The sequence below is a fragment of the Podarcis erhardii genome (assembly GCF_964252035.2).
Source record: "Podarcis erhardii genome assembly, chromosome: Z".
NCBI classification, from domain to species: domain Eukaryota; kingdom Metazoa; phylum Chordata; class Lepidosauria; order Squamata; family Lacertidae; genus Podarcis; species Podarcis erhardii.
In genome coordinates, this window is record NC_138504.1 from 32,305,655 (window position 1) to 32,437,667 (window position 132,013).

General features: G+C 46.3%; 3 protein-coding genes across 9 annotated transcripts; all 3 read right to left on the minus strand.

Annotated features, from left to right (window-relative positions):
- Positions 1 to 13,317: 13,317 nt before the first annotated feature.
- Positions 13,318 to 27,200, minus strand: UBAC1 (UBA domain containing 1). The gene is made up of 10 exons (XM_081847177.1): positions 26,981 to 27,200; positions 26,217 to 26,337; positions 25,574 to 25,647; positions 24,568 to 24,675; positions 20,934 to 21,036; positions 20,550 to 20,658; positions 18,683 to 18,920; positions 17,974 to 18,060; positions 14,857 to 14,995; positions 13,318 to 14,166 (listed from the first exon to the last, which is right to left on the minus strand). The coding sequence occupies exons 1-10, from the start codon at positions 27,116 to 27,118 to the stop codon at positions 14,051 to 14,053; spliced, it is 1,233 nt and encodes a 410-aa protein (XP_081703303.1). The 5' UTR covers positions 27,119 to 27,200; the 3' UTR covers positions 13,318 to 14,050.
- Positions 27,201 to 44,770: 17,570 nt separating this feature from the next.
- On the minus strand, positions 44,771 to 103,150 carry NACC2 (NACC family member 2). 4 transcript variants are annotated; one of them, XM_081847117.1, is made up of 6 exons: positions 103,000 to 103,150; positions 55,716 to 56,607; positions 53,463 to 53,630; positions 52,339 to 52,444; positions 50,813 to 50,910; positions 44,771 to 49,194 (listed from the first exon to the last, which is right to left on the minus strand). In XM_081847117.1, exons 2-6 carry the CDS (start codon positions 56,551 to 56,553, stop codon positions 48,680 to 48,682), a joined length of 1,725 nt encoding a protein of 574 aa, XP_081703243.1. In that variant the 5' UTR covers positions 56,554 to 56,607; positions 103,000 to 103,150; the 3' UTR covers positions 44,771 to 48,679. The 4 variants fall into 4 exon arrangements, with proteins under 4 accessions (XP_081703243.1, XP_081703246.1, XP_081703245.1 ...); XM_081847120.1 differs by having other exon boundaries at positions 103,024 to 103,129; XM_081847119.1 differs by lacking the exon at positions 103,000 to 103,150 and adding an exon at positions 88,595 to 88,610.
- On the minus strand, positions 99,206 to 103,163 carry TMEM250 (transmembrane protein 250). 4 transcript variants are annotated; one of them, XM_081847322.1, is made up of 3 exons: positions 103,024 to 103,163; positions 101,158 to 101,215; positions 99,206 to 99,816 (listed from the first exon to the last, which is right to left on the minus strand). In XM_081847322.1, the coding sequence occupies exon 3, from the start codon at positions 99,673 to 99,675 to the stop codon at positions 99,256 to 99,258; it is 420 nt and encodes a 139-aa protein (XP_081703448.1). In that variant the 5' UTR covers positions 99,676 to 99,816; positions 101,158 to 101,215; positions 103,024 to 103,163; the 3' UTR covers positions 99,206 to 99,255. The 4 variants fall into 4 exon arrangements, with proteins under 4 accessions (XP_081703448.1, XP_081703447.1, XP_081703450.1 ...); XM_081847321.1 differs by having other exon boundaries at positions 103,000 to 103,147; XM_081847324.1 differs by lacking the exon at positions 101,158 to 101,215 and having other exon boundaries at positions 103,024 to 103,162.
- Between the last annotated feature and the right edge of the window lie 28,850 nt (positions 103,164 to 132,013).

Consider the following 132,013-nt stretch of genomic DNA (forward strand, 5'->3'; position numbering starts at 1 on the left):
TTTAAAAATAACCTCTCAGAACATTCACACCCAAGTGCTGGAAATTTGGGTCAGTTCAGAGACTTGTAGTTTGGTTAGAACACAGGAGAGCATGTTTGACTTTTCCCTGGCAAGGAGGCCACAAAGGTGGTCCTGGCTCCTCTCTCATGGGGCATTCTGTAAACCTCAGCCACCAGCTTGCCCTTGGTTTGCGGCAACCATAAGAAGAGCCTGCTGGATCAGGCCAATGGCCGATCTAGTCCAGCATTCTGTTATCACCGTGCCCAGCCAGATACCTGTGGGAAACCAGCAATCAGGACCTGGGCACAAGAGCACCCACTTGTCCTGTGGTTTAAGGCAACTGCTGTTCAGAAGCATTGCTGCCTGCTGCTTCCAACTGTGGAGAGCAGAGCGTAGTCATCATGTCTAGTAGCCATAGATAGATCTCTCCTTTGTTTTCTGTTCTGCATAGTTTTATCTTGGTGGATAAGGAGAGTTGCTGGGCAAGCTCTCCTTGGGGATCCTTCCTTCCATCTCTAATTCTAGCACCACCTGAAGTTCAGAGAAACCACTGAGTCTCTTGGGCTTGCTAAACAGAAGGTCGGTGGTTCGAATCCCTGTGACAGAGTGAGCTCCCATTGCTCGGTCCCAGCTTCTGCCAACCTATCAGTTTGAAAGCACACCAGTGCAAGAGAAATAGGTATCGCTGCGGCAGGAAGGTAAACGGTGTTTCCATGCATTCTGAGTTCTGTCACGGTGTTCCATTGCACCAGAAGTGGTTTTGTCATGCTGGCCACATGACCCGGAAAGCTGTCTGTGGACAAACTCCCTCGGCCTGAAGCGAGATGAGTGCCCACCCCAAAGTTGCCTTTGACTAGACTTAACTTTCCTTTTACCACCAAAGTCCACACTCCCACTTCTTCTTCCAGCTTCTCCCTGCCTCTCTGCCTTGCACTTTGTTGAATGGATTTGGTTGAGTAGGAGAAGATATTTTATTTATTAATTATCCTTCCTCTTCTCACTTGTGTGAGAATGCAAATACCTATTTAAGCAGAGTAAAAACTGTAGGAATGGGTTTTGACACTAGGAGAGGTTATATTGCTTAGTTATTATCCTTCCTTGCTCATGTTTGTGAGATCAGCAGAATACCATCCTTTGCTGCTTAAACTTGAAAGCTAAGACAAGGTTGATTTAACCTTCTGCAAACAATAATCCAGGATGCTGTAAGGCAGACTGGATTTTCCTGGTATTACCCCTTTTCTCCCCCTTAAAAACAATAATCACACACACATTGTTTTATGAATAAAAGTAGTGTTCACTTACTTAATCTAGGTCTTGAAGCAGTAGTTACAGTAGCAGAATGAAGGAAAGTTTGAATCTACTATCTAAGTTACAAAAGTACAAGGTAGAACCTTACAAAAGGACAATATGAGTGGACTCTCTGTGCCCCTACCACAGCAAAAAGACTGATACTGATGAATTGGAAAAAGAAAAATGCGGCTCTCTTCTATGATTGGATTGGAAACTTATACAAACTTGCAACATATGAATAACTTGCACATAAACGCAGACTTGCAATGGACAAATTTAATGATACAGTGGTACCTCAGGTTACAGACACTTCAGGTTACAGACTCCACTAACCCAGAAATAGTACCTTGGGTTAACAACTTTGCTTCAGTAGAGTGATAGAAAAGATTCAAGAATTTGGGGAAGTGGCAGGATTTAAATTAAACAGAAATAATACTAAGCTATTAGTATAAAATTTGAAGGAAGAAGAGAAAAAAGAGTTGATGCAAAGCATTGAGATAGAAGTTCATAAAAAAGTAAAATATTTAGGGATATGGTTAACAGCAAAAAACATAAATGTTTACAAAGACAATTATGAAAAAGTGTGGTCTGAGATAAAAAGGAATTTAGAAATTTAGGAAAAATAGCAGCGGTAAAAATGAATGTATTGCCAAAAATGCTTTTTCTGTTCCAGACAGTCCCAGTAATGGTGAAAGATGATTCCCTCAAAAAATGGCAGAAGGATATTTCAAAGTTTGTCTGGGGGGGAGGGGGCAAAAGGCCAAGGATTAAACATAAGATACTTACAGATATAAAAGAGGTGGGTTTGCCCTCCCAGACCTCAAATTATACTACGAGGCTGCATGTTTGGTATGAATTGGGGACTGGATAAAACTGGAAAGGAGGAAACATTAAATTTGGAAGGACATGATAACAGATTTGTATGGCATGCATACTTATGGTATGGGAAAGTGAAAGTCCACAAAGGATTCTACAATCATATAATTAGGAAATCACTAATAAGGGTGTGGGAGAGATATAAAGACTTAATAGAACAAAAAAAACACCATGGCGGTTATCACCAATTGAAGCTTCATTACTCAAACTGCTTGGCAAAAAAGGGAAGTGGCCTACATACAGAGATTTGCTGAAGGATCAAGAAGAGAGATGGAAGCTAAAAGTTTACTGGGAAATTAAAGATCATTTTCAGAGTTGGTTACATTACAGACAACTACATGAGATGTACAAGGAGGATAATAAGAAAGGGTTTAGTTATACAACTTCTAGATTTCAAAAGGAAGTTATAGAAGAAGAAGTGAAGCTGTTGAAGAAAGCATATAATATTTTGCTAGAATGGGAAACAAAAGATGAGGAGCTCAAAGCGGTTATGATCACATGGGCACAGGATATAGGACATAATATACAATTTGAAGACTGGGAAAAATTGTGGAAAATAAATTTGAAATTTACAGATTGTTCTCTCTTGAAAGAAAATTACATGAAAATGATGTATAGATGGTGTATTACACCAGTACAGATTGCAAAAATTTATAAAACCGGCTCAAATATATGTGGGAAATGTAAAGAAAAAGCAGGGACCTTTTATCATATGTGGTGGGAATGCAGAGAATTTTTTTTTAAAAGGGAAATGATATATAGTCATACCTCATGTTACGTTTGCTTCAGGTTGAGCATTTTCAGGTTGCGTCCCGCGGCGACCCGGAAGTACCAGAATGGCTTACTTCCAGGTTTCACCACTTGTGCATGCACAGACAGGCAAAATGACATCACGCACATGCACAGAAGTGGTGAATCATGACCCGCGCATGCACAGACGTGCAGGCACGGGTTGTGTTCTTTTCAGGTTGCGAACAGGCCTCTGGAACGGATCCCATTCGCAACCAGAGGTACCACTGTATAATGAATTGGAAAAATGTTTAAAATGACATTTGTAAAGAAACCAGAAGCATTTTTGTTAGGGATTGTAGGACAAGTCCTGCCAAGAAAAACAAAGAATTTATTTATGTATGTTGAGATTGCTAATAAAAATGATTTATTTATTTTTTTTAAAAAGAACTTTGCTTCAGGATGAGAACAGAAACCGCGTGGTGGCAGCGGGAGGCCCCATTAGCTAAAGTGGTACCTCAGGTTAAGAACAGTTTCAGGTGAAGAACGGACCTCCAGAACGAATTAAGTTCTTAACCTGAGGTACCACTGTATTTGGAATCCATTCTTACAAATACTGTAATAGGTTAAGATCTGGCAAAGTACAATAATAACTTTATAAAGTAAAAGGAAAAACAAGATGAAAGTTCAAGTGTCGGAGCTGGTCAGTTTGGAAGCATGATGAAGAAAGAGACAGAGAGGGGAAGGCAGGGAGGCAGGCAGGCAGGCAGGCTGTAGTGTCACAACTTCTTGCCAAGGCAGACAAAGGAAGTGATCTCACAGAGTTCTCTCCAGCAGTTTGTTGCTGTTGTTGTTGTTGTTGTTGTTGTTGTTGTTGTTGTTGTTGTTTCAGAAAACCTCTATGAGCCTCAGCCTCTTCATGTGTGCATTTGGCAAAACATGAATTGCAGGCTTGACTGCAATAATGTCCCACAAAAATCACCACCCATGCTCAGCTTATCTGTAGAAACTATTAGGGCAAATTTGCATAGCCTTCTAGATATCCAATGTTGCATTAGGCGGTCTTGGATTATCTTCTCCCTTTTTAGGTTTCCCTCTTAACCAAGCAATCAATCTCAACCTCTTTAAGTAAAACAAGAAAACAAAAAGGTTCATCATATCAGTAAAGTCTTGCCAGAATTCAACATGAAAATCAGGCAGGCAATAATTCTTAAACTTTATAAAAGTCCATAGTCCAGTTCAAAATGGCATGTGCGATCTGGAGGAGAGCTTACAGACATCAGACCTCATTGCAGGTAAGGAAAAGGGTGAGTAATGACAGGAAGGAAGAGGTGCGGATTAGTCCATTGTCTGTTCCCACCACTAGGTTTGGGGGTATGACTATGATATCTCCACTATAAAGGTCTTCTCTATACAGGTTCTGAAACTCCATGGTGCCATTGCCCCTGTTTGTGACTAATAATCATGCATTCGTGATTTTGGCTGAACATCCTCCCACACACAAGAAGGCCTTTGCCCTTTCATCAATGCTGCATCACTTGGGATACATTCTTCAGTGCTGTTCTCTGCTACACAAAGGCTCCTGGCTCGTCTGACATCTGATTTCGGCCACCCACGTGGCATTTCCTTGGCTTGCCTTCTTATTTGTATGGATTCCTTTTTGAAACAGCTTGAACTGTTTGCTCTCTCAGAGCCAGGTGACCATGACAAATTTCTCCACATGTTTGTATATGTGTGTAGAGGGGCTGTCATATAGAAGGGAGTCCAGAGACATTTCCATGGCTGCTCTATTCCCGCCCCCCCCCCAGCAGCCACAGTGATGAATGTGCCTGGCATCATAGGTATGAATGTGGTTGCTTAAACACCTGCATGATTCTACGGAGGAATCTGGCACGTTCTTAATCAGTTCTAGAGTTTTATATGTCAACTTGGTAGAAGTGCATAAAATTAAGCATGGTAGGGAAAAAAGGGTTTTAATCTGTTTTCGGTCTATTGTTATTTTAACTTTTCAATAGTCTTAAATTATTGTTCCTTTTCCTTTGTGATGATTTAATTGCTTTTGGAAACTGCTTTGGTGTGTGTGTGTGTGTGTGTGTGTGTGTGTGTGTGTTTTATTTACAATCAAGTGGTGCCTAGATTTTGTGAAATCAAATAAATAAACAATAAAGGAAAAGTCTTACTTCTAGAGGCAGTAATGTTTCTGAATACCAGTTCATAGAAACCGGGGGGGGGGGGGAGTTCTCTTGTGCTTAGTTCCTGCTTGTGTGTTTCCCTTTGGGACATCCAGTTGGCCACTGTGAGACCAGGATGCTGGGCTAGATGCGTTATTGGCCTGATCCAGCAGGGCTCTTCTTACGTTACACTTTTGCTCACCACTGGCTTTTCTGGCAGAATGAATGAAATGAAATTGCTGAAGGGGCAATTGCACAAAAGTCAAAGCTTTGGATCAAGCAGTGACATATCATGGGAAGGGACCACAGGGGCATTTGCCCCAGGTGCAAAATTGTTAAGGGGCACAAAATTTCAACACCTGGTGCTGCCTCAATACAGCTGCATGTTTCCATTGCTGGTCTCCGTTGAAAATGGCTTGTCCATGCAAATCAAGAAGTGATCTCTTCAGACCATGGAATGACTTCGTATCTCTGCAGCTGCAATCTCCTGGGTAACATGGGTGCCCTTAGGCAGTTGAATGTGTATGAGTATTCCCCCTGTTTCCCTCCCACCCACCTACCCCATCCCTCCATGTGGCCCCGGACACTGGCAACCCACACTACGCCACTGGAATCTAGTCTGATGGTTACCTACGACTGACTGTGGCCCTTGCTTGCTGGCCAGCCCCACGGATCCATTAAGAAGCATATGGTTGTAAGGAAACAAGACAAAAGGCCAGTGGTTCTAAGGGGTCATTTTTCTTCTCAGCCTGTAAAGGAAATCATCCAAGCATTGAAGAAGCCAAGGACCTTTGGCACCTGGATGTTTTATGGTGACCCATTTAATAAAGGCACAAAAGCACAGCTCTGAAAGAGTGGTGAGGAGGCTGCCAACGTGTGCAGTAACAGCAGCTCTGTACTGGCAGGAGTGCCAGGAGAGGCTTAAAATTTATATTGCAGGGAGGATTCGGGAAGCCATGTGCATAGCAAAGTATGGTTCCATTGTTGTGATCTCTTTACAGCCGACTCCGGCTCTCTCTCAGAGATGCAAAATCCTGCATTTTCTTTTGCCTGTGGTGGGGCCTGGCAAGGCCTCTGACATGCTGAGGGAGACCTCTGACTCACTGAGCATTGCCCCCTCCCACCACAAAAGAGCTGCATCAGCTTGGAGCTCATCTTCCTCCTGCCCATACGTGCATGCGCACGCGCGTGCAAACACACACAGCTGTAATTGCTTTTTGCTTCTGAATCAGGGGATGCGCTCATCGTCAAAGGCAGCTGCTGCCAAGGGCTTCATTAGCCAGTCTCCATAGTAACCAATCTACAGCTCAACTCAAGGAGACCCCCATCTCTCCTTGCCTAGCTAGAAGTCAGATACCCAGCTCAATGTCCCCATTCAGAGGAGCAGATATTCCATAACTCGCAAGCACTGTGCTTAGTCAAAAGATCACACACTCTCCAGCTCCAGATTAACAGGACTGCAGGGACAGGAGCAGCACACCCCGATTCCACAATCTCCTCCTCATCAGCATGCCCTGGAAAGGTGGGGATTTCCCCTTCCCTGCAGCTTTACACTTATGGTGTTTGACCAATTCCATCTCTCCACTATTGTTTTCCCAAACAAAGTTCAACATTTCACTGGTTTGTGATTAGCAATGCCATGGGAGTAGGGATGGGTGATTAAAGCAGCATGGTTCATGGTAATTTATTTCCAGCCACTGAGACATTCTGGTGGGAAAGGGAAATGGCTCTGGACTAAAATACCCCTCCTAGTTAAGCTTTCCTTTCTGCCAGGGGGTCCCACCCAGGGCCTCACCCCAGCCCAATGTAAGGATCCAGTGACATCAGTGGTAATGGATGGGTTAAAATCCATTTTAAATCTGTCAAATGGGAGACTGAGCAAGCTTGTTTTCTCATGATCTGGAGGGTAGGACCAAACCAATGGCTTCACATTACAAAAAAGGAGATTCTGAATAAACATCAGGAAGAACTTTCTAATGGTAAGAGCTGTTCAACAGTGGAATGGACTCCCTTGGAACGTTGTGGATTCTCGCTCCTTGGAAGTTTTTAAGTAGAGTTTTTAAGCTGTTGATTATCATCTGAGGCCCTTCGTCATGTGCCTCCTCTGTTATTGTACATATTTTTGTGATTTTATATTGTAAGCCATCCTGTGATCCTCAGATCAGCTTAGAGGATCACATGATTATTAGGCTTGAGGGCCAATGCTCAGCAGTAGTGGCAGCAGTGACCACAGCAGAATTCCCAGGACCACCTCCTGACTTGGCCTATCCTGGAGCAATGTTCCACTTCTGGATGTTTAGAGATCATGCAGGCAATGTCAAAGAAAGCCCAAAGCGTACAACCCCTGCATTCGGTCCAGGGGAAAGATGCAGTTGGCAGACATGAGCACCTTCATGATCACTAGCAATTCGCAAAAGCACACTAAGCAAAGCCTGTTACCCCATCAGCACTTTCAAGGAAGAGCTGCACACATGCACCAGGTGCAGTTTAGTTGGGGAAAGGCTCCTTTCAAGAAGGGAGAGAGGGGGAAAGTGAAAAAATGTTAATTTCACTTGAGTGGGCAGAAATGATTCGCCCCACACGGTGCAGGTGCAGCTGCAGACTCTTGTAACTCTTGTCTTTACTGTGTTGCTGTGCAGATGAGCACATAGAGCTCGGTATGTAAAGGGCTCAAGTTACGGCATTTCCCTGTAGGAGATTTTGTTGGAAATATTTAGAAAACTTTGTGAAGAGAAGCGTTCACCAGAAAGAAGCTGGACAACTTAAAAGATGTCTGGACTCAGAGAACTCTGAAAGTTGCAGGACTTTGAAAGCAGCTAGACTTAGCACGTACCTTGTGGACTTTGGCACAACAAGGACTTTGAAAGCAAAGAACTCTCTCTGGGCTCAGAGAGTGGACAACTTGTAGCCAATGTAATTACTGTGAGTGCATGGTGTGTGCTAGCTTTTACTTGGCAATCTCTGCTACACAGTTGTTTCCTGCCACCACCAGAAGAGAAGCATGGAGAAGTGGCTGCTGCAGCTTCCAAAATCCAGCGAGATCATGCAAGAGCCCCTCGAGATTGTAGAGATGCATCTTTACAATCTCCCAAGGTTCTCACAATATCATAGGACTCTTGCAAGTTCTCTCCAGAACCTGGAAGCCGCAGTTGCATGACCCCAGTAAGTGAGGCTTTGGCAAAGAGGTAGGGGTGCAATGCAAGCACAGGGCAGCATATTCTTGTTTCATCTCAGGGGGTGAAATGGTAAGGGAAACCCCTGGATAAACCCCTTCCACAGCATCCAGGATCCTGCTGTGCCTAGAGGCAGTTGTGGGTAGTGATGTGAGGTAAGAGTATTCTCTGCTAGAAAATTCTCCAGAGAATATCATCCACAAACTGTAAATTCTGTGTCATCTATACAGCTGCTTTAAATGTACACACCTCATTAATAGAGAATATTCTGGAGAATATTCTCGATTAATGAGGTGTGTACATTTAAAGACTATTCTCGAGAATTTAACATCACTAGTTGTGGGTCTCAATCTGGGCTCTGTCTGTTTTGGCACTTAAGAGACTGTTCCCCCCAGAGGGGTATAAACTAAAGAAGGAACTACCTAATGCATAGTTGTGCCCAGGCTGGCTCCATAGTGGTTTCAGTGGGCACTGCTCTTCCTTCCCTGGACTTGCACCTGAGCAAATGACTGTGTTTGGCAAGACTCGAATCACACCAGTTTCCTTACCCCAGCAGTCAGAATCCCACCTTACTCCACAGCTGGAACGGAAGGGAACTAGATTTTGTTCTCGAGGCTCTGGTACCCCCTGCTGGCCAAAGTAGAACCTGAAATATCCCCATTAAAAAAAAGCAAGAGAGTTGCGACATTTTAACATTGTTATGGCAGCGCTTCAAGAATGAGTTTCAAGAGCAGAAGAGTGACAACTGAAGGAACAAAAAGGAGGCTACACATTCTTCTGGAAAGGCCTACCAGAACAAGAACATTAAATACATGGAGTAGGCTTTGCCACATAGACCATCTATGGGCCAATAAATCATGGCATATGCCCCCTACGCTCAACAGATGGTACCACACTTCTAAAAGACAAAGAAACTATTGCATTGCACTGGAAATAACATTACTAGCATCTCCTTAACTGCAGCTCCCCCATAGTTGCTGAGGTTACAAATTCCACAAAAACAAATTAGAGATCAGCTTAGTATCTCCAAATCTGGGAGAGTTGTGTACAGCTATTAACCAAATGAGAAAACAACAAAGCCAGAGGACCTGCTGAAGTCTTCAAAGTGGGAAAAATGGAACTTACACAACTTCATGAGCTCATCGAAAAAATCTGGGAGAGGAGATTCCAGCAGATTTTAGGGATGCCAAAATTATCCATTTCTTTTACAAAGGTGATAGAACGGATTGCAGAAACTATCAAGACATCTCTTGATTAGCCGCGGCCAGCAAAATTATTGCAAGGATCTTAGCAAACCTAACAATATCTGAGGCTACCCTTCCTGAATCCCAAAATGGTTTTATGACTTCCAGGGGGACAGTGGACGATTTTCACCGCTCAACAACTTCAAGAAAAATGCAGAGAGCAAAGCAAACCCCTGTATATGGTGTTTATTGACCTAAGGCCTTCGGTACTGTAAATTGTAATGCTCTGTGGACTGTCCTTCTGAAAATTGGCTGCCCAGATAAATGTGTAAACATCATTCAGCTCCTCCATGATAATATGACAGCAACAACCAGCAGATAACAATGGCTCTCAAAGTGAATCATTCACAATGGGATCAGGTGTTAAACAACCCCAACTCTTTTATTTTCATTGCCATGATCCTACACTTTGGCCAAGGGAAACTGCCCACTGGAACAGAAATTATGTATCGAACAGATGGAAAGCTCTTCAATCTGAGTAGGCTGAAAGCAAAAAGTAAAGTTACTATAAGTTCTGTTATAGAGCTTCAGTATACTGATGACAACATAATGTGTGCACACTCAGAGGATGACCTCCAAACCATCTTAAATATCTTCATAGAAGCTTATGAAAAGCTTAGCCTATCACTCAACATCCAAAAAAAACAAAGTGCTGCACCAACAAGCACAAAACAACAACTCTGCAGTGCCACAAATCCAACTCAACGGTGTCATGTTGGAAAGTGTTAATCACTTCCCCGCCCTGCGTAGTTATCTTTCCACAAGGGCCAACATTGATGCCAAAATCCAGCATCACCTGAACTCTGTGAATGCAGCTTTCTCCCTATTGAAGTGCAGAGTGCTTGAGGACCAGGACATTTGCAGGGAAAGCAAAATGCTTGTTTACAAAGCTATTGTACTACCAACCTTACTGTATCCTTATGAAACTTGGACCATTTATAAGCGCCATCTCCAATACCTTGAAAAATTCCATCTACAGTGTCACTGAAAATTTTTACACATTACTTGGGAAGACAGGTGAACTAATGCCAGTGTACTGGAAGAAGCAAAGATTACCAGTGTTGAAGCAAAGATTACCAGTGTTGAAGCAATGATTCTTCAACATTAACTTCGTTGAACTGGTCATGTTATTCGGATTCCTGATTATCATCTTCCAAAGCAACTACTCTATTCTTAAAAATGGAAAGCATAATGCTGGTTGCCAACGAAGACTCTCTCAAGGAAAATCTTTAAAAAATGTAGTATGAAGACCCTCAAGGCAAATCTTTAAAAATGTAATATAAACACTGACAACTGGGAAACACTGGCCTGCGAGCGCTCCAGTTGGAGAACAGCCTTTACCAAAGGTGTCATGGACTGTGAAGATGCTTGAACTCAGGACAAAAGGGAGAAACATGCTAAGAGGAAAGCACATTTGGCAAACCCTCACTGTGATCAACTCCTACCTGGAAACTTACATCCCCACTGTGGAAGGATGTGTGGATCCAGAATTGGCCTCCACAGTCACTTACGGACTCACTCTTAAGACCATGTTCATGGAATCTTACTCAGCTACAAGTGATCACCAAAGAAAACAACTAGGAACAAAATGTACACATGCTGACCTTTATGCAAGGTGTGAGGAACTCATGATGTTTCCTGAATGCCTTCAGGACACATCAGGAGATCAGACTTGTACCAAGAGTAAGATCAGCAGAGTTCATTGTGGAAGGTCTCTTGTCAAACCTATGCAATAGTCTACAGACTGTGATCTACTCACAGTATAGGAAAACTGGCAGTGATCTACCCATTGTCGTTGGATGGTCCAAAGTTGTTCAGCTTTTTTTAGAGTTGTTCAGCTTTTTTGGGAAAGGCGAAGTTGCTGAGCTATTTTCAGGAAGCCACAGTGGGTTTTTTCCCCCTTTTGGGGAGGGGGGAGATCACTGAGGGGCCAAATCTACCAGGAACACCCAGAAGATCACAATCTACCTGTTGGACATGCTTGATCTACAGCAATAAACCACAGGACAAGTAGAGATTGAAACACACATCTATTAACACCTGCAGATAGCCAATTTCATCCCACCTTTTCACTTTAGGATGAGTGTAATAGTCCAACCTGCCCTCTTTCCTGTGTATGCAACAGTTTTAATCTGCAGTATTATTTCTGGTCAACAGTTCCAACTCCCTGTTCTGTTATTTGGGACCTATTTACAAAAAACCCATGATGCAGCCTTCATGGAACTATATGACTTCAGGATGCAAGGAAAGGATGGCTAGGATGAATCATTTGCCTAGTCAGGAACCTCATGCTAAGAAAGCTAGTGTCAAGGAGAAGGGTTCGAGCCTCCTCCTAAAAATGACTGCTACTTTTCAGTGTGCAAGGATTCTCTCTTCCTCTATGCTCTTTTCTGAATGTATAAAGTTCCTTTCAAGCTAAGGGTCAATTAATTGACAAAAGAAAAGCTTCCACCTCTAAACAAGGGTAGTACTGTGTATAAGATGCCCCAATGTATAAGATGGCCTCTATTTTTCTGAACCCCAATTAAGAAATCAATATTTTAAACATCCATGCCAGAACCCAACCCGAGCCTGGACTGCCCGAACCAGAACTAGAACCTGAGCCACCCACGCCAGAGCCCAAACTCCTGCGCATTCACCGTCCATGTATAAGGACGGCCCCCAATTTTTTGACAAACTTTTTTTAGCAAGAAACATTGTATTATACTTATACTCTGAAAAATTCAGTAATCTTGTTTTGCTGAGCTTAATTTTTCCAACTTTGCATGAACTGCATTCAAGCTAGAAAATGTCCAAAGAGGGTCTGAAAACAGACAAGGCCATCCGAAATCTACTGCTGCTGAGAGTGCAGATCCCTTTCCAGTCTGCATTGGAAAAGAGGCAGAGGACGTTCTCAGCAGTGGCTGTGGAATGCCCTCCCATCAGATGTCAGGGAGACAAAGATTTACACAACTTTTAGAAAACATTTGAAGGCAGCCCTGTTCAGGGAAGTTTTCAATGTCTGACATTTTATTATTTTTTGTATTTTGCTGGACGCCACACAGAGTGGCTGGGGAAACCCAGCCAGATGGGTGGGGTATAAACAATATTATAATGATAATAATGATAATGATAATAATTTGGTTTGAAAATTATGACAGTAGTTCCTCTGGTCCATAGCAATTGTTGTATGTGTGGAAATGTTATATTGTCCAAGTATGCTTGGAAAGGCTCCAGTGAAATCCAAGCTCAGAGATTTCACAGAACACATGCAGCAACTGCCTTATACTGAATCATGTTGGTCACATCCATCTTAGTATTGCCTACATTGGCTGGCAGCCGCTCTCAAGAGTTTCAAGCAGGGAGTCTTTCCTAGTTGTATCTGGGCATTGAACTAGGAATCCTCTGCATGCATAGGTGCATTCACACTGGTTTTGTTCTGCTTCCTCCATATCCAATTCATAGGTTCATTTGGCCTAGGGTGTTTAGTTGCACCTTAGGGAGAGTGCAAAGCTAAATATTTCTCTGCTAGTTGAGTATGAGGGAACATTAACACAACGGCACACTTCTCCCCTCTCCCACAGGGCCAAAGGCACATGATATTAGCCGCTTAATGCCAGGATTTATCCTTCTTCGCTACCCTTCCTGAACACTTGCGTTGACATGTTCCTGAAGATATAGGTAATGGCCTTGATTCAGTTACCCTGTTCCTAGCCACCAAATCAGCTTTTCTTGGTTACACCAAATCTGCTCTTAGGGTAGGCACAAACCAACCCTATTCCCAGAGGTCTAACAGCACTTGGTCTCACCCCCACCCGGTCATGCTGCCCTCAAGAAACAACTAGCACAGACAGCCACATGCAAGATGTGTTTTATTCTCTGCGAAGGAACCCTGACCAAAACCAGGCCCGGCCTCAGAAGGGCTTCAGACAGAAAGAAAAAGCTGGAGGTGACCAATTCTTATGTTCTTAATGCCAGCTCCTTCAGATGGGGTGAGGAAGGTTACTTCCAGGGTCTCTCTATTCCACAATGACAAAAAACAGAATGCCAGAATGGCATTCGTTATCTCAGTGCAGAGGTAACTGTATGAGGAGAAACAAACATTCTGGAGCTGACCCTGTGGGGCCAGTCAGGAAGAGGCCTCTGCACTCAGTCTGAACATTAAAAACATGAATTATCTTTTCATTTCTTCAATAAACACATTCTGAGATAACTGTGAACACCTTTTCATGTATTTAGATGTATAATTTCCTGTTTCTATAGAAACACTTGAAAGAAAACAAACACCTAAGTCTTCAAACCATCTTCCACTAACACGGGGTGTGTGTGTGTGGAATAATAGTAATAATCACACAGTATGTAAGCCAGAACTGCAAACAAAAAAGTGGGTGACACAGCAACCCCAAAATGCAAAGAGTGAACACCCAACACACTACTTCTGCTCTCTCCTGGTAAACAATTTGCCCTTTTTGTTCTTCTGGAGACTCGGGGCCAAAAAGAGTCCAAAATGACCATACAAGCAAGGATGTTTACTCCTCCCCCCTTCTTCTTGTTCTTCATCTTGTTCTTCTTCCTCCTCCTCTTCCTCCTATGTGCGATTCAGCGTCTGGAAGATACGGGAAATCTGTAACATGACTGGCCCTGTTTCTGGATCATTCATCCACTGAGTGCTGTTTAAAGGGTTTTCAAGCATGTCTTCAAAGGCTGCCAAAGAAAGGAGGGTGGGGATGTTCAATTTATAAGATACAAGATAAACTACAACATTTTATGCATTTCCCCATCTCAGTTTCCAACCTGGACTCTGAGTCCAGTTAAGCAGCCCAAAACAAGCATCAACTGGAGAGACTGAAAATTCCCTTACAAAAAGTAACTGGTCCAATAGGCTGAACTACTTTTGCAGTTTAACTGCTGCAGATTCCATTTTGTTGCTGTCTTTAGGTTCTTATCTGAAACGCAATACCATTTTTTGTAAGCCTCCTGAGATACTCCAGGATTTGGGGTTGCTTAACACAAAGGGACGCGGGTGGTGCTGTGTGTTAAACCACAGAGCCTAGGACTTGCCGATCAGAAGGTCAGCGATTCGAATCCCCAAGACGGGGTGAGCTCCTGTTGCTCGGTCCCTGTTCCTGCCAACCTAGCAGTTCAAAGCACCTCAAAGTGCAAGTAGATAAATAGGTACTGCTCCGGCAGGAAGGTAAACGGCGTTTCCGTGCGCTGCTCTGGTTCGGCAGAAGCGGCTTAGTGAGCTGTACACCGGCTCCCTCAGCCAATAAACCAAGATGAGCGCCGCAACCCCAGAGTCAGCCACGACTGGACCTAATGGTCAGGGGTCCCTTTACAAAGAGTCATACTAATTCAGCCCACACAGATTTCCCATGGCACAAGAGTACTGACCGAGTAGCGTTTTAGGATTTGTGAGTCCCAACTGTACCACTGGGTTTTCTAGGATGGCTTGGAAGAGGGGGCTGGCAGGATCTATCCCCTTGTCTAAGTCTTCTGGGGTGGGCTTCCGGTCTCCCAACAGCCACTCACACTGCAGAGCAAGTCAGAAGGAAATATGTTAAGGCAGCAAATCCTTTTACAGTGGTCCCTTGGGTTAAGTACTTAATTCGTTCCGGAGGTCCATATTTAACCTGAAACTGTTCTTAACCTGAAGCACCACTTTAGCTAAAGGGGCCTCCCACTGCTGCTGCGCCGCCGCCACACAATTTCTTTTCTCATCCTGAAGCAAAGTTCTTAACCTGAGGTAATATTTCTGGGTTAGCGGAGTCAGTAACCTGAAGCATATGTAACCTGAAGCGTATGTAACCTGAGGTACCACTGTACTTCCCTTTCCCTGTAAACACAATTTACGTGTGGCTCTGCTTTTTAATGCTTAGTTTGGAAGTCTTAGTAGTTTCCACACAAAAACAAGGGTTACAATTCAGACACAGACAAAGTTCCTTAAGAGATTAACTGAAAGCAGCAGAAGCTCACCCAGGAAGGAGACAATTTCTCCTGCTACACAGACCTGCTTTTCAAGCATTTTCTAGAGAATCTGGTGGCCAGATGAAGCAGAAGACCCACCCAGCCCAGCATCCTGTCCTCACAGTGACCAACCAGATGAACTAAAGAAAAGCCCCCCAGTGCAACAGCCTCACTCCTCGCTTGCTTTTACAGAGCACCCATCTTCTAACAACATTTGTTTTCTGATGAGGGAAACAAGAGCATGGCAGACGAACACAAGCTCCAAGGAAGCCAATGGAGATTTCACACAGAAGCAGGCTACCTGCTCTAACCCCTCTCTACTACTACCACCCCAGCCCAGCAATGGTCCTTTCCAGTATAAGGCTTGGCATTTGCCACCCACTGCAAAGTACAACTTCCATGTGCTATCCCGCTTAACACTAGCTCCTCACATGTGGCTTCCAACTCCCAAGCCCAAAGGAGTCCTAACAGGATGAGCTGAAATAAGCTGCAGCTTTATAAAATTCTCCACTAAGCAGGAATTACTGCATTTGATGGCAAGGATCAAGGATTGCGCCAATTCAATTGCACTGGGGTGGCCCAGGGTTTTTAAAGAGAGAGAATTACATGCATCTCCACAACATTCTCAAATGCAAGGATCCATTCTTGGTGCATCTAGGAAAAAGCCATGCCATCTGCTAAACGTTCCCCACAGAAGGGACCTTGAAAGAATTCACCCACATTTGAATGTGTTGCCAAGGATGTTATTTTTGTTTCAAACATTGCAAATTTTGGACAAAGTGGACTGTTTCAAGAAGTGGCAGAAAGATATCTCTAGATTTGTCTGGCAGGGCAAGAAGCCTCGAATAAAATTTAAGATATTAACCGATGCTAAAGAAAGAGGTGGATTTGCCCTGCCAGACCTTAGGCTTTATTATGAATCGGCTGCATTTTGTTGGCTGAAAGAATGGCTGCTTCTTGAAAACACGGACATCTTGGATTTGGAAGGTTTCAATAATGTTTTTGGTTGGCATGCATACTTGTGGTATGATAAGGTCAAAGCACATAAAGCGTTTAAAAACCATATTGTCAGGAAAGCACTGTTTAATGTCTGGATAAGATATAAGGATTTGCTTGAAAATAAAACTCCAAGGTGGTTGTCACCAATAGAAGCGAAGGCTCAGAAAAAGCTCAATATGGAGGCCAAATGGCCGAAATATTGGGAAATTTTGGAACAAGAAGGAGACAGATTAAAACTGCAGAGTTATGAAAAACTAAAAAACAAAGTGCGAGATTGGCTTCATTATTATCAAATAATGGAGGCTTACAATTTGGACAAGAAAATTGGTTTTCAGGTGGAAAAATCAAAACTGGAAATAGAACTGTTAGAACCCAAAACTAAGAATTTGGCAAGAATGTATAACTTGCTGTTGAAATGGAATACTCAGGATGTAACGGTTAAATCTGCTATGATTAAATGGGCACAAGATGTTGGACATAATATCATGATGGCTGACTGGGAACAGTTATGGACCACAGGTATGAAGTTTACGGCATGCAATGCCTTAAGAGAGAATATAATGAAAATGATATACAGGTGGTACATGACACCAGTCAAGCCTGCAAAAATCTATCATTTGCCCGATAATAAATGTTGGAAATGTAAAGAGACCGAAGGTACATTCTTTCACCTTTGGTGGACATGCCCAAGGATTAAGACTTTCTGGGAGATGATCTATAATGAAATGAAAAAGGTATTTAAGTATACCTTTCTGAAGAAACCAGAGGCCTTTCTCCTGGGCATGGTCGGCCAATTGGTGCCAAAGAAGGACAGAACTTTCTTTATGTATGCTACAACAGCAGCAAGAATACTTATTGCAAAGTATTGGAAGACACAAGATTTACCCACCCGGGAAGAATGGCAGATGAAAGTGATGGACTATATGGAATTGGCGGAAATGACTGGCAGAATCCGAGACCAAGGTGAAGAGTCGGTGGAAGAAGTTTGGAAATAATTTAAAGTCTATTTACAGAAACATTGTAAAATTAAGGAATGTTAGAAAGTTGTTGGAATGAAGTAATGTGGTCTTAGCAGAAATGATATAAGGATTAGGTTAAAATTGACTTTTTAATTTGTGAAAGTCGTGAATAACAGTATATCAAGATAAATTATTAGGATAAAAACAAAGTTGGAAGGATTTGCTGAAACATCTAATTGAACTAGAATACAAAAAAGGGAGGTGTGAGGAGGTCAAGGAAATAAGTAGATGAAAAATAAGTTACAGGAAGGTTTGGTTTCTTTTTTGTTCATATTTTTCTGTGCTGTTTTTCTTTTTATATATATTTTTTTCCTATTTTTTTTTGTCTGTTTGTATTTAATGTGAATTTAGTGTTTTCTTTTTGTAACCTTTAAAATTGGAATAAATCTTATTTTTTTTAAAAAAAGAAAGAATTCACCCACATCATGAGGCTCATCACCCAAAGGCACCCACAAGGTGCATGTGATGGTTTGGGAGGCAAAAGAGAACAGGCAGAGCCCCCAGGCATGATGGTACAGGTACTCACTGCTGCATTCTGCTGGTTGTTGTTCACTCGGAGGGCATCTACCACCTCTCTCTCATCAAAGCCCATCTCCATCAAGGCGATGACAGCCTGAAAGCAGAACCACAGAGCTTATGTCAGGGACAAGGGCAAAGCCCTTCCAAAGGTCTACAACATACAAGGGCCAGGAGATGACGGCCATACCCAAGTACGTGGCAGAAGAGGAGGAGAGAGGCCAAGTTTCTAGGAGCAAGGAGATTGTAAAACACAAGCCTGTCTGTAAAAGGGTATGCATTGATTTTGATGAGCCCCACTTCTCACCACTCTCTGAGATGCAAGAGATGCAAAAATATATCACAGGCTAGATTGGGCCCTTTTGGTGTCAGTGCTGGAAAATTTGAAGTGGGTGTTTTGACAGCAGCAGCACTAGAGATGCCTGCAACAGCCCAGGGGACAAGGTGGGAAGCTGAAGAAATTCTAAATGGTTACCATCCTACCCAAAAGCATTTTTATCATGTTGGCTTTTGGAAAAAAAAAAAAAAAAAAACAGACGGCCACAGCTTTCAGATTAAAAAAGCAGTTACCACAAAATACCCCCATTGTATAGAATCAAATGTCCATTTTGGGAATCTGACACACTGTGGACTGAGAATTTATGGACCATTTCCAGTGGCATCAGCAGACTCTCACACCAAAATCCAAAAGAACACATGTGCACATACAGAAAGCATACCCGCGGATCAGGCCGGAACTCTCTTTTCCTGCGGATCTTCTTGAATATTTCTGTCAGCTCATCTTTTGGCTCTTCTCTCCCGACTTCTTGGTTGGGCCCCTCGAGCGCCTGGGCAGCGGGGGCTGCCACTCCTTCCACTGAGGCATTTTCCAGAGAGAACTGACCTGGTAGGGGGGCATCAACGGTGGGGTCATCCGAGTGTTCAATCAGCCACTCCATGGCCTGAGTCACAGACATGCTGGGTGAAAAAGTTGACAAGTAAGGAAACAGCACCAACAACATTGGGGCAGAAACAAACTGGGGTGGGGGTGGGGGTTTACCCTTTGCCGATTCTCAGTGGACTTTGGCTCCTGCCACTTTTGCCAGTGGCCCTGCAAACCACAGTGACTACCAGCCACACTTTTGTACTTCAGTGGAACGGACTCCCTTGCAAAGTGGTGAGCTCTCCTTCACTGGAGGTTTTTAAGCAGAGGTTGGGTGGCTTTAGCTGAGCTTCCTGCACTGAAGGGGTTGGGCTGGATGACCCACAGGGTCCCTTCCAACTCTACAGTTTTATGATTCTATGAGACAAGAGAGCCTGGGAGAGAAAGATCATTATGCGTGTGCACCAGAAACAAGCTGGAGGAAATGAAGGACAGCTGAAACTCTGTGGAACTGCACACCTGGAACACAGAGACCTGGGTGTTGCTGGAGACCTTTAGCAAGCCATAGAGGGGCAGGAACTATGGCAAGTGCTCACAGAACTCAACACCAACTGGCTAATTCAACCTGGAAACTTGGCTGGGCCTCCCATTCTAAGCTCCAGCGTTCACCATTCACCACCAATTCCCTCAAGAGCAGCAGAAAGCTACAACTTCTGTATATTCTGTGTATTCACAAAACTGAAGAGGCAGCAAGTAGCCAACTCTACTTGCTCCTGTCACTTGAAAACAGGCAGCCAACCACCTCTTCACACTCACTTGCACTTCTGTCTACCAGCAACAGCCCCCTGCCATTCCCCTGGCTCATAAAACCTATAATATGCTTGGGGAATATGTTGGAAAGGGAACAGGGAGAGAAATCACATGGTGGCTCTCCCTGGAACCTTTCTTTTTTAAAAAAAATTAAGCATACCTATACATAGCAATCCCAAATAGCAATGCAATCATGGGAGAAGGAGCCTCTCCAATTCAGATTCATTTACTGGTATCAAGTCATCAGACCATCACTTAATATATATATAATGCTTAATAAAGGGAACAGCTCATCCTCAGAAGCGAAGCACAAGTTCAATATAAAGAGTTATAGCTTCTGTTGTCATGTTGGTTAATTTCAATGAGTGCTGTGGATATGGACAAGCTGGAAGGTGTGTAGAGGGCAACCAAAATAATCAAGGATATGGAAACCAAGTCTTAATAATTGAGGGAATTGAGTATGTTTAGCCAGGAGTAGAGGACAATGAGAGGACAATGAGAGGACAGTGAGATATGATAGCTATCTTCAAATATCTCAAAGGCTGTCCCATGGAAGATGGGGCAAGATTGCTTTCCCCTGCTTTGGAGAGTATGTTCCGAACTAATGGATTCAAGTTACAAGAAAGGAGATTCCAACTAAACACTGGGAAGAACTTTTCTGACAGTAAGAACTGTTCAACAGTGGAATGGACTCCCTCGGAAGGTGGTGGACTCTCCTTCCTTGGAGGTTTTTAAGCAGAAGCTGGATGGGCATCTGCCATCAGTGCTTTAGTTGAGATTCCTGCATTGCAGGGGGTTGGACTAGATGGCCCTCAGGGTTCCTTCCAGCTCTACAATTCTATGAGTCTTCACTTACAGTCTTCGGGGGGGGGGACCCATTCTCAAGGGGAGGCTCAATTGCCAGGGACACCTACTGGTTCAAGCGAAGGGCTTTGACCGCTCTGCTTTCTGGGAAGCCCATTTCTGTCAGTTGGCGCAAGGCAATCTCATCCACTCGGTCGTCCTCATCTTCATCCAGCATGGCTAGGGACAAGAATGGCAAGGTCAGTTCTCACCTCAGCTCTACCAGTGCTGGGGAAAAGCAGGTCCATGTGTGCTTGGGGCATCTTTCGCTACTCACGAAAGCAGGGGGGCACTTGCTTCCCACCATGCTTAAACTTCCCCAGACCTTCCCAATCTCCAAAACAGTGCTTGCAGTCCATGGCAGGAGCCATGTCAGCCCCTCTGTATGACCAGTGGACCAAACACACCTCAGGATGTAAGTCCTAGGAAGAAGGTCAGAAAACACCCCATCGTACCATTTGCTTTCTTAAAGAGCTCAACTGCATCTGGGTTCAAAGCTAGCAGCTTCTGGGCAACTTCTATGAGAGAAACCAAGATCTTCCGAAGCTCCGTCTGGAACTGAAAGAGGGAAGGCAGTCAAAGCATTTTGTAGGTCACTTGTCAGGCATGCACCTTCCGCCCTTGTTCCTGTGCCAGGAGTGAGGGAGGGCAAAGAGTACTGAGCAGAATGAAGGGGGTGAGGAAGGTATGGGGGGTTTCTTAAACACCTTTTTTTCACCATAAGGTTTATAGGTAGGTTACAATAAAACAACAATACAATGTTCAAATCAGAAAAACACTGTGGGGCTCAGGTGTCAAAGGCCCGGGGAAAGAGGTGCAGCTTAAGAATACACTCATATTACGCTAATACTAGAAAAGCACCATCCATGAAATCTTGCAAAAAGTCAATCAGATCACAACATCTTATTAACCTGATTGCTTTCCAACACACACAAGTTATTAGTTCCATCAAGAAAAGGAGGGTGCCAAATCACTGGCCTGATTTGCTAGTGACATTCAACCATAGTTAAAAATAAATGATGGTATATGGCACCAGACAGACTAGCAAAAATGAAAAGATTGATTAGTAATAAATGTTGGAGATGCAATAAGATGAAGGGCACTCTATACCATCTGTGGTGGACATGTTCAGAGATCAAAAAATTCTGGGAAACGATCCATGAAGAAATTAAAAAAATAATAAAGGTTTCATATAACAAAAGGGCAGAAACGTACTTATTAGGAATTTTGAGTAAAGATATCCCCAAAGATAAAATTAACATATTCCTATACGCAACAACAGCAGCGAGAATGTTGGTGGCCAGTTACTGGAAAGTAAATAACATCCCAACAAAAAAAGGGAATGGTTAAGTAAACTATGTGAGTATCTGGAGTTATTATGAAAAGTATTTTTTTTCTTCATTCTTTTTCTTGTTTCTTTCTTTTATCTTTTGTCTTTCTTCTTTTCTAGTCTGCATTCTGGAAAATTGTGTAGACAAATTGTTTTTATGTATGGTTATGTATTGTTTCTGTTTCTTTTTCTATTCATTTTTTTGTAGCGTATAGTAAAAATAAATAAATAAATAAACAATGGCTTAACATAGGGGTGGAGAATACCTTTTGGTCTGAGATTCAAAAGCAGCCAGCCTTCCACGCATGACACTGACAGACGGGCAGCCATAGCTAGAATCCAGGGCTGTCTGAACTGGGTACCTTTTCTGCTTCCCTGACTCCAGCAAGATGGGAGCCAGACCCAGCTTTGTGCATGCCCTGATGTGGCAATAGCAGGTGCAGTGTAGGGACCCAGCGAGGATTCATTAGTACAGAAGCATGCAACTACTTTGCAGTGAACCATCACTTATTTTTAATGATGGCTAAACAGAACCATAATTTGTAAACTGGGCTCCTGAAGGGCAGGAGGGAACAGCTGTCCCTGGGTGCTCATAGCCAACAGAGTAAAGGTAAAGGACCCCTGGACAGTTAAGTCCAGTTGAAATCGACTATGGGGTGTGGTGCTCATCTCTTTTTTTAAAATAAAATTTTAAAGTAGTTTTTCCATAACAAACATCATATAAAATAAACATTGATACAATATCGCAATATGGGAATTTCCCCATCCTGTGACTTCCCTCTACCCTCTCCATGGTTCCATTATTTTTTGTTATATCAAGCATGTCCAGGTCATACTTTCCATCTGTATATATCTAATTCTTATCTATCATCATAATACTGCAAATGTTTTTTGAATCCTGATGTATCAACTTGTATACAATGCTTTGACATATATGCAAAAAGGAAAAAAAAATCCCATTCATTGTTAAATTTGTTATTATCCTGATTTCTGAGTCTTCCTGTTAATTTTGCCATCTCTATATATTCCATCAACTTAATTTGCCAATCTTTTTTCGTGAGAATTTTTTCCTCTTTCCAGCATTTGATTTTCAATATTCGTGCAGCCGTGGTTGCATACATAAATAGATTTTTATATTTTTGGGATATTTCCCTTGCTGTTATTCTTAATAAAAAGACTTCTGGCTTTTTAACAAAAGTTATTTTAAGCATTTTTTTCAATTCATTATATACCCTTTCCCAAAAATTCTTTATAACTTTGCATTGCCACAACACATGATAAAATGTACCATCTACCTCTTTACATTTCCAACATTTCATTTCTTCTGATTTGTACATTTGTGATCATTTTACTGGCGTTAAATACCACCTATACAGTGGTACCTCAGGTTAAGTACTTAATTCGTTCCCGAGCTCCGTTCTTAACCTGAAACTGTTCTTAACCTCAAGCACCACTTTAGCTAATGGGGCCTCCCGCTGCTGCCGCGCTGCCAGAGCCCGATTTCTGTTCTTATCCTGAAGCAAAGTTCTTAACCTGAAGCACTATTTCTGGGTTAGTGGAGTGTGTAACCTGAAGTGTATGTAACCTGAAGCGTATGTAACCCAAGATACCACTGTATATCATTTTCATATAATTTTCTTTTAACAATGTACAAGCCGTAAATTTCAAATCATTTCCGCACAATTTTTTCCAATCTGACATTTGGATATTATGTCCCATGTCTTTGGCCCACTTTATCACTACACATTTGACGTCTTCATCCTTAGTATCCCATTCAAGCAACAAGCTACATATTCTTGACAATACTCTATTATCACATTCATTTTTATCAATGATATTCTTCCTATCAATGACATATTTATTATTCTCCAAATCTCTAAATTCCTCTTTATCTCCTTCCATGTTTTTTCATAGGTATCTTTAATTATATTTATATTTTTTGCTGTTAGCCAAATTCCTAAAGAATTCACTTTTTTATGAATATTTATACCTGCCTTCTCTTCTATCTTCATTTTATCTTGTCCTGAGACATTTTTAACTATATGTTTTGTTTTTGCTTTACTTAATTTAAAACCTGATACTAGGTCGGTTTTTTAAATTTTCCTCAATACAGTGGTACCTCTGGTTATGAACTTAAATTCGTTCTGGAGGTCCATTTTTAACCCGAAACCGTTCTTAACCTGAGGTACCACTTTAGCTAATGGGGCCTCCCACTGCTGCCGCCACGCGATTTCTGTTCTCATCCTGAGGTAAAGTTCTTAACCTGAGGCACTACTTCCAGGTTAGCGGAGTCTGTAACCCAAAGCGTTTGTAACCCGAGGTACCACTGTACTTCAGATAACAAAACTATCGGATCTTCCACCGTGATTACTAGATCATCTGCGAATGATTTCAATTTATAGGCTTTGCTCCCCACCTTAATTCCTTTAATCGCATCGTCCGGATCATGTGGCAAGACTAAACCACTTCTGGTGCACGAAACACTGTGACGAGTATACCTTCCTGCCACAGCGGTACCTACTGATCTACTTGTGCTAGTATGCTTTCAAACTGCTAAGTTGGCAGGAGCTGGGACAGAGCAACAGGAGCTCACCCCATCATGCTACCAACCTTACGATCAATAACCCCAAGTGGCTTAGTGGTATAGACCACAGCACCACGTGCATCCCTAGCCAGCAGAGTAGTGACTACTAGAGATCGCTGAGCAGAGCTGATGGGCCCCAGACTGTAGCAGCCCAGAAGAGGAGCAGAGTACTCACATCCCTCATACTGTGGTGAGCCACGCTGCGGTCCACACTGTGGGACGGGAGGCTGGTGGTTGCCTTCAGAATTGCCTCCTTGTCAGGTGCCTTCTGCTCCTGTTTCCGCTAAAAGAGAAGTGAAATATGCTGTCTGGATAGTGCAGCAATCTCCTTCAAAGAAGCAGACATCAATGAGACAAGAACCAGCTCCTCCAGAAAGGAAATGCCCATTCCACTTACAATGAGGGTTTCATTTCTTGAGGAGCCTTTCTAGTTCCGTTAGGGAACCACCCTCCCACTCTCTGCCAATGGTGCCCACCAGGTGGGGGGACGACGCAACAGCCTCCCTTTTCCAACCACCCAACATGCACATTTTCTTGGCCAGCTAGTCATGCCTCTTGCCTTGCAGTTCTTTTCATCTCCTCCACAAAAATGTTGGAGAAAAAATATCCCCTGGCCCTTTAAAAAAATGCCTTACAAGATGTGTGCAGTGATAACTTCTCCCTTGGGGACATACAGACACCCTGCTTATCAATTGAGGATAGAAAGGCTGCCAGCAAGCAGCTAAAAATAGAACCGAGGAGATCTTGAATGATCAGCACACACTGCCCAAAATAGGCTGCAGGGACATAGAGCTCAAAGACGGCGGGGGTGGGGTGGGGGTGGGGGGAGAGAGCAGCTGCTTCCCACCTGCTGCCCAGATCTGCCTTTGCCGCCCAACATGCACACACTCAGCCCTACTTCCTAAACCTCACTTTAAAAATTTTTCCCAGTGCCCTGGGAGATCTGCTCTGCACTGGCTTTGGGTAGCTCCCATGCTGTCTGTTTTTTCACAGAGAGACTCACAGGGTAAACACAGGCAGACTGTGCCTTAAAGGATGCAAAGAAAGAAGTAGAAATACTCCTACAAGCTGACAAGATGGACTCTCTCCTGAAATCCAACCCAGATGAGCCACAGGTATCTTTCTACAACTTGTCAAGGCAAAGGCCAGAAGAAGCCACCCCACAAGGCCCCTGGACTCACTTTTTCCTCTGCAGAAATGTCCACCATTTTTGGAGGGGCAGGTGGAGCTCTTTTCTTGACTAGCACCAAAACATCTAGAGAGAGAAGAATTGTCTGGAGTCAGAGAACAAGCCTTCCTTGCACATTTTCTGCAAATGGGGTATGGGAAGATGAAGTATTCTGCTGTGTTATGCCCCCACCAGTAGAAGATGAGTCCACAGGGAGAAATGAAATACAGGCAGCCCCTGTTTACATGGGTGTTCTGAGGCACAGCACACGTCAGTGAAATATAATTGAAACCCATTGAAAAAGCCTGCAAACACCCTGTTTCCCCTTTTAGTGATGCTTCAGTAATTTTTTCATTATGCTTCCAGGTCACTTCTGGCTTCAGCATGATGCACGTATACACAATTGTGCACATATTTAATGTGCATAAATGGGGGGCTGCCTGCAGAGTAATGACTTTAATACTATTTCTGAGGACAGCATATGGCAGTAAATGATAGTCACATTCCCCTCAGTGTCCTGAGTGCTTAAGAAGCTGAAAGTTGTCCTCCAGACAGCAATTCAGGTGGGCACACTTCTGCCCATTGCTTAAGACTAATTGCACAGTCTGGGTATCTGGATACTCCCTGGGGTGTTACTTATCACAACACTCCCTTACCTTGGTCTTGAATATTTTCCTCCAGGACCGTTTTTGTGTCGGTCAGCACCTTTTCTGAAGCAGCATGTATCAATTTATGGTGTGTTATACATTTTGGATCCTCCAGGCTGCCGGGTGCACACTGAGGTGGGAAAGTAAAAAGAAGCAGAAGCTGAATCAAACTACTAAACCGGGGGCGGGGATGGGGTGTGTGCGCACGCAAGCCCTTTCCACCTGGGCCAAACGCTTCCAAGGTACATCGCAGCAACAACAAAACAAAACAAAACCCAGCCCCTATGTTCTGCAAAATCACAAACGGTCAGAAAAACCCTGGGAGAGAAGGAAGTGAACGCAAGGTAGAGAAGGTTGGAACTCCGCAGCTGAACACCAGCTTCGCCTGCAGAAGGCCTCGCGGAGAAGGGGGCATAGCAGCACCCCTGACTCCCAGCCCCAGAGGGCCACGGGTCGGATCTGGCAGCTTCTCGAGGCAACAACTGCGACTGCAAGCGGGGCATAGCTGTCAACTTCTCCCTTTTCTTGCGAGGAATCCTATTCGGAATAAGGGAATTTCCCTTTAAAAAAGGGAAACATTGACAGCTATGAAGCGGGGAGGCGGGCGCTTCTACCAGCCGCCGCTTCAACGCTGGCTCTGCAAGGCCTCCCCCCTCCCGCTCCCCGCTGATGAACCCAGCAGGATCGGGGCCGCTCCGAGCACATAAGGACCCCTGGCCAGGCCCAGCATTCAGCGTCCCCCTCCGCCCCCTCCTCTGCTCCCCTCCGCTCACTCGCTTGAGGCAGCGCTCTTTGAGTCGCTCCACGGCCGCGTCCTCGGGCACCTCCTCCAGCCACTCGGTGCCGTCCAAGGCGCAGACGCGGACCCGCAGCACCTTCGCCGCGAAGATCTTGTCCTCCTGCACGAACATCGCCGCATCGCCGCCGGGAAGCCGCCCAGAGAGAACGCAAGGATGCGAACGGCCGGCCGGGGAAGGAGACCGGAAGTGGGCGGGGAGAAGGGAGGGGAGGGGCAGGAAGCCCGTCGCCCGTGGGATACCGGGACCTGCAGTCCCAGCCTCTGCCGCGGAACTACGCGACGCTCTTTCATAGAGATAGGAAAGCTGTAGAGTGGATCATTGCCTGGTTGACAGGGGCAACCTCGGGGGCCGTTTCCAACCCGCCCACTCCGTAGCTCCGCCCCGAGTGGACTCCCGCGGAACTCCATGGGGAAAGAACAAACTTTCCCGCTCTTGGATCCTCTTTCAGGCGCAGTTTTCAAACATGAGAGAACAGCTCTCATAGTATGCAGGTGACAAAAAATAGCTTTAGCATATGTAATGAGACAGGAATCCAATATCTCTATTCAGTTACTAACCTGAAAACTATGGAGAGACCTGGCCTGAATAGAAATATTGGATTCTTGGCTCATTACATAGGCTAAAGATATTTTTGGTCATCTGCATACTATCTCTTGCTTTTTCCTGTAGGACTAATTGCAGTCGTTAACAGTCATCAACAGGTTTACCATACCCATAGAGTCAATCACCCATATCCTACTACCCTTCTGAGAAAAACCCCACCCCACCCTCCCACTATATTTAAGGCTCTGGTGACTTCTGTTTCAGTGTATCTGAAAAAGTGTGCATGCATACAAAAGCTTATACCCAGAACAAACTTAGTTGGTCTCTAACGTACTACTGGACGATTTTTTAATTTTACACGGAGGGGGTGCTGGTGGGGCTAAGAGGTTGAAAAGTTGATTGCAGCTTAAAGTGGGGGGAAGAGACCTACAGCCTCACAGTGTAGGCCAAGGTTTCTGTTCCCACACTGCAGGTGTGGGATGAGACAGTGAAAACAGCTTACACAGCCTTGCAGTGTAATTCAGAGAGAAAGAAGGGAGCTGTACCTAGACAAACCCCTATAGTTCCCTGAGAAAGGCTTTGCTGGTTTTTCATTACAGCTGAAAAGTCTTAGTAGTTTCTTAAGGGTTCCCACTGCCTGCAGTAGCATCCCTGCATCAAAGACATCCGAGAAAGTAGCACGGAATGGGTGCTGTCTCCCCCACTTTTACTATTATTATATTCAGTGCTATTTTTCTAGAAAAAGAGGTGCCAGAACTCACTATGAATGCTTCCCTTCTTTTCTTATAATGGCAATGGCATCCAACTGAGAGGTGACAGAACTGAGTTCCAGTGAGTTATGGCTGAAAAAAAGCCCCAATTATATTATGTATTTTATGTTTTAATATGTAAAAGGCCCAGTGGTCTCTTGATTTTATTATTATTATTAGTAGTAGTAGTAGCAGTAGCAGTAGTAGTAGCAGTAGTAGTAATAAATTGTACAGGGTAGAGGTAGGAGCTGGGTGAAGTTGGTTTTGCAACCACGTCCCCTAAAGCTCAAGGTATTTTTCTGTCTTTTGATGGGGGGTGAGAGAGAGAGAGACAGAACACCAGCTGCTCCCCAAAACACAGAATTCCCATTTTCAGCTCCAGAGTTTTGCATGTCCCCTGCACATATCTACCCAGGTTTACTCCAGAGTAAGCCCAGTGAGGTTGACTCCCTGGCAGTTTTCGAAATTAGCCAGGCTCCAGTCGCATTTTGCACCTGTATTTTGACCACTTGCGACCAAGTGAAGATGCCTGGGTGCCAAGATGACTCTCAATATCTCATTGGATCTGGATTATTTTCACACACTAATATCCCATCCTGTAGAATTCTTTCAGTTTTATTTTATCTGCATAATTGGAATGAATTTCTGGAACCAAATTGCTTTTTCTGTGCAGCCTGAGCAGGAGCAGTCACCATTAAGAAAAAGAGCTTGGAATAGGTCAATAGATACAGGAACTGTCCCTGAATGAAGTGAATTTTCTTCTTTAAGTTCTCAGAGCTTTTAAACTAGCTCTAGATTGTCATCAAAACTAGCCAGATGTTTAACTGAGAATCAATCAAAGTCAGTCCACCATTTGAAAAATAAGACTTTAGAGCCATCTTGCCCAAAAATGACAACAAAACTTTCCATTTTGGTGACTACAACCTTGGTTTAAGCAGTCATTTGGGACCTAGCTGTGAGTTTCTAACACTGCTCCCTGGTGTGTCCAACGAGGGTTGACTTGAACACCCGCAGAAAGTTAGTGTGGGGAAGTTGGGTCCCGCTTGTGTCATAGTCTCAATTCTCGCCCAGAAACAGAAAACATTTTAAAGATGTTTTTTCACAATAGGTTTTGACAATTTGATTTAGAAGGCACAGCAAGGCAAAGGCAAAGCCATCCTTCATGATGGATTAGTGATTCTCTAGAAATGACAAAGCCCCACAAGAGGGCAGAGGAGGGCTGGAAGCACCAGCCAGAAAAGATTGAATCATCTCCACCGCATAGAATCGCAGAACGTTAGAGTTGGAAGGGACCCCAAGGGTCATATAGTCCAGCTCCTTGCAATGAGAGGGTCTTGGGGGTAGCAGCCGCTTAGAACATCTGCTGTGATTGATGGATTCCCATTAGCAACAATACTTAACTGGAAAGTGCAACACACTTCTTTTATTGCATTTTACCTATTTACTTCAAATCAAAGCAATGAATTTCATTCATACTTTACTTCCCTTGCAATGCAAGGTACAGGGTGGGCACAAACAAAGAGACACACGACTCCAGGGCAGGCAGAAAATAAGAAGTCAGATGAATACACCTGGACTCCCCTGATATCAATTTAGCCTACCAGCTCCTGACCAGGACCGCCCCTCTTCCCCAGCCAAATAAAACTCCTTTCCTAGACTGATGAAAGCAAAGGGACATCAGCAGCCATGGGAATAGCTAGACACTTCTATTTTGATTCCTGGCACCCTGCTTTGGGGATCTGAACTGAAAACTTTGTTGCCAGGTTGAGAAGCGCCAGTGCAAGGCAGCACCTGGAGCCGGACTCCTGAAGGGGACTCATCTTGGGATTCTTATGGCCTCCCCTTTCCCCACAGGAAGTTTGGGGGCAGCAGGAGAGGGTAACAAGTTATGCTGTGGATGGTTTGAAAAGTGGCTCCAGTTCCACCACTTTCCTTCACTGGAAACTGTTGGCTGGGGCATGCATGTGGTGTTGCTATTTTCACCTGTGCTGCAATGTGGCTGCTAAACAGTGTTATGTGACCTCAATATTGCAACACTTTTCCCCCCATGTTTCTAGGGTGAGAAGGGGTTTTTTGTGGGGGTGAGGGTTTTTGCTGGGAATAAGCCATTCCCCCATGCAACCTGCCAGATTGGTTTATGCTCCAACAGCCTCGGCCCAGTATAATTGAAGGAGCATCTCCACCCCCATCATTCTGCTTGGACACTGAAGTCCAGCATCGAGGGCCATCTGGCTGTTCCCTCACTAAGAGAAGCAAAGCTACAGGGAACCAGGCAGAGGGCCTTCTCGGTAGTGGCACCCGCCCTGTGGAATGCCCTCCCATCAGATGTCTAAGAGATAAACAACTACCTGACATTTAGAAAACATCTGAAGGCAGCTCTGTTTAGGGAAGTTTTTAATGTGTGACATTTTAATGTACTTTTTAATCTTTGTTGGAAGCCACCCAGAGTGGCTGGGGAAACCCAGCCGGATGGGCAGGGTACAAATAATAAATTCTAATTCTTCTTCTTCTTCTTCTTCTTCTTCTTCTTCTCCTCCTCCTCCTCCTCCTCCTCCTCCTCCTCCTCCCCCCTCCCAGATTCATCAGGCAAACCTCTAGCCATCCCTGCACTGAGCTTTGAATGATCTTGAGGATTGAGATAATTCTTTCTTTTTTGTCTTTTCCAAATATTCATAAAACCCTATTGCTGTACCGTTTATTCCTTGATGGTTTCCTTAATGGGGTGGCTAGCGTCCCTTGATTTCCAGTATTGTACAGACCCAACTCCATTACTTTGCTTAACTGTGTGCCCTAACTGGGTAGAGTTGGGTTTAGATGCTTAAAGTCTATGTATGCAAAATACCTGAAGAAAGCATTACTGTCCTAGTACAAAAGTTGTATAACAGATGTTTTGCCTCTGGAAGGAACATAGTAGAATCACAGAATTGTAGAGCTAGAAGAGATCCTGATGGCTATTTAGTCCAGTGTTCCCCAACCTTTTTCCGACCATGGCTCCCTTCCGACCTGGTTTCCTTCCTGTGGCCCACCCCATGGGCGTGGCTAAAGGGGGCAGGTGGGAGCAGCTGCCCCCTCCTAAGTAACAAATCAATATAAATCTGAGGTTCTGCCGCCCCTAACCAAAGTCCTGGCTACACCCATGCCTCCTTCCATCCTACTTGTAGAAAGTTAGCCATTTAAATGTTTTGTTTGTAAATAGAACATGTTATATTTATATTTTTTATAATTTATACAAAATACAATTACAGTGGTACCTCGGGTTAAGTACTTAATTCATTCCGGAGGTCCGTTCTTAACCTGAAGCACCACTTTCGCTAATGGGGCCTCCCGCTGCAGTACACTGCCACCGTGCGATTTCTGTTCTCATCCTGAAGCAAAGTTCCTAACACGAGGCACTATTTCTGGGTTAGCGGAGTCTGTAACCTGAAGCATATGTAACTGTACAGTGGTGCCCCGCAAGACGAACGCCTCGCAAGACGGAAAACCCGCTAGACGAAAGGGTTTTCCGTTTTGGAGGCGCTTCGCTAAACGAATTTCTCTATGGGGTTGCTTCGCAAGACAAAAAAATCTTGCAAGTTCCCGCGGGGTTTTTTCGCTCCCCCCCCCTTTCCTAAGCCGCTAAGCCGCTTATCAGCTGTTCCGCTGATAAACCGCCTCTCAGCTGATCGCTAAAAGCCGCTAGACCGCTAATAGCGCTAATCCGCTAAGCCATCAATGGACTTGCTTCGCAAGACGAAAAAACCGCTAGACGAAGAGAATCGCGGAACGGATTAATTTCGTCTTGCGAGGCACCACTGTACATAAAATGATAGAAACAAAATGAAACATTGTTGAAGCAGAAAAACATAGAATCATCTTTCTAGTGCAACGCCCTGCAATGTAGGAAACTCTGCTAAAGCATCCATGACAGATGCCCATCCAACCTCTGCTTAGAAACCACCAAGGAAGTTGAATCCAGAACCTCCTGAGGGAGATCCATCTTCCATGTATTAAAAAAGTAAACAATACTTAATTGACCCTAGTTATTTGACAGAGGTGGAAACCTACAGATACAGTCCAAAGGCGCACAGGGAGTTCTGTATATATGGGAGAATTTTAAAAAGAAAGTGGTCCTCGCCGACTTGGTGCAAAAATATATTGTCATTCAGAGAAGCCCTGGCTGCCTAGATAAAACACTATAGCCCCACACACCTTACCTGGGAGTAAGGCCCACTGAACTCAGTGCGGCTTTCTTTTGAGTAGACTTAGTTATTTACTAGATGCAAGTCAGAAGCACCAGATAACCCCACTCAGCTAGGCACTGGGGTGGATTTCACCAGGTGCTTTGCAGAGCTGGGCCAACAGGCCTTGTGCCCCTTGTCAACACCCAAAGGCCCTGATCCACTAGGTGCTGGGGTGGATTGCACCCTGCACCTTGCAGAGTCAGGCCCAGGCTGCCACCGCATCCAGCACTGGAGGCACCAACAAGCAGCTCCGGCTTGCCCAGCCCTATCAATTGCTGCCCCACCACTGCACTCACCTGACCTGGGGTTCTGGACAGCAGGCTCAACTGGTCAAAATGGGAGGCTCAGCAATCACCCTCTCCCTCCAGAAACAAACCAGGACTGCTCCAAGAAAACCCATGTGGCAAAAAGGAGCATTAGGACCTGATTGGCCACCCCCTTACCCACTTGTGATTGGCCAAGCAGATAGCCAGTCAATCAGGATTTTTTTAACAAAATGATTTCCCCCCTTTACTTCTCACTTCCCTCTGTGGCCCCCTAGCCTTGTGCTGTACCCCACCCCCATTTACGGGATTTTCACCTGTGGCCCCCTTGGAATATCCTGGGGGCTCCCAGGGGGCCGTATGGCCCCGAGTCGGGAAACACTGATTTAGTCCAACCCCCTGCAATGCAGGAATCCTGGCTAAAGCATCCCTGGCCACTCAATCTCTGATTAAAATCCTCCAGTGAACTAGAGAACATCACCTTCCAAGGGAGTCTGTTCCACTGGGATAACTTAGTTCATAGAACATGAGACATCTGAGGGTGATGGGTTTGAGCCCTACATCGGGCAAAAGATCCTTGCATTGAAACGTGTTGGACTAGAGACCCTCGTGGTTCCCACCCCTGAACAGAATTCCATACCCAGGCTGCATTTGTAAGAACTCATTCCTTTAGTGTGGAAGCACCTGTACTTTGGAACTCCCTGTCTCTTAATATCAAGCAGGTGCCTTCCCGGTATTCCTTTGGTGACTGCTAAAAGCATTCCTGTTTTGATAAACCTGTCCATATGCTTAGAAAGCTGATGTGAATTTTAATCTGTTTTTATATTTTAACTTTTATATGTTTTAAAGTATTGTTGTATTCTTCCCCTGGATTTTAATGTTTTATCTTTTTGGTACCGTATTTTTCGCCCTATAGGATGCACTTTTCCCCCTCCACAAATGAAGGGGAAATCTGGGTGCGTCCTATGGGGTGAATGCAGGCTTTCGCTGAAGCTTGGAGAGCGAGAGGGGTCGGTGTGCACCGACCCCTCTGGCTTTCCAGGCTTCAGGAACACATCCGCAGCCTAGGCAGCCCTGCGGGAGTTCCGCAGGGTTGTCTAGGCTGCGGATAGCAGCCTGTTTCCTGGAGCGCTGGGCGCGCTGAAAGCAGAGCGCCCAGCACTTCAGGAACACATCCGCAGCCTAGGCAGCCCTGCGGGAGTTCCCGCAGGGCTCTCCACGCTGCGGATAGCAGCCTGCTGCCCAGCGCGAGGGGCGCCCTGAAACAGAGTGCCCCGCCCACCGGACAGACATCCGCAGCGTGTTGGAGCCCTGCGGGAGTTCCCCGCAGGGCTCCCCACGCTGCGGATAGCAGCCTGCTGCCCGGCGCAAGGGACGCCTTGAAGCAGAGCGCCCCGCCCGCCCGCCGGACAGACATCCGCAGCGTGTTGGAGCCCTGCAGGAGTTCCCCGCAGGGCTCCCCACGCTGCGGATAGCAGCCTGCCACCCGGCGTGAGGGGCGCCCTTAAGCAGAGCGCCCCGCCCGCCGGACAGACATCGGCCAGCCCCACAAGCTCAGGGGACAGCAAGGAGGCGCAGCGCCGTCATCCCGCTGTTCCCTGACCTGGTTCGATTTCCACGACCTGGTTTTGGGGGGGGAAATAAAGGGGGGAAATTTCCTTTATTTCCCCCCAAAAAACTAGGTGCGTTCTATGGGACAGAGCGTCCTATGGGACGAATAATACGGTAACTGCTTTTTGTTTTGTTTAAAGCAATCAAGTGGCATAAATTTAAATAAATAGATAAATGCTATGGGCTCAGAAAGTCAGTGTCATTATGAACAGAAAGGGGACCGGCAACAAAAAGGGTGCAGTATATCCTCATCCCCTGAGAAGAGCTCAGCTCTTGCACAGCATCCCAGGCCCTTATGGCCTCCCCCCAGGTGGCTAGCACATTGTGTAAGGATTTCAAACAGGAATTTTGGCCCATCCTATGCCTCCTTTTTTCCGTTGCATGTCTTGCAGCTTACATGTGGATACTTTTCTCTTCAACCTGGTGCTCTATCTTCTTGGTCTCCAACCACCTGAGCTGGCTATTGGAGGGGAATCTATTTTGCACTGCCTCTTCTCCCTCTGTATGGAACAGAATCTCAGGAGTCCCTGCATGGATGTTCTAACTCTGAAGGTATTTTAAAAACAGCTTAATAGACTGTGCTGTTCCTGCCCAGATCCCATTTTCAGCAACCGAACCCCACAAAGGACAGGTTTTGCTTTCCCCAATGCCACAGGAGGCAGGGAGCTTTCTGAGGGGGCTTGCATTTTACTTAAGAACCTAGAAAAAGAGTGTGCATTATGGCATTTTTATCGGGGGGGGGGGACCCTCTTCCCCATTTTGTCGTAGCACAAAGCCATAAAGATGAAGGCCGACAGAACCCTTCTCATCTGGCATCTCAGGCTCATAAATTAGTTTCGTATTTATAGCGCTACAGCAGAGAGGAAATGACTATTGAGCACCTGATTTAGCCATTCAAATTCTTTGTAGTGCTTTAGATTAATAAAAAGAATTTAATAACGAATCAAGATGGTTTATATGGCATGGGAATCACAGCTACTGTACTTCCATTGCTGAAAAATGGGAAGGGGGAAGAGAAAGAAGTGATATAAGCTATGGTAAAAATGACAAAAAAAACTACCAATTCCAGTTATATACAGTGCTCTATGGGCCTGCTTGCTTTTTTTTAATCCAATAAATATAATTGAGTCTTCTGCCCATTTGAGATGATTTGGTGGGAACCTATGTAATTTTTTGGTTAAAAACCACCTCATCCTCAGCAGCTTAAGAAAGCAATCAAATGCAAAATAAATTCTACTGTCAGTGCACTTAAAATCAGATCAAGGCTCATTTACTACCACCAATGAATCAGTTATTCATTTCCAGCCTGCAAACAGTCTACTCTGTTTGTCTCCTCTCCACCACTATATTTCTAAATGCTGCAGCAACCAGTTAATCTTTGCATAGCAGCAAGTAGCTTAAAATGTTCTCCATGCAGTTAGGAGTCACAGAATCAGAACTATAGTGTTGCAAGTGATTCAAAGAGCCATCTAGTCCAACCCCCTGCAATGCAGGAATCACAGCTAAATCAGCCGGACTGCTGGGGTTCCTCTAGCTGAGCATGTGTCCTTGCTACTCTGTGACTGTGGCTTCTAGTCTGAGAAGCTGGCCTGGTCTTATGATGTAAAGGTAAAGGTAAAGGTAAAGGTAAAGGTAAAGGTAAAGGTAAAGGTAAAGTGACCCCTGACCATTAGGTCCAGTCGCAGACGACTCTGGGGTTGCAGCGCTCATCTCGCTTTACTGGCCGAGGGAGCCGGCATACAGCTTCCGGGTCATGTGGCCAGCATGACTTAGCCGCTTCTGGCGAACCAGAGCAGCACACGGAAATGCCATTTACCTTCCCACCGGAGCGGTAACTATTTATCTACTTGCACTTCATAATTTCGAACTGCTAGGTTGGCAGGAGCAGGGACAGAGCAACGGAAGCTCACCCCGTTGCGGGGATTTGAACCGCCGACCCTCTGATCGGCAAGCCCTAGGCTCTGTGGTTTAACCCACAGTGCCACCCGTGTCCCGTCTTATGATGTAGGTGTCCTTAAAAACAAAGGGAGACCTGAGTGAGGTGGAATGGGTGACTCCTGCAGAAAAGACCTTTTCAATGGTGAACCCCTCCCTGCGGTAATGGAAAGTTCTTCGCAAAGAGAAACCTGAGAACTTCCAAGAAAACAAGTGTCTCCAAGGAAGAAATATGCCTAACAATTGCTACAGTTTGATACAATTTCCTTCATAAGTCATCTGCCTATGCTTAATTTATTCATGGGCATCATTTAATGCAACATCATACATATTCATGCCATTATTGATGGCTGTGCTAGAAAATGCTTGCACCATTTCAGAGAACTGTAAGCACTGCTCCCAAGAAACTCTTCCGGGCCTTCCCGGGGCTTTCCTGACACTACAGACAATATTAATATTAACAATATTATTAACCATTCACATGGGCAGAGATGCTTGCTAAAGCCACAGTGGCTTAGCATTAGCATGCATTTGCTGCAAGCTCAGGGATGAAATAGGATGCTTCACAAAGTTGACAGGGAGATCTGTTTTGGAGTCAGTCCCTCTAGGTCTCACATGTAGCCACAACTTGATTTGAATTCTCAACTGCTGCAAATGGGTCTAGCTGTAGTTTGTTCAACATACAGCCACCACCTGCCAAGGAGGGGGCCCAGGCAGCAGCAGCAGCGGCAGCAAAGAATACATGAAATGGCACAGCACTGGTAGCATTTCCCTATTTTTAAATGGTGAAATGAATGCTGTTGGGATAGAGCACACAGCTTCTATGAAATCAGAACAATTTTCAGACATTTCTTCCTTTCTTCCAGACATCACAGCTGAGCACAATTTCTGAAGCTACTTTGCTTCCACAGGATAGGCCCTGCCTGTCACTATGAAACACAGACATCAGTCTAAAATCTCTTGTACCTTTTATGTAAAGGTGCTGGCACTTACCATGTTGTTACAGTAAGTGCCACACTTTTAACCAATGTTTTTCTTCTAGAAAAAAAAAATGGTGCTAGTACTGTATACTCTTGAGAACCCCTATAAGAAAAGCACCATCTAATCCTACAAAGGTCTTCCATCTGAATTTACCTAAAAAATTTACATAAAAGAAGCCTTGTGCTTCTCTGTCAGCTATCACACATAGGAAGGTGACCAATACAGGGTCAGACCATTGACCCATCTTGCCCACCCGCATGGACTGGCAGCAGTTCTCCAGGGCTTCAGGCAAGATTCCAGCCCTACCTGGAGGAGATGTTACCTGCAGACCACGCTCTACCACTAACCAAACCAGAGATGCTTCCTGCCACCCTCTGCAGGGCCTTCCTTAAGCCCGACATTCACAGGGGCGAACAGGCAAAGGAGGGAAACTCAGCAACAGCAGGAGCATGGCTGGTGCTCTGGTGACCCCATGGACGGTGCGCTGGGAAGCTGACCCACAGAGCAGCTCAGTCATCAGCAGTCGCCAGGCAGGGGCATTTTTTTGCCGTGAAAAAGGCAGGCGGCCTCAATTCTTCCAGGCTGCCCAAAGGGCCGGTCATCCATTCACCCGTTTGTTTGGCTGCGTGGGGGTGAGGGAGAATGGGGCGAGGCAGGCAGAAGCCGGGCGAGCCCCAACGAATCCGCCCAGCCTACTCCGCAGGGCTGTTGTGGGGATTATAACTACCGGGAGGAGGGCGGCGGGTCCACATGCAGCGCCCTGAACTCCCTCAAGGGGCTGAAACACCATCGCCGTCGGGACCGCCCCGCCTCCAAGCATTATCGGAATCCTCCCGCCTCACACTCTCAGGAGAGGGAGGGACGGGCAGCGGCGGCACCACGACTTAGCTGACTCTCGTCCGCTCCGTCTTCTTTCCTTCCTTCCTTTGAGCCAGCGGCGAGGAAAGAGTCGCGCGGGCCGATGGCATCATCGCAGGGCGCCAATCCGCGCAGCCTCCAAGGCCGGGAAGCGGTTACCTAGCAACGGAGAGGAAAAGTCCGAGGCCTGCTGGGCCTTTGGAGTACATCCATGACATGCGTTAAACTGGTTTTCATATTGCTTTAAAGTTTAAACCAATCGTGGTTCTGCTCCCCCCTCCCCCGAAAAAGAAAAGAATACTGTACTAGGAACTTTAATTTGTTTAAGATGCTGAGGATGGTTAGGAGGCTCTACAGCTACAATTCCAGGAGTTCCTTGCGAAAAGGGATTGATTGCTAAACCACTCTGCAATTTGCAACCCTGGGAGGGGGGAATGGGGGCGATATCCTAACTCCCGAACTACAGTTCCCAGAAATCTTGGTTTGGGGGGAGCCATGGCCCTTTAAAGTGGTCTCATAACGCTTTCAGTGCATAGTGTGAATGTAGCTTTGATTTGCTTTTTCCTGCCTGGTAAGGGAAAGTTAGAAGAGTGGAGGGCAGGATGGGATCTCTGGCCCTCCAGTGGTTGTGGGAGGCTGACCAATCCCCTCGCCCCTTCCCCCTAGCCACACTAGCCAGTGCTGATGGGGGCTACAAAGACCAGCCACGTTTGGAGGCTCGCTGGTGCTCCTCACCCTTGTGATAAAGCTCCCCTCCCTTTTTTTCAGGGGGCTCCAACTGAGTCCATCAACAATTCCCACACTGGGCAAATTCATTGCCCTGTTGAATGTTTAACTGTAGTAAAACAAGGCATTTTCTTTAGGATTGGGAAGTCAACCATTATTTCGTTATGCTGTTAACTGTGCAACTGGGTTTTTATTTCAATTTCCCCCATAAAGTTTACCCTACACCTTCAGCCTGCAAGGACAGCTAACACAAAGAAATAAAAGCAATATGGGATAAAATCAGTTGCTGATAATATGTGGCTTCCCACAATACCCAGGATATTTTGCTTCTCCTACAAATTTCTTGGGAACCACCATAAGCCCACAAATTCCCCTTGGGCACTTCTTGCAGTTTTTGTTTTCAAAAAGAGATTTGGGAGATGTGGTTCATTAGTACCACCTCTCAAGAGCTGCTTCCAAATGACAACTTCTTTTTTATGACTTCCTGCATTCTACCAAATATGTCAGCAAACTTTAAATACCTCTCCTTCTCTCCCCTAGAAACCAGTTTATGGACTCTTCCATGAAGAAGAGGACAAGAAGTGAAGGAGAAGCCCTGCCTCTATTCCAGAACACTTTTTACAATTAACAGAATATATGTACAGCCCGAGCTTACAGCACACAACTGATTCTGATTAAACATTAAGGAAGAACTTTCAGATGGTAAGAGCTCTTTGACAATGGAAAGGATTTCCTAGGAAGGGGGTGGACCCCCTTCATTGGTGGTTTCTAAACAGAGGTTGGATGGCCATTTGTCAGGGATGCTTTAGCTGTGATTCCTGCATGGCAGGTGGTTGCATTAGGTCAGGCATCCCCAAACTCGGCCCTCCAGATGTTTTGGGGCTACAACTCCCATCATCCCTAGCTAACAGGACCAGTGGTCAGCGATGATGGGAACTGTAGTCCCAAAACATCTGGAGGGCTGAGTTATGGGGTGCCTGCATTAGGTGATCCTTGAGGTCCCTTCCAACTCCACAGCTATGATTCTATGAAAATGATGTGGGGAAGCAATTGCCACAGATGAGATGGCAGGGTGGGAAGAAGTGATCCCCAGTGCTAGGAAACCAAGAGGTTGAGTTTCCCTGTGACCCAGGGCTGGGGAATATCTATGGCAGCTCTACAAATGTTGATGGACTCTTAGCTTCTCTCAGACCCTGCAGCCAGTAAGGCCGGTGGCCAGGGATAAAAGTATTATGCCAGATTTTCATGAATATGATTTAAGGGACCCACACATTTTAGATTTCACAGTTCTCCTGGGCAAATCCAGCAGTAAAGATCCATGGCTACGAGGAAGAGCTGCACTAGGCAGTGTTTCTAAGGTAGGGGCACTTATTTATTTAAGAGAGTTCTCTCCACTTCAACAGCAGGGAAAGGTACATGGAAGAATGTAGGTGAGTTAATTAAATAATAATAATAATAACCAACATTTCCCAGTCTACACATTTGGCATTAAACAGGATGAGTAACCAGTTCCATGATTCCACCAAACCAGCAGTTGTAGCTGCAGTTGTTCAGCACCAATTAGGGGACAGTTCCACAGTCCCAAAAGAAAAAAAATGCAACCAAGTATTCATACAGTTGGGTTTTTTTTTTAAATGCAAAAGTTGCCAATTGGGGTGGGGAGGCCAAAACAGCAGCCCCTTCCTCATGCTTGTTCTCAGGCAGTTTTTCCAGCTTTGCATTTGCTCTGGTGCTGCCTCCTTCTGGAAAGGCTCCTTCACTCTAGGAACTGTGTCATGAAGCAGCAAGTAATTCATTCCTATTTCTTATTCCTGCAACCGACCACCATCCATCCCCTACTGACAATACTGCAAGCCAAAGACCTCATTTGGGAAATGGCATTGATAAGTAATCAGTGTGAAGTATGGGAGCATCTGGGCTTTGGCTTTCCTAAAACACTGATGCCTGCAAGTAAAGGGAAAGTCTGATTATAACAACTCATTTAGAATAAATCAGTTTGGAAATGGCTTCTATAACACAGTAGGAAGTTTTATGATTCTACATTACAATGGTTTAGGGGGGCCCTCCTATCCATAGGAAAGAAATTAAATGGCTGTGGTTTGGGAGCAATTGCTTTATATATATTTTAGGTAACTAGAGGAAAATGCAACTTTGCAGCATTTTAATGGTCAATTTGCCTAGGTAAACAGGCAGTAAACTGACAGTTACTGCAGCTATCATGCTTGATGTTGAACACTGGCCTCGGAAATGGGCTGCAAGAGAAAAGCTCAAACCAGCCATGGATCCTTTAGGTGGCACTTTTACGTGGCTATAGTCTCATGCACTAACACCTGTGATGAAAACATCCTTTCTTACTATGTTTTGATACAACAGGGTACCTAAGCTCCAATTTAGGTCCTTAGTTACTGTAAGAGCTAACTGCCCCCCCCCCCCAATACAGCTCATCTTTGCCCTGCTCAGTGATAATCCTAGCTGGCATACATCAAATTGATAAGACTGCGTATCAGTGATATCAGGATTGGATGCCGGGGGCAGAACTCTCGGATTCAGAAAACAAGCCACACACACACACACACACACACACACACACACACACAGCATTCCACCATTCCCACATGCAGCAGGGATAGCATACCATGTTTTGAAATAAGTAAAGCAACACACATTGGGCTCCAGAGACCAAAGTTCTCAAATGGCCTGCACTAATATCCAGGGGCTCTCTAAGCTTCAGAAGGGGGCCTGGTCCAGGCCTTATTTGGAGAATCCAGGAACCAAATGCAGAGCCTTTTGCAAACAAAACAGATACTCCACCTCTGAGCTTTTCCGAGCATTGAGAACTGGCTGGCTGGCAGAGTTGTCACTCCATGACTTATTACTTGACCATTTTTAAGTGACAATGACAGAGACTAACTTCAGGGCCTTTGAAAGGAAAAGCAGCTGCTTGAGTTAGGTCTGTCAGGGCCCCTTACTTGGCCCACAAGACCATGTTCCCCAGTAGTGCCCACCTGTCCTATTCCTAACATGTGTGAGGCAAGGGAAGATGTGGCTTCCTGTCAAAAGTGGGGCTTGCTGGCATAAGCACTCAACTTTTCTTCAAGAAGCTTGATTTCAAGCCAATTCCCCAGGTTGGAGATGGGACTGGCACACGGCACAGCCACCATCTGTCTGTGCCAGGTGTCCCTTACTTGGCCTGCCCCACCTCCCACATCATACCTCCCCCTACCCTGAACCACTGTGATTGGGACCTCTCCTGCTCTCTCCAGCTCCTCTTTTCTGAGGCACATCCCATAAAAAGCTCAGATTTAGAAACATACAAGGTAAAAGAATTAATAACAATTTAAAACATTTTTTTACAAATGGGGAAACAACAGAACTGAAACCAGCTAAACAATACCCCAACCTAAAGGTCTGTTCAGCTGCCTCAGCTTTCAAAGCTGCAGTCAGTCAGGGCCCAGCCCTCCTAGGCAAGGTGGAAAAGATCTGCAAGGCAAGGAGCAGGTCCCCCAAGACTCACAACCAAGATGGTGTCTGAAAAGCTCAGCAGTCTCAGCTACACCCGCACAACTTCTCTGTAGAATGAGTCCCCCTTTATCTGAGCAAAACACTATTTCTTCATCCACTTGCCTTGCACTTTCACCCGTCTTAAAAGCAAACAGAGCTCCAAAACAGGAATGTCATGGCCACCCCCAGAAGTGATGAGGAATAACCCTTTTTTGAAGATTCAATTGTGCCTCAATTCTTACATATGAACACAACCTATTTATCTGTCAATAAACAGCACATAACACAATTCAGAGGGCTTATACTCACAGGCACCGTATTGCAGTAAAATGTAGGGGACAGGGCCAGATTTATAGGAAAGCAGGATCATTCTATGCCCCACCCTACCTCAGCCCCTTCTTACCCCCACTGTACTCCAGAAATGGTGGATAAGGGAGCAGGGCAGCAGAAACAAGAGACAGATGGTTTTATTTACTTTATTATTTTGTAAATGTGAATTTTACAAAGCATTTTCATCATTAATGATCACATTTTCCCATGGATTTTTCATTATATGAAAAGCGCTACAACCATACTTTGAACTCTTGGCAGGGGGCTTGTGAAGAAGAGACATCTTGAAGCCACTCCCCCACGTTACCCCCGCCCCCGCCCAGCCACCTGACACTGTTCTGAATCTATAGTGTTAGCCATGGCTGTAACAGTCTCAAGCTGAGGGATGGCACATAAATAACAAAGAGAATAAACAAAACTTTGCATGGCTGAAACAACTCCAAAGCACTTCAAAATCTCCCCTATTAGCGCTGGGATTTTTAACTTTTCATTTATTTTTAACAGTCATGAGTTACAGTACTACTGGGTACTCTTGATAAAGACTCCAAGAGAAACCCTTTTGCTCTCTTAAGACTTTTCTCTCAGGCAGTTCAAAAGGATCTGCACACAATCTGAATCAAGTGCAATCCAAAGGTTCAAGTTAAACATATTTATACATTTTCTTGCTTAGCTATGACTTTATCATTTTTGAGTCTTAAAAATAGTATTGCAAGGTTGGGCTCCCTCCCCTCCACCTCAGACGTAAAAGTGCAAAAAGGACGTTTGGAAGAAACAGAAGATTGTAAGTTCTTCAGCAAGGACAACACATGGGATCCCTCTTTCCCTCCTCTCATGCCACCTTTGGCAGAGGCACAGATTGCCTTGCTCCAAGGTGGGCACCCAGTGAATTGACCACAACCCTCCATGGGCAGCCACAGCAGCACTGTAACAGTGACAGTGAAAGGGCTTTGCACCCCTGGCCCTTTAAGACTGGTTAGGGATCCCTTAATGCCACAGGAGATATGGTCAAAATGCACAGCACATATCACAGGCTGCATCATTTGGACAGCTGTGGAAACTCTGCTGCTCAGGGAAGACAACATCACAGAGAGGGCCTCTTCTCAGGCAAAGATGATTACATGTAAAGCAGCCCATCTCCCCCGACACCTTTCCCCTGGAGAGCACCATGCCCAAACGGCTGTGCCCTTTTTAGGACTCCCCCCTTCTCCTGCCCTGTCAGGGGGGGATGGCACCAATTTGCTTTTCCTCTTTGCATTTAATGCTGCAAGGAAGAAGATGCAGGAAAGAGAAGTCACCAAGAGGGTCCCAATTCCTCAGTGATGGGAAGTACCAGGAAAGGTTGCCACACCAGGTGAGAAAACAGTCACAACCTTTTATCCACCCTGGCAAATCAGCATCCTACAAAAAACAACAACAACAACAAACTTTCTAGCCAGGATGCTTTCCAGCACTTAATTAAAATGAGAAAGAAGAATTTCTTCAATTAAGCAAAACCCATTTCCAAACTGGATTCCCAGGACAGGTGAGAAAAAGTGGGGAACAGCCAAACATCTCTGGCAACTTAAGGGTTGAATTAGTGGCCATTTCAGTTGGAGCAAGAAGAGAATAACTGTCAGGGAAGTCTCAGAGCAGACAAAAGGACAGGACTTATGGCTTAACATGGTCTCACCTTTGCAATGAGATCAGATTTCTGGAATCTTTTTTTCCCAAGTCTTGTTTTTGGCTCCAAATTTTGGTTTAGAGTGAAAAAAAACCCTGGAATTGCACACTTCTGAGCAAGGGTTAGGTAAAGAAACTTTAGAGAAGCCAGGCTAATTTACAAAGCAACTGCAATCTGGGGATGTTTCCATTGCAGAAAAGGAGGGGGTGGGAATGTTGGTTCGATTCCGATACTATGATGTGGCAACCACTAAATTCACTTGGTTTTCTCTCTCTTTAAAAAGGTGCTTGATATAACTTTTAATATATATATATATATATTTAATATACACATGTAATATTGCTAACAGTCAAGCATTAAGAATAGAGGTGCAGACATACCATAAATACTTCTGCTTCCATTTTTATTTTATTTTTTTTAGATCTAGAGGGATGCCGTTTCCATTTCACATTATGCATCATCACAGTCAAAAAGCAACTCCCAGACACTCTCGTGACATTTCTAGCATTATTGTAAACAAAGAGGGGGAAATCGGGGCGGGGGGCATTCCTTCTGATCTGGCATTTCCCCCCCTCTCTGTCCCCTCCGCATGGAAAACAAGTGATCCAAAAAGGGCTAAGGCACTCAGGAAATCCCGATCATTCTGGGCTTCATTCTCACTTTACATTCTTTTATTTTGCGACATTCTTCCTTCCCACCAGGGAGGAGACAATCATGATCCACAGATACGTCTTGGAAATCTGCCCTTAAGCCTCCACATGCGGATCTGGTTTAGTGCAAATGCTCATCCTCATCAAGAAGACAAGGAAGGCCCCCCTCCCCAAAAACAAACCATTCACATTTTTTTTCAAGTTTACCTAAAGCTCTCTCTCTCTCTCTCTTTTACTAGAAAGTAAAAACAAACAAAGAAACCCCAAATAAAAATGTACATGAAATTGTGCTCGGTATAAAAATATATCTTAACTGTGCAATGCGACACTCTCTTCGGATTCTTTTCTAAGCCATTCAAGTATTTTCTTTATGTTCTGGTCATTTCATCATGGGGCCAGGGGCGGGTGGAACAGCTCCTGGATGCACTTTGTACCACCATTATTTTGGGTAGGGTATCCAATTGGAAGAGGAAATGACCCAAGGTAAGAAAGGCAGTAATCCTTTCAGTTTGATGCCATCATATTTCATGGACCCAATCCCCCTTTACCACTGACTCAGGGAAAGATGCAGAAGGGGGCGTCACTGCCCACAGAGCTGTCCCTACTCACTGGACCATCTAGGGCAGATCATTACTCGACTGCTCACTCTGATAACAAAGTTCTCATTCACCTGCAAATGCAGAATTAGGCTCCTGAAGGTGTGGAGTCAACTGCCAGGGCTTCATGCCAGATCCCAGATGAAGCCTTGCCTTGCCTTGCCTTGCCTTGCCTTACCTTCCCTATGGTACACAGGGCAAGGGTAGCAAGGACCTGTGGGAGTACCATGCCAACTACTAGTTGCTTGAAACTGCATGAGGGGAAAGGGCTGCTCTTGTACTCAGGCAGTGCTTGCGAGTTTCCTGTAAAAGGAAACTGGTTGAGCACTGTGAGGTTAGGATGGACTATATAGGCCAATGGCCTGATTGAGCTGCAGCTACAGAGGCATCCCAGGCCAGAAAAGGCCTGGAGACACGTTGGCTCAGCCTCCTGGTGCTTCTCCTTCCCCTCCTCAAGGCCTCACCCATCCACTTCACCATGCTCAGCTGGTTTTAATCCTTTGTGGGGTGGCACTGGTACAGATCAGGGACCACATTTTTTTTTATTCAGGGCCCAGAATGAAGTTTCAAATATTGGCCAAAGGCAAGGACTCCCTCCAAAGCCTCCATGGTCACATGGCAAAGGGGGGAACCCCCAGGAAGAGAGTATACCCCGCAACACCTCGTGCCATTGGCTCCAGCACAGAGCCTCACTTTGAGCTCAGAAAGTACCCATTACAGAGCTTTCAGAAGCTCCCAGTGTCCTGAGCTTTCTGCACCTGAAAAATCCCCCCAAACTCAGTCTGTCTCCCCTCTCCCCTCAAGAGCCTGCTCTGTGGTCCCTTCCCAGAAACCCACACAGGGATCCTGCCTAGAAAAGCAGAGACAAACCCTTACATCAAGGAGGGTTTGGGCTAGGAAAGGGGAGAGATTCCTAAGCAGCACACCCTTCATAGTGAAGCATCTCCTCTCACATACCAGGTAGGGGCCTTCCAGTAACTCCTGTGTTTCGATCAAGGTGACTGAATCTTGGGATAAACCATTCTAGAACGGCTAAGGGGATGGCTGCCAAGGACACATTTTGGAGTTGGAAAAGGGGCAGATCCCAGAGCAAAAGCACCTTTCCCTTATAGAACTGTGGAGAGGAAAGGGACCCCCAAGGGTAATCTAGGCAACCCCCTGCAATGGCCATCCAACGAGAGACCAGAGAAGGGGCCTCTTTGCCCTTCCATTTATGAAATAGCCCAGTTGGGCCATGGTGGCTTCCCCCTACTCTCTCCTCTGCCACGCCTGTCCGACATATATTAGGGGGAGGTGCTGAGTGCAGCAAAAATGGGGCTGCTCTCCCCCTGACACACAACCACCCCAAAAGCAAGCTAGGCTGCCTGCCTGCTTCCCCAGCCCAGATCCCACCCCAACCTGCTCTGTCTCTTGCACACATGCTGGTTCTCCTTTGGCCAAAGTTCGCTCTGCACCCAACACCTTTCAGATGTGAAAGTTGAGCTGTACCTCTCTAAGAAACACGCTACCAGACAAAGCAGCTCAAGCCATCAGAACTGAAAAACTTGTTCTGCCTATTTTACATGAGCCTTCTCAAAAAAAAGAAGAAGAGTGGGATCAAATAGGAAAACACAGATCCTAAAAAGGAACAATAGGGTTTGGGGTAGGGTTGGACAGCCACCAAAGACATCCATTCTGGCCAAGTGTGCCACAAAACTCTCAAGTTAGTGACTCCCTTCTCACCTCTCCCTCTGATCTCTTTTCTCTTCCCTGTCTGCTCCTTCAGAAATGCCAAGAACAGCAACTGCAGCCCACACTCTGGCCCAGTAGAGCCTTACCATATTCCACCTCCATCAACACACCACTCAATGCTAACAATAACCTCCCTTCCCGGTCCCATGAGATGCATCAGGATAGAGTAAGGCCCTCAGTATTAGTCCCCTGGGGGGCACCTCTGCCCAGCCCAAGCAGCTTTTGCCTTTCACCATCTCTGCCAGCAAAATTTCAGCATTAAACAAAATGAAGCTCAAAGATGCCCCTGTATCTAAGAGCAGGCCAAATAGTATCATGGGAGTCATTCTGGAATGTTTTGTGCAGCCACACACCCACACAAACACAATACTCCTCAGGACGAAATCCATGACACCCACAAATGGTGTCATGTGCCCAACCTGATTCAAATAATTTCAGAAGCTGAAGGGTGTTGCTGTGCCAGAAAGAGCACTGCGCTCACCTTCCAAAAAAACAAAAACAAAAAAAAACACCAAAAAAAATACCAAATAAACTCTGGGGGAAGCAATTGCCTGAGAGGGACACAAAGGAAAGTGTGGTGCCCTGGTGCCACTACCAGGCAGGGGCCACCATCAAGGGAAGAAAATGGGCAATTAAGGCTTTCCATTCAGCAAATATCCTGAGCACTGGCCACCGGTGGAGTTTCCAGGCAAAAATGTCCCTTCGTCCCAACAGTACCTGCACAGGATATATTCCTAGTGGATTGTGCCTGAAAAAAATCCTCCCTGTCCATAAGTCAAACAAAAGGTCCAAGCAATGGAATTGTGCAGCAACCAAACCAAAACCTCACCCTACAGCAGCCAACCCCAGCAAGGCCTCCTCCTCATCCTCCATCAGCTCCTTGCCCCCTCCCCTCTCTGTACATGCCCCATCACAAGGAGGAGGAAGAGGAAGAGGAGGGCTGAGGATGGTGGTGGAGGAGGAGGAGGGTGAATGGGGGAGAGGAATATCGCTTAGCTCTTTTGAAACAAAATCCTACTGCCTTCTAGACAAACCTCAGGATTTTTGATTTTAAAGGAGCCGGGGTTTGTTTCATTTCCATTTTCCATAAGTAGGTTGCCTTAGGCCTAGAGTTGCTTACAGTATAACGAATGTGATATTTCCTTTATCCATCTTAAACACAAGCAGAATAAAAATCACATTTTTCTCAGGCAACAGTAGCAGTTCAGTAGGTAAATGGTTTGATCACATTTCTCTTTTTTCTGTATTAATAATGCATGCAAGCAGCTTTAGTATTAGAGATCCCTCGTTGGTCAAGCTCAGCATGATCCTGGCTCTTTCACAAAGTCCCTCCTCCTCCTCCTCCGTAGGGGCCTTCCGGTCGTCTTGCCGGAGTCTCCGGCCGGCTAGTGGACCCAGATGGGCCCTGTTCGAAAGGCGGTGTGGTGCTGTGGCTCTCCAAAGCCATTGCTTCTGGGCCAGCAGACTCCTGGATGACAGAACTGGCCCCTTCCCCCTGCTCATTCGGCTCAAACAGCTGGCTGGATCTGTTGCTCTGATCCACAGTGACCGTGTTAGTTCTCAGTGCCACAATGGTTCCAGAATCCCCCCTCCGCTCCGTGTAGATCCGCTGTTCAAACATCTGAGCAGCGGAAGGCTGGAATTCAGGGTCCAGGGAGATACTGCTGGTAGTGGAGCCCATGACGGAGCGATACATCTCCATACCCTCCGGCAACATGGATTTGATCTTCGGCAGCCACCGCTTCCGCACCCGGCGGGCATTAGTGCACATGTCGGCTGCGATGACGTTCATCTCACTCTCCTTGAAACTTGGGGCAAAATTCTGGCAATACACTGCAAAGACAAGGGGGTGTTTTAGCTACAACAGAGGTAGAGTTTTAACATTTTTCTCCCCAGCATCAGGAACAATGGCCATAAAATTACAGATTGCATAAAGGCGCCTTTACAAGATTTGTAACATCCAGCACAGATAAGGAGACAGTGCTGGAAGGTCCCATAGTAGACTGTGACTTATTCACTATTTTAAGAAAGAAAGATTGAATGCTTCCAGATTTGCATTCAACAGCTTGAATCACACCTCACCTGGCTGGTAGGAAACTAGCAAGCAAGCACAGAGAAGACCAGACCCAGCCTCTGCGGATGACAAACAACTTGTACTTATTGAGAGCCTCTCTGGCATTGCTCAACTCAAGGCCTCCCTCTCCTCATCCCCCTCTCAGAGCCAATTCTCCCAGTCATGCAGCTGCCAGAGTCACGAACCCTAACCCTACACTGCTTTTCAGGCCTTGATTTCCCAAGTCCAGACCTTGAGAGAGCCTCCAAGTCCTTCAAGAGCTGCACAGAAGGACATAATCCTGTAGTGGTAGAAGTTTCATTTGGCAGAATTTCCCCTTCTTTTTAAAGAAGCCCAGGCAGGCTCCTCACCTTCCGAAGCAAAACTGCACACACTTTTTAGAGCATACCCTCTGCTTTGGCTCTGCATGCATCTGGTCTCATTTGTCCTTATCAGATTTATGCTGCTGCATTTTAATTTGCTAGTAGAACTATTTAATTCTTGCAAGTTGCCTTGAGGATACAGCTGAAGTGCAAATTTCTCCCTCCCAGCACCGCCCTCCCAAGTGACTTTCCGATTGGCCCCTTCTGGCTCATGACCTCTCAGCAGTCTTTTTTCAGCCAACATGGCTTGGCCTGGCTCCGGCAGTGTCCAAATTCTCTGACACCCCTTCTGCCTGCCCTTTCAACCAGGGACAACATTCTAAGGAGGGTCCCCTGTTTGGGGCTTCTTTCCACATTGCTGTCATGAGACAATGAGCATTTCATGAAACAGGAGGAGCTCAACCAATTGGGGCTGCCACAAAATAGCTTAGTAGAGAGAAAATCTGCTGTGGCCACAGACTCAAAAATCTTCCCTCTCAAAGATCTTCCCATGACTCAAAGATCTTCCCTCTCATGCCCTGACTTAAAAACAAACTTTGTCAGCACACACAAAAGGCAGTAAACATTTGCCCCTCTCTTCTCCCCCAACCTTATACTGTCTACAACATTACTGTCTCACATTGAATAGAACTGCCCTGTAGAAAGGACTTTATGATCTGAAAACAGAGATAATGTATGTACCTTTGTAACCCAATAAAATTATTTTTTAAAAAACAGTTTTTCAAAAAGGCAGTAAACAGGGTTCTGACGCCAAAATGCAGGATTTTAAAGCTTTGCTGTCTTTTTAGAAGGAGCATTTGAATCCAGACCCCTTAGAATAATAAGAGTAGCTCAGTTGGTAGAGCAAGAGTCTCTTAATCTGTAATTGGAGATTATAGTATTGTAGAGGACCCATAGGTCTTCTAGTCCAACCTCCTGCAAGGCAGGAGTCACAACTAAAGGAAGATGTAAAATAAACCGAATAGCTCCCCATCTACCCTCAGAGGCTCCTTCTCCTCTTCCTCTCCACACTTACGTTTCACAGCATTAAGGACCCGGCTGTCCAGTGGCTTCCTGCTGGGATCACTTGTGGAAGACCGGATCCCAGTTCCGCAGCTGTTGGCCAGTGTGTTCCTGTCCCGGGAAGGAGTGGGAAGCAGAATCTCAAGAGCACATTCAAAGAAAACCCACAGCTGGGATCCAAAGCATGGGAAAGAGCCCATTTCAGGCAGCAGACTTTGAAGGAGATTCCATGGAGGAATGGGTGGGGGGAGAAGAGAGGGAGAAGCAGAAGCCCAAAGAGGTACACCCCCCTCAAAAAAAAACTCATACAGGAGATAATACAAACCAATCAGTTGTGGCTTGTTGAGGCTTACTCTGCAAATCAGCAGAAATTAAGGAATCTTCACCATGGCCAAAGAACAAAATTTTTAAAAAGGTATTTCATAGTATTATAAATACTGAACACAATTCCAAATTACTTACACTGGATAAACCCCCCAAAGTTTCAGCTTTTCAGGGGGGAGAAAAGCACAACGGAGACATCAACCTACATGTCCATTTCTTTGACTAACCAAATCTATAGACCTACAGAGACATGCAGTGTCAAGAACTTCTGGAAGCTATTTCTTTGTAGATGGTGCAAATACTAGTTGCTAAGAAGAGGCAAGATAATTTTCACTTGCCAGTAGACTCGTCAGCCCATTTAAAGGAATTATTAAACATACATATTTATGCTCACACCAGTTATTTGAAGAATCGTCTGCATCTCATTCTGCGATTCTAGGATAAGGGACAAAATCTGTTACCATGTGTATTTCCAAATGTATTGACATGCAGTGTCCAATTTAGGCTCTGTGGTGTCTTATTATACCTACAAGCATTTGTGTACACTGCACCTCCTTCAAAGAACAGCAAAATGAAAGTGGTCTGTCTGCCCTCGACCTGCGGATCCATATGCTGATGGTCCCAGATCTCCCTGCTCCCAGCGGGAGCTAAAACATTCTCTGCCCGAGGGCTGTTTTTCCCCTCTAGCCAACCTCCTGAAGGTTTCATGCCAGCGCTGAGTACAGCCACCTCAGACTCTTACATGTGCAAATGCACAGGATCTACACACACACACAAATTCCACCCAGCATGGTTGTTAATCTTAATCTGGTTTCCCTTTGTGTTGCTGTGTAGTGTCCCCAGGGCAGGGTTTAGCCATTTCTGATAATTGATAAAGACAGACATGAAGGGCTCTAACCAGAGTAGGCCTGCTGAAATGAACAAACTTAAGCTAGTCATGTCTGCTAACTTCAGTGGGTCTACTCTGAACAGGACTAACACTGGACACAATCCCACGTCCTCATATTTATGTTTTCTGCTAGGAAACATGTGGCCTCCATTGACAGACAAATTAAAAACACTTTTAATTCCCATTAAGCAAAATGTGATGGGTAATTTCCCTCCCTTCCATCACTTAAAGCTCCTGCTCCCTCCAAACTTAGCTCCCTGGCAGCAGCTCAGAAGCTGGCTGGGTCAAGAGGAGCTAGGAGGATGGGCCCTTCCTTTGTGTCCTACCTGTCAAAGAACGTGGCCAGCAGGCGCCGCAGGAGAACTTTGTGCTTCACACCTGCACACAGGTGGCAGTTCATCAGCTGCCCCCGAGTGATGTAAACACCGGAGCCTGGGTGGAGAGAGAGAATCATAAAATTGTAGAGTTGAAAGGGACCCCAAGGGTCATCATGTCCAACTTCCAGCAATGCAGGAGAGAGCAAGTAAGAGGTCCAGAAGTCACACCCCCAGCTCTGCTCTGCAAGGTGTACAACAGGACACAAACATGCAAGCAGTTAATACTGACTCAGATCATCTTGAAGCATCAAAGACTTTTGACATACCCCAGAGAAGTGACCTGGGCAGCAGGAAAAGGAGTTGTCTGTGACCTGAGCGTGGCAACCCAAGGGAGGGTCCTCAGATCCCTCAGGATCACCACCCCCAGCAAAAGATCCAGCCTTTTCACTCTTTACTGGAATGGCCAGCAGTAAAGGCACATTCTCTTCCTGCCAGGTGAGGGCGCCCTGGCCCTGCCCACCTCTAGCCCCTGCTCTCTCAGGGAGGCAACCTTTCTTCCCCCCACTGAAGGCCTGACAAGGGGGAAATGCTCTGGATTAGCTCTTTGGGGTCTCTTATCTAAAACTCCCTTCACACCTAAATACTGAGAAGTTGCTCAGGGAAGGTGGACACCAAGGTGGCCAGTCCATTTCATAAACAAAGCTTAGAAAAATGTAAGACCACATCACAGCTTTCACAGATACAATGTAAAGTAAATGAAATAAGAATCCAAGGAAGTTAGATTTGTTCTCAGAAGTGAAAGACAAGAAAGGGGGGGGACTCTACTTAAATAGATATCGCATTTACAGTATTACCATAAATAACAAAGTAATTTTATAAACAAAATAAATTTAGGTCAGATTAATTTTATAAGCAAAATTTTCTACATTTTGGTTCACTGCAATTTATCTTTTCTAAATTTATTTTATTTTTATTTTTTAATTAAAAAAAACCACCAAATCAAGCAGAAATTAAAAGATCCCTTGTTAATGAAACAAATAATTGCAAGAGTTCTACAATTTTTACAATTTTTAAGCCATGTTACTGCAACAAGTCCATAAGCATAAAGGAAAACCTGCCCCTGTGGTCCTTACCTGCCACGAGTTCAAGTTTTTCTCCAGGATCTCCTTCTGAGTAGAGTTTTGGGTGGCAGCGATACCCAATCTGACTGATAAGGCTGGCAGGGAGGGCGACCAAGTCCCGCCTGATGAGGACACAAGAGCGGCTCTCCAGGGGCACCGGCTCCGGCTTCTCTTGAGGCCCTTGGGGAGAAGGAGGGAGGCATGAAAGAGCTACCCAGGATTGTAAGGGTATCCCAAATGGCTGAGGCTGCAGGAACCCTGCTTTCTCTTGGGCCAAGAAGCCAAGCAGAAGCAGCCACTGCAAATGACCCCTGTTCTGCAGAGGCAGCAGTGGGAAATGTGAATAGATCCTGACAAGAGGGTTGGGGAAGTAGGCCCAATGGTTACAGCCAGGCCACACTGGTTATGTTCTACCTCCACTCTCAAAGGCAGAATTTATTGTTCATTTATAAGTAAAAATATTTATGACGCCATTTCCTAAGGGACTGATAGGGTGGTGCATGGCACGCAACGGAACACAAAACACTAGCAAAACTTTATGTAAACCGCTTTGAGGATTTTTCTGACAATCAAGCAGTATATAAAAGTTACGAAATAAACAAATAAGTAACACTGCACAAAATAAACTTTAAGATGGCTGGCTGATCAATGTTTTAAAGAAGTATGTAATATGTAGGCCTCTGAATGCCAGTGGCTGGGAACTGCTAGTGGGGAGAGCTGCTGCTGCTGGCAGCAGGTCTTGCCCACAGGTTCCTTCCCGCTGAGCTACCTGTTGGGGGGCTGGACGAGGTGCTCCAGGTGCTCCTGGTGGGCTGTTGTTTCCCTGGCATACGACTCACATCAAGGAATCACTGTCTCTGAGTGAACCAGATTGGCTTCACTCTCTCAGGGTTTTAAGTTTTGAGTGAGCTTTGAAGGATGGATTTCAGTTTCTCCCTGGGAAAGGAGGTCCACCTTTGGACAAGATGACCCTGGAGAGTCACCTGCTCCTCAGCACCAAAACTATCTGTACAGGCAGGGAAAGTTTTAGCCTGGTCAAATTAGAACATTGACATTTTGGACACTCCCAGCTTTTTCAAACACCTGCAAAGTGAGGTCCCCCTACCTCCGAGCTAACATACTTTGAGCACATGAGATGCTGCCAGCCAAGCACCCTGTCAGCCACCCACAAAATTTAGCTGATCAATGGACATAGAACCCAGCTGGGCTCTGGCTATAAAATCCTGCTGGCTTGGCTAGAAATGTGTCTCTCCAGTAGGTCAGCGGGGGGCATCCAGGCTGGCCATAAAGTGTCTCTTGCCCTACAAGCTCTTTCATGACCCCAAGAGTACCACACTGACCCACAGTGGCCTGGACTGTAGAGTCACACTGTCACCCCTTCTTTGGTTTTAGAACACAGCACCTCAACACAGCTCCAAAGCCAGCACCTCATTCCCAATCCTGCCTGAAGGCATCTTGCCTCTTTCTCCTGGGAAGGAGAGGAGACATCTGCCTGAGCTGGGCTTCCAGGCTCCTTAAGCTACAGAAAAGAGAAAAGAGCTCAACAATCTTGCTATGCTCAATATGCAACCCTTAAAATCTGTCGGCATCAAGGAAACTGATCCATAGAGTAATGCTGCATTGCCAGTTTCATTAAATGAGGAGGAAACTCTGAACATGCAGACACACACCCCAAATAAGGAAATAGACACCATCAATAAGCTTGCAGAAATTAAGAGCTTATTACTTTCCGCAAGGAACCAAAGGGACAACAATGGCACCTCCGGCAGATTCACATGTAGAGATCCAGTCCCTCCCGCCAGAATACATCTTATTGAAAAATGAACTACTCCTTACTAAGAAATGCCTTCCCTGTCAGCAAATTCACAGAGCCTGGAGACCTATATCTGGCAGGAGGGAAGGAAATAAGAGACCTCACCCCGAAATGGAAATAAGCTGCATTCAGCACTGTTCCCATTCAAGTTTTCAAGTCTTAAATCAGTGCGAAGCTTCCTTATTCCAAGTGAGGACATCAGTCTGCCCAGCTCGGTATTACCAACACTGACTGGCAGTGATGGCTGTGCAGGGTTTCCAGCAGGGGATTTACTACCAGCCCTATCTGGAGATGCCAACTGGGGATCAAAACATCTGCTTGCAAATCAGACACTCCACCTACTGAACTACTTTTCTAAAATGCAGGGAAATGAACACCTGCCTGACTGCAGATGCCTCTCATTTTACGGTCCCATGAGAATGAAAGTGGCGGAGGCTAAAGGGGGCTTTTACCTGCATAGCCGCCTGTGGACTTGATGTGCATCTGCCCGTACTGTTCCTCCGCCATGGTGTCATAGGCTTCATCGTCGTCCTCATCTTCTTCGTTGTGGTAGGAGGTGGGACTGTCGGTGGTGGGGAGGCTGTTGGCCCCAGGGCTCGTCCGCTCCCCCTGGCAGTACTGAGCCAGCGGGATGCTGGGGAGGAGGGTGGCAAGGCTGGGCACCCCGTAGTAGGAGACGCGCGACAATTTGAGCGGGGCGCTGGCAGAGGAGCTGCCCCCGGCCGCCTCCCGCAGGCTGCACTCCAAGGACCGCTTCGCAGGCTCCAAGGTCTCATGCTTGACGCGGGTGAGCAGTGGAAGGGGCACGGAAGGCGACACAGCATAGGGCAGGGTGGGCGGCTGCAGGGGGTGGCAGGGGCTCTGGGGCCCCGAGCAGGGCTCCTCCGTCATGGCCGTCTGGGAGTCGCAGTGAGGGGAGCTCACTTTGAACATCAGGTCTGTCCCCTTCTCCACGATGTGCTGGATCTGGAGGAAGCCTGCTGTGTACATCACCACCAGCTGCTCGCTGGCAGCCATGGTCAGCTTGCCGGTGTAGCAGAAGGAGAGGATCTGCTGGAAGCAGGCGGGCGGCACGGAGCCCGGCAGCTCAAAGGCGCTCTTGCTGTTGCCACTGAAGAGGTCTCGGAAGTAGAGGCTGCTGGCTGCCAAGACAGCCCGGTGAGCCTTGAAGGCCTGGCCCTTGACCAGGATGGAGACATCGCAGTAGAGACCCAGGAGGCGCTGCTCATTCAGGGAGCCCAGGACGGTGCTCCCAAAGTTGGGGATTTCTATGTGCAGCATCTGCGACATGGCTCAGCGGCTGCCTCACGCGCTCAAGGCCAGGGCTTCTGAGAGAGGGCACATCTGTAGGCGGGGCAGGGGAGTGGGTGGGAGGAGAGGAAACAGGCACGTGAAAAAGAGAAAGGAAGAGAGAGGATATCTGGCAGAAACACAAGAATCAGTAAGTACCAGGGAGAGGGATTCTGCCAGTGTTTGGAAAATCCCCCTCCTGTGAAGAGCATTCCTAACAAGGGGAGGAAGAAACTCAATATAACAGAGTTCAAAAAAACTACACCCCACCCACAGAGCCCTCAGTGTACCACCAGTGCAACACATCCAGTCCAGGGCAAGAGAAACACAGGCAAAGATGGCTACCCATTCCAGCTGGGGTGGGGGTGGGCGTTGAGAACTGCCTCCATTGACTCCACCAACCTGAATCCAGGCTGCTGCTGCTGCAAGATTTTTCCCTTTTTCGGGGGTGGGGGTACACACGCCACAAAAGGTATGATCCCCCAAACAAGGTATTGGGATGGGATTTCCAAACCAGGCACTATCAGGGCAGGCAGCGCACGCTCCTGAAAAAGCTGACACAGCTGGAAACTTGGGAGAAAGGAGGGGGAAGAGAGAGATGGGTGGACGCTTCAGAAATGCAGCAACTTCTGCGCATAATTATTCCAAGTTTCCCTGCACATTGGAACTGCTGAGGAGCCAAGGAAGGGCCAGGCAGCTGCCCGCCCCCTCCGCCCCCACCATCATTCAAAGTGCTGGATGCAGGGAATGGAGAGGGGCTGGGGGCTGCCGTCTACTGCAGCAGCCCAGGATACGGAGAGGCTCCCCAGTTCCTGAAACTCTTCTCAACTGTTGGACTCCCAAAGGCATTCCTCTATGGCACCCCCTTTCTAAATTTTGGGGGGCGGGGAGATATTGACCTCCATGCAAAGGAGACACCTGCCTGGGCTCTCGCCTTTGCATCAAGAATGCAGCAAAGCCCATGGATCTATTTTAGGATCCTCCGGGAACCGTCATGTCATGGCAGTGATGCCTCCTCTTTCCCCCCACCTACATGCACCAAAACACAGGCAGCATGCGGAGAAACGCCAACAAATTCTCTTAAACCAGCAAAATCTATGCCTCTATTTAGCTGGTTGAGGCCAGGGAGGGAGAAACTCCCCATGACTTCAATGGCGCCTCCCTTCATCTCCTTGGCACACAGGAACAATTAAGACCTCTTCCCCTCCCCCACAAAAACACACACACAGTCCACCCCCTCCACACAGGAGGCCCCGATTCTGAGTTGCTTCAACAGCACCTAGTTGAACTAGACTCCAAAAGATCTTTCCTCCCTGCAAACTGACTGCTCCTAAAAAAGTGACCACACAATGGGTTGCTCTGTTCTCTCTCTCTCTCTCTCTCTCTCTCTCTCTCCCTCTCCCTCTCTCTCTCTCTCTCTCTCACACACACACACACTACCTCCAACCACCCCTGCAAAGCTGCCAGCTAGGATAGCCCCATTCTGCAGCTGCATCACATTGCCCAAGCATTCAGCGCAGGGATGTGCCCCCCTCATGTGAACATACCTTAAGTGGTGTGAAATCCACAGCACCTGCTTCTGGAAGGGTCTCCTCAACCCCCCTCTTCAGCACCCAACTCTCCAGTGCAGCAGCAAAGGCTGCTTGGAAGGGGGGGCACAATGAGGAGGTGCCCCCTTCCCGCCTCAGCCCCTCCTGCCTGTCCTCCTTGCTTCTGCTGTGAGGAGTTTCAGCTTCAGACTAAGTCAAACCTCCTCAGCAGGAGCAGCAGGAGCAGCGCAAAGCAGCATCTCAATGAACAGGGCCGGATATGCAGCTTAACATTCAGGCCATTCTCTGCAATGAATAGAGCCCTTTGACGAGAGACCTGAAGCAAAGGCCAGTTTCAAACTGAAGCTCGGAAGAAAAGGAGAGGAGAGAGAGAGAGAGAGAGAGAGAGAGAGAGAGAGAGAGAGAGAGAGAAAGGGAGGAGAAGGGGGGGGGGGAGAAGGATCAGTGCCAGAGGAATGCTCAGGGTGTTGGTACAAGACAGACTTTTGATGAGTCACTGCAATGCAAACAAAGATGGCAGAAATACTGTATGGGGCGCTGATGAAATGCTTAGTGGTGCCACAGCAACTGAGACAGGGCTCAGGATTTATGGCACAGTTTTGCATATGAATTAAGCTGCAAACCGCCTCCTCTCCCATCCAGCACATCCAGAGTGTCAAAGCATTTAAAGTATTCCAAACAGTCTGCAGAGCTGGCGCAGAGGAGGCTCTCCATTAACTCCTCAGAGTGAGAAGGAACAAAGGACAGGAGGAACCAGGGCAAAGGCAAAATACCCCCCACCCACCTTTTACTATCCCCTCCTTCTGCCTGATAAGGTCAATGGCCAGGGTGTCACAAAAGGAGGGGGTGTACGCACACATGGGGGGGTGTACATACACACACCCTTCACAAAACAGGCCTGCCCTGGAGCCTGCCTCAAAACCCTGAGCCTGACCCAGGGGCAATACCAGTGCTGGAGCTGGCTCTGAGCCCACCTTGCAGCATGGTCCCCACCCCATGACCCTGTGTCATTTTCACTATGTGCTCTGGAATCTGCTTGCAATCCCCCAGCAACTGCTGGAGGAAGCCTGGTCTATTACCACTGGAATCTCCTTGGGACAGAGACCTGTTTTCCTTCTACAGTGCAAGTTATTAAGACTAAGTGTTTCAAGTCACAGAGCCAGTTGCCTTCCACTTTCTACCCCCACTCCACACACCACACTCCTCCCTTTGCACCATTACTCAGACCTGAGCCCCTTCTTACAAGACACTCCCAACCAGAAAGACACATTCTCTCAAAGACTGAAAGTCCTCCGCTGGAGGACTGGAAGATTTAGGTAGAAAAGAAACTCCAGGGAGGGGAGGGGGAAGCATCCTATCATATCCCCCCCTCAAAGCCTCTCACAACACTTTTATTTTCCAGTGAAACAATTGGAAATTGGGGAGGGGGGGCCCTCTGGGAGTGTGCATTAAGGTTTCTCTTGGCCTCACTAGTCCAGCTGCCACTGATGTTCTCTCCCCCCCACACACACACACATTTGCGGCAACCTGACCTGACCCTAGAGATCACTTTGGCTAGCAAGGGGCTAAAAGGGAACCTCCTGGGCTGGCTGGCTGAACTCGCAATGATGCATAACCTCCCAAATACACACACAGCTTCTAATTCCTACAATATAATCTAAATCTGCTGTTTGTTGAAGCTTTTGGGGAAGGGCTGCTTAAAAATTGGTGGGAAGTATTAGCAAACCCCATTTTTTATTTACTAACACATATAAAAGGATTTATATACTGCCCGCTCAGAAATTATAAGGATCATCTTGAGAGCCTCTAGATCAGTGGTTCCCAATTATGTAGCTAAGCACTGAGGACCCTGTTTTTCAAAAGCCAAGTTATGGACCCCCCTACTTTTGAAAATGTTGTTATCTGTGGTAGTTTTTGTTACGTGAATGGTGCTGTCATACCCTCCAACATGTCCCAGCGCAAAACATGACACGTGTCTTCCAGGCCGCACTCCTGCATAAGTCACATGACCCATGCAAGAACATGGCACCTAAAAAACACATATTTTGGGGCACCGCAATCTCGCACGCTTTTGGACACCATGCTCTCATGCAAGCACGGGCCCCCAAAATCACACACACTCTTAAGGTGAGCCTCCCCACATAAATACCACTTTTTAAAAATGTAACCCACCTTGCCACAAAGGGTAGGTAACTAATAAAAGAAAAATCAATCAATCATGAATTTGGGACTTGCTTTTTTCAAAGGTCTGTGTTTGCTTATATTACTCAGCAACCACAGAAGCAGGAAATTACTCCTTTTTCCTTTCCTTGAAAGAGAGGGATGCTAGAGTTTCAAAAATGTCCACACAAAAAAGCCATTTCTCTCTCCAGTTAATTCATCAACTGTTAATTCAGATTTAGCCTTGTTGCATTACAGATGGTTGCCACACAAGCTGTCTGAATTCTAGTTATCCCTTAAAAAGAGACTTAAAGGCCTCAGAAGGGGAGAGACCTGGAGCCTGATCTGTCTCCTTATCACAAGTGGAGCAATAGGCACCAGACAGATCCAGCCTCAGTGGTCGTAGCACTAGGGAATTTCAGACCTAGAACTTAATGGCCTTGAGATGGGTGGCTCTTGAGATGGCTGCAGTTGAGAATCTCCCAGTTCATGTTGCCCTCTCCCCCAGTTGCCACCCCAAACTTCAGGATGGCTTCTGCACAAAATAGCGAGTTGCATCCAACATTAGACAGGCTCAGGGCACACCAAGCAAAATTAATTTCCATTAATTTCTGAGTAAAAACTTGGATAGAGACAACACAGAGATTTACCAACCCTAATAAAAAAAACCCAAAACACTCTTTGTGTATTGCAGTTTCACATTTCACTAACTTAAATTATAGCACTAACATGACTACAGGAATGTGGGGTATGCTTCAGCTGCCCCGATGATAAAACACATTTATCATTTTGCTGGAGAGAAGGGTAAAGTATTTTTAAACTAAAAAACAATTCGCAAGTAAAAAAGCAGTTCTGTAGCCATGTACATGTCTGGCCAGTTGGCTTCTAACTATATACCTCTGTCAGGCAACTCCTGCAGCCAAGCTTGTGCCAAACATATTTCTCTGCTTTCCTTTGCACCACATCAGTATGGCCAGTAAGAGTCTTCTCTTCTGAGCAGCCCAGGACCTCCATACACACTGCCCAGGACTATGCCCTGATCACTTCAATGCTGCAAAATGCAGCAAAAACGCAGGAAGCAGAAGTTATGAGTTATAAGCTCAGTCTGATTGACGTACGGTACGAGCACAATGGGTAGCTTTCGTCAGTGGGAGAGATCATCATGTCTCACTTGTCAGCTACTCCCCACCTAAAGCCAGGCAGTCCTCGGTCAATAAAGTGATGGCCTGCCACTGTCCACCTGCTTCAATGGGTGCTTGAAACTCAGAGTATCAATCAAGAAACAGACCAAACTACTATACCAGGTAAAAAATAAAAGAAACAAATCCTCTTGCACCTAGCAAGCTGGTATGTCCAGACCATGTGTCCTCGCTCGTCCACTGAACTGCTGCAAGTTAATGACTCATGGAAGACTGTGATCTGAAAAAATTCAAACACTGACATGCCATTCTACAGGAAACCAGACTCGCTTCGAATTGCAGACTCTGAGAGAAGAACTGCACCATTTTCTGGCAAGGAGGTCATCCGGAAGACCCATGTATTCATGGCGTAGGATTCACAGTGGGGAACTCTCTTCTGTCTGCGACAGAACCAGCTGAGGGCTCAGAACACTTGTTTTCCCTCCACCTCTCAACCACCTTCGGTCCAGTTAACATATTGAGTGTCTATGTTCCCACTATGTTCCCTTACATACAAACCAAGGACCAGTTCTACAAGGAACTAGACCAGGCTGTCAGGAGGGTCCCAGACTGTGAACACCTATTTCTGCTGGGAGGTTTCAATGCAAGAATAGGGGGTGATCATCACACATGGGACAACTGAATAGGCCTCTTTCAGGGGTCAGCAAACCTTTTCAGCAGGGGGCCAGTCCACTGTCCCTCAGAACTTGTGGGGGGGAGGCGGACTATATTTTTTTGGGAGGGAGGAATGAACAAATTCCTATGCCCCACAAATAACCCAGAGATGCATTTTAAATAAAAGAACACATTCTACTCATGTAAAAACACACTGCCCGCGGGCCAGATTTAGAAGATGATTGGACCAGATCCGGCCTCTGGGCTTTAGTTTGCCTACCAATGGCCGCTTTGGTACTGGCAGCATTAATGAGAGCAGACAAAGGCTGCTTGAGCTGTGCTTGTATCAAAGCCTCTGCATCACAAACTTGTTCTTCTCTACCAAGGTAAAACAGCAAATTTCCTGGAAGTATCCAAGGTCAGGGCACTAGCACTAGATGGACTTGATTATCACCAGGTGAACAGCACTGAACTGTGTTTGCGTCACACAAAGTTACCACAGTGCTGACTGCGACACTGATCACTCCCTGGTGGCAAGCAAGATCCATCTCCAGCCAAAGACGACCCATAGCACAAAGTGTGGTTTCGAATCAACACTGGCAGAAAAATCATACTTGAACTTTGTGAATGCTTCTGTGATTCTGCCGAACAAGTGTTGAAGTAAGGTGGAAACACATCAAAGAGGCAACCTACAACACAGCTACCATATTTTTCGCTCTATAGGACACACCAGATGATAAGACGCACCTAGTTATGGGGGGAGGCAAACAAGAAGAAAAAAATTCTGAATCCCAGAAGCCAGAACAGCAAGAGGGATCAGGCTTCTGGGATAGCTGCTGAAGCCTCTCCCAGGCAGCGGGATGAAGACTCCCCCTGCCCGGAAGAGTCTGCGCACGGGTAAGCTGCCCTCTGTACCTTCCCCCATCTCCCGCAAGAGCTGCGTGCTCTTTAAAGAGAGCGCGGCTCTTGGGGGCTTTTCTGGGAGGTGGGGGAAGGGACAGAGCCGCGCGCTCTGTCCCTTCCCCCCACTTCCCACAAGAGCTGCACGAAGCCTCCGCAGGGCAGCGGGGAGCCTTCATCCCGCTGCCCTAGGAGGCTTCGCAGGGCTATCCAAAAGCCAGAACAGCGAGAGGGAGTGCTGCGCAACGCTCCCTCTCCCTGTTCTGGCTTCTGGCTTAGCCGTGCAGCCTGCATTCGCTCGGTAAGACGCACACATATTTCCCCTTACTTTTTAGGAGGGAAAAGGCGTGTCTTATAGAGCGAAAAATACGGTATATCCTCCATTGGCAAAAGAGACCAACAGTTCCCAGACTGGTTTGAGGTTGGCATGAAGGACATGGAGCCTATTATCACTGTAAAGCGCAAGGCTCTTCTGAACTACAAGCGCTGCAAAAAGACACCTGTTACACTGAGAAAGGCAAGGAGTGATGCCCAGCACACTGCCAGATAATGTGCCAATAACTACTGGCTAAAGCTGTGTCACAGCATTCAATTCATTGCTGACACTGGCAACACTCGCAAAATGTATAATGGCATGAAGAAAGCTTTTGGACCAACAGTCATGAAAACTGCACCACTAAAAACTTTGCCAGGAGAGATCATCAGAGACTGCAGCAACCAGACAAAGTGATGGCCAGAGCACTACCAAGAACTGTACTCATGGGAAAACATGGTCTCTAACACAGCAGTCAGCAGTGGCCTGCCTGCCTGCCTTGGAAGAGTGGGATGTCGCTCCCTTCCTTGACAAGCTGAAGAATACCACCAACTCTCAAGCATGTGGTAAAGCCCCAAGACAGGATGGAATCCTAACAGAAGTGCTGAAAGCTGGCTTCAATTCCTCCCTCATGATGCACCTCCATGGCTTTATCTTGCAGTGTTAGAAACAAGGATCTATGCCACAAGACATGCATGACTCCAGCATTGTGACCCTCTACAAAAACAAAGGTGACCACCATGACTGTAACAACTAACATGGAATCTCCCCACTGAGTACTGTGGGGAAAGCCTTCACCTGTGTAGTTCTCAACAGATTACAGTCACTCGCCAACATGGTTTATCTCAAGCCACAACATGGCTTTAGAGCTCAGAAGTCAACAGTCAACATGATTTTCTCAATGCATCAGCTGCAGGAGAAATGCCAGGAGCAGAGATGCCTCTTGTACATCACCTTCATAGACCTGACAAAGGCCTTTGATCTCATCAGCCAAAACAGGCTCTTCAAACCGCTCAACAAGATGTGGTGCCCACCAAAGCTTCACAAAATGATCATGTCTCCGCTCCAAGACAAAAGTGCAGCGGGTGCTTATCAGAGAGATGTTTGCAGATGAAGCAGCCTTTACAGCACACTCCAAGGAAGCTCTACAGAGGCTCATCAACCATCTTGCCCAAGCCTGCAGGGAGGTCGGCCTTACAATCATCCTGAAAGACCATCATCCTGGGTCAGGACATTGCCAGCACTCCATGCATCAGCATTGGTGACCAAACACTTAAGGTTATAGACAATTTTGTGCTTCTGGGCTCCACCATAACCAGCAACCTCTCCACTGATGCTCAGCTGGACAAGTGTATTGGCAAGGCAGCTCTGGCAATGGCTCACCTCTCCAAAAGGGTATCGGAGAATGTGATGCTAATGACCAATACCTAGATGAAGGTCTACCAGGCTTGCATCTAGAGCATGCTACTTTATGGAAGTGAGTGGAGGGCAACTAACAGCTGTCAGGAGTGATGCTTCAAAGCCTTCCACATGTACTGCGTCAGGAAGATTTTGGGCTTCACATGGCAGGACAGAGTCTCAAACAAAGATATGTTCTCCCAAACCCAAATTCCCAGCATGTTCACACTCCTGTCTCAGTGATGTCTCAGGCCATATCCACAGAATGGAAGATGGAAAGATCCCCAAGGACATGCTCTACAGGGAGCTGGCTACAGGGACCAGGCCTGTTGGCAGACCAACTATGTGTTACATAGATGTCTGCAAACAAGACATGATGGCTGGCGACATCAACCCTGCTATGTGATAATCCCTTGCAAATGACCACGGTGCCTGTAGACAGGTCCTGTATCCATAGCAGTGACCAGAGGAGGAATGATTGCTGGGAAGAGGGCAAAGAGAAGAAACGCCATGATACATCTCTAACAGTGATCACTAACACCTTCATCTGCCCTAGCTACAATAACACATGTCTCTCCTGCATAGGTCTCTACAGCCACAGCAGACACTGTAACTCTCCAATGGTTTGACTTTACCCCAAAGGCGCATTCCTCCACTGTCTCCTGAGACAGAGAGATTTTAGATAGACAGACAGACGTAAAGTGGAACCTCTACTCATGTACGGAATCCGTTCCAGAGGTCCGTTCGTGAGTCGATCTGGGTTGCTGGTAGAAGCACGTTCTGTGTGCGCGCAATCGGTGGCAGTGCCGTTCTGTGCGCATGCACGAATCATGGCAAACCCGGTATTTACTTCCGGGTTTGCTATGGTTGCGAGTCGAACTGTTCACGAGTAGGGGCGGTGGTAAGTCGATGTTCTACTGCAGTATGAACTGAAGGATGCTGTGGTGATTGCAGCTCAGGGACTTTTAAACTTCAAGGATCAGCAGGAGCAGCCTACCGCATTGTGTGTTTTCAGGTATGAGGGGAAATCCACAGAGCCCCCCAGGTAGCACCTGTGTGCAAAAAACCATTTTTCCCCCTAGACTATCTTTCAGCACTTTTGAGCTGAAAGGGGGAAAGCTGCCCAAACCCTTCAAAATCCCCACACTGCTGGCTGTGAAGATGCACCACTTAGCACAATGCAAGATCCAGACCTGTGAGTCTGGCTTCCAACCACCTCCTGGGGAAACTATTGTGGCTGCACCTTAAAGATGCATAACACTCTCTGGATTGGGTCCTATGCACTGCAATCCTGCACTCTGTTAAGAAGCTCTAGTTCTATTGAAATCAATGAGGTTTGCAGGCACTGAAGGACTGCTCTCCAAAAAGCTGACAAGTGGCCACTTTTCATCCACGGCAAGGAGCCACAGTTGAGTGGCACAGCAGCAGCTCTGGAGGCAGAAGACCTCGGGTTCAATCCCCCAAGGCAGAAATCTTCAGTTAAAAGGAACAGAGGGAGGAGTTGCTGGGTGAGACCTTGAACAGTTACTGACAGCCAGAGTAGACAACACTGGCTCCAACAGAGGACAAGGCTATCAAAGGCTATTGTGCAAAGCATCAAATGGACAATTTTATTGTTATTTATTGATTAAATTTGTATACAGTGGTATCTCGGGTTAAGAACTTAATTCGTTCTGGAGGTCCACTCTTAACCTGAAACTGTTCTTAACCTGAGGTACCACTTTAGCTAATGGGGCCTCCTGCTGCTGCCACACCGCCGGAGCACAATTTCTGTTCTCATCCTGAAGCAAAGTTCTTAACCTGAGGTACTATTTCTGGGTTAGCAGAGTCTGTAACCTGAAGCATATGTAACCTGAAGTATGTAACCCGAGGTACCACTGTACTGCCCTTCATCTGAAGATCACAGGGTGGTTCAGCTAGGGTGCTGTTGCACACAGGTCCTGCTTATGGGCTTCCCACTAGTCATCTGGCTTCCCTCTGTGAGAACAGAATGCCTCTAGGCAGGTCCAGCTGCAGGGCTCTTATGACTCTATAGAGCACTCTATAGTCTCTCTCCACCCCCCCCCCCCAATCAGACCAGAAAGGCTGGGGAAAGATGTTATCAAGGCAAAACATTAGAGGAAGAAGCCAGTTAGCTCAGTGACAGAGCACCTGCTTTGTACGCAGAAGGTCCCAGGTTGAAGCCCTACTGGCAGCATCTCCAGGTAAGGGCTGAGACTGCCTCCTGCCTGAAACCCTGGAGAGCCACTGGTTCCTGTCAGTGAAACGACACTGTGCTACAGGGACTAACATTCCAATCTGGTATAAGGTGGCTTCCTAAGTAACCTGCTACCAACAGAGCAAGTTGCCCAAACATACAACAGCTCCTTCTCAAAGAGCAGCACACTGATTACAGCTTCCACAAGGAGGAAAGCAACCAAAGACAGTGTTGCCTTCTAACCACCTTTCCCAACTAATATGCCTCCCAAACCACAGCCATTTTCTGGAGGGTGTCAAAAACAACCCCAAAGCAATGTTACCTTTACAGAGAATGCTGACCAAGATACTGAGACCAAGGAGGGGAGCTGTAGTTGGGGTGGGGTGGGGTTCCCCCCACCTTCATAGTACAGAAGCATTCAGAAGAAGTCATGGGGGTGGTTCACAGTGCCGATAGTGCCTGGGCAAGCCTTGGCATTTCAAGATTTCAGGTGAAGATGAAAAGAATGGGAAGAGGCATGCCATACCGAAGGGTCCCAATTCAAAAAGAGGAACCCCGCAGAAGGAAGAGGAGGCTGGATGCCCAAAGTCTACAGGCAACCACCACAAGGACAAGAGCAGCAGATGCGGAGCAGAACCACCGAGGCAGCATTTGCTGAGAAGCCGGCTGGCCTCAAACCTCCTCTCCAATGCACCAGGACAGCAAAGCAGAAGAGGAATATACCTCTTTGCATTCGCACCCTCTCTCTCCTCTAGCAGGCGGTTTCTTGCTTCAGCTCATTGCCTAGTATGGTGGGATGGGATGTCCAGCCCTAAACTTTGCGTGGTTGTTTTTTTCTCTCCCTTCAGCAAGTTACTCTGTGAGTCAGCAGAAACAGACATGAGAGCACCAGGAATGCTGCCTAGTTCTGATGCAATGGGGATGTCTCCCCCTTTTTTTTAAGGCAGGGGAAAGGGAAAAGGCAGAAGGCAGCTCACTCCTCCATCTGGCTGGCTGGCTGGCAGGCAGGCAAGTAGCTGGGGAACTCACTTTTGCAGGGTCTGCAGAGGCGCTTCTCTCTCCTTCCCTCCCATGACACTGGACAGGAACCTGAGCATAGTGTCCCCCATCTAGATTATCAGCCAAAGGCTACAAGGCAGCCTTAAGCCAGATTCAGGTGGGATTCCCCCAGTCTCCCCCCTCATGACCTTCGCAGCACCACCCCCTTCAAAATTCAGGGAGGGGGGATAACTGGATGCCCCCCCCCAGCCTCTGGACTCCCTCAGCAACTGCTGGGCCTGAATGCAGCTGTCCCATGCAGTAAGCCACAGAACTGCAACAAGTCACACACTCAGCCCCCCACCCAATCTGGCCACTGGACCTTCATGGGCAGGAAGGGGTTGAAAAGGCTGCTGTTTCAGCTGGACCTTGCTTGAGCCACAAGGTCTTCCTCAGCCCACCCTGGTGTGTTCCTGTATCCTTGGTTGCTCTTTGGTCCTACTGCAGCTGCTGCTCTCAGTTTGCTGCCCATGACCTCAACCTTGAAACTCTTTTCCTAGGCTGGGTTTCTGTGAGTCTAGGTTTTTGCAACAAGACATTGCTAGTCCCTATTGAAATATGCAAAAAGATGAATGACTGTGGGCTTCTCATTACCCAGAGTGTATGGGGTGTTAGGGGAGGAGTAATACCTCTGGTTGGGAACACATCATGCTCCTTTTGGGGTAGTCTGTCCACCTTGGGGTCCCCACCCTGCATTCAGCTCTCACCTGTGGCTCCTAGGAGCTGTCAACATGCAACAGCAGCCACACCCCAGGAAACAGCTTCAGCTGGCTAGCTAAGCCAGGTGAGAGTAGCCGATGGTTCTTAAAACCTAAGTGAGTTAGGGACATCACCTGCATATGAAGACAGGCTCCAGCAGACTGAGAAGAGAGTCTAATAGTGGGTCCAATGGTCAAGAAGGTGGTTTCTGCACATGCTGTAAAGGGAAGTGAGGGGCAGATGGAGCTCATCAACCTGTGAAAGAGGCTCAACTAGGAGATGGAAAACTCAGATCCTAAACCTCTGCTGCCTTCTTTGGGAGAAGAAAAGGCTAAGGAGTAAAACCCTACACAATTCCAGAGTGGAGTCCCTAAGATGCTTGGAAGATGCCTTGAGTGTCTCCTGACAACTCCTGCAGCCAAGCTGATGCCAAACATATTGTTCTGCTTTTCTTTGAACCACATTAGCAAGGCTGAGAGGGGGGTCCTGCCATATGGACAGCCTGGACCTCCATATACACTGGTTACTCCCCAGCGAAATCACTTCGGTGCTGCTAATGCAATGGTTTAACTTCACCCCTGAAGGAGCACTCTACTGTCTCTGGAGACAGATGGATGCCAACAATAAGCTCACACACACCCCACCAAAAATAAATAAATCAGTGGTCCTTCAGGTGCTTGGAGGTGGAGGCAGCCTGATGACTCCCTTCTTTGTTTGGTTCTGAAACTTCACTTCAGCATGAAAAAAGACTTGGGCCTGTATGTTGCTGTAAGAGCTGAAACACATTCCCCATTCATACCTTCCCAATCTGCTAGCTATGAAGCTGAAGAATAAGCGAAACTGTATTCAGATGCTCATCAAAGTCAGGAAAATGATATGCAAATAGTATTTATCACATGCAACTACGATGCTGAGATTGGCATATTTTCCATTTGCATTCATGAGCCATGTCTGTTCTTCACGGAGACTGTGACACTGACACACACACACACACACACACACACACACACACACACACACACCACGCCCGCAGCCATCGAAGTACTCTGCCTGCTTCTGTGACCAGCAAGGCCAGACTCTACCCAGGAACAAGCCCTGCCTTCTGGGGGCAGGGGGCACATGTGTGCTGCTGCTCCACAGGGAAGAATCTGGGATTTCCTTTCACAATGCCACCTGCGGGACAGATATCAGCAGAGGGAGGAGGGCCCTACTCAGGAAGACGGTGCAACAAAAGCTGCACAGAGATGGCCCAAGCCAGCTTGAGGCCCTGGACCACAAAACAAAGCATGAAACGGCACCCCCAAAATGGGGGAAATGTAACGATTAGCCATTTGCCACCTTGACATAGTAGCCCCAAAGAATAACCAGCCTTGGCTGAGGGGCTCCGACATAAGCACATTGAAGAATCAAACAGAAACAGGCAAAGGAGAGACTAGACTTCAAAGAGCAGGATTTGGAGGTGGTGCCCTGCAGCAACATAGTCAGAGAGCAGTGTAGGTCTCACTGCCTCCAAGGCAAGCAGTGGGTCTCGCTGCCTTGGGTCTCACTGGGGGCCACTATTCTGCATGCTGATGGGAAGGTACAAAACAGGGGTGCTACTATGGGCATTTCACTTGCACCAACAGAAAGCAAATTGGGTGCTTATCTCAACACAAATCTGGGAGGAGCAGGAGCAGCAGCCCAACAGCAGAAGCATCTTATCGGTGCTCAACATAGGAGTTTGGGACAGGAAAGTGCAGAAGGCCACAAAAAGCATTTTTTGCCACTTCCTCTGCTTGCTTCAGCAAGTACTTATTAGTGGGATGTGATAATCAAATATAGATTTGGACAACACCATAATTTAATGAGTATATAAAAATACAGGTGTTTACATTGGCATGAATTGATTTGAAAGGGCCAACTTGAGAGATTTGGGGAGGGGGTTGGAGAGCGAAAGAAACTCTGCTGTGTCTCCTTAAAATTCAGCTGGGTCCTCCCTGAAGGAAATGGCAAGGTGGGATCCTGCCACTGCCAGTGTGCGGGCTCTATAGAGTTCATCCTATCCAAAGGCCTTTCCACCATCTCCAGTCCTATAAAGCCTCCTGGAAGGGCAGCGCGGGCGGCGCTGTGGTCTATAATAATAATAATAATAATAATTTATTTATACCCTGCCCATCTGGCTGGGCCTCCCCAGCCACTCTGGGCGGCTTCCATAGAAACCAAAAATACAGTAAAATCACACGTTAAAAACTTCCCTGAACAGGGCTGCCTTAAGATGTCTTCTGAATGTCAGGTAGTTGTTTATCGCTTTGACATCTGCTGGAAGGGCGTTCCACAGGGCGGGCGCCACTACCGAGAAGGCCCTCTGCCTGGTTCCCTGTAGCTTTGCTTCTCGCAATGAGGGAACCGCCAGAATGCCCTCGGCGCTGGACCTCAGCGTCCGGGCAGAAGGATGGGGGTGGAGACGCTCCTTCAGATATACTGAACCGAGGCCGTTTAGGGCTTTAAAGGTCAGCACCAACACTTTGAATTGTGCTCGGAAACGTACTGGGAGCCAATGTAGGTCTTTCAAGACCGGTGTTATATGGTCTCGGCGGCCGCTCCCAGTCACCAGTCTAGCTGCCGCATTCTGGATTAGTTGTAGTTTCTGAGTCTAAACCACTGAGCCTCTTGGTTGGAGGTTTGAATCCCCGCAACGGGGTGAGCTCTCGTTGCTCTGTGCCAGCTCCTGCCAACCTAGCAGTTCAAAAGCACACCAGTGCAAGTAGATAAATAGGTACTGCCACGGCGGGAAGGTAAACGGCATTTCCATGTGCTCTGGTTTCCGTTACATCAGAAGCAGTTTAGTCATGCTGGCCACATGACCCAGAAAGCTGGCTGTGGACAAATGCCGGCTCCCTCAGCCTGAAATAGATGAACACCGCAACCCCATAGTCGCCTTTGACTGGACTTAACTGTCCAGGGGTCCTTTACCTTTACTCTTGCCTCTGATTCATCAACTGACTCATAATGGCTATCTGTCAGGGATGTTTTAGCTGAGATTCCTGCATTGCAAGGGGTTGGACTAGATGACCCTTGAGTCCCTTCCAGTCCTAGAATCCTGTTATTCTGAGATCTCCCAAGGATTGAACCCATTTCATCTAGGTAGTTTCCAGCCCTCCCTTCCTCTTGCCACAAGGGAAGCTCTGGGGTGGACAGGGCCCCCTTGAGCCATCAGAGGCAGTGGTTAAGCCCCCCCCCCCGGCTGCACCCTTCAAAGAGGCAGAGAAAGAGTTTACAAGTTTAATATTCATAGCTTGGTTTATTTGCATATTGTGCCATAAATAGTAGACGTTGAGGTGAAATACAAAGTGTTCCACTTGCATTTCTAATTGTGCTTAAAATCAGATGTAATCCTTTCTCTCTTAGAGATTTACAGTTGCTATATTGCCATTCAGGTCTGGTATTGCAAAAACTGTCTGGGAAACAACAATAAGGTTGGAACCCACCCTCCACCCAGGAGAGGAACTGAGGTTCAGGACAGGTGGCAGGAAGGGAGAAGGGCCCCTTCCCAGAGGTTGCTCTGTTCTATGGGTTGGACTAGATGAGTTGGAGTAGATGACCCTTTGGGTCCCTTCCAACCCTACAATTCTATGCTGTCCTTGGGATCCCACCCCCACCCCCCGTGCAATTTGGGTCCAGAAGGCAGCTAGCAAGCACAACATTTCAGATAAAATCACATTAAAATAATAAACTACACAGAAGGCAGCAGAAAAACCAAATGTGTGTTATTTAAAGCTGGGTCCCCACCCACACACTCAATGTGGTACCTGTGGGCAGCCCCACAGCACCCACCCACCTCCCTTGGCCTTCCCATTTGTTATTTTACTTTTAAAATTGAGATAGTTTGACTTTCTCTCTGCCTGTGTTTTTTTCCAGGGGGTTCTAAGCATTGCTGCTACTTCCCCACTCTTTGCTAAAGGCCAAGGGAGAGAACAAGTCACAGATGACAGCCACCCCTGGGGAGGCAAAGGAAGACACAGCTGATGGTTAAGGAGGACTCAGCAGGCTGGATGAGGGAAGGGAGGGGGCAGAAGTTCCCAGGTTCAGCCCCAAACACCACCTCCAGGTGGGGCTGGGGAAGGTCCTTTTTTCTACCTCAAGTCTTAGAGAGCTGCCACTACAGCATGGGAACTCCCAACTCTCACCATGACCCTTAGCCTCTGGCCATGCCAACCAGGGCTGATGGGAGTGACCAAAGGCCTGACTCAGCCACCTCCTCCTCCTGCAACCTCTTTCAGAAATCTCCTTAAGACTTGGACGCTCATTGCAATATCTATCCCCCTGCCCCCAAAATCATTAGCCTTCTGGTTAAGCTGGTTAAGACTCTCCCTGGGAGTAATTAGTTCCCTTTCACATGTAAGGATGGTTAAGTATTGTGGGGCTGGCCAGAGGAGACCTCCCCGTGGAGCGTGGAACAGCAGCTGCTCACATTTTCGCCTGCTCACAGAGTTCTGGTTTGAAAAGGGGGACATTTTGCAGGAAACCACCACCTCTGTCCATCACCGGCCCCCACATGGCGGCCACTTCTTCTTTAGGGCATCTACCACCCCCAGCAAGTGAACTCCATCTTCCTCTTTTCCCTCTTATTTCCCTTGGGGGGATGGAGTGATTGCAGATTCATAAACATCTTCACAACAAAAATGTTAATGAAGCTGTGTGAAGATGACAAACTCAGCAAAATAAAGGCAATAGATTGACTTATACAATTATACCATTACTATTCCATCAAATGACTGGGTCCCATTTCAAGGAATGCTTCCTTAAGCAAAAGTGACTAAATATCAAGGCACTTGTTTAATTCCAGAAGGCTGGAGCCACAGCACTAAAAGCCCACTTTCCAGTGCAAACTAAACATACTCCTCAGGCGTGGCACCCTCAGCAGGGCCACAACCTAAGGAGCCCAGTGGCCAGCAGTAGGGGACCAGTCCTGATTAATGCCTTTTAATGTGCTCCTTTAACTGATGTGCATTGATTAAGCCCATTCATACATCCAAAGAAGGTACAGGTGGGGTAGGATGACTGGGCAATGCCTCTCCCCAGCTGGCTTAGAGAAAAATATAACCCCCACCCCTACACACTTTCTTCCGTTAATCCTGCCAGCACCCAGAGAGAAATGAAAGCAAACTGTTCAGAATTCGCCATTTGTTGCCTTGCAGTTTTGCACCATTCAGATGTTCTTTGGCTTTGTGCCCGGACCTAATTTTAAACCCATTTACTAGAAATCCCACAAATTAAAGGAAATGTGGATAATGTTGTAAGAATCCTCTGGGCCAAATAAAAGCTAAACGTTGCCTGCCTTCCTGGTGCATCGAAGTAAGACCCTGAACCACAAAAGCCAGATTTCCCCAAAGCTCTTTTGCAACAGTGAGAGGATCTTGTTTTGTTAAAAGTTGCTCTGATTCATGACAGAATTACAAGGAAGGAGGGCAGGCGAGACAAGGCAGCAGCCACCCAGGCTGGGAGAGCCTCTAAGTCAAAGGCCGGAAGGAGCAACTAGGAAGAGTCTAAACCAGGGAAGAAAGCAGGTGGAAGAAGGCAAGAGGATGCAGCGGGGGTGGGGAGAGAGAGGGAGAGGAGCAACACAGAAACACTGGACCACCCTCCACGCCCCACAAAAGAAGCTGTAATGCCCATGTTCCATTTTCCTTCCAATGGAAGGGAAACTCAGAACTCACAGCTGGTGAGGGCCAACTCTGCCCCACACCATGGCATAGAGACAAGGAGAAGTCTCCAGCCTTGTGTTTGAACCTTAAGCTGTTTCCACCCTTGCACCTCCACCCCAGTGCCACATATTCTTCATAGAATCATAGAGCTGGAAAAGCCCCCAAGGGTCATCTGGTTCAACCCCCAGCAGCGAAAGCATCATAACGAAAGCATCCCTGACAGGTGGCCATCCAACATCATATTAGAGCAAAACCTGAAGTTCCCCAATGAGGGAGCTCTGGAGGAGGTTGCTTTGGACAAGGCAAGGTGGGAAAGGGACAGCCCAAACTCAAGACCTGGGGCTATGGCACTGAGGACTGTACCTGCTGCCCTTCCCCAGAAGCGGGTGGTTAGGGGTATACCTACCATAACTATGGAAGCTTGATTGGCAGTTATCAACCCAGACACAGAAAGACCTTTCTAAAAAGTAGGGGGAGCTCTTCTCTACTCCCACAACCATGATGTGCTGCTGCGCCTGCTGCACACCAGACAGCTCAACGGACAATCTTCTTGTGTCCACACAGCCCAAGGATTCCACATCCACGCTGCCTTCCTGAACCCTTTGAAATCTTGCAGGAGAAGGAAGTGCAAGACCCACTCCCACCCCCATTAGATGATCACCCCACGACAAAGCACTCATTAGGGGCTGATTCACTCCTCAACAAATTCAGAGGTTTTCCTGAACAAGCAGCCTTGGGGAGCAGCCCTTTGTGTGACCCTGCCCACCTTGCCATATAGGGGGTCCCATAGGTGGACTGGAAGAATGGAGAGGAAACGGAGGCAGCCTTGGCTCTTCTGTAAACTGTAAGCAGAGCAATGGAGCTGCAGCCCAGCAAGCAAACTAACTTGTGGCTTCACTCCAGGTCCACAAGCAGACACTGGGCAAAAACCTTCTAAAAGCTTGTTACACACAAAGGTGTCTACAGTGCAGATATTTTCCTAGCCTCCCTGGTGCAAAATACCACCATCCTTGGATCTGGGCACTCATTCATTTTGCAGCAAACCTCTACCTACGACTTACAATCAACTATCGTCCTGACGTTATACCGTATTTCATGTATGCTTCCTTTTTTTAAAAAAAGAAAGAAAATAATTATGCTGAAGCTGGAAGTGCTTCCAAGGTTTGCAAATAAGCCCAGCATTTTGGGAAGCTTCCCTGGATCAATATGCTTTTCTCTGCTTGCCTGTGAAAATATTCAAATGCTCAGCCTATGAAGCCAAGTCCTTTTCCTATACTTTGCCTTCCTTCTGAGGCAGAAGAGGAGGGGCTGCATAAACCACCAGGTGACCTGAACCTGGAAAGTGACAAGACTCAGGGACTGATTCTGCTGCTGTTTTGTCCATCTGCTGAGGGACAGGGAACAGCTTTCCCAGCCATTCTCCCCTTACTCAACCACTGCCCTCTACCAGTGCCTATGGGGGGGGGGGAGAGACTCCTGTGTGTGGAGCAGCTGGGGATGAAGACCCAGAGAAGAGGACAGAACAAAACTGAGTGGGCCCATTAGTCCTTTGCAGCACTCCAGGAACCAGTAAAAGGCTCCCTGCGCAAGTGTCAAAGCAAGGGCAAAAGGACCCAGGGACATTCATCAGCCAACATCCCCTTCTTTAGCTCAGTTTCCTGGACAAAGAGGATTAAGCAAGCTCTTGGAGCAGTGGTGTCCAAAGTTTTTTCAAAGAGAGCCAGATTTGATGAAGTGAAGGGCTGTGGGGGCTGTGTTGAGCTTTTTTTTAGGATTGAGGTTGTTAAGGTTTTTTTTTTTAGGATTTTACCCCAGAGAATAAACTGCCACAGGGGCCAGATTAAACCAACCGACAGGCCGGATTAGGCCCCCTAATCGGACTTTGGACATGCCTGAGGATCAGTATACCAGTAACCACTACCCCACCCCCAGCAACTGGTATTCAGAGACATCCTGCCATGATGGTCCAGTTGCTGGAAATTGCAAGTATGGAGAGTTGCTACTGTGGAGCTCAGGTCCTGTTCATGAACTGGAATTTCTTCCTGCCTTTCCATTTGTAGCTACCATATTAGGATGGATTGCTGGGCAATGGGGAGGAGGCATCTAGGTCATCAGGGAAAGTAGCAAAACAATGCTTTACACAGGTCCAGGGTTGCAGCAATGGAGTAAATGCACTGACCCCACAGAGCCCTTCCCAGCTGAAAGAATGAGAATCACAGCAAGAGAGAATTTCAGCCAGGTCTCTTCAGTGAGAGAGCTCTGAAAAATGCACGTTCTGCACCGCTGAAGTTACAACCTTCAAAATTGGGAAATACAGGAAATTTTGCAGTCAAGCTCAAATAAGACTGTGCTCTCCCTTGCTGTTTTCTCCTCCTCCTCCTCTTTTTATTTTATTTTTAACCACAAAGTTCTTCTTAAGAAACAAACAGTTGTTGAAACAGCTTTCAAGCTCACTCGCCACATTAGTTAAATATCAAGAATGGCATTGCTCAGCATCGTGTCCCTCTTGGCATGGGTGATTCCCCACAGAGAACACCATCCAAAGAGGGCCAGGAGATGCCTAAGAACCAGAGTCCCTTGCGCCAAGTGGCATCCTTGGGCAGCAGTTGAGTTCCCTGCCCCTATGCATCCCCAAACCTCCCTGCATGTCCCTCATAATGACTGAGCAGCAGAACAGCAAATTGGCCAAAAGGGCAAGTTGAACCACTCTTGCTGGCTCCTCCCAAGCCTCTAACTTGATGATTTATGGCCCCCATTAATGTTCTAGCTTCTTAATTGGGTTTCTGAGAACCATTATATTCTCTCCAGAATCAGACATAACTGAAAAACGCTTAACAAAACATTTTGCCATCAGCTGCATTACATAAATGGCTACTACACCAAAAAACAAGATAATATTAAATTAAAACTAAACAGCACCAATCCACCCCTCCCACTACAATGGACCCAAGGGCCTCTGCTATCATGCAACTAAGGTGGGACACACCTGCCTCTTTCACAACTAAGGAAAAATGAAAGACTGCTCACCTATAACCAGTAATATTCAAGGGGTCATCTGCACATCCCCCACCTGCACCTGCACATCCCCCACCTACATTCAAACACCCAGGGTTTTCATGGGGGAGACTGGTGGCCTGTAATATTTGATTACTTTCATGTCAGCATAGATGTCTAATGGCTCAGACGTTACTGCATCCATAAAATATACAGTCTCATTTTTTCTTGCTCCAAAAACCTGATAGGATTAATATAGTTAGCATGAGATCTTAGTCATAAAGTCAGATGTAAGTGGTGGTAAAATTAGCTGCCAAAATGGTCTGCTTATGGAAATCATTTCTTCTGTGCATTGTGCCCCCCTCCTTTTACATTTTAGAAAGGGGGAAGAATAAAGGGAATGGGCTGGAAATTAGAATAGTTGGTTTCTGCATTTGAGGCTTTTCTACAAATGGGTTTGTTTCATCTTTTTTCCGGCAAGAAGGGGAAAGGCAGTAAGTGCTTTTAAGCTCTGCTATATATTGAATAGCCTGGGGTACAACTGGGGTTTTTTTTAATAGCAATTAGGATTTGTGTAGATTTATTTGCTCCAAAGAATAGCGGGTGCAACGGGGGTGGGTGGGGGTAGCAACAGCCTGCCCTCATCTTCAGGTGGCATGTCCACACTACAACCTGAGGTGACTCTCTGCAGCATCCATCCCAGTGGAACACCCTGACCCCAAAGCAAACAGAGGTGGAAACTGTGACCAAAGCACCAAGATAAAGAGGAGGAGGAGGTAAAGAGAGGACACTGGTACTTAGCACTAGCAGTGACAGGACCCAGAGCCTCATGCCCTTTAGAACAATCTGTTCCACAGCAAGATGTCAGACACTAGGCTAGACGGTCTTTGGTTTGGTCCAGCTGCAGGGCTCTTCTTCATTTAGGAGCATTAGAAGCTACCTTCTTCCTAGTCAGATTTATTGGTCCATCTGGCTCAGTATTGCCAGCACTGACTGGCAGGAACAACTTTCCAGGTTTTGAGGCAGAGAACATTCCCACCTAGAGATATTGGGCGTTGAACCTAGGACTTTTGCATGCTGATCTATTAAATTCACAATTTGATTTATTTATTTTGAAGGGGAGACAGCAGAGCAAACGGGGGGGGGGGGGTACCCCACACATCCATATTGCAGCTAGGCAGAAGTCGGGACACTTATTTTATGCAAGAATAGCCTGAACCAAGCGTCATTATAATTCATTTTCAGAACACCTTTTATTATATTCACTCACAAATTAAACTAAGTTGGAATAATCATACCTCTGCTTTGAATTTACATAACCAATTGAGATTCTTGGCTGTTACTCGCATGCTGAGAGAAGAAGAAAAAAAAATTAAATTGTATCACTGTAAATGTGAAAAGGATTAACTCTTCCCTAGTTTGGGGATCAAAGATGCATTTATTGCAAGGGCAGTAAACTAACTCTGCCAATTCTGCAGAGCTGCCTCTCCCATGGAGTCACAGACCGCGAGTTCGAAGGGTTCAGAAAGGCCATCTATTTCAACCCCTTGCAATGTTAGGTATCTGGAAAGAGGCAAGAATGAATTGGGCCACTGAGGGGGAGGCAGATTGCAGCCCCTTCAGGAAGTCCCACAGCCCAAGTAGAGAATTATACCTGGAGGGAGCAGGTAGGGGGGTCAGAGAGACAAGTGACTACAGCCCTGGGAGCAGGAGGGAGAAGCAAAAGGCTTGTCAAGAACCCTGACAAAGCCTGAACAATCAGTTGTCATTTCTCCAGAGTGCCAGGAAAAGCCTGGAAAGTTTAGTCAAAACATTCTCCATAGTAATTTGCACTATAAAAGAAAACATTTATGTAAGGAGAAAACTGAGCGGAGAAAAATATCCCTTCTTGCAACTGTGTTTGAATTAAAACCTCTTGCTGCTCTAATTCATGATGCCACACAAACATCTTATAAGGAAGAGGATGTCTTCAGAGCCATTTGTTTAGCAGATTCCATTCTATGGGCACAGGGGGGGAAAGGGGAGGGAGAAGGGGGAGCACTAATTAATGCATTAATAAAAACAAGTAGTGTGGGAGGAAGAAGGTGATTGAGTTGGTGATGGCCCAGGCTTTCATTCAAGCTCAGAAATATCAGGGGAAGTCATGGGGAGACAAATCTGCCATTTATGACAGTTTTCCATCTCTCACAAAACAGAGTCCTATTTTGGACACCAATTCCTAGGAGGCCCCTTGAGCCCCCTACATCTGACACACATACTCCACTGCCCCTGTTTTGTCTGAAATGGCCGTCAGCCAGCCTTGGCATTATCTGAACTGTGCTATTGTAGGTTCTGGGAAAACAAAGCTTGAAGCAAAAGAAGCGTCAGCTTCGGCCTTGGGCCTCCTGCACTGGGGAAGCTGTTATGCTGACTGGATGCATGTGCCACTGTTTTAAACTGAGGGCATATATATGTATACACACACATAAGCAACGAAAGTTTAGACTGTTTTTATATATGCAACTTTTCAACTGTTTCCTAAAAGCTTTTGCTATCCTGCACATCTCTTCAGGATGCTTTTCCACCTGGCCTGGGAGGGTGGGGTCCCAACTGACTCCAGCTGCTAAAGCTGGGCTGTGGGGTTGTTTTCGGGGAGTTTGTGGCAGGGTGTGTGTGCTGCTGTTGGGTTTTTTTTATCCTTGTTATACATCTTGTGATTTATATGAAAATTGTTCCATTTTTGTTGTATATTTTTAATGTTTCATTAAAACATTATTCCAGCTCACATGGAATGCCAAACTCAGAAAAGACAATTTCCTGAAGGGTCATTGTGCCATTCTGTTGCAGAAAACAGCAAAAAGTCTTGTTGCATCATAAGGACCACCAGTTTCTTATGATGTGAGATCTGCTGGCATCTCGGACAAAAGAGGCTGGCTGATTCCATCAGAGATTTTTGAGTCTTCTGTGTCTAGTGGCCCCTCCCCCAAATTATGTATGGGACTTTGTGAGATAGTACAGTGGGCTCCCTCGGCCAATAAAGTGAGATGATCGCCGCAACCCCAGAGTCGGTCACGACTGGACCTAATGGTCAGGGGTCCCTTTACCTTTACCTTTTAAAGTGGTACCTCTGGATGTGAACGGGATCTGTTCCAGAGCCCTGTTCACATCCTGAAGTGAACACAACCCGCGTCCGCGCATGTCGTGATTCGCCGCTTCCGCACGTGATGTCATTTTGAGCGCCTGCGCGAGCGGCGAAACCGTGGAGCGCAACCCGAAAATGCTTAACCCAAAGCTACTTCAACCCAAGGTATGACTGTAATATCTGCTTCAAGAGAGGTTTGAGCAATAACCACTAAATGGCTGCACAGTTGTCATGAGATCTTCACCAATGCAAAGAACAGATGGATCAGTTTGTTTCCTTCACTATTTGAGAAAGAGGGATTTATAAAATCAGGAGCAGCAAAGGCTGCGGCCAAATTCACTAGCATTCTTGGATTGCTGTTTCAGATGTTGTCATTCCACATCCATAAAACAGTTTTGGGAACGTCTCCCTGCACGTGGCAGGCAGCTGGAGACACAATTTTGGGGTTAAGTGGGATAACAATTTAAATACTGTACATAAAAATAAAGGAAACTCAAACATCCAAGCAAGTTATTCAAAGGCAATCCCAAGAGTCCAAGATGTCAATCAGCTCTGGAAGACAGTACATTTCAGGCAAAAATGCAACTTCCAACGACAAACCAGCAGTGGTGGGAGGGGGGAATCTCCCCAGATCCCAATTGCTAACTCTGGGGGTTGTTGGACCTCGTGCTTAGACAGAGGCACTTGGTGTGTCTTCCCACTGGCCCTGCAGATGGGAGAGCTGCTAATGAGATTGGGGCAAAGTGTAACGCAGAGAGGAAGGGAGCAGGTCCCTGCCACAGCTGGTGGGCAAGGCAGCCTGTGGCAGCACCAATGCGTCCTGAGAGCCAATACTGCCACCTGTAAGAGCAGGACTGAGTGGGAGGTGACAGGCAGGTGTCCCCTGGGGACCAACAGGACCCAGGGCTCGTTGCCTTGAAGTCCCCCACTCCCCAAATGTGTGTGTCTGTGTTCCCATTTCAGGATAACTGACTCAGCAGGGGGTCAGTGCAGAATAAAAATTGTGCAGTTAAGATGAGACGGGGAGGAAGAGAAGATGGTCCAAGATGCTTGAGCAGCTTCAGAAGTCAGAAATGCAGGCAGCATTAACATTTTAATTGTTATGCATCTTTTTAATCTTCCTTCACACTAATGATTTTACAGTCTTCAAAAAAACAACAAGAGGAAAACTGCTGAGAACAAAAGAACCCCTCCAACGTTTAACAGAATTTAAGTCCATAATGAGAACTGAAACAAGCCTAGTAATCTATGGTGCATTAAAAACAGAAAACGTTTCTGCAAGCATCAGGAAATTCAAATTTAGGGTTGCAACCTTAACTCTGCTCTCTTGCAGAGATGCATTAAAACTGGGCATCAAAGTGCTTCCAGATATGAAGATTCTGGAAAAGGCACCAAACACTTCAGAAGATCAAGTATGCTGTAAGTGGAGGACTATGGCCAAGTGGGGGTGGGGTAGGGCCCCAGGATCAATTCCCATTCTATGGAGCTCACTGGGTGATTTCAAGGCCAGTCATTGCCTCTCAGGCTGGCCTACCCCACAAGCTTGCTGGGAAGGAAAATATGGGGAGAAACGCTGCACCCCTTGTAGACATGCAAACATGGCAGGTAGGCAGAGGAATTCACTGATAACAAGGGGTAGAAGCAGCTGCCAGGCAGAAGACTCCTCTGTCCACCTAGGGATATTTGGGAAGGCATCATATTGGGGGCACTGCTGGTGAACAGGTGGGCAGGAGGATAAAAAATGCAAAAGCAAGCAAGGGCATTGCTGCTCTGCAAAGAGGCTCCTTTGCTTTATTATTACTTCAGACATTAAGCTGCATGCCGTGTACTTATATTAAGCAAAAGAGCAATTTACAGACCCAAAAGGAAAGAAATGCTCCATTTGTCCCACATGCTAATTCTAAAACAAGGTGCAAGATTTAGGAGAGGGGCTGAAATATCCTCCAATCCCCAGCTTTTTCCCCCTTGCTTTTTTTTCTTTTTTCTTTGGTAGCCAGGTGCAGGGCTACAGTTAAAGAATGCCATGAACCTGGGTGGCAACCAGGCAGACCATGAAGCAAAACAGTGGCTGAATCTTTGCAAAGCTCACAAAGCAGATTCCCCGCTATGATCCCTGGAAAAGTTTCATGTTATTTTGGTGCAGCAGGTTTTGAGAACACAAAACCAGGCCCAAAGAGCCTTGTGTGATTTCACTGGCGAGTCTGTGAGTCCCAGAAACCACACCACTCTCTCCTATCCCCGCCAACACAAAAGGGTTTGTGTGTTCTTTTTCAGTCCTTTTCACAGGCACCAAGCAAGAAGTAATCCAGCTTCTTTCTTAAGAAAGCATAAAGAGGGGACCCCAGTATCTCTGTGCCCAGAGCAAGTAGACTATGCCTGTGAGTATGTGCAGAGTGCTAAACACAGCCACTGCAAAGCTACCATTCTGCAGGTTGCAGCTCCCATCCCTTACCCTGAAAAAGTCCATTTAGACATTCACTGGAGCAAACTGTCCCTGAAATCCCTGGAGATCTGGCCTCTGCACCAGTGTTAGAAACTCAGATATATAAACTAGGCACCAAACACCTCCTTAAACCAGGGTTATAGACACCAAAACAGAATGTCTAGTTGCCATGTTGGGGCCAGACGGCTTGAAACTTCTATTTTTCAATACGGCTTCTACAGGATTAGTTGTTAATGTGTGAAAACAGGCAAGATCGAAGGATCCCCAGGCATGCACCTCCAGATGGTGGAGGTGTAAGCCATCCTGGCGCCTGGGCATCTTCACTTGGTCACGTGGCACCTGGTGAATTTTGAACACTGCTCTGCCCTCCTCGATGACTCTCTTCATGAGGCAGAGAAGGAAGAGGAAGAAGAAGAGGAGGAGGAGGAGCCTGCCTCTCCTCTCAATTCATGGGCTTTTGACAGGTGGGACAGGATGAAATTTTCAGAAGATTTCATTCTGTGACCCAAAAGCAAATTAATAATAACAATTATTATTAAATAAATAATAGCAAGAGTAATAATACTGGAGGAGTATTATTTATGAATTTTATTGAAAAGCTTCAAACCCTTTGGATGAAGCAGAAAATATGCATGAATAAATAAAAGGCAGGCTGACCTAGAAAAGGCACTGCTCAGATTTCTCCCTCCTTCAGAAATTTCTCTTCCATGGCAAACTTAAATGGCTGAAGTAAATGTGTGCATTGAAAAAGGGGTGGGGTGGGGGGGGACTTGATAAGGATCTGTGAGCTTCCAGGACTTATGGGTTTTGAGACCAGGGAGATAAGAAACACAAGAGTAATTGCTTCACTGTTTGGAGATGGAGCTTTCAGGCTCCCCCTGAATGCCAAAGGCTCATAGCCCTGCAGCAACCTGGATCACAGCTGTACTAAGCCTCAGGATCATGTTTTATATGGGCAGCTCTTACTTCCATCCCGCTTTGCAGGCAGTGAGCCATGTGCTCAAGAGGTGAAAGGTCACTTGTTTGTGGTCTTGCCTAGGAAGGCTTGGCCCCAACTTTGGGCCAAATCATAGGTCCCAACAAACATCAGAGAACAACAGTTCCAAGAGTGGAGGCAGTTTTCCCCCTGACAAGCAAGCTGGGTCATTGAACAAAACATTACACATGATTTACCGTATTTACTCAAATGTAATGCACACCTTTTTTTGACCAAACTAAGTACTGAAAATTAGGGTGCACCTTAGGTTTGATGGCGCATTTACATTCACCACAAATACTTTTTTGGTTTCAAGGTTTTGAAAATGGAGGTGCATTGTGCATTAGATTCGCATAAATACAGTAATCACTATGAAGAATCTTCCCAAGGTATATATTTTTGTGACTTCCCTTTGAAAAATTAAACAAAATGAAGATGAAGATGATGAAGAAGAAGAAGAAGACAGCCTTGGCTAATGAATCACAGTTCCCAGCAAATGAGCACTGGCAAGTGACACAGTGAAATATGCCTGCAGCAAGGGAGAAACATATTTTGCAAATGATCTCATTGGAAAGAAAAACCTGGGCTGGCCTTGGATTTGCTACAAAAAAATTGGCACAGAGATTATCAAAAGCCTTGTCACTAGGATGTAATGGCAGGTCAGATGGAGAAGGAAAGGACCCTGGGAGGTTTGTGCTCTCTTGTTAGCTGGCTGAACAATCACTCTCTCGATTACTAATCATGTTTTAATTTTCATATTTGAAATTGCTTCATTCAAGTCTTGTTAGCCAAGCCCCCCTAAAACAGGAGATAAAGTGGGCTATCAAGATCGAGCCCCACAGAAAGAAGAGTCAACTCACAACAAGGAAAATGTTAAGCCAGCAATTTGCACAAGATGCTCTCAGCTGGCCTCAGAGGCACCAGCAGAGTTTAAGAGAGGAATTAGCAAAAATGTACAATTCTCTCTGCAGCCATCTGCTGTTGCATAGAACTTAAACAAGGCAAGGGAAGAAGTAATAACAAGAGGTACAAGCCACTGGTTGAAGGAAAGAGCACAGCCCTTCATTTCCTTCACTGCCTCCCATCGCTGCCTCCTTTTATTCCCCATATTTTGTGGTGTCTGTCAGCACCAAGTGCTGCTTAAGGCTGCCCTTGATGACTGCCCCAAAGTCACAACTGGAGCAGACCTGAGCCACTAGCTCTTGACTGGGTGGAGCACCAGAACATAAATGATGCTCCTTCTAGCACCTCCACATTTCTACCACTAGATAAGTGGGGCCAAGCATACTTCATAGGATCACGTCTGCCACTGGGCCCCGTTAAGGCCTCCAAGATCCACCTGGAGAGGACTGCTATTTAAGGTTATGATAGGAGAGTCAGGGCACACAGCAGGGGTTCTGAAGCTACACCCATCCATTGTGAAGGCTGAGCACCTGCAAAAAATGGTGCAGGTCTTTGCTCTTTAACTTCATCTGGCTTCAGATGACTCTGGGTTAGGGAACAAAGGAGTGAGGAAATGCACCAGAGTGGGATCTCTTCCAGTAGTACCACCAGCACCACCCTCGCCCTGTTGCACAGATATCATTTTCCTCACATCTGAAACTGCAAGCAATACCCCAAAGCTACCCCTCCAACTTTTTATTTTTGGAAAAAAACAATTTTATTGGTTTCTAAACAAATACAAATACAATAACCATTAAATGCTTATCCAGCAGTACAACTTCATTTTCCCCAGAGACCACACAACAGCTGCAGCCTAAACATTTAGAAGCAAAAGCCACAGAATGAAGAAACATATTTGGATGGCAAGCTTGGACACAAATCTAAAGCCAAAATCCCAGGAAAACATCACATCCAAACAGCCCCCAGTGAAGGAATCACTACCCTCTCTTTCCTTCAGAGCTAAATATTTCTATATGACTATGTTGAAAGTAATAAAAGTGAGAGTTGTCATGCTTGGGAAAACTCTCCTCACTCTACACTTTACAAACATTACTACAATTTGGCACAATTTCTGCTTTAAAAGCCTTTAAAGTAAAATTTGAAGTGTACCTTTATTTGAAGCTTTGCATAACACTTCATGACCCTAATGGAGACCTAAGTCCATAAAAACTATAAACTTGTGCCAGAAAACTCCACATTGTTCCTGAAACCAACAATTCAGGGCTCAGGAGTGTCTCCTCTGTACAGGTTGAGGCCAGGTATGTTTGTTAAGGACTTTGGGAAATTGGTAAAATCATCCTATAAACACAAACTGTGAATGTGTGAAAATCACAAGAGTCAGGCCCAGAAACTGCATGACAGGAAAATATTTCGCTCAGGCAGCAGAATACTAATTCATAGGAGCAGCTTTGACAGGAAGAGAACAGCCATAAATTCCACTCTGTTTACCAAATTCAACTTCAACTGCTCTTTAATATTTCAGTTAGCAAAAGGTAAGAGCGTGTACCAGCTCATCAATTCCTCATGTCACAAGACCAACCCTGGGAATGCAGCCAGGGCATCAATCCGCACAGCCCTGCAAAATGCCTCCCAAAGAGGAGGAAACACACAAGTCAGTTTCCCAATTAACGGAGCAGCATGTAATGGATCCACGTCATTTTTAAGTGCTTCTGTACTTTGCTGCCGCAGCACAGAGACTCACGTACTGGAGTACAGTGCCCCCCCTCCTCCTCTTCACAGAAGCTGAACCATTTGGAGGAGTCCTGGGGCACCAAATGCAATTTTACCACAGCATGTTCAGGAACACACCAGCGCTGGGAAAGGCACTTATCTGGCTTGGAATCCAAGAAAACACACAAACACACACACACGTCTGCTGAGGTCAGGAAGTGCATTCTTGATCAACTGGGACAATACACAACACTATCAAATTCTAATAGCTCTCCTCCTGCCCTTCCTAAACAAACTTCCACATGTGCCACACCATCTTCTCAGATGGTGCACCACTGCTCCTAAACTAAAATCAGGTATTCATTAAAACAAAATAGCCTTAAGAAATTCTGAGAAGTCCTTTTCCCATGAGGCATCTACATTGACCATAGGGGAGCAGAATCACACCTGCTGGTCAGTCAGGCCGCCCATTGGCAAATTTTGAGGAAACCACTTCCATCCATGGGTGTAAAGAGATTTGGAGAGAAAGACTAAGAAATGAAAAAACAACATATTTATACTCCAATTGTCAAATTATTTCCAATAAAGAAACCAATATTTTAAAACTGTGCAACATAGGCAAATTCTTCCAGAACACCAAGGTTACTTTTCTTGAAAAGCACCAGTGTCTGTCTACCAGTTGCCCCATCTCCTCTCTAGTCCACCTCCAACAACACACCAGTTCCTTACACTGAGAATCTTTCTATCTGTACATCTTTGGAACTAAGAACATGCACAGACCCCTCTGCAAAGTCCTCAAATGTCTTGCCCTTGAGGGTGCATTTGCCAGGTGTGTCCTGGCAACACCTGCCAAAATCATCCTCCTTCTCTAAAAGCATTTAAAGTGCAAGGTCCATCAAAATGCTGAGGTAAGAAATATCCAAGCAGCTCACCTCAGTGAAGGAGGAGGAAGTGTGTGTGTGTGTGTGTGTGTGTGTGTGTGTGTAATACACTAGTCCTCTGGCTCTTTCTAGCCTTTGGAAACTTACACCATCCTGCCCTGCAAAGTGACAGCCAATAAGCCATTTTTTGCTTGCTGACCATCTCTTGCACCCATTATCCAGCTGCTCTGTTAATTTGATTAACACACTGAACTAATTGTATTCAAAGAAGAATCTACCAGACATAACCCTCCAAAGAATTCTTACAGGGGGGAGGGGGACATGCACAGGTGAAGAGAAGCAGAACAGAACTCCTGAACCAATGAGGACCACTTCCCTTACCCCAGAAAGGGATGCAACAGGTATGGAGGGTTGCTCCTTCTGCCTGCGTCCCCCTTCTTCCAGCAAAGAAAAGGATTGAGGAATGGTCTCCAAGAGGAACACTTACCAGTTGTGGGCTGTCTGGGGCCGCTTGTCCTTTCAGGGGTCCTGAGACAGGGGGTGCTGCGCTCCCTTCCCAGACTTTGACACTGAACTGGCAAGGAGGTGCTCAGCTGGCAGAGCAGGCAGGTGAAGGTGTCAGGGAAAGGAGTCCTAAATTGCCCCCCATTCCCCTACAAAAAGAGAAGGGAATTTGCCGTGCCTCTCTTCAAAGAGCAGGTGTGGAGGGGCGCCAAAGCAGGGGCGAGATAGAAGGCGACTGTCGGGGAGGTGGGGAAGCAGGTGCTGCTGCGCTCCAACTCCCAGCAGCCCCCGCGCCCAGGGGAGAGGGCGGGAGAAGCAGCACCTGGACAACCAGCACTCAGGTGTCCCCACCCCGCACCCCAGGCTACGCCCTCTCCGTAATGGGGCACGAAAGCCACCAACCTCCAGAGTCCCCCACGCGAGCAGCAGCCTGGCTCCCAGCAGACACAGTCGTCCTGGACCACTTTGGGAAAAGGATAAGCCGTGCTCGAGTTTGGGTCCCCCCCTTGCAGATTTCCCTTCATGTGGGGGAATGCGAAGAGGAAATCAGCTGTGTCGCTGGGGAATCTCTACTATCCTGTCCTGTCCTCTTGTAGGGCGTGGGGAAGACTCGGGTGACATAAGAGGGGGCGCAGGGCAGTGCCGGGGAGGTTGGCAGCTGAAGCCCTCTCCCCACTCGGTGCGCGAGAGCAAGCGGGGTTGAAGAGAGGGGAGGAGAGAGAGAGACCCCCTTCCCCCCCTCCTGGGGAAAGGTAAGACTGGAGGCGGACGGCTTACCTGTGGGGCCAGCGGCGGGGCCCTCCTCCCCCTCCTCCTCCTTTCCTTCCTTCTTCCCCGGCGGCAGCTCCTCCCGGCTGGAGGCAGGAAGTGATCGTGGAGGAGGAGGGGGGGAGGCAAGCGCGGCGGGGGGGGCGCCTAGCCCTCTACCCGCTCAGCCCCACAACACTGACGGGGGCGGGTGGGAGGCGGCACACACCCACACCCACACCCACCCAGTGTTAGTTACTGGGGGTAGGGGGGGCTCACGAGGGGGGAGGGAGCCTCCCCGCCCGGCCATAGAAGAGAAAGGGGTTTCAAAACTGCCTGAACAGAGAGGGATGAGGGGGATATCCTGGCTAGAAAGCCCTCAAGGAGTTACCAACCTAAGAAGAAGAAGAAGAAGCATGTGCACCCATTGCTAGTACTACTCAGAGTAAAGCCAGATCCCAGATTAATTAAGAGCCACATTTCCATGCAGGGTACAACTTTTAAAACCAAACTTAGCAGTTGCTTTATCTCCATCATCTTAAAACCTTATTACCCTCTAGAAATTAATAAGGTGAGTTATTTAATCCACACTCACCGCCTAGCTTACCTCACAGGGTTGTTGTGAGGATAAAATGGAGGATTGGGGAAAAGTGTATAGGCACCCTTGAGCACCTTTATTTATTAATTAAAATGTTAACATACTGATGTGTCATGGAAATATATGGATTTACAACAATATAAAACCATACAGTAAAATAAAAATAATAAAAGCTGAAAAATTTCTTTGGAGAAAAGGTGGAATAGAAAAGCAATAAATAAATAACTACCATCACCACTCTGTCAAAGGAAAGTGCTTACTTGGCATCAAAAAGATAGCAAGATTTGCACCAGGAAGGCCTTGTGGAGGGGGGTGGATCCTATGACCACCATCACCCATCTTTTGCTTCCAAATTAGAGGAGGAAGAGGCAGCAATTGTAAGGCCCCCCAATTGTTTTGTGCCTTTTCTGCCTCTGGGTAGTCCCCTGCCCCATCCAGGCAGCCTCCAGGGGTGGTCACTTGGACATAGGGCCAGAAATGAGAAAAGTAGACATGCACATGGTAATTTACTGTATTTTTCTGTGTACAGTGGTATCTCGGGTTACAAACACTTCAGGTTACAGACTCTGCTAACTTGGAAATAGTACCTTTGGTGAAGAACTTTGCCCTAGGATGAGAAATCGCGCGGCGGCAGCGGGAGGCCCCATTAGCTAAAATGGTACCTCAGGTTAAGAATGGTTTCAGGTTAAGAACGGACCTCTGGAACGAATTAAGTTCATAACCAGAGGTACCACTGTATAAGACTAAGTTTTTATACCAAAAAAAGGTTTAAAATTGGGGCTCGTTTTATACACAGGTAGTGCTGAGAGGTGTTTTCTTAATTTGGAGTCCCCAAACACGGGGGCGTCTTATACATGGGGGCATCTTATACACGGAAAAATACGGTACATGACTTGATATAAATTCAGAAATAATTACGTTACGATCAGATAAATGTTGGTGATGTGGATTAAATAAAGCAGACTATATATACATTTTTGGAATTATTCTCAAATAGAAATACTCTAGAAATCTGATCAGGCTAATAATATATGTGATATATTACGATATCATAAACCCTTAGAACCTAAAATATTTCTGATTGGTTATCTAAAATATGTTATTTCAGAAAGTGATGAATAAATAGTGTTTAACCTTTTAACTAGTGCTAAGAACATAATAGCTAAAAATCGGGAGGGTCACACTTATCTCCTACTATGTCTGAATGGACTGAGAAAACCTGGTTCATATGACTAAGCTAACTTATCAAAAAAAGGATACATGCAAAGCTGCCTAACAGGTTCTTGGGGAAATAGGCATTTTTTGTAATGTTTTAGAACAGTAAGTTCAAGCATCATGTACAACTTATGCTGCTTTCAGCCTTCCATTACAGGATTTATTTATGTTCCTTATCTTTGGTTTATTTTATTAATTAAATCAAATAGAAGATGAAGAATAAAAATGACTGGAATGTAAATAGCAAGACAATGAACTGTGTGGCCCACTAGCTCAGCCTGGTGCTGCTAACTATGGACAAGCGGCTTCAGTTCTAATGACAATGAAATGTGGGGCTTGAATCTAGTGCTGGTTTTGCTTCAAGAATTGTACAGATCAGCCCCTCTGAAAGGTCTTCCTCAGGAGAGGATGCCTCCAAGCGCCTCTTCCCTCAAGTTCCACAGTGTAGACATTTCTTCGTTTCAAGCTACTTGCCATGCTAGAGGATTTTTAAAAAAATAATAATGTGATGCTTCAAAAATTGCTAAAGGATGAGGAATTTCATTAACACCCAGCATTTAGAGAAACAATGTGGAGTCACAATAATACACTGTAAAATTATATTTTTAAAAGATTTTGTATTTACATGTAGAGAGAGCATGCCCTAGATTCACATTGACATGGTACCTAAATGTACTTTCCACATGCAGGGGGACATTTTAATTATAAACACAGCATCGTTTGGGTCCTGGTGGATCCAGGGCAGATCTCCAGATGCATTTGGATTCCTATTTGGTCCTCCAGTGATAAGATTGTCTGCTGCCTTGACCTGGAGCTTCTTCAGACTCTCAATTTCTTTATACTTAACAAGCCTCCAATCTGTAATCAAGCACCCTGACACATCCCAAAACATTTGATGCAATGGGTGCCAGAAAATGAAGAAAACAACACTTGAGGTGGGCTCCCAATCAACAGCAGGAGTCATACATGGAGTGCAAATACAGTGGTACCTCTGGTTACGTACTTAATTCATTCTGGAGGTCTGTTCTTAACCTGAAACTGTTCTTAACCTGTGGTACCACTTTACCTAATGGGGCCTCCTGCTGCTGCTGCGCGATTTCTGTTCTCATCCTGAAGCAAAGTTCTTAACCTGAGATACTATTTCTGGGTTAGCAGAGTCTGTAACCTGAAGCGTATGTAACCCGAGGTAACACTGCATAGCATTCAAAAAATGGGGAAGGAGAAGAGGCCCCATTACTGGGTGGGGAGGGGCAAAGTACCGTAGGCCTTGGCCATTGAAGCCAACTGCAGCCAAAGACTGCTGTGCTATGCTCTCTCCTCAGTAGAAAGACAATCCTCTGAAGACAGCTCTCAGCTCTGCATGATCGCAGGAAGATAGTCACAGACCATCTACACACACAGCATATGGCCTTATTACAAGGTTATCATATTACTTTAAAACCCCAGAATGTTAACCAGAGCATCAGCCCTCAACTACAAAAAGCGAAGCCAAAATCTCTCTCTCCCCTCCTCCTTGTAGATTTCCCCTATAGCAATCAATATACATTGGACTTTGCAATGCCAATTGGGTTTTGGTTTTTTTTTACAGAATGCTTGATTGTAGCTCAGAGTGACATCATTGCTGGTGCAGGGATTGATTCCTCAACCCCACCTGAATATTCACACAGCATTTCAGCCAGAAGCAGCATTAATATTCCAAGGAGGAAGGGATGAAATGTACACTCTAGTTTAATGAATGACTGTAAATATATATCTGATTGATGGCATGACAGGAAATATTTCAGAAGGCATCCATATTTCAAGTCTGATGCTATTATTACAAACAAAAGGGGGGAAGCAGAGGTAGGCAGGTAGTCTATGTCACAAAAAGAACAAACAAAATTAAGGAAGAAAGAAAAGGAAAAGGCGGAAATCTAATTTGGGGCGGGGGGAGCCAAAGCTTTTGCATTCCTTATTGGCTCAGGTATAGATATTGGTACTAATACTGAATGAGCAATTCCTTCCGCTCCCCCCACCTCATTAACATGCACCCAAAGTATGATGCCCAACTCTAACAAACCATTTAAGAATCTGGGTTTTCCAGCTCTTGCCCCAAAGTTTGATAATGGTCTTTCATCCTGCTGAAAGAAGTGTGTTTCCAAGGATGATGTTGGAATGCCCCCCCAAAGCAAATCTAGTCCACCCCACCCACCCCCTTGGCATCCCTGATGGGTGGCCATGTAACCTCTGCTAAAGAAACTTACGACTAAGAACAGTCCACCACCTTCCAATGTCACTTTTTTCACTATCAAACAGCTCCTGCCATTAGAAGAGAACATCTCAAAATCTTTCAAATAATTGATGCTGTCTGTCTATTATCTGGCCTTGGAGCAAAAGCAGCAGTGGTCCTTCCAGTGTAGCCTTCATCCAAGGTCTGATACTCAAAGGTAGACTATGCCACAACATGGAGGTTCCCGACCCCAAACCCAAAACTACAACTAATGGCAAAATCCATGTAAGATAGGTCTACTTTGAGGTGGGTTAGGGCTGATGGGAGTTGTAGTCTAAAATTATCAGAGGACACTGGGTTGTGGATTAAGTCAATACAGTCAGAGTGAAGGGAGTACAGTCTCTCAGCCTGGACTTTTACTGTCAGGGCATATCAGTCTTCCCTAGTAAGCATACCACCTAACCCCACCCAGCTGCTTAAAGCCATTCTCTCCCTGGGTAGAGGGAGAGGGAGGGCTCCAATGCCCAGGAGAGGGCAGGCAAAATGTTTGGCTGGGCATGACCCACAGGTCCTGAGGCCAAACAGCAGCAATAAGGGAGCCAGGAACAAAGAGGCACTCTAAACTGGGCAAAGAGCAGCCCCAGCCACCCAGCACAGAGCCTGGCGCTGCTCCAGGAGAGCTGAACAACAGCCGCCTCCACCGCCAACAGAGTCTGCTCCTACTGCTGCATCTCCAGCCTCACTGCAGCAAATGCTGTACAAACATTCTGAGCTGGTGCCAGCCCCCTCCTTGCCCCCACAGATCATGTGCTGCCAGCAGAACAGGAGAGCCTCAAGGTCATCAAAACATCAACCCAAACTGGAAAAGGGCCCAAAATGCAGCACCAGGAAACTTAGAAGCCGCCTTGGAAGGCAGCATATAAATAGATGCAATGAATAAAGCAAATCATCTTTTTGCCCGCTGGCCTCTGGGACAAAGCCCAGAAGAGTCTCTTCCCACAGACCTATCAACTCTGTGCAATGAAAGATTATCATAATTTATTATTTATATGCCACCTTATACGCGCTGCATTGTGGAACATCTTTGGGAAAAGGTTAATAATAATAATAATAATAATAATAATAATTTATTTATTTCTTCCCCAGCCGCTCTAGGCGGCTTCCAACAGAAGGTTAAAAATACATTAAAACATCAGTCATTAAAAACTTCCCTAAACAGGGCTGCCTTCACATGTTTTCTAAATGTCATACAGTTGTTTATCTCTTTGACATCTGATGGGAGGGCATTCCACAGGGCGGGCACCACTACCAAGAAGGCCCTCCACCTGGTTCCCTGTAACTTCACTTCTTGCAGTGAGGGAACCGTCAGAAGGCCCTTGGCGCTGGACCTCAGTGTCCGGGTTCGACGATGGGGGTGGAGATGCTCCTTCAGGTATACTGGACCAAGGCCGTTTAGGGCTTTAAAGGTCAGCACCAACACTTTGAATTGTGCTCGGAAACGTACTGAGAGCCAATGCAGATCTCTCAGGACCGGTGTTATATGGTCTCGGCTGCCACTCCAAGTCACCAGTCTAGCTGCTGCTTTCTGGATTAATTGCAGTTTCCGAGTCACTTTCAAGGGTAGCCCCACATAGAGCACATTGTAGTAGTCCAAGCAGGAGATAACTAGAGCATGCACCATTCTGGTGAGACAGTCTGTGGGCAGGTAGGGTCTCAGCCTGCGTACCAGATGGAGCTGGTAGACAGCTGCCCTGGACACAGAATTGACCTGCACCTCCATAGACAGCTGTGAGTCCAAAATGACTCCCAGGCTGCGCATCTGCTCCTTCAGGGGCACAGTTGCCCCATTCAGGACCAGGGAGTCCTTCACACCTGCCCACCTCCTGTCCCCCCAAAACAGTCCTTCTGTCTTGTCAGGATTCAACCTCAATCTGTTAGCCTCCAACCACCTCCAGACACTCACACAGGACCTTCACTGGTTCTGATTTGAAGATGTAGAGCTGGGTATCATCCGCATACTGATTAACACCCAGCCCAAACCCCGATGCTCCCCCCAGCGGCTTCATATAGATGTTGAAAAGCATGGGGGAAAGGACGGAACCCTGAGCACCCCACAAGTGAGAGCCCAGGGGCCTGAACATTCATCCTCCACCACCACTTTCTGGACATGGTCCAGGAGGAAGAAGCGGAACCACTGTATAACAGTGCCCCCAGCTCCCCTAGATGTTATGGTCAATGGTATCAATAGTATCAGCACAACTAGGAAACAGCTTTCACCTTTGTCCCTAGCCCGCTGGAGATCATCAGCCAGTGCAACCAAGGCAGTTTCAGTCCCATGATGAGGCCTGAATCCTGACTGGAAGGGATCCAAATGGTCCGCATCCTCCAGGCATGCTTGGAGTTGTTCAGCAACCACCTGCTCAATCACCTTGCCCAAGAATGGAAGATTTGAGACTGGGCAATAGTTGGCCATATTGGCCGGGTCTAAAGATGTTTTTTTAAGAAGCAGTTTAATGACCACCTCTTTCAGCAGGTCTGGAAAGGCTCCCTCACAGAGGGAAGCATTCACTGCCCCACAGAGCCCACTGCCCAGCCCTTCCCGGCATGCTTTTATTAGCCAGGATGGAGTAAACCCTACACAAATCTGAAGTGGAGTCCCTAAGGTGGCTGGATGGTGCCTTGTATGCCTCCTTTGGGCAACTCCTGCTTGGCATGGGGGGAGGGGGGAGAATACCTCCTTCTCAGATCCAAGTTCAGCAGCCAACCAATGCTGTGAGTAAGAAGAACCGACCCCAAATGGTCCCCAGAGACCCCCACTGGCATTTTCCTTAGCCTATAACAATGTGGGCATCCTCTGGCCACACCCTTCTAAGAAGGATGAGTTTATAGCACAGATTTTGCTCTCTAGCGCTGAGTTTATTCTTAATGCTTCAAGACTCATTTTGTATATTTGATGTGTTTAATATTTACTGCCAGCTGCCCAGAGAATGTTTTGGGGTTGGGTAGCCTAAAAATATACTCTAAATATATATATGTATATCAGCTGAGACATTTGGGATGGCAAGCCACGCACACGCACACACAGAGCCTTTGCATCTGTGTAGCTAATCTGGCTACTGCAGAAGTTGAGGGAGAACTAGTCACAGGTTGGAAAGAATATGGCTAAGCCATTAATAAGGCAAATTCTTGAGGAGGCGGCCTAAGTTGAACAAGGGAGCGAAAGTGGGGGTACAGGAGAGCTGGGGAGCATCTGTAACCCTGCAGGTGTTGCTGGACTCCAACTCCCAGGAGTCTGCTGGGCTGCCAATGGTCAGAGATGATGAGGATGGGAGTTGGAATCCAGGGGCTTTGAGAGTCCTGCCCCTTCTCCAGCTCAGCAGGAAACAGGCAGGGAGAAGGGTAGGATAATGTCTCCTAGAGCGTAATCCAGATTGCCCTTCCAGCTATTAACAGGGTCTTTCTTGTTTAAAGTAAACCAATTGGTTAGGAATTTGTGCGGACACACAAAAACCCAAAACCAAACACTCATCCATGTGGCCCCTTTTATCTGGCCTCTCTCAAGATTTCAGGGAACACATTTCTAGGAACAGAAAATCAGTGCTCAGTTTCTTTCTGACCCCACCTGGCCTTAATTTGTTTCTTCATGGAAGTCGCAGCACAGTATGGCATTTGCATAACTTGAATTATGGTGCTGCAGCTACAGCATAGAAAGGGCAAAGCAGCAGGGTGGGGGTGAAGGGCATGGATGTGTCACAGGACAGGGACTGGGGCCAAGGAAAGGCCTCAGGAGATGGCTGGAGTCCAGTCTCTGTGTTGGACACTTTAATGAGCTGCTCCTTATTACAATGTGTTCTGATTCACAACAACAGAAATAACCTCTCAATAAAAGAGATTCCAGAAAACTGAGCTGGAGGGAAACCAGCATCCAAAGTGCAAAAGTTTACTCTCCACTCCTCTTGGCCCCTCAACCATGACCTCAAGACCCCCAGCAGCTATATGCCCTATATCAGGCATCCCACACCACAGAAAAGCTTCCTCTCCCTTGTTACAATGATCCTGGGCCTGCAAGATCTACTGATACAAACAACACCTTCCTCCTTCTAAAAAAGAAAATAATCCTTATTTGTAGCCTGGATTAAAACTGCCATGTAACTATATATCAAGGTAGACCCCAGACACAGAAGAAAACAAAGAGAAATTAATTCAAAGCAATACGATTTGTGGCAATAATTTTGTCCGTAAGTCGTTTTCTGTGCAGAATCTTTTGCTTTGGTGCGAGAGAGAGAGAGAAAGCAAAGTCACAGGGTTGGCGCACGAAGAAATGAAGGAGATCTTTATTCTCCTTCCCACTCACACCCTGTCCAAGAACTACAGAAACTCTTTGACCAAGCAAAAGACAGAAGCAAAACACTTCAGAACAGACAAAAGGAAGAACTTCTTCACATGGCACATATAGTTAAACTCTGGAACTCACTCCCACAGGGGGCAGTGACAGCCACCAAAGGCAGATGCTGAAAGAGATGGCAAAGGCCCAGGATTCCGGAACTGAAACCCAGTGACAAATCACATCCCAGGAGGTGGAACATGTCTCTCTCACTTTCCCTTTCCAAAATAAAATGGGTTCCATGTTCTTGGCCCACCCAGATGCCCCAGGGAGCTGGCAAACCAGCATTTGGAATCTGCCATCCCTGCCTGGCATCCTGCTGCACATAAATGACTTTCAGACAGCAACACTGGCAGACCCACCACTGGGGAAAGCCCGTCCATTTGAAACTATGACTGGAAGCAAAGGCTAGCCCAAAATATGACCAAAGTCCAATGAATGGGCAGCAGGAAGCTGAACAGGAGATGAAGCCCCAAAAAACAACTCACAAGGCAGAGATTCCTTCCACAACTCTCTCCTCCAAGAGAAGTCCATGTTCCCAGAGGCTCTTCCACCACCTTTCCTCCACCTTTTTGCTGTTAAAATGGAATACCAAGGAAAAGCTCTCTCTTCCTCCTCCCTCTCCCTCTCCCGAGCTGCAGAAGTTTCTTCTAGTCTTCTCCAGGACTCTGAGTCAGTGGATCACTCTGCAAATGCAAAACTGGTTCCTGCTGCAGAATGGAGGCACACACAGCCCAACACTGGCAAAAACACACACTTCAGAGTGCTTCCCATACGTTATACCAAGAACCCTGTGAGGTAGGCATGTACTACACCAGTGTTGTAGGGGGCCGAGGCTAGCCTAAGGCTGCTTGGCAACCCATGGCAGAGACAAGAGCTGAATCTGGGAGACCCTTGTTGGTATCTCCACCATTCGCCTACCTCGGCTACACTAGCCCTGTCCATCTTCAGCTTTAATCTGGAAATCATTGTAACCCTGAAAGGAACTAGGGGTGGCTAATGTGAGAGGAAATCTCAGAACGAGGGGCAAGAATGCATCAATCCACATGCTCTTAGCTTTGTGGAATTCTCTTCTTCTGGAAGGGAAGCAGGACCCAACACCGTTCAGTTTCCAATGTTTGTAAAAAATGTTTTTCCCACCAAGCTTTCCCAAATTGGTCACTTATATTTTTGTGCCTTTTAATTCTTGTTGGCTTCACATTTTTCATTGTTTTGAGATTTGTATTATGTTTTATATTCTATTTTTTGTACACCAGTGGAGTTTATAAATTCTGAAATAAAATAGATAAATGATAGTGCTGAAACAAAGAGTTCCTCAGAGTTCTGTATTTTACATCCCTCAGCCAAGATACAGGGATGGAAGTGCACAACTGTCCGTATGAAGGATATGTTTTTTCAATAGTCTGAGCAAAAGAACTCTGCAGTGGAATGGCAACAGGCCGTTGAGATCCTGAGGGGCTGCCCTGAGAATGGCATTGGGGGCAGCAAGCATACAACACATCCCTGCTTCCAAGAGCAAACTCAGGAAAGACTGAAGAACAGCCACTGAGCAACAGGAGGAAAGAGCCCCCAAAAGTTCGCAGAAGTACATCACATACTTTTAAAGAATGAGGATTCAGCATACTTAGTGGCCACCTAATTTTTAGTGCTAGTTGGAAAAGAAAACAAGGGGAGGATGGAACGGAGTACCCTGCAGGTTATCTTGGCTGGTCCCTGTTAAGAGGCGGGAATGGACTGCAACAATTTGTTGCAGGGCCCACTTAAATACCATTAGATTCCAAAAGAGATGGCTTTTGGATGGATCTAAAAGAGATTAGACAAATTCATGAAGGACAAGGCTACTAAACATGATGGCTATACTCTGCCTCCACAGTTGGGGGCAGCAACGCTTCCAGCAACGCTGGAAACCACAGGAGGGGAGAGGGCTCTTGTGCTTGAATCCTGCTTGTGGGCTTCCCAATGAGGCATCTGGCTGGTCACTGTGAGGACAGGACACTGGACTAGATGGGCCATTGGCCACATATGGCAGGTGCTTATGGTAAAAAATGAAGCAGATAAAAATACGATTTGTTTTCCACATATTACCAACCAAGGGCAATGAAGAATTAGAAATGAATTTCCAAGTCAACTTCCAATCCTTACTTCTAAGCGAGTACCCATTAATTTATAAACCTCAGCAGCAGGACAAAGTGAGGGAGAAGAGGACGCATTCACACATACAAGACCTAACCCAAGTTAGAGTCCAACATGCCTCCTTGACCGACATGCACTGGTTTTTTATTTATTCACATATCCACAAAGACCATGAAGCACCAGCCCAGCCCCCCCACCAGCAGCATGGTGACATGGATGCCATAGATGAGCAGTTCGTTGAAGAGGCTAAAGTCCACACGCCTCCTTCCCAGCAACAGCAGGAAGATGGTGAGTTTGTACTGGAAACGGAGAAAGACCCGGATGCTGAGGTACTGGAGGCAAAACAAGACTGACAGCACCACCCACAGGATGGAGGTAAACAGGCTGCAGCTGAAGTACAGCAAGAAACGGATGAAGCCGTACATCCACCGGGACTTCAGGTAGATGTCAAAGTTGTTGTACTTGGTGCGCACCAAGTGGGTGGTCCTGACCGGCCCACATGCAGAGTGCAGGCATGTTGTGTGGGGGCCATGGAAAGAGCGGACCCGCCGCGGGATGGGGATGACAGGCATCAGGCACCACCCCACCTTCTACAGAGCCAGAGAGCAGGGATTGCTTGGGAGGACCCAGGCAGCATCCATGAAGGTGAAGGTGGAGATGGAGGGGAAGACCGGCGACCCAGGAGCACAAGCACTTGCCGGGATGGAGGCTGCCTGCAGGAAGGAACAGAAGGAGAGTCAGGTTGAGAAAAAACCTGAGAGGGCAAGGAGGACCATGGAAAGGGCTGGAAGACTGGCTCCAAACCAGGACCCATCTGCACCCATGCTGGCCAAAAGGCTGCTTCCCTGAAAGCGGCCAAAAGCAGAGTCACCCAGAGCCACCTGTCACACAGTGCAAACTATAGCTTGCTCCCACAGGAGGCCAACCTGGATGAATTATAAAGACAAGACAAAGTCATGAAGGAGGACAAGGCTATCAATGGCTACTGGTCACAATGGCAATGTTCTCCCTCTGCTGTCAGAGGCAGTATGCCTCTGAGTACCAGTTGCTGGGAATTGCAAGTGGGGAGAGCGCTGTTGCACTCAAGTTCTGCTTGCAGGTTTCTCTTTGGGGCATCTGGTTGGCCACTATGAGAGTATGATGCTGGATTAGATGGACCACCTTTGGTCTGATTGTGCAGGCTGCTCTTATATGTAAAGTCAACCTGGCCTGGCCCATGAATGCTCCAAAACATTTCCAGATTTTAACTGATCAACTCACTCTAAGATTTTCCTAGCCAATCACCAAGCCTGGAAAATTTCTAATGGAACAAGTGCAAGAGAACAACTATTGGTGGGAAGTCTATGGAGATCTTAATACATTAGGAAGAGAATCGCAGATGAACAGCTTACGCAAAATTCTCACACCATATAAGTAGGTTAAAAACTGATGGATGGTGAATCCCAAACCATTGGCTGAGTTGCTGCAAAGTCAAAAAAAAAAAAAAATCAGCAACTAGACTAGAATGTCATCAATAAAATGCCAAAAAGCAGTTTAGCTTTGGTAAGGAAGTAGGTTGGTTTGGATGATGGAGAGCCAGGGAGTGTATGACCAGAAAGAGCTCTATCCGGGTGATAAAAAAAGGGAAGGTGGACAGACAGGCTGGTCAAGAACCCAGATGGTAACTTCTGTAATAGGAGAATTCTAAAAGGCCATTTTACATATGACATGTTGTCAGAGGCACAGGGTAAAGCCCACATACAATACACCATCACGTATGTAAAATGTACATTCATTTGCATCTGGAAGGACCCTTTCAGAGAGGCTACCTGTAACATTTCCCCTGTATCTGTCATGTTTTAAACACACAGTAGTACTTCAAGCTATGAGGCTTTTTATGAGAGGGTTTCTTTTAAGCCCATGGCTTCACTGCTACACCAGGGGATGTTTGAGGGCTTGATTTTGTGATCAATCAATCCTGCCTAACACCCCTGCAACAAATCCCACCCACTAGATCTCCAGATAGCTGATGAGAGCACAGAGGATTCATCACAGAAGACATGTTTAATACTCACTATCCACACTGCAGCAATGAGTCCAGACCACTGCCTACTTGCCATGCACAGCTCCAATCTGACAACAGTGAAAGGAAAGTAACTGAAAAACGTTAACTATGAGACAAATTTGCCCAGACAAACACACAATGTTCCTAAACACTCTGACGCAACAAATACAAATACAAGATAAGAGCCCAGTCAGTGGTAGATTCTGACTGCACTTCTCTCCTACAAAAGTATCCTTGCCTCCAAGGACACTGTAAAGTATCTGCATTTGACTCTTGACCCAAGAAAGGGAAAATGAATTATTCCTCTGCTGAGCCAGGGGAACCTTCTTAGTTTATTAAAAATCACTGAAATAGCATCTTTGTTCTTAAAGCATAGGGTATCCTGTCTTCCAGATACCACAGCTGAGCACAACAATTTCTTAAACTACTTTGCCTCCACAGCATAGCCCCTACCTGCCACTTACAATATGGAACACAGTCATCAATTTAAAATCTCTGCGTATACCTTATATGTGGAGATGAACAAGATGTGGATTTGGGGAGCTTATTATCATCATGCTCGATGACCTCTCATGAAGGTCATTAACCCTCTTTTGCCACTTGTGCACTACAGCTTCAGATCAAGAATCCAGCTCAGATTTCCCACTCATGCAAGCTGTGATTTATTCCGCACAAGTAAATCCCAGGAAGCAAAGATGACCTCTACTCAAGTGGCATGTCTGAATATAAACAATTAATGCACAAATGAGTGAATCTTGTCTGCATCTTATTTCTCACTAGGCAACTTTTCTGCTATGATGTAGCAATTTCTTTCACTCAGATGTGGGTTTATTGATAAGCAGCGCTTTTCACCTAGAGAAAAAAGTGCTGGTACTCACCATGAAGTTTTTACAGTAAATGCCACACTTTTAACCAATGGTTTTCTTCTAGGAAAAAAGGTGCTGGTACTGCATACCTTTGCGTATCCCCAGGGGGAAAAAGCACCGTCTATTTCTACAAATTTGACCAAACTGCGGGAGGCAGTGGAAGACAGGAGTGCCTGGCGTGCTCTGGTCCATGGTGTCACGAAGAGTGGGTCATGACTAAATGACTAAACAACAACAAATTTCTACAAAGGTCTTCCATCTGAATTTACCAGTACAGTATAACATAAAAGATGCCTTGTGCTTCTCTGTCAGCTATCACACATAGGAAGGTGACCAATACAGGGTCAGACCATTGACCCGTCTTGCCCACCCGCATGGACTGGCAGCAGTTCTCCAGGGCTTCAGGCAAGATTCCAGCCCTACCTGGAGGAGATGTTACCTGCAGACCACGCTCTACCACTAACCAAACCAGAGATGCTTCCTGCCACCCTCTGCAGGGCCTTCCTTAAGCCCGACATTCACAGGGGCGAACAGGCAAAGGAGGGAAACTCAGCAACAGCAGGAGCATGGCTGGTGCTCTGGTGACCCCATGGACGGTGCGCTGGGAAGCTGACCCACAGAGCAGCTCAGTCATCAGCAGTCGCCAGGCAGGGGCATTTTTTTGCCGTGAAAAAGGCAGGCGGCCTCAATTCTTCCAGGCTGCCCAAAGGGCCGGTCATCCATTCACCCGTTTGTTTGGCTGCGTGGGGGTGAGGGAGAATGGGGCGAGGCAGGCAGAAGCCGGGCGAGCCCCAACGAATCCGCCCAGCCTACTCCGCAGGGCTGTTGTGGGGATTATAACTACGGGGAGAAGGACGGCGGGTCCACATGCAGCGCCCTGAACTCCCTCAAGGGGCTGAAACACCATCGCCGTCGGGACTTCCAGAAGCCCTTTGCCACTCCCAACCCTTCCAGGCATTATCGGGGCTCTCCCGCCTCACACTCACCCGCGGGGCATTCCGTGGACTCACCGGGGACCAGCGGAGGCGGCGGAAACTATTCATGGCTAGGGAAGGACGGGAGGAAGGGACGGACGGACGGCGGCGGCACCACGACTGATCTGTCTCTCTCGTCCCCCTCAGCTTTTCTGCCTTCCTTCCTTTGGAGCAGCGGCGAGGAAAGAGCCGCGCGGGCCGATGGCATCATCGCAGGGCGCCAATCCGCCGCGGCCTCCAAGGCGGAAGTGAGAACCGGGAAGCGGTTACCTAGCAACGGAGAGGAAAGTCCAAGGCTTTGCTGTGGCCTTGGGCTACATTCAATGACATGCATTAAAGTGGCTTCGTATTGCTTTAAGCCAGTCGTGGCTCTGCACCTCCCCCCCCCATAAGAAAAGAATACTGGGAAATGTAGTTTGTGTAAGGTACTGGAGATGGATACGAGGCTCTACAGTTACTGGAGCGGGGGCGGGGAGGGGGGAGCCAGGGCTCTTTCGGTGCATAGTGTGAACATACAATTGATTTACTTTCTCCTGCCTGGAAAGGAAAAGTTGGAAAAATTAAAGGCAGGATGGGGTCTCTAGCCTTCCAGCGGTTATGCTGATGGGAGCCACTGGGGTAAACAACATCTGGAGTGGCACAGATGCTCCTCACCCTTGTAAGCTCTCCTTTTTTCACTTTTTCCTCGATTTTTGCAACTAATCCCATCGATAACAACTCCCACATTGGGGAAATTCACTGCCCTGTCGATTGTTTAACTGTAGTAAAAGAAGCCCTTTTCTATAGGATTGGGAAATCAACCATTATTTTGTTATGCTGTTATCTGTGGCACTGGATTTTTATTTCCATCTCCCACATAAATTCAAAATAAAAAAAATCCTTCCAGTAGCACATTAGAGACCAACTAAGTTATTTCCTGCCAACCTAGCAGTTCAAAAGCACGAGAAGGTAAACTGTGTTTCTGTGTGCTGCTACGGTTCACCAGAAGCGGCTTAGTCATGCTGGCCACATGTCCTGGAAGCTGTACGCCAGCCCCCTCGGCCAATAAAGAGATGAGCGCTGCAGCCCCAGAGTTGGCCATGACTAGACCTAATGGTCAGGGGTCCCTTTACCTTTAAGTTTGTTATTGGTATGAGTTTTCGTGTGCATGCACACTTCTTCGAACACAAAGTTTGTTATTGGTATGCACATGAAAGCTCATACCAATAATAAACTTAGTTGGTCTCTAAGGTGCTACTGGAAGGAATTTTTTTATTTTGTTTCGACTACGGCAGACCAACATGGCTACCTACCTGTAACCACATAAATTCAGTTGCTGGTAATATGTGGCTTCCCACACTGCCCGGGATATTTTGCTTGTCCTGCAAATTTCCTGGGAACCACCCTAAGCCTGGCAAAAGCACTTGAGGAAGGTGCAGAGCAGGGCACTCAGGAGATAGGGGGTGCTCTGGCATAGGCATGTGTGTCCTGGCATTCGTGCCAAGGGTTAGATTGTTTGGCCCCAGGCCTGATATTCCCCACCCCTGCTAGAGAAGTTAGTTTATTATTGAGTTTAATACATATGTACATATGAAATAATTGAGACCAGGGCTGGCCCATGGCCATCTAGTAATAAATTGTCATGGTGGGCAAACACCCACTTCTGGAGCCAATCATCTGTATCAATGAAATTTTCTTTCCCTGCCATGAATGGATAACACACACACACCAACTGCTGCATTCTCGTGGCATGAAGTCATCACCAGGGAGGTTTTGGCCTGCATTCATGTGTGTAAAAAATGAAATGAAGGCTGTAATTAGCCCAAAGAGTTACCTGAAATTGCTTTCGTATGTTCAAGGAACCTCTTCAAGCAGTATCCACCACACTGCAAAAAATAATAATTGTGGATTATATATGGAATTACCTTTGCTGAAGTTAATGCTGAATTTATATAAGCAGAAGTGCTGTGCTTTTTGTTACCTGTGACAAGGGAGCTGCCGTGCCCCCAGGCAAGGGACAGGGTGTTTGATGGTCACCTGGGAAGACAAACACACACATTTGTTTGTCACTTGTTGCCATATAAATGCTAACTTGTACTTCTTTTCCAAACTTTTAATAAATCGTATGCATTCCTAAAGATTTATAGCACCACTGAAGAGCTCCAAATATTATTTTCAATATATTTGTCACTTTGTCACTAGAACAACACTGAGGAGGCAAAAACCTGGTCTTCAAAATAAATTATAAATATATGCATCTTAAAAGAGTTTATTTTGGTCATTAATAGTTGATGGGGGACCCTCCTGTGCAGATTTAAAAGTTAAATTATGCAAAATCAAAATTAAACCTTATAATAGTTTATCAAACATGCATTAAACTGTCATGTTCAAATAAATCCTCTCAATTAAATCACTTCAGATTGTGATTGCATTTACTAATTTAATCAACAGTAAGAATAAACTGGATCACCAGGAGTGATGAATTACAAGAGGGTTCAACACTAAGAGGCAGAAGGGAAAGAGCAGGTGGGAACAACTTGCAGTGAGAAATGCTGGACAGCATAATGAGCAAACCTTTCCAAAAGGTGGCAGTTTAGCAGCAACAAAATCCACCCAGCTGGAATATTCATAAGAGCAGCATTGCTTAGCAAAGCAACCACAGAATAGCAGGAAAGGGGCTTCTGGACACCTGAGCCCAAGCTAGGTGAGGTGGGAGAGGAGAGAGTGAACCTCTGATAACTCAGGATTTTGTCACCAGTTATGCCAACTCTACATCTTCAAAACAGGAGCTCTAAATTTAATTGGGAGAGTAGTACTTGAGAAGGGAGCATTTAACCCTTCCCTCACTGCCATGGGCCTTAGGAAAAGGCAAACATCTCATGCACACCTATTTGCTACTTGGATGTGTGGGGAGGGGGAGGTTAGAGAGGAAGAATCCCCAGGGACAACCATCAGTCTCAATGATGTTTATGTGGTTTCCCACTCCCTTTATTCTCACAACAGCCCTGTGAAGTAGGTTAGGCCAGGAGACGGTCAGTCCTACTCCAGTTGGTACAATGTGTGGGGAGGTACCAAACCAAATTACAAAACAACTGTCTAACCTGTAAAGTCAGAGGCAAAACAGAATCAGGCACAAGCAATCTCAGTCCGAAATATGATCCTGGAGCAGCAGCAGAAGACAGCAGTCCAGACACAGAGAGGATCTGTTCTGAGCAAGGTCTAACAAAAGGCCCTCTTCCACCTACAGGGAGCTAGAAACTAATGGTGTTCTAGCAACTGGGGTGCTGAAAATAAGGACTAATATAACCTTCCACACCCACACCTGCTCAAAATAAGGACTAATAACCTTCCACACCTGCTCACAGCTGCTGGTATTCTGAGAGCCCTTACTGTTGAGGAGCCCTTTATTCCTGAGTAGCATATGACTTGGGACCTCGGGTTTTATTTGCCTATGCTCCCTTATGGAACAAAGCAGAACTATTTTCAAAACAGCTTTTAAAGTCAGTGGCAGACCTACATTTTTGAGGCCCTTTGCAACCAGTAACAAGGTCTGGGTAACCACTGTTATCTTCTTCAGTGGGGTTGTTCCACGACAGATCACTTAAAAAAAAAGTACTATATGTCCATTAAAAAAAATTGCTGTAATTTACTGGATTATGTCACATGTCAAAGTCACCAATGTAAATAAAAAATTCTTATGTCTTATTGTTTTTTAGGCATGTGACTCAAATTGGACTTAATTTTTTTAAGCATTGTGGACTAAGGTCACTTCTGGGGCCCTTCCAGGATTAGGGCCCAGAAGCTTGAGCTTCATTAGTTTCATAGTATATCTTCCCCTGTTTACAGTAACCATTGTGCTAACCCCATAAAACCTTCCCTGGAGCTCTTTCGGAGGATTTCTTTGTTGTGCGTGCTTCTGATGTTTGGCCATTAGGAGGAGCCCTTAGCAAGAAGATAGCTCCTTCCAATAGAGTTGCTAAAAGGGAAATAATTAAATTTGCTCCTCAAAGGTGGGGATCTACCCTCGCATTGTTTTTAAATGGTGTGAGGTCATTCTTACCAACTTGTAATTACTCAAGCAATGAACACCTCAAAGTGCAGAGAAAGAGGAAACAAAAATGATCAAGAAGCTAATACCCTAATGGGTCTTTTTAATTTAGAAAAAAATATGCTTAAGTGGGGACAAGATAGAAGTGTATGAATGATAAGGACAGAGAAGTTTTTCTCCTCTCATAACACTGAAAATCTATGGACATCCAATGAAGCTTAATGTTGGAAAATTTAGGACAGAGGGGGCGAAGTCATTCACGCAGCACATAGTTAAACTGTGGAACTCGCTCCCACGGGAGGAAGTGATGACCATGAACCTGGATGGCTTTAAAAGAGGATTAGACAAATTCATGGAGGAAAAAGAGCTGTCAATGGCTACTAATGACCATGGCTATGATCTGCTTCCGCAGTTGGATTCTGTATTGTTTCTGAATATCAATTGCTGGAAGCCATTGAGGGGTGCACTTGTGCTCAGGTCCTGCTGGTGGGTTTCCAGCTGAGGGCATATGAGTAGCCACTGTGAGAAGTGGATATTTGGCTAAATGAACTATTTGCCTGATCCTGCGGGGCTCTTATTATGTTCTTATGTGTGACTTGGTTGGCGGAAGACTTCTTCCTGGTGATTGTGCCATGTGGTGATTGGAGCCTTCCCTGTGTGGCCTTGGTACACAGTGTCCTTCCTCTCTGTTAGGTGGCACTGGTGTGGCCAGGGACCCTGAGGAAATTGCTATTGTTTATTCCTCTCTCCACATTTGCCTGATGAGATGGAGTCCACAAAAGCTTCAGACATGGTGATGGATTTGTGAGACACCTTTGTAGTCTTTGCACAACTATTCTTGTGCTTTCTGCTTTGCTCCTGAGAGCACTAAGGACTGTGAAGATGCCACGATGAGGCAAGGGAGGCACCAGTGCCATAACACACACACACCCTTACCCCAGCAGTTGCCCAGCTCAAAATGAGAAATAATAATTCTCTTTTCATATAATTTCTTCAGAAAGTAAGACCAATTACCAGCTATAATAATGCTCCAATGTTTTTAATCATAGCTTTTCATTAAAACTACAAGAGTGACTGCTTCCGCAACCAAACCCCTCACCTTCCCCAGGGGACTGTGGGACTCTTTGGGGTAATTTACACAGGCCAGCTCAGTTAAAGAAGTTATAACACTAGAAAACAGGTTAAAACTTGCATCAGCTTTCCAAGTATCTGGACAGGCTTATCTAAACAGGAATGTTTTTAGCAGATGACAAAAAGAGTACAGCAAAGGCACCTGCTTTGGCAGGGGGTTCCAAAGTGTATGTGCAGCTACACTTAACGATGGGAGAAGGAAAGGGGTTGTGCCAAGCGCTTGAAGGGTCCTTTTCTGCACTAGTACAGGAAGCCTCCAAGAAGTGTGTTTTTCAGGCTTTACAGACAGAGGCACATATCTGATGTCCTGATGTGGGCTCCCATTTTAAAGGGAAAGGACCTCTCCAAATAAAAGGAAGGCTGTGATTCTGAGAATCAGTCCCTGTCCATATTGCAGGTGTTTCTCCACCAGACATTAAGAAATCAGAAAAAATAAAACTGGATTTCCAAGGAGAGACATCTGCCAAGTGGCCTTGGTGCCTCCGTGCCCCTCTTTTAGTCTTGTTTGGCATACAATATGCCCGCAGGGCGGGGGGGGGCCACCCTCGCTTTCTTAAGAAGATCAGGCGTCTTTATGTAACCCATTTTTCCTTAACACTAAGTTAAGTCCTTTGTCAGGATTACAGGCTTCAGAAACATCTGTATGGGCTTGGGGACCACATATATGTCCAGAGAGTGGCAGGAAAGAATGGCAAATATTAACCTTCTAAGTGAGACATTTAAAAACAACAACAACATCCAACCTAGAAGATCCAAATGTATTTTGGGGATATAGGTAGCTAGTAATGGTTAGAGCATTGGACAAAGACCTGGAAGAAACCAAGGTTCGAATCCCCACATACACACTCTGCCACGAAGCTCACTGCTTCTCAGCCTAACCTACTTCACAGGGTTGTCATAGGAATTAAATGAGGAGAGAGGTAGAACCATGTATGCCACCTTGTGCTTCTCGGAGAAAAAGGTGAGATCATAAAGAGTCATAGGGTTGGAATAAGATGGAATGATCTTTAAAGGTTTGCTTATTAATATCCTGCAGAAATGCTCAAAACACATTGCCTTCATCAGAGTGATATAAGAAATATGTGCATGAAATAAGTGCATGTACATAAGTGCATTAATACCCATCCACAAACACAGAAACCCACACATGAGTTCACAAACAAAAAAGTGGCCTTTAAGTCAGTGTGCTAGCTGTCAAATGGGCCAGCCACTAGAGGCGCTATGGCAAGTGCCCTAACCATTGGTTTTCAGCCAGTAGGCCATGGCACCCTGGGATGACTTGAGGGGCATTCAGGGGAGCGGGGGGCGGGCAGGCGCTGTCCTTTCCTTAACTTACAGCCAATATCTTCCCAAAATAAAACAGCGGCAAAAAGTGGGGAAACACCTTTTCCATGACTGTTTATTTTCTTAAAACCTCTCCCCCCCCAAACAAAAATACTCCCCAGCTCCAGTAACTAACAGTTCCTTATTGTTACAAAGAGGGCTTGAGAAATGCAAGAAAATAGCAAAGTAGCTTGATGATGTGTGCCTTGCTGTGTGTGTGCTCTATAAGGAGGGATTTACAAATAACCCTGAAAGTGAGGAGTGTCATGTGTGTTTCTCTCTCCTTCTACCCTCAACACTCCACCCATCCCTCTTCTTCTCTTCCTCTCCCCACAGGCAACCCAACTCGCTCTTAACATTCACCCAGTTTTATGGGGACAAGGAGGATGTTGCAGGAAAGTACCATCTCTGCCTGTGTGTCCATTGCTGTGTGTTTCTTGCTTTCCTTCACCGCAGTAACAAAATATTTCTGCTTCTGTTCTTCATCTTGTTTTGCCCTCTCCATCCCTGCCCCACCATGTGCACATTAATTTTGGGGAAGGTAGGCTGGGGCTGCCATGTGGAGTGTGTCAGCTCAGCCCTGCTTGGGTTCCCTTCAACACATGCACTCCCACTTACACGAGCACCAAAAATTGTGCTGAAAAGGGGCAAGGCAGAATGGGGAAATCTCCACTTAGCTCGTCCTGTAACAGAACCCCAGTGTAAGCGGTTTCCACAAAGGAACCGCAGAAAGGATGTGGAACAACCTAAAGTCACAATATTGTACACAGGGTGAACTGTGATGGCTCAGGCAATGGTGTTTGACCCATCTTTAACCCTCCATCATGTTCCTGACCTGCTGGCATGGAGGCGGGAACTTCCTTGGGAAATGTCAAATCCCAGACAGGTTGCACCGTTCTTAGAAGCTCTTTATACTTTCAGCAAGTTTCATCTCTCCCCAGTGAGTTGTGGTAGAATGTGGGCACATTTTGGGACCATGGCCTTTGTCATGACAGCTCTCCCACCTGATACCATCTGGATTCCATCCCTCCTATTTGCACCTATAGCCTTCTGGGGTGGTTTGTGTCCCAGTCCCTCTCTTCCCACTGTCCTCACTGAAGAGTGTTTCCCTGGCAATCCTTCTGCCTCTTACAAGCTAAGGAAACAAGGGCCACCTTCTATGAATGCTTGCTCCCTTAGCAATGTCAGTGCGGCCAATCCGATGATAGTGCAGGGGAAAAAATGGTCCCCTTGCTTCCTGAAGCACCCCTGTCACTTCATAACAATCGATTGCAGGCAACAGGTGTGGCTATACTGGAGATAGTAAAGAGGATGGAAACAGAGCCTGCCCCCTTGCTTTGGATGCCCAATCTGAGGAGCCCCAGTCAGTACTGGTGTGACTGGGCAGACACAGGACAGAGATAGAGCCCAGAACTTCCCTTTGGGTCTGAACCCGATTCGACAAATTGGACTGGTGCCGGTTAAATTGTCAGACCCCAGTGGACTTCGCAAAACAGGGAAGCTGTCGCCCCTTCATGGTTGCCAGATTTTTGAAAAAATATATATAAGGCAGGGAGCTTTGAGGGATCCCCACACACCACAGAAGGCGCAGGAGCCTGTTAAAGAGATTGCTAGATGGTCAGAGAAAAGACAGAGGCAATACAACCAAGAATACCAAAGCAATAGCAGCCAGTAGACTTTGATCCATTTATTACATTTGTAACTTGGTCCTTACAGAGTAATCAGCAGAGAAAGCTAAACAAAAGCATGTGTGACATTTTATACTTTTGCTTTTGTGAGGGCCTCCTGGCAGAATTACCACCCAAATCATCACAGAACATCAGGCAAATATAATGGAAGTGGGGGTTGGGTGCATCAACCCGCTATCAGTGATGGCAGCCAGCAAAGATGCATGTCCACTGTGGCTGCTGTTGCTTTCCTGCTGACTGAGAAAAGATGCTCCACCTCAGTGCCAGGGGAAGGTAGTGCTATGGTGCCTTGCAGTGAGGGCAATCAGCTGCCCTGTTTCCCCTCAGCATGAGGGGAAGGTAGATCAGTGTTGTTATTGGCTGAGATCATCGTGAGATATGGTGCCTTGAAATTGGCTGCCCTGCTATCCTTTGCGTCAGGAGCCATGTATTGTTGCATATTGCCAGGTCAAAATCATCAACTCAGTGTGATTTCAAAACGGATTTTGGCAAAATATATTGAAAAATCACACAGCACTAAATCAGACAATAAAATCTGTGATATTACCATGCAAAAATGACAAAAAAAATAGTTGGGGGGATGCAAGGAAAGGGGTCATGGACCCCCTGGGTATGTTCTGTGGACCCCCAGGGGTCCCCGGGCCCCTTATTGGGAATCACTGGTCTACACTATAGACTAGAGCTTTCCAAACTTTCCATGTTGGTGACACACTTTTTAGACATGCATCATTTTGCAACACAGTAATTCAGTTTTACTAGCAAACTGGAAGTTAAACTAACCTCTTTCCAGTCCTGGGAGGAACGTGGGGAGTGCTCGCACAACACACCTACACATTGCAGCCAAAACACTGTGTCACAATGTGTGTGATGTATATGCAGGGGTGCATTTAGCTATATGCATCTCAATATATATGTGTGTGTGTAGTGATATTTGCACAAGGTGATTTTTTAAAAAAACAAGAGGATGTTTGAGTCCCCTCATTCATCCACCCCCAACACAGGTCAGTGGTGGTGGTGGTGTTTTGCATCCGTACAAATTTTATGCAGATCTCTGCCCTTTATTTTTCAACAATGGCCACCCTATGTGAGAATGAGAGAAAGCACCTTTCTCTCTCCAACCTCCTCCTGCCTGGATTAAGCTGTGTGTGTAGACAGCCTCTGTTGCCTGCTGCTGCCTGTTTCCCCACCCAAGGAATCCATATAGACTCCCAAGCCCAACCTCAGAGATTCTGCTTCAGAGGAGGCCATTAGCGTAATGATGGGAGGTCACAAAGTTCAGTCCAAAATGTCAATTTTCATTTGGCAAAATGGCCCTGTGTGAGGAGCGGGCAAGCTTCCATCCTCCCTCTGGAAGGATCCTGCTGGCTCCTTCAGTCATTGCTCCCAGTGGGCCCTGCCTTGCCCAGCTGATTTGAGGTGCCAATAGCTTTGGGAGCCAATGCAATTATCAATAAGGGTCACAATTGTTTGCTTCCTAGATGGCCTTTCCCTTCTGAATGGCCATTATGGGGCTGTGGGTCTTTATGAGTTTATTGACAAGCCCCACACCCTCATTCATCTCACACCAGAATAATGTTGGTCAGCCATCCTGCATGCCTGCATCTGCCTCAGCAACAGAGGCCTGCTGTAGGTACTCTGCACATGATCCATAGCCATGATCCCACAGTCATGCCAGCTTCCCCTAGGGCTGGTATAGGTAGGAATGGAGCCACGCTGCAGGCTGCCCAACTCTGGTTTAAGGCTGGTCCTTGCAATGCTTAGTGATCAGATTGCTTGGCCTTGATTATCTTTTCCCAAAGAGTGAGTATTGATTCCTTTTATTCTGATTTACGGCCTATTCCTGCCCCAAGAATTGAGGGAGGAGGCTCTGCAGGAGAGACCCAAGCAATTGTGATTATTTGGCTCTGCAGTCACAAGCTGCTGCCAAAGGGGTGTTTAATTAAGTGGTTTAATTAGACTCTGGCAGTTTTAATTACCTTTTGTGATTATGGAATCTACTAAGAACACCACAGATTCTTCAAGGGAATTATATGGGAGCAAGAGGAGGCACCACACAAGCCCAGTGAAATGGGAATCCTTTGGTTCTGGAGCAGAAAGCAGGAGAAGGGTCACCAGGGCATGGGGAGAATGTGGGTTTTATGTGGGGTGGAGGGAAGCACTGAATTTGCCACAGCCTTGTAGAGGGCAGGGGAGTGGATGACGCACTGGGCCGTGTGCTTCATGGGCAAGTAGGAGGAGAAGCCACAACCTGCTTTACACTAAGATTGGGGTGGGGGTCAGGAACTAAGGAAACCTCATCTATATTAAGGACCATTAAATGGGCAAGCCAATGTGAAGTGGAACTGAGCAGGAAGAGCAAACAGTTTTCTCTGTATTATGGAGTTTGGGGGGAATCTTTGCTGGGATTTTTCAAAGGTGCCATCAGGGGTCATCATGGTGCCAGCTCGTGGGGCCTTATGGTCATGTCTAGGAATGAAAAGAGGATGTGGTTGTGGTTATGTCAAAGGAGGGGGTGTCAATCTTACCAGCCAAATAAAGGTGGAGAGGGAGGGAGATGAATAACCTTGGCTCACAATCTGGGCTCTCCAGAAAGTAGGGCCAAATGAATGTTGCGGCACCTTAAGAGGGAAACCTTTGAGACTTGGTCTTAGCACTACTTTTGGAGGGGCTCAGATTCAGATCACGCCACCATATTTATGCAGAGGCCCTCTCACACATGCAACAAACAGCACACAATCCCAGTGACCAAACAAAGGTAAATCTAGATTTTGACACCCAAATGAGTGAAAGCTGCCAATAATCGATCCACCTTGCACAACACAGATCATCTGTTAAAAGCCTCCTTGTAAATCTCTGCCTGAATTCACACTGGGGCAAAGTTAGCTCATGTGTGTTGCAGCAACAAAGGGACCTTCAGCTGACAATTGTTTTGACTGGACATAAATCTAAAAAGCACAGCTACTGATAGTAATTCTGCATTTTAAGGAACATAGTCATAGTTTTCTTGTGGTTAGCTTCAGATTTGTTAAACAAACTATGAAAGGGTAGAAATGAGTCATAGAATCATAGAATTGTAGAGTTGGCAGTGAACCCAAGTGACATCTAGTCCAACCCCCTGCAGTGCAGGAATCTCAACTAAAGCATTCATAACCTCTGTTCAAAAACCTACACTGAAGGAGCATCTGCAACCTCCCAAGGGAGTCTGTTCCACCACTGAACAGCTCTTACTGTCAACCAGAGTGCTCTCTATTGTTGCATCCATGAAATCTGTCTCAGGCGAAGCTCTGGGTGTCTCACCTACCCCTGCCCGTGGCTACTTGATGTCAGCCCACAGATCTTCCAGTAGTAAAATAATAATAATAATAATAAAAGGAGATATTTGAGGGAATCTTCCTGCAGCAAACCAGATAGAGAATCATTGAAGGCAACCCTCCCCCCGCCCCCCGCGTGCCAACAAAAGTGATTTGACACTTTCCCCATGTCACAGGGTCAGAAGAAGGGCCTGTGAATGAGCCCTTGGGAGCTGCTCCTCCCTCTCCACCTCTTTGTAATTATGTAAATATGTAGATATGACAGCCCTGCCATTAATCCTTCTCACCCAGAAGAGGCAGTGGAATGAGATTTTGTAACTACTGTGTGCATTAATCTGGCTAGCTATCTCGGATTAATGGGCACAGGTGGTGGTGATGATGATGATGGGATGCTCCTCAGAACAGCCTTCCCCAAGACCCCTTCCTTGCAAAAGGTCTCCAAAGGCTGGGCACCATCCATGGGGGTGAGGAAGTGGGTGGGGTGGGCTTCCAGACTCTTACTATTGCTGGAGAGAGTCAGTCACATCCAGCAAATTCAGGCTACGCAATTATAGCCAGTTGGGAGGCTCCATTATAAGGCCTTTTGCTCTACAAGGAATTGGGCTGCTCTTCCCTGGTAGTCTGGGAAGGGACAAAATAATGATGGAAGGGAAGAAGATAGAGTGTGGTGTGAGGAGAGGTAGTCCCCCCCCCTTCATAACACTAATACACAACCAGGTTGTCCAATGAAGCTGAATGTCAGACAGAAATGCTGGACAGAAAATAATAATAATAATGAAGGACTTCTTCACCCAATTCATTGTTAAACTGTAGAACTCCCTCCCACAAAAGGCCAAAAGGTCTAGGACTGGACAAATTCATGGAGAGAAGGCTATCTGTGGCAACTAGCCACGATGGCTATGCACTGCCTGAAGGATCAGAAGCAGTCTACCTCTGAATATCAGTTGCTGTGGATCATAAATGAGAAATAAAGCTGCTCCACTCATGTTCTGCTTGCTCATGAGTTTCCCTTTGTGGGCACCTGGTTGGGCACTGCTGGGCATGGTGGGCTCCCTTTGGCTTGATCCAGCAGTGGCCTCTTTATGAACCTGGGCTATGCAAGGTGATATTAGCTGGAACAGGGGTGGGTGGTGTTAACCTCATAGAAGTGGATCTTTGATGTGACTGTTCCTGCCTTCTGACCATGTCATGGCTGCCTGTCCTAATTGCACAGATGGGAGATGGCTGCACAATCAACATGGAATATGCAGATGTTGGATTTGAGAGCTTGAGCAGATTTCAGCAAGGGGAAATTTGCCTTCTTGTCCTGCAGGTGTTTTGAAAATTAACCCCCTTCCAATTTTCAATTTTCCCGTCCTCCAAATCCCATCTATTGTATGTAGGATTGCAGAGCAATTAAGGGTTTGTTAGCACACATAGTTTTGGCAGGAAAGGAGCTACTGGTTTCAATTCAGTCAGGGAATCCGATTCCACTGGGTAATCCTGCCAGCCACTGTTTTGGTAACGAGTTCCTGGGGTCAAGGTTGGACAAAGCAGGAAATGCTGCTTTGCTTTGTTTTTTTTACCCTTTTTCCGCTGTAATGATTGCAAGTTAATTATTTTAAAGGTCATGATAGAAAATATGCAAAGTGATCACCTGCTTCTAGACTGCATCAGTTTTGGAAATGTGCCAACATCTGAACTGTTCACACTCAGTCCTTTCATTTCTACTACAGGGGCAAAAGGACAGGGGTGGGTTAAGTTCGGTCAGCTCTAATGTTTTTGCTGGGACATTTTAAGTGCTGAAACATGAGAGCATGAGAAGAACCTGCAGGATCAGGCCAAAAAGGGCCCATCCTGCCTGGCATCCTCTTCTTACCATGGCCAAATGCCCCTATAAACCTAGGAATCAGTATAGACTGCCTCTGGACATAAAGGTTCCATAAGAACGTAAGAAGAACCTACTGGATCAGGTCAATGGCCCACCAAGTGCAGCATTCTGTACTCACGATGGCCAACCAGATGCCAATTACTGGAAGCCCCCAAGCAGGACCTGAGCACAAGAGCACCCTCCCCTCCTGCAGTTCCCAGCAACTGCCATTCAGAAACATCACTGCCTCTGACAATGGAGGGAGAACATAGGAACCTGGTCCCTCAACCAAGAAGAAGGTGCAAATTCCAAGGCCTCCCTCATCTTACTTATTTAGTGTCTTTGGAGAGGATGCAGAGCTGGGGACCAGCTTCCAAGCACCACACACACACACACACACACACACACTTACATACACCACAAGCCTCCCCATAAAAAAGGCAACAATAAAGTTTTTGATAATTGATCATTGACTGCTTATTTGGACTCTTGAGTGTTGCTTTTACCTAGGATGAAAAAAAGGATGTGAAAACGTTCTGTTTTATTGAATTATAAGGTACCTATACCACAAAAACACACCCTTGCCGAGGTTTTGGTAATAAGTTGGTTTTATTCCATTCAGAGATTAATTAGCTAATATTATTTAATGGGCCGGCAGCCTTATAGTAGTGACTTTTCCATTTCAGCCTTCTTTCCCGCCTCCAGAAGCCCAGCTTTTGCCCCTGCCCATTGTGTCCAAAATGATGCCTGCCAAATGTTAGCTACAGATCTTTTGTTAATACTGCCTGTTAAATATTCATGCTGGGATATCTTTTAAAAATGAATGCTGGCGGAAACTGAGAAAGGAGGCAGATCCTCAAGTTACCTGGGGCCACATGGCTGTGTCAGCCTCTGGGAGGCTTCAGACAAACACACACCCAACAGCTCCCCAAGAGTGCATTTTAGTGACATAAAGAGACAAATGCCTGCAAGACAAAGTCTGTGGGTGGGTGGGTGGGTGGGTGGGTGTGGGTGTCTTCTGATGATCCCAGGACCCACCAATGCATGCTTGCACTAACCAGACATGTTCCTTAGGGCAATGCTGGACTTAACCCAGCGAGTATGGCTGGGTTGGGTTCAGTGTCTTCCTTCCAGGCTGGCAAGGGGCCTGCATCCTCCACAATGCTGGAATACCACCTTCAGCCTCTGACACTTCAACATCCTCCCTGCACCCCAGCCTCTGCTGCCTGAGGCTGCTTCCTCACCCCATCTAACATTAGGGCCAGCCCCTCAGAAGGATATTCCTATCAAAAAGTTTTGGAAAGAAATGACACAGTTTGTCCTAAGGCTGAACTGCACCCATCATGGCCACGCAGTTGCAGCGACACTAACTCAGTTATCACGAAAACCAGTACTTCTCCGTGTCTGGATTTTAGCACAGGTGTTTGATTCCTGCATGGAGAAGACACCCCACCTCTCCCTCCCCCTCTCCAATGCCCAATCGACCTCCTTCCCTTTCAGCCTCTCCCTTGCATAATGTGCGCAGGAGGGCAAAAGGACAAGAGATCAGGAGTCAGCCATGGAGGGTGTCTGATTTCCCGTCACCAGATCTGGGCCTCGGAGGCAACTTCCTCATGAATAGCTGGCTTACAATGGCTCACGAGGACTTCACTGCTCAACACTAGTGAATTATGCACAAGTCCTGGCCCTGCGGAGCAGATGGCCTGGTGGAGGAGGTAACATGAGCTGGAGTGCCCAGAAGAGGAGGGCAGGAGAAAAGAGAGTGACGGGGGGGGGGACACCTCTCCCTCAAAGTCTGGTGGGTACCACAGTTCACTTCAATAAAAAAAATTAAAAGGAAAAAAACAACAGAATCCCAGGTGGATGGAGAAGTTTCTACAGAGTTTGCCAGCATGCTCAAAATGGCAGCCCATGTTGAGGTCTGGCCCATTACGTTTTGCTGCCTGCCTGAGGAAAAGGACAAAATGGTGTCCACCCCATGAACAGTGAGGGGTGTGCAGGTGTTTTTTGCTCTCGGCCTGCATGTGGACGGTGGCTTCCCTGCGAGGTCAGAGGTGAAGGGATGTTTTTATGAGGTCTCTGAAGGAACTCGTGTCTTGTAAACAGAGGAGATTAAAGTTAATGCAATAAGTCTATGTGTTCCCAGGTTTCTCCCAAATTAGTTAAGGGCGTATTGTATGCCAGGGCTCCCTGTGCAAAGGCAAAGCTCATTCCCCACCCAATACCTTTTATTGCATCATTATCGAAGGCCCCTGGGGTCACAGGGTCAGCAGCCTTGGATTAAGCAGCCAGCCATGGAGGTCAAAGTGATTAGGGTCAGGAATCAAGGCTCAACAACACCCCCACCAGCACACACACATACATAAGAATGTAAGCAGAGCCTGCTGGATCAGGCCAGTAGCCCATCTAGTCCGTTGTCTTGACCTCTCAGTGGCCAACTGGATGCCCTAAAGGGAAACCCACAAGTAGGGTTCAAGCACAAGAGCCCTCCCCTCTCATGTGGTTTCCAGCAACAGGGATTCAGAAGCTCTGCTGCCTCCAGCTGGGGTTAGGGTTAGCCTCTCTGTGAATTTGTCTAGTTCTTTTTTAATACTATCCAAGTTGGTGGCATCACTGCCTCAATTGATTAAGCTTAAGTCAATTAATTGACTGTATCTGTATACATTTGCATATGATAAAGAAAACAAGTACACTTGCTTTGTGTTTAGATGTTATGTATTGTATTCTCTTAGCTGCCCTAATCATCACCATCACCATCATAGTATGCTGTCCCAATAACTGGGGACACCAGGGTTCGAATCCCCAGTCATCCATGAAGCTCACTGGCTGTAACCTTGGTCTAGTCACAGTCTCTCAGCCTAGCCTACCTCACAGGGCAGTTGTGAAGAGAAAACAAGAGAGTAAGAGAGGCATATACGCCACCTTGAGCTCCCTGGAGAAAAGGTGGGATATAAAAACAAACAATACAAACAAACCAAGTGCTGCATCTCTTTTAGACATAAAGGTGAGGTGAGCTGAAAGGTACTGTGAGCATCACCTGGTCTGGTGGTCAGGACAGCCCCCCAGAACTGAAAAGAGGCAGACAGAAGCAAGCCCGCCAGGCTCTGAGTTCCCCTAGAAATGTAGCCACAGGTCTTGCAGCTGCCAGCCTCTGCTACTCCTGATCCTGATGGATGCACCTGCTCCATTCCTCATTAACACTGGTAAATCAAAGCATAAAAGGTGTTTAAAAAGAAGGAGTCAGGTGCTAGTAAGAATCTGAGCCTAGCCCCCCACTCTTCCACTGGTGGATTCCTTCATTTGCAAGCCCCCTTGCTCTGATCTGCCTTGGATACCACCCCCACCCCACCCCCTGGTGCCCTTGCACTGGTAGGTTTGGATGCTTTAGCTATGATTTTTGCACTGCAGCAGGTTGGAATAGGTGACCCTTGGGATCCCTTCCAACTATATTATTCTAGGATTCACCCATTATCTGAGCTGGTGCAGCTCACAAATCACCTTGACAGGCCAATCAAGGGTGGGGTCTTCCCCCCTTCCCCCCCCCAAAAAAAACCCCCAGTTCTGCCTTGTTGAAGGATGATTCACCTCCAGCAGTGCATTCTGGAACCTCCGAATAAATCTATCAAAAAAATTCTTTTGCTCAAAAAGCAGCTCACTTTGGGCTTCCCACTGGGTTTATGCTTCCTGCTGCTGACCACTCTCTCACACACATACATGTAGACACAGACACACAGACACACATTCCCCTCCCCCCCCCTTTGCTCCTGCTCCACTGACAACTTCATCCTAATAGTCTCCCAGAAGGAGCGATGAATGCATAAGCTGCATATTGATCAGGCGGCCCCGTGATTGATGGCCGGATCTCTTTGACAGATGAGCCAGCTAACGGGGCTGCCAATACAGAAGCCCTAGGTGGGTGGGGGACTCTTCCACGCAGCCCCCCAATGGCCTGTGACCCGAATGGGGCAGGTTGGCAATGTCCTAATTTCGGTGGGGAGAAAAGGCACCCCTTGCTTGTGCGTGATCAAATAATTCATTTGAAACTTAAAACACTTGGACACTGGCAGATTGCAGAAGGGGAAATATGATGGATTGTGGGTTGAAAAGAGCCGACTTGGCGACGTTAAATTGATCCGCTGGAAAATGTTTTTGTCTGCTGTGAAAAATGGGCAATATCTCTGCCGCGCCAAAAAGGCCTCTCATCTGGGAAATAATTTGCTCGTGATTTCCAGCAATGGGGTTCCTGCATCTCCCCCTGATTTTCTTCAGGTTTTAGCTCCTTTTACAGGTTTTGTGTGTTTTTCTGTTTTAGAAGAATTAAAAAGAAAGAAACGTTGCTAACAGCTTTAAATAGGGCATGGTAATAACAGGGCTGCCCTCCTTCCATTAAATCACAGAGGAGAGTCTTGTTAACCAAAAGCAGCTTCAAAATGTTCACTCTGGGTGGTCCTGACTCTGCAAAGGTTTCTTATAGCCCCAAGTGAATCGTGCTAATAAAGGCTGACCTCTTTTCCAAGGAAGGATCCTGCAAACATTAGCCTCACTACCACCACTTATTCACAGGATGCCACAAGGAGTGTATTAGAGGCGTGAGCCCAAAGTGCATTTGTCTTCACTCCAGCCCAGAATCCTGTTTCACCTGTGGGTTTGGTCGCCCTCAAGGGTGAGTCTTGGGCTGTCAGAGGCTACTTAACAGACTTGCTCCAGGCAGAGACACAAATCTGCAGAAAGGTACCGAGTGCTTTTGGGCAACTAAAGACGATGGGAGGCTTACCCCTTGAGCCTGGATCTATTATGTAAGGTCCAAAGCCCTTTACTACATTTGGGCATACTTTGTATACAGGCCACCTTCCTTGGAGACTTCTTCAGGCATTTGGATGGCCTAGATCCACCTGTAGATGTTAACCAAGAAGGGTGTCCTGATGCTTATTGCATTGTTATTGTGAGCTGATGGAGCATTTCTTCCTCCCATGAACGCTCTTGTGTGATACTGAATTCTTAAGTCCCAAGATGGGTGCTAGCCATGTTCTGGAGAGATGCCCAGCATCACTCTGGGAAGGGAAAGTACACACTGGCACCTATTATGACTTCCTAATCTATGTCCTGTTTTGTGCCCATTTTTGGTCACCACACTTTAAGAGAGCTACTGACAGGTTGGAAGGTGTGCAGAGGAGGGTTACCAAGAAGATGGAGGGTCTGGCAACCAAGCCTTGTGAGGAACTGTTGAGGGAGTTGGGCATGTGTAGTCTGGAGAAGAGAAGCCATTGCTTGACAATGGAATAGGTGCCCTCAGAAGGAGCTGGACTCTCCTTCCTTGGAGGTTTTTAAGCAGAGGTTGGATGACCACCTGTCAGGGATGGTTTAGTTGTGATTCCTGCAATGCAGGAGGTCAAACTAGATGACCCTTGGAGTCCCTTCCAACTCTGCTGTTCTGTTTCTTTAATAACTACTGGCAAGTCAAACTGCTGGAAGGAAGAGCCCAACTCAAATAGCCAAAAGTCATGGTGTGGCTTCCTCTGGGCCTCTCTCAGTGGGGCATTGGTCACCGCAGCAGAAGACTTCCCATCTGGAAGAGAACCTGGAAATGCTTCATTTTCTTTCCTGGCAATTTCTCTTCCTTTAGCGTGTGTGTGCGTGTAAACAAAGCTGGGGCAACATTGAAATTCAGTGATCGTGTTTTGCAGAGAAGCCTTTGGCATTATTCAAGGCATTGCTCAGCATGTTAAGAGCCAGGAGGAAATATTTACATGCTAAAACATTTCTAAGCACCTTCTGCCAACTAAAGTTGCCCAGCCAACCAGTAAGTATGAATTTTTTGTAGCATGTATAAATCACGTTTGTGACAGATCCCCAAGAAATAGGGCAACCAAGATCCCTTGCTAATTCCCCAGCACAACCATTTATTGAAATTAGGCAGCTGGGATAAACTCTGGCCAGATCAATAATTATCTGTCTAACACTATCAAGCCCTTGCTAAGGAGAGCTCCAGTCTCTTGCTTGCATGTTTGGAGTGAAGTTTCAGTCAAGGAGTTCTTGACTGATTCAGAGGAAGGGATTGCAAGTCTCCAGGCCATTTCAGGAGGGGGATGGCAGCGGGGAGGGGGCATCCACAGAAAGGTTCAAAAGCCCCCTGCTGTTTGGTGAAAGAAGCTTACAAAATTATGCATGGCTTGGAGAAAGTGGACAGAGAAAAGTTTTTCTCCCTCTCTCATAACATTAGAACTCTTGGGCATCCAATAAAGTTGAAAGTTGGAAGATTAAGGAAAGTACTTCTTTACACAGTATGTAGTTAACCTGGGGAACTCACTGCAACAGGAGGCAGTGATCGCCACCAACTTGAGAGGCTTTAAGAGAGGATTAGGCACATTCATAGAGTAGAGGGCTATGAATGTCTACTAGCCATTCAGTGCTTCTGAATAGCACTTGCTGGAAACTGCAGGAAGGGAGAGGGCTCTTGTGCTCAAATCCTGCTTCCTTATTTCCCATGGGCAACTGTTCAACCAGTGTGAGAACAAGATGCTGCGCAGCTAAGGCACTGGCCTGATCCAGCAGGCAGGATTTGAGCACAAGAGCAACACTCTCCCCTCCTGTGCTTTCTAGTACTTGGTGTTCAGAAGCATTGCTGCCTCCAACTGTGGAGGCTGAACATAGCCATTGTGGCTAGTAGGCATTAATAGTCCTCTCCTCCATGAATTGGTAGAATCCTCTTTTAGTGCTAGTGTTACAAGAGTGTTTCCTCCATCCAATTTCTCCATGCCGTGCATCATTTTATGAACTTCCATCACGCCGTTTCTTACCTTTCTTTAAACTAAAGAAGACCCAAATGCTGCAACCTTTCCTCTGAGGAGAGTCACTCCATCCCCTTTCCTTTCCCAGCCTTCTTTCTGAGGCGAGATATACTTTTCCTCTCTGCGATATTAAAAAGGCCAAGCCAGGGCTGGGAGTAGCGGTGAGGTGATCATCATACAGACCCTTCCACAATAGCATCTTCTGCTGCTGCAATTCATGGTGGGAATGATTCATCCCACAGAAGAGTCCCACCCCCACGGAGAAGCTCTGTGATGGGCCAGGGAGGCTGCCTGATGGAAAGTAAGTTATGGATCACTTTCCAGTATGAGCAAACAAGAAGCAGCCCATGTATGGAAATGTTCGCTTGAAATATGCTCCAGATTTGGTGAATCCATATTTATTTTCCAAAGCCTTCTTCTTCTTCCAGCAGATCTGTCATCCTCAATAGCTCAGTCAGTAGAGCATGAGACTCTTAATCTTAAGGTTGTGGGTTCAAGCTATATGTTGGGTGAAAGATTCCTGCATTGCTTAAAAATAGCAAAATGACACTTCCGAGTTTTGAGGTCCCCTTTCCTCCTCTCTAAGCGAAGAAAGGTAGCTGTGATTCCTGTATTTATTTATTTTAATTGTATACTGCCCTTCATTTGGTTCACAACACAACACAATATAATAATAAAAATAATAAAAACAATTAAAAGAACAAATATCCCCCACAACACATTTAAATGGGCATTGGATGTCAATCAGCCAAAGGCCTGGTTAAAAAGGAATGTTTTTGTCTGGTGCCTAAGGGTGTATAATGAAGGTGCCAGGCAAACTTCCCTTGGGAGAACATTTCACAAAAAGGGAGCCATTGCAGAAAAGGCCCGTTCTCTTGTTGCCGCCCTACAGATCTCTTGTGGAGATCTCTGGGTGGAGATCTCTGGGTGGAGAGAGGTGGTCCTTGAGATATTGTGGTCCTGAGCTGTTTAAGGCTCTTTGGGCTATCCCTGTCCAGATAGGGGCACAGCTGGGCAACCAGCTGAAGTTGACAGAAGGCACTCCATGCTACTGAGGCCACCTAAGCCTCAAGTGATAGCAGTGGATCCAGAAGTACTCATAAGCTATGGCCCTCCTTCAGAGGCAGTATAACCCCATCAAGAGCAGGCAACCTCCCATCCATCCGGTTTAGTGAACTACCCACAAACAGTGCCTCAGCCTTATCTGGATTGAGCTTCAGTTTGTTGGCTCTCATCCAGTCCATTACCAAGGCAAGACAATGGTCCAGCAAATCCACTGCTACACTTCTCAAAAGAGAAGTAGAGTTGTGTGTCATCAGATAAAGGAGGTGTGTGCATTGCTGACAACATACTTCAAATCTCCAGATGATCCTAGTGAGAGGTTTCATGTAGATGTTAAACAGCATAGGGAATAAAATTTAACCCTGAGGAATCCCACATTGAAGGCTACACTGGGCTGAAGAACACTCCCCAAGGATCACCCACTGGAAACAACCATCCAAGTAGGACCGGAACCACCGTAAAGCGGTGCCATCCACCCTTAACACCTGCTCCAGAAGGATCCCAAGGTTGATGGTATCAAAAGCTGCTGAGAGGTCATGGTGAATTAACAGGGACACATTTTCCCTATCTCTCCTGATAGAGGTCATTACACAGGGTGATCAAAGCAATTTCTGTGCCAAAACTGGGCCTAAACCCTAATCGACTGCAGGAATTATCTGTCCTGAAATCATGGCTACCATGGAGAGCAACCAAGGAGAACATCCATATTGCACAGCTCCCCAGGAGCCCAGTGGAGATGGATGGAAGCTCTTGGGGAACTGATGAGGCAATGGCTAGGGAATATTGAGGTTTCCCCATGCCCAAGGTTTCATCATCAGTAAGTTTATTGTGCTAGCCAAAGGCCATGACAAAAGCATAAAAACAAACAATTTCAAATACAAAATATAAATCAAGTTACCCACTATAACAGACAGAACCACCATCCCCAACGTGGAAGGGAAATCATGGCCTCCTCCCCCATCCTGTTACTTGCTTCCAATTAACTCCTTAGGAATTAAAAGCAAAGAAGCCTTGGGTGATTCCTGCCAGATTTGCAACAAGGAAAAGCCTCCCCCCCCCAAATCTGTTTGTCTTGCTTCCCAGATTAAGGAATTAAGGATCAACTTAACTCTCCTCAAGTATTTAAGAAACGAACCATCTGCGGGAGAATCTAGGACAGATTACACTTAACCTGATTTCCAAGGCAAAACAGGAAGATGAGTACAGCTCTTGCAATTAAGGCTGATGGCTAGAGATGCATTTTCATAGAATCACAGAACTGTAAAGTTGGAAGGGACCCCAAAAGGTCATCTGTCCCAACCCCTGCAGTGCAAGAATCACAACACAAGAATCCCTTGCAGATGACCAGCCAATGACTGCTTTAAAACATCCAATGAAGGAGGATCCACCACCTTCTTTGTCCTGTTCATGGGCCAAGATGATACCTTTCCAGGCCAAGATCCCAGGGCACTGTGCCCTTAGGCGGCTTCCATTCAGTTCTATGGGATCAGTGGTGCTTGGCATGATCCTCTTCCTTGCTGGAAGAGGATCAACTTCACACAAGCTGATCTACATGAGGACATAATAAGAGCCTGCTGGACCAGGCCAATGGTCTATCTAGTTCAGCATCCTCTTCTCACAGTGGCCAACCACATGCTCCAGTGGGAAAACCACAAGCAGGGTTTGAGCACAAAAGTCCTCTTCCCTTCTGTAGTTTCCAGCAACTGGTATTCAGAAGCATTGCTGCCTCCAACTCTGGAGGCAGAGAATAGCCATCATGGCTGCTTGCCATGCCGCCATGAATTGGTAGAATCCTCTCTGAAGCCACCTGTTAGTGGCTACCCCTGCCCCCTGAAGGAGTGAGTTCTATAGTTTAACTCTGCACTACACAAAGGATTTTCTTTTATCTGCCCTGAATCTTCCAACATCCAGCTTAACAGGATCATTTTTGTTTCCCTTTTCTGAATGTTTTCCAACTTTCCCAAGGCCTCATCCACCTCAAACTGTCCTCTGGCCAAGCTGCTTCCCCACTGCAGCAATTATCCTCAGTCTGAGCCGTTTCCCAGACCCTGCATATGTCAGTCTTCCAGCTCCCCTCAATAGGTCCCCAGTGACAGGAAGCAAATCGATTTCTCCACCCTGGGATGGCGCAGACAGAATAACACATTGATAAATAGCCAAGGATTGATTTGCACTTAATTGACAATTTGGTGAACCCTGTTTTAAGAGGCCCCCGGGTCAGCTTGGGAGGGAGCACTCAGGGGTGATATATTGCCTGATCGATAAGTCTTGGCCTAACATCCCATAGTCTTAGTGAGGAAGCCGGGAAAGCTGTCAGCTTTCAATTGCCATAAATTAGCGGGTTGAGGGAGGGCAGGTGGTCTTACCTCTGGGCAACAGGAGGCAGCAGAGACTTAGCAAAGGAGCCCCCCACTGGAAGCGACCCCACCTTCCTTCCAGCTCTACAGTTCTATGGTTCTATGACTGTTTTCAAATTTCTTCTGAAAGTTAGTAAGGATGGAGACAAGCCCATCTTGCAAGGGAGGGATTTCCACAAAGACAGAGAGCTACCACCAAGAAGCCCCTGTCCCAGAACGGCATCAACCAAGCAGCGCCCCCTAGTGGTGGCACTATCCACAAGGTCCCCCACCCTGCCCATCATAGTCTCATAGAAATATAGAGTTGGAAGGGATCCTAAGGATCATCTAGTCTAACCCCCTGCAATAATCTCTCTCTGTGTGTGATGCAGTGAAAGCCGGCAGTGCCAGTTTGCTCTGAGCAAGTCATTTCCATCCTTCTTCTCTTGCATTCCTTGCCCTGCCCAAGTTCTGTTTTCCCCAACCTGGTGGTCTGCCCAGATGTGTTGGCCTGGCTGAGACCAATGGGAGTTGTAGTCCTCAACATCTGGAGAGCACCAGCTTGCCCAGGGCTACTTTCAAGGCTTTACTCCATAATCCTAACTGTAAGTAATAATAATATTTAATATTATATATATATATATATATATATATATATATATATATATATATATACACACTCTGTGTTAATCCCATGTTTGAACTACAAGATTTGCTTGTCGAAATCAGAATCTGCCAGAGGAATTATCATATTGCATCAGAGCAAAAAGCAATTTGGTGGGAGTTCTGGGCTGCGTTTGGGGGCGGATTTCGAGGTTAGCCTTAATACCTCTTTGCAGGTCAGGAGGAGGCTGCCTCCTGTCTTTGTGGGTCCCCACAATGCTTCATAGGGTCCATTTGATGCTTTTCTTCCCTGGGACGCTCAGCCGAAGCTCGCGAGGTTGAGAGAAGGGATGAGGACAGCATTCCCTCAAGGCAGGATTTGGCCCTATAAGGTGTCAGCAGCACTGAGGCAGGATGCAGTCACCCTAAATCTGGAGGGTGCAGCAGGACAACAAGAGTTGCTATTGATATGCCGATGACCCAAACATAAAAACATGAGAACATTTGAAGAGACTGCTGGATCAGGCCAAAGGGGATGAGGTCATACATTCCAGCGTCCTGTTCTCACAGTGGCCAAATGCCCCTAAGAACTTAAGACTCTAGATAGACTGCCTCTGGACTGGGAGGTTCCATAAGAATATAAGAAGAGCCTGCTGAATCAGGTCAGTGACCCGTCTAGTGGCCACAGATGCATTAATGGGGAACCGCAAGCAGAGGAGCCTTCTCCCCTCCTGCAGTTTCAGAAGCATGACTAGCTTGAACCATGGAGGCAGAACATAGCCATCCTGGCTAGTAGCCATCGATAGCCCTCTACTCCATGAATTTATCTTATCCTCATTCAAAGCTGTCTAAGTTAGTGCCCATCACTGACTCCTGTGGAAAAGAATTCCATAGTTTCACAAAGAAGGACTTTATTTTATCTGTCCTGAATATCTCAGCATTCTGCTTCCTCTGGATTTCCATAAGTTTTAGTGCTATTAGAGAGGTGGGGGGGGAAGCTTTTCTCAATCCACTTTCTCCATGGCATTCATCATTTTGTGAACTTCTGTCATGCTTTCAGTCTATGGGAAAGTTGATTCAAAGTTAGGCCAGACAATTTGCAAATGGCAATTGGGCCAAAATGCAGCGGCCAGATTACAGCTTTTAAAACAGCTGCATTGCTTGCCAGTTTGTTTCCAGGCATAATTTGAGGTCATTTAAAGCCCTAAATGACACATGTCCCAATTATCTGAGAAACAGCCTCCTTCCAACACTACCTTTCTATTGTTCTATGATTCTATACCAGGCTTCCTCAAACTCTGCCCTCCAGATGTTTTTGAGACTACAATTCCCATCATCCCTGACCAATGGTCCTGCTAGCTAGGGATCATGGGAGTTGTAGGCCAAAAACAACTGGAGGGCCGAGGTTGAGGAAGCCTTTTTCTATACCCTCCAACATTTCTCTGGTGAAAATAGGGACATCCAGTGCTAGAACTCACCATGCTAGAACTCACAATGAACACCTCTTAGAATGGCAATGGTGCCTACTCGCCAATCAGAAGGTCGGCGGTTCAAATCCCTGTGGCAGGGCAAGCTCCCATTGATCGGTCCCTGCTCCTGCCAACCTAGCAGTTCAAAAGCACGTCAAAGTGCAAGTAGATAAATAGGTACCGCTCTGGCGGGAAGGTAAACGGCATTTCAGTGTGCTGCTCTGCTTCGCCAGAAGCGGCTTAGTCATGCTGGCCACATGACCTGGAAGCTGTACACCGGCTCCCTTGGCCAATAAAGCAAGATGAGCACCGCAACCCCAGTCAGCCACGACTGGACCTAATGGTCAGGGGTCCCTTTACCTTTACCTTTATGGGAAAGCAGGACATTCTGGGATCAGATCAGAAACTGGGACTGCTTCTGTAAATCCAGGACTGTCCCTGAAAAATAGGGACACTTGAAGGGTTTGTGATTCCTGACAGATCTAGGCCCTTCTAGTCCAGCATCCTGTTCTCACAGTGGCTAACGAGATGCCCGTGGGAAGCCAGAAAGCAGGATTTGTGCACAAGAGCTTCTACCCCTTCCTGTGGCTTCAAGCAACTGGTATTTAGAAGTATTGCAGCCTCTTAACTGTGGTGGTAGAACAGAGCCATTGTGGCTCATAGCCATTGACAGCCGTCTTCTCCATGAAAATATCAGTAGAGAGGTCCCTCTTGGTAGTTCCTTTATTCTCAGAGCCTTGTGGGGTGGCTGCTCAGGAGGAGAGGGCCTTCTTGGTGGCAGCCCCTAAGCTGTGGAACTCCCTGCAGATGTGTGCTGAGCACCTTCATGATACAGCTTCCAGCAAATGCTCAAGACACACTTTGTGGACACCTGAGACATGCATTTTTTGGGCTCCTCTTATTCTGATGATTGCAATTTGGTTAAACTATTTTTAATGTTGGTGCGATAAAAGGAACAGGGTGGACCCTAATAATCATGGGTATCTAAAGCAAGGGGAAAGAAGTACATCTCCAATGTAGTTTCCAGATGTAGAAATCTTGGGGCTTGTTCTTTGTAAAGTTTTTTTTTAAAAAAAATCTATTGTGTATATAGAACAGAGGGAAGAATTATAATAACAGATGTAAATTAAAAGATGAAAAACAAAACTGTCAAACAGGCATGTAGCGTGAGTTCAGTTGCACAGGGGTTTAAGTACCAAGGTCCCAGTAAAGAAACTATTTGAAAATGATTCATAGATTCTACCTAACTCTGAGTAGGTTAACTAAGATTTCTAAAAAGGAATCAGATATGTGTTGGAAGTGTAAAGAAGCAGAGGAAACCTTTCTTCACATGTGGTGGACATTTAAAAAGGTAAAAGTATATTGGAAAATGATTTGTAATGAATTGGGGAAATATGTTTAAAACTACTTTCCCCCCCAAAACCAGAGTCCTTTTTGATGGGAATAACCCAGACAGAAATTCCTAGGTGTCAGAAAAGGTTGTTTATGTATGCAACAATTGTGGCCTGTGTTTTGTTAGCCCCAAAATGGAAAGTGAGTGAGGTCCCAACTAAAAGGATTGGCAACTTAAGTTGACAGAATATGCAGAACTTACACATTTAACACATAGAATAAGAGAGCAAGAAGAACATATATTTAATGAGGAATGGAAAACATTTATTGAATATATGGGAAATAACTGTATACAGGTGAAAACGCTGGCAGCACTAAGATAAATTCAAATAATTTTTGATGGATGTAAAAGTGGAAAACTGATTTGAATGGTTTAGTAAAATATGCAGGAATGTATGATACGTAAAATGAACCATGGAAGGAGAAGAAGGGAAGTCACTGGATATTTTAAAGTGTGTAAAATGTTTATTTTTAAATGTAAAATTGAAAACAATAAAAATTGTGGAAAAAACAAAGTCCCAGTAAAAAAATCATAGAATCAGAACAAAACAAAGTCCCAGTAAAAAAATCATAGAATCAGAAGGGAACCAAAGGATCATCTAGTCTAACCAGGGAGCCAGTATGGTATAGTGGTTAAGAGCGGTGGACTCGTAATCTGGTGAACCGGGTTCACTTCCCCGCTCCTCCACATGTAGCTGCTGGGTGACCTTGGGCTAGTCACACTTCTCTGAAGTCTCTCAGCCTCACTCACCTCACAGAGTGTTTGTTGTGGGGGAGGAAGGGAAAGGAGAATGTTAGCCGCTTTGAGACTCCTGAAGAGGTGTGAAAGGCGGGATATCAAGTCCAAACTGCCTGCAGCGCAGAAGAATCAGTATTATGAGAAAATCAAGTCAGATTTGCCAGGCTTAGGATGAGGGTTGCCTTGAAAATCATGGTTCTGCTGTATATGTCATAAAAGAATACCAAATCCAAAATGTTGCAGGTTCTAGTCCTTATGGAAATCTCAAATTATGCATAATTTTCTCAGTTATAACTATATTGCAGGGGAAGTTGCACCAAGTGCCGAGTGTAAGATTTTGGGCCATTTTCCATTGAATTGCAATGACTATTTGAACTGCCAATATCTTACATAAGATGAATTCTTTTGACAATATATCTATGCTGGTATCATTGGAAATATTAGTTTCTTTACCAATGTTCATCATTTCTGTCAAAATCAAGTCCCCAAAAATCTTGCACCAACTGGCAATCCCACCATAAATAATAATATGTACCAAGTTTATCACAACCGCTCCAGCAATTAGGCAAGGTAGGAGAAAACATTTTTGACATTTGCAAAAGAGGGCAGAAATCTTGGGGTTCTTAATCCTCCTTGGCTTCTCTCTGTGTTCAGCTGCTCCCCTCTTGACTCTGGCTAAACCAGATCTCCCTCCCACTCATAAAAGCACGGGCCTTCTTGATGCTTCCCTTTCTGAAGTGCCTCTTTCATGCTTTTCATCATTGCAATCATAAATGCCGCAGCCTGAAAGGTCCCAACTGTGTCTTTTTACATAATTAAAAGATGAAGGAGTTGCTCTCTGCCTGCCTGCCATCCATCCATCCATCCATACAGAAGGGCACCAAACACTTTGCATAAATTCTGGATCAGGGAAGGAGGTCCTTGCATGCATGCATGCATACATATTTTATATTTTTAAACTTTATTAAAGTGCTGGAAAGGTTGCTTGGTCAATCAGATCCCAGGGGACATAAATCCAAAAGGCATTTGATTTGTTAGTCTCTGCTTGCTATAAATTAAGCCGTTCTTGATGAAAAGGCTGACGGTAGCCACCACCAGGCTTGACAAAATGGGTTGCTGGAAGCTGGCAGCAACCAATGAGACCCTGCAAATGGAGACACACACACACACCATATTTTCCATTTGTCATCCCCCCCACCTCCACAGGCAGCCGAGTCACTGTCAATCAAGGGTAGCCAATGTGGAGTCCCTCAGTTGCTGCTGGACCACAGCTCCCATCACCTCTGTCCAGCTTGGCCAGTCGTGGTC

Coding starts and splice junctions, on each gene's coding strand:
- UBAC1 (XM_081847177.1), bottom strand. CDS start 27,118: ATGTTCGTGCAGGAGGACAAGATCTTCGCGGCGAAGGTGCTGCGGGTC. Junction 20,659..20,933: donor GCTCTTTAAGAAAGCAAATG/GTACGATGGGGT, acceptor TCTTGTCCCTAG/CCATGCTGGATGAAGATGAG. Junction 18,921..20,549: donor AAAGCCCTTCGCTTGAACCA/GTAGGTGTCCCT, acceptor TTTTTCACCCAG/CATGTCTGTGACTCAGGCCA.
- NACC2 (XM_081847117.1), bottom strand. CDS start 56,553: ATGTCGCAGATGCTGCACATAGAAATCCCCAACTTTGGGAGCACCGTC. Junction 50,911..52,338: donor CTGGCCACGTTCTTTGACAG/GTAGGACACAAA, acceptor TTCCCGGGACAG/GAACACACTGGCCAACAGCT. Junction 49,195..50,812: donor GGTCCTTAATGCTGTGAAAC/GTAAGTGTGGAG, acceptor TTGTCTTTGCAG/TGTATTGCCAGAATTTTGCC.
- TMEM250 (XM_081847322.1), bottom strand. CDS start 99,675: ATGCCTGTCATCCCCATCCCGCGGCGGGTCCGCTCTTTCCATGGCCCC.